The 133659-nt window shown below is 48.4% G+C and overlaps 3 protein-coding genes across 12 annotated transcripts; 2 read left to right on the top strand and 1 right to left on the bottom strand.

The window, feature by feature from the left end:
- The first annotated feature begins 493 nt into the window (after positions 1-493).
- On the top strand, positions 494-30947 carry FKBP6 (FKBP prolyl isomerase family member 6 (inactive)). Of its 9 annotated transcripts, none has more exons than XM_068910115.1 (8): positions 725-981; positions 2436-2525; positions 3067-3269; positions 4913-5032; positions 5954-6148; positions 6475-6584; positions 9651-9741; positions 30044-30947. In XM_068910115.1, exons 1-7 carry the CDS (start codon positions 795-797, stop codon positions 9727-9729), a joined length of 984 nt encoding a protein of 327 aa, XP_068766216.1. In that variant the 5' UTR covers positions 725-794; the 3' UTR covers positions 9730-9741; positions 30044-30947. The 9 variants fall into 9 exon arrangements, with proteins under 9 accessions (XP_068766217.1, XP_068766216.1, XP_009678488.2 ...); XM_009680193.2 differs by lacking the exon at positions 30044-30947 and adding an exon at positions 19709-20754; XM_068910116.1 differs by lacking the exons at positions 725-981; positions 9651-9741; positions 30044-30947 and adding exons at positions 494-654; positions 19709-20755.
- Positions 30948-46344: 15397 nt separating this feature from the next.
- FZD9 (frizzled class receptor 9) lies at positions 46345-48680 on the top strand. Its single transcript, XM_009680180.2, has one exon. It carries the CDS (start codon positions 46417-46419, stop codon positions 48166-48168), a length of 1752 nt encoding a protein of 583 aa, XP_009678475.2. The 5' UTR covers positions 46345-46416; the 3' UTR covers positions 48169-48680.
- Positions 48681-55970: 7290 nt separating this feature from the next.
- Positions 55971-115041, bottom strand: BAZ1B (bromodomain adjacent to zinc finger domain 1B). Of its 2 annotated transcripts, none has more exons than XM_068909544.1 (19): positions 114437-115041; positions 107340-107456; positions 105015-105159; positions 103899-104097; positions 99303-99424; positions 98222-98419; positions 89872-91567; positions 84627-84765; positions 84049-84179; positions 79721-79832; positions 73768-73866; positions 73143-73320; positions 71915-72100; positions 66931-67078; positions 65181-65328; positions 63186-63301; positions 60628-60779; positions 58829-58932; positions 55971-58206 (listed from the first exon to the last, which is right to left on the bottom strand). In XM_068909544.1, exons 1-19 carry the CDS (start codon positions 114547-114549, stop codon positions 57840-57842), a joined length of 4470 nt encoding a protein of 1489 aa, XP_068765645.1. In that variant the 5' UTR covers positions 114550-115041; the 3' UTR covers positions 55971-57839. The 2 variants fall into 2 exon arrangements, with proteins under 2 accessions (XP_068765645.1, XP_068765646.1); XM_068909545.1 differs by having other exon boundaries at positions 107340-107780; positions 114979-115032.
- Between the last annotated feature and the right edge of the window lie 18618 nt (positions 115042-133659).

Genomic DNA, 133659 nt, shown 5'->3' with positions numbered 1-133659 from the left:
CTAGGAGGTGTGAGATACTCAAATCCAATGCGTTAGCTCAGAGAGAGCGAGGCAGAGAACGCGCCTGGGTCCCAGGGCTGTGGTGCGGCCCGCGGAGCTGCTGCTCGTGCCCAGGAAGGTAGCAAAGTTGAGGCTCCCGAGCAGCCGTTCCCAATAAGACAGTTCGGGTTTTCACGAGGGAAAAAAAGCAAGGAGAAAGCCCAGAAGAAGCTGCTTTCCCCAGGAGGCCCAGAGGCACTTACAGGGGAATAGCAGGGAGCAGGGGCCTGAGGCAGGAGCACAGCCGCAGGCGCAGCAGGCCCGGAGAGGGGCACGGGGTTGTGGCAGGTTGGAGGACGGGAAGGAGGAGCAGGAGGGAGCCCGCGGGCCTCAGCAACCGGCCGCCGCCGGGACCGCACCTCCCCACCGCACCTCCCCGGAGAGAAGAGCTGTGCGCGAGGACTACATCCCCCAGGGTGCACTGCTTCGGCACGGCCGGCTCTCCATTACCAGTGACGTCTGCAGCGCTGATTGGACAACATCCGCGCAGCTGCATGTCCTCTCCCGGAGAAACGCCGGCTCGTGGCTTTTAAGCGGCCTGTTGGGAGGGGGCGCTCTTCGGAGCCTGATTGGCTGAGGCCGCAGTGTGCGGCGCTCGCTGGTTGGCGGGGCGAGGCGAGCCGAGGGGCGGGGCGAGGCGGCGGCGGGCGCGGGGGGTGATGCTGGGCCGCGGCGGCGGGGCGGCGGCGGGCGCGGGAGGGCGGCGGGCGGCCCCTCGGTCCCAGCCGGCCGCTTCTGGAGGGCTGGGCGGGAGCATGGCTGGTCCGGGACAGGGCCCGGTGGGGAAGACCCCGGGCCCCGCTGCTGCTGCCCCTCTGTCCCCCTTCCAGCGGCTGGTGCAGGCCCGGCACCTGCGGGACCTCAGCGGCGACGGAGGGGTGCTCAAGGAGGTGTTGCGCCGCGGCGCCGGGGAGCTGGTGCCCCCGGATGCCTCTGTAGCAGGTACAGCCGGTGCTGGCCGTGCTGCCCCGGGGCTCTGCGGTGTGTGCTCTCAGGCCAGGCCGGGTGGGCTGAGGCGCCTGCGCCAGCAGCCCCTGTGTGCGGGTGCTGCAGGGCCCAGAGCCCGTGACAGGCCTTTCCTGGTAGAGGCTCAAGGGCAGCCCTGCTGCTGGACCCTCGGAGCAATCCTGCCGGGGCCCGTGTTACAGAGCGTAGCTCAGCTCTGATGTGCCCTTGGGGCCTGAGCGTCCTCTGCTCCACGCTGCTGGCCAAAAATCCCGCAGTGAGCCCCACGTGAGCTCGCAGCACAGCTCCCCTGCTGTGTCGTCCCTGTCAGGACGTTGTGTCCTGGTTAGTCTGTGCAGGCCTTCCAACTGCAACTTGACTGGCCCTCCCCTGAACGACTTCCTCTACCAATGGCCATTGTTAAATCTAAGTGTGCGGTTAAGGGAACTAAGGAAAAAACAAAGTCCTTGGAAGCTGTAGGCTGCGGTCAGGGTCTCATGCTTGTGTGTGTCCTTTACGTCTTAGTGCAAGGTCTCTGCTTTTATCTGTATGGCTAGCCACGAATTGCATGTTGGGAGACGTGAGGACAGAACCTGTTTTAAAAGATATCCTAAGCCTCCAGAGTGGTGGTGTTTGTGGGCTGACAAATTTGAGTGCTTCATAGGACTCTAGCATTGGTATCAGAACAAGAATTAAAGTGCTTATACAGTAGTATATCTTGCTGCTTCAGAGACTGTCTGCTCCCTCTTATCAGTGTTGTAGCACTCGGGATAGTCTGTTTAACTTCTTGTGGCTGACAGATTAAATGAAGGGACAGCTTGACCTTGAGAAAAGCAAGATTTCTAGGTCCCACCTGTGTCCACAGTAGGTAGAAGCGGTCTGAAGCTGAAAGTGGTTCCCGTTCAGGGCTTTAGTCATGTCATGAGGGGCCAGTTGTAGAGGGTTTTCTGATCTGAATAAGAACTGGAGCTGCCCATAGAGCTCTCTGGAGAGCAGCAAAACTGCAGGATACACTTCCCCTTTGCTCCTCTTTCCAGGGCTCAAGCTTTTGGTGGGAAAGGGCTTTGTTGCATCTTTCTGCAGATAACTGGGGTATTTTAATTTGTTTGGCCAAAGTTTCCATTCTCTTCCTTCACAAAACTCTCACCAGTTCTTAACGAAATCACAACTCTTGATCAGATAGGAATTAAGGCTGTGAAACGGCTATTTTATCTGATGCCAGTGTTAAAATACAGCCAACACCACTTGGCTGTGATCAGATGTTTGGTATAGTGACAAGGTGGTTTGTGTTCCCTCTGCTGTTCTACAGCTCAAGTGAAAAGAAAAGCAGGGTAAAAGGGTGGTTGGCATTGCAAAAGCAACTCCCAGTGTGTTGCTGCTGATATTGTTACTGATCACTAAGTCAAACTGTTGCTTTGTCATCTCCCTGCTGCTCGTTGTGGGATGTGCAGTGAAGTACTCTGGGTACCTGGAATATGCAGAGGAGCCCTTCTGCACAAACTGCTACAGGAAGCTTCCTCGACTGATGAAACTTGGAAAAGGTAAATTTGAGCTGAAAAGTTTATCTTGAGACTTGCAGGGGTTTAAAGACCTGCCCTTTAAGACGTTAATTTAGACTCTATTGAGTGCCTTTAGATTACCTGAAACCTTTAAAGCTTGCTATTAGAACAATAAAGCTCCATGTGGGTGGCATTCAGTCTGGAACAGCTTGCCCTGTGCCTCCCCTGACTGTGGGAGTGAACAGCAGGTTCTGTGCTGTGAGTGCTCTTGCTGGGCGCTTAACACCTGTCCTGAAACCAATACTATCTTAAAAGTTTTTAAATCACCTGAGAGGAGAAGTTGATGTGTACTGCTAGCTTGTTTGCTTGTTCCCATGGCCGATTGCCTTGTTAGTCCAAACATCAGGAGCAGCTGTATGTGGGCACAAGTTATCCTCGTGGTGGGGAATTGACTTTTGCAGTTGCTGAGCTGTGGACTACCAAGGCTTTTTCTCTAGGCTTTAAGAGAAATTGTTATTCAGAGCTCGCAGGGGAGGGTTCTGCTTTCGTGATTCTCATGACCTTCCATTTCTTGTTGTGGCAGACATTACACTAGGGGGGCTGGAAATTGGCCTGCTCACAATGAAGAAGGGAGAGATGGCAAGGTTTGTCTTCATGCCGAATTATGCCTATGGGAAACTAGGCTGTCCGCCTCTGATTCCCCTGAATGCCACTGTCCTGTTCGAAGTGGAGGTGCTGGACTTCCTAGACTCAGCTGAATCCGACAGATTCTTTGCTTTGACTGCTGTGAGTTGCCTTGATAAGGTTTGAGACGTAAATCTGGAGGCTAAAACTTTGGCCTTTGTTCCCTTTGGTTGCTGTGGATATAGGATGTGTACAAGTATCTGAAGGGGGAGTGTCAAGAGGATGAGGCCAGCCTCTTCTCCGTGGTGCCCAGCAACAGGACAAGAGGCAATGGGCACAAACTGAACCACAGGAAGTTCCACCTGAACCTGAGAAAAAACTTCTTGACTGGGAGGGTGACAGAGCACTGGAAGAGGTTGCCCAGAGAGGTAGTGGAGTCTCCTTTGCTGGAGATATTCAAAACCCGTCTGGATGTGATCCTGGGCACTATGCTCTAGAGGTCCCTGCTTGAGCAGGGAGGTGGGACGAGATGATCTCCAGAGGTCCCTTCCAACCTAAACGATTCTGTGATTCTGTGATATAGGATCATATGGTAAACATGTTTGTTTAGGTTAATGCAGGTATCATGACCCTGGGGTACTAGCCTCACTCCTGCTCTGATACAGACGTATGCTCTTTGTTGCTGTCCCCACACACCTTGCTTTCTTTGCAAACTAGTGTAGAGGGAGAAGCTTGGTGCTACTGAACTTTTGCTTACTACAGTGTGATGGAATCAGTGGAACAACTTCCATTTATTTTAATTTTCCAAGAAACCTCTTGATTTCACTAGAGGGCACCAGCTTCCAGAAGTTCTGTGAAGTGGCAGGATCAGTAACTAGCTGTCTGTTAAAAAGAAAAAAATCCTGTTAGTCTGCTGAATCAAAGTGTGCCCCTCCTCTCTTTCCCTCCTGCCCCCCCCCCCCAATCTTTGTCTTTACTTCTTGGCTGCTGTCCCAAGTGCTCCTTCACCGTTTGCTTTCCTCCCTGATGAGTTGCAGTGCTATTGTTAGTTCCCCCTTTTCTCGTAGAAAGCTTTGGGCTGTGGTTGTGGGTCAGTGATTGGGACGCAGGCAGCAATGCTGGTGGAGGGAGGCCCTCTTTATTCCCCCACTGCTGTTGCAGAGGCCCCTCTTTCCACACGTGCCGTGAGAGCAAACTGCTATGTCGTTGCATGGGGAAGATCTTCCACCCTTTCTTCCCAGTTGGTTGCCCTTTTTTTGCTAGCTGCACCTACTCGGAGCTGGTTCAAACTCACAAACCTAGAAGAAAACCTGTCCCTCAGTTTTCTTGGTTGGTGTGTTACTTGGTGTCTGGCCCCAGAACCAGCATGAGGCAGGAATGCACAGCCACCTCGGGTGACTCACAAGCGATTAGGGCAGTATAGCCTTTCAGGCATCTTCACCTTTCATGTCAGGAATGCAGTTTGGGTGTTTGCTGTGTGCTAAGCAGATGACAGAGCAGGGCCGGATTTAAGGACAAATTCCTGCTTTTTTTCCCCCTAGAGTCCCTTTGGTCCTGATGAGCTCTCTGACTGGTTTTGTAGTGCTGCTCATCAGGAGTTGTCATCCCAAGAAGAGTAGTGGTGTGTGGCAGCCCGGAGATGCAAAGTGCCACGTGACGGTGGCCTGGCTGGACAATACAGGGGCTTTGACAACGGTCTGACTCCTGCCCTGTGCATAGAAGGGGCCTGCGAAGGACTTTTCTGTCCGTGATCTCTGCTTGTTTTCTTTTGCTTGAGTTGACATTCGGGTATTTCCTTTGTACAGGAGCAGCAGGGTGTGTTTCCGCTAGAGAAGGTGTTGAAAGTGGCAGACACAGAGAGAGAGTTTGGCAATTATCTCTACCGTCAGCAGCATTTCATGGATGCCAAGGACAGATACAAAAGGGTATGACACTAGAAAGATGTTTTTTCCATCTGTGGGCTGTGGAAGTAATGATTGTTACGTGCTAACGCGCCATAACAAGTGTGATTTAGAGAACAAATAGTTTAATTATATTTTCCAGGTATAGTTTGTTATTTAAGAACAGATCTTGAACACCTGCTTTTGTGTGAGCAGCAATGGTAATTGAATGCCATTGAAGGAGAAGGGATGGCAGAAATATGTCGAACCCTTTTTCTTAAGCTTTGCACTCTGTGAACTACAGCTGTGACAGAAGCGTATATCTTGGTGTCTTTATGAGCTCTGAGCAGTTTGCTTTATTGCTCTTGCTGCTAAACTGGGGTCTTTCAGGTCAGCTTTTACTAAGAGAGGGTATAATGCAGTGTGGTCTTGTATTACAATGGCATTCTGGATTAAATGTTTTCAGAAGTAATTTAGGGTCCTCATGCTCTGGAAACAGAGGTGTCTAGTCACCTGGGCACTTTCACTTTATTTTTGGCCTCCCAGGAGAGAAAATATTCTATTGTTTCCCAAACTGGAAACTGGTGAGATTTTTCTGCCCTCCATCTAAGGTTGCTTTCTCTTGCTGTTTCTTTCTAAAAATAATATTTTAAGTTGTCCTTCTCTAATTTGATTTCATTTAACATCTTTACCCTTAAAATCTGGTTCCTGCGTGTAATTTTTCCCTCTCTTGCTTTCGAGTTCCTTGATTAGTGCCTAAAGCTGTATTGAACCTTTAGAAAGATACAAAATCTTATGGCTGAGCTGGATAGTCATGCTGATAATGCCATGCAGTATTTTTAGAGTTATGATATTTTTAACTGACCTAGGTAAATAGAAACATGGATGTAGCTGGCTGATCAGATGGATTTCTTACTTTCCGTAACAAACCCATCATGTATTGGTGATGTTTCCATGTTTGCTCAGGCACACTCCATCCTAGGTCGCAGCCCTTCCAGTGAGGCAGAGCAGCGTCAGATTGATGCTTCTAAGTTGCTGGTGCTCCTGAATCTCTCTCTCGCTTACCTGAAACTGGAGCGTCCTGCCCGAGCTCTGACGTATGGGGAAAAGGCTTTGGAGATTGACCAAAGAAATGCCAAAGCGCTGTTCAGATGTGGCCAGGTGGGCAAAAATAGTTCCTCTGGTAGATGCATCAAGCAATGCCACAGTCTGACTGACTGTGGGGAGTACCTAGAATAAACTGAAGAGAACCACTAAATTCGGGGCCAGGACTCTAATCTCCTACAGCAGGCAGAGTGGTTTGTCTGCATTTGACCTGCTGGAAAATCTGGCTTTCTGTAAATCTATCGTACAGCCCTTTTCTTAGGGGATTCCTTAACTACCTGGATCTGCCTCAGAAATGTTTGTGGTTGTACATGTTTCAATCCTGAAGAATGGTAGCGGGTCTATATTCATCCTTCAATGTATCTGTCTTTTTTCAATGGCAGGCTTGTCTCTGCATGACAGAATATGAAAAAGCCCGGGATTTCCTGATCAGAGCTCAGCATATACAGCCATTTAACCACGATATTAACAATGAGCTGAAGAAGTTGGCAAGGTGAGAGAACTCCTTCCCATTGCTGTGGAAGGAGTGTTTAGACAGTCTGGAAACACCCCCTCAAAAATACTTTAGTGTTTGTTAAATAACTATTGGAGCTGGTAAGGGACTGGGGAAAATGCAGAAGGTCTTTTTAGCGTGGAGAAAATTGTTTCAAATGTTCTGCGGTCACACTGGTTACAGGCAATAGGCAAGAAGCTGAGAGTATCCACACTTTCCGTAGAGGTTCTCTGTGGGGATATCAGTGTTATACTTCATGTGAGTAGGTGGGTCGGGCTGATGACAGTAAGAGCGGGGCTGCTGAAATGCCTTGAAACCAATGAAATACTGTAGGTTAGAGCTTGTTATAATAATATGCTGGAATAATAAGCATGGCTTCCACTTCCTTGAAGACGCTGGTGGATTACAGCAGTTGTTCTGCACTGCAAGTGCTTCATCGTTGTACAATGCTACAAATACTAATGTTAATCTGCAGGAAGGTCTTAAAAGTGAATTTCTTGCTGTCTTGGAGGCAGTAAATGAGCAATCCTGAAGGCAAACTTTCTCTTTGCCCACAGGCTGAGTACCGCACAATCCTGCCAGCCTTAGTCACGTCTTAGTCCCACCAAAACATGACTAACGCTAATCTCCGTCCTCATTTTTTTCTTTGAAATCAGCAAAAGCACTAGCTAGTTCCCGAAAATGTGTGCTGTACTTCTGGCACTGCTGACAGATGCAGAGTGCAGTGAAGTCCTCAGCTTCAGAGATCACACAACAGCCCTTGAATAAGAATCGCTTTCTTTTGCTGCAGAGGCCTAGCAGTGCAGCATGACTTGTAGGGAGTAGTAAAAACTCTTGTTAGACTAGCTGGCACAGTTGGTAAAGCCAGTCTCACTGTGGGCTTAGTCTCTGTCAGGTAACGTTTTGGTAAAAGGACATCTGTGTCCTACATATCGAAATCTCCTTTAATAGTCTGTGACAACATCAAGTCTTCAGACTTTTCCTGTGACCTCAGAAGTATGAAGAACTTGAAGACAGTATTAGTTGCTGGTCTGGAAATCTGAAATGCACGACTTAGGTTCATCCTGGTCTGTCTCTGGGTGCATAGCTACTGAATTGCTAAGTGAGCATGAGTAATTTTAAGATTGTTCTGAATGAGTGGGAAGCTCCTCTTGGTGGTGTGGTACATGGATGGTGTCGAGAACTCATCGGTGCTAGAAATACTGATTCTAGGAGCCTCACGATGCATTTGGAATGAGTCTAAGGTAACACAACTGGTAGAAGAAAAATCTTTCTGATAAGGTTGGGCTTGTTCTGCCAGGAAGCAATGAGGCATTCTGACTTTAGGGAAACAGTGCACAGGCTTGTCAGCACTCACTCTGGAGACGGCAGCACAAACAACTAACGCACGTTGCAGAACCTGCGTACACGTTAAGCTGCTGTCATCTTGGAGTTTCTGCTTCAGTGCCAGTTAAAATTAGTGTGTGTTTTTTTTTTTTTTTGCTTTTTACTACGACAAAGGGTAAAATTAGCATAACATAGTTGAAGGTGATGTTATTGGATGTTGTTAGTCGTGCCACACCTCAGTCTAGATCCCTGTAACGTTGACAAACTGCACTGCCTGTGAAAACCCTTAATGTGATCTGGCAAATGCTTCAAAAATGGAGCGTGAATCAAAATCTTGTTCTTAAAGTCTTTCCACTTCTTACTGAGAACGTTTATGCTTTGCAAAAAGGAATACTGTGTGTTAATAGTTTGCTTCTGCTATCTGAAACAGAACTTTGAAAAACATCAATTTAAAAACTGAAGAAAGTTTTTAGCCAAATTCACTTCCACCAGAGAGAAGGAGGCAAATCCTGGGCTACGCATCTCGTACCAGCTGACGTGGTCTTGTTCTGTAGTATCGTAGGTCTTGAAGTGGCTGGTGGCCTTATCAGAAGACAGGCAGCTTATCAAATCCAGAATAAAATGTGGTTGTTCTGACATCCAGCATGACTCTCTGCCTTTAAATGAGTAGCTCTTGGGCTTCCAGCTTTGGTAGATGATGTTTTCAATGCCAAATTTATGCCACTTGGAGGCCAGGTAGGCATTCCTGGTCTACTTGGAATGGACAGACATGCAATGTCTGTCTGCAAGACTTAGCAGAGGAGACTTGCTGCTCTGAGATGTCTTTGAATGAAACACTTTATAAGTTCTGGATGCAGAAGAGCTGGTGGAAGGGGGCTAACGTCATGCTTCTGCTGCAGTGTGCTTCTGATATGTGGCAATAGAAACTTTCTGTTGACCTTATACGGTAGCAGGGGCAGTAAAGCTGCCTATATGTGCAATCATTTATCCCTTGGGTGGTGCCTAAATTGAGTCACCCACTGGGTCAGGGAATCTTCCCCAGTGAGGCCTACCTCCTGGTGAGGTGGGGACGTGGAAGACGCTGTGCTCCCTCCCGGCACCCTATGGCACTGCTGCTTTGAGCAGCAGTAGTTAAAATGGAGCAGTCTGCTTAGCTTTTGCCATGCAAATTTGACCCCGGCAGGGAAGTGAGAATGGAGAAGGAAGCATTTGCCATGGGATGCACATATTCTGGACACATGTCCGTGCAGTCCCCTACCCATCCTCTGCCCAGATTTGAGAGACCAATGGTAGATAGCTTTTACCTGTAGCTTACCAAGGATTAGGGTACTTGGAGGATGTGTCCTTCCAGGCCCTGCAGTAGTTTCTTGCACAAGGAACGGCAGAAGTGTAGGAGACACCAAACTAGACTACAGGATAGAGGTGGGGGGTTCCTTTGCATCATACACTTGCAAAACTAGCTTAGAAGGCATCTGAATGGCAAAAATCAAATGATCTAATTGGCTCATAGTCACCAGCAGAGCAGAAACCCAGGATCTGGTGATGAGGCACAACATTGCCAGTTCTCATACCCTGGCATGGCAGAAGCAAGGGCTTGGAGCACCTATGCCTTTGCTAGCACTATGCTCTTAGATTAAACTACTTTATTTAACAGCAAAAAGAAAAACTTTCTGATTGCGGCACTGATTGTCGAGTGGACAGTCCACAGCCCATGACGCCGTGGTGTGCTTTACTTTGCAGCTGTTACAAGGACTACGTGGATAAGGAGAAAGAAATGTGCTGTCGAATGTTTGCCCCTCTCGACTCTTCTCCTGTATGAGCAGAAATAAAGGTAATCAAGTCATGAAAAAGGCTGAGGTCTCCCCAGACCTCTGATAGCTTGCCTAGACAGTGTTTTCAGGTGGGGAACCTGTTTCTTTCCTGCACAGGAGGATTTTGGAGGCAAAATGTAACTTAAAGGGAGCGTGTGGAGGGCAAGGGGCAGGAAGGTAGGATGAAAGGCTACTATGCTGTCTGCTTGGAGAATCTTTCCTGCCAAGCAAGCTGGCATGGGACAGGAACCTGAGACTGGCAGCACTTGAGTAAGTTTGGTTTTGTTGTTTTCCTGTGCTGCTTATCCTAGTTATTGCCTCTCAGAGCCGGGGGGAGAAATAGCTGTGTAGTCTTTTTTCTCTGCCAATTAAAAGAAACAAAAAATTGTTCCTGTCAAACTTAGAATTGGATTTCCTCCTCCCTTCCAGCAGTCCTGTCTTGAGCTGCTGGAATGCTTCACTTCAGAAAAATCTAAATATTTTATTTCTTTTTTTTTTTTTGAAATATTAAAAAGCCTGTTTGTATAGAAAATTTCAAATAGATGTTTTGGTCTCTCTAAAGTCTTAAATCTTCTGGCAAAATTGACAGGGTTTATAAATGCACAAAGGCTCTTTGATCATTCTTTTTTTGTCAAAACCTTGGGAAGGGAGGGTGAAGGGGAGTGGAAATCTTCGCTGGTCTCTTGCCTCAGGGTAAGCCCTAGGGAAAGGGTTGTGGAAAATGACAGCAGCCTTCTGTCGGAAAGCATCACTAGCACAGGGCCTTCAGGATTTGCTGCCATGCTGTCTCATACAACACAGCAATATTTTGCTGAAAATGAGTATTAGCAGCTTTTCTGTCGTGCGTAGTGAGAATGCAGGGTGCAGCCATGGCATTCTAAGGTTGGCTCTTTCTAGATTCTCTTGTCTGTGGTTGCGATGAAGCTAAACTAGTATTTGAGGAAGAGGTTTGATTGAATGGCTGCTTCATAAAGCAGCACATCCCGCTTCTGACTGAATGTGCGTCCTTGCTGTAGTTCTTACCCCTCCTGTCTCCCCCAGGCCCCTGCTCTCAGCTGAATATATTGTTAAACTGCTTAAGAACACAAATTCTTCTACTCCAGGTTCGTGAGGAGACTGGCCAGATCTATTAAAGGGTACCTATCCCCAGGCAAGCAGCTATGAAAGGGGGTTTTATGACTGACGTGTGGTCTTGCCAGAGGTATGCAGGAAGTCCATAGCTCTGCACTTGGCAAGGAGGCTCTGAGTCTGTTTGCTGAATTTCAGAGAGTTGCAATTTGAAAGCCTATATGACTTGCATCTCACATTTCTAACTGTAGCACTTAGCAGTGCCTGAACTGGGGAGCCTGTGCCAATCTGCATCAGCTGGCCCTCCTTCGTGACAGAACTTTGAATGAACCTGATCGTCTCCTGGGTCATGAGAAAGACCTGCTAGAACAGAAAGCAGGGTCTAACAAAGCATGGTGGGAGCACTGAGTCTTGTCATCACTATGATGTCAAGGAATGTCTCTTAATTAACAGCTAAAATCTTATGCTAAAAATGTTGGCTTCCCATGTTAATTTTTGCTCTATGGAACCCTCTTGGCTAGGGGGAGAACAATACCTTCTTGGTGGTGGTTTTACATAGTTTTATCTCTTGTTAGAGCATTTGAGGTGTGTCTGTTGGCAGAGGCTACCTTACAGAATTTAAATAAGTCTTCCAGACAAATATCAATCACTGACTCCGTTATGACAAACTATAGTGCTTACTGCTGCTGTTAATTCATCATAAGAAAAATCTCTCTTACTAGAGGAGGTTCTTGAAGGGCGGGCAGGGCCTTGTGCTAGCTGGAGGATGGTTTGCTGCAGTGTCTTGCCTAAAACTGCAGTACATATTCAGAGAGGAACAAAGCAGTTCCAGCTGAAACTCCTGCTCTGTATCAAAGCATTGCTAATTAGTCAGAAATGAGGCAGAACATTCTTTTGTGTTTTTTTGACAACTTTGTACAAGTTCAGCTTAGGGCATGAGCCGTACTTGGTCAGTCGGACAGGCCTGTTTCATCCTTTCTGTCTTAAGTAGTTAGTGATTAGGTGGCCTGTAAACTTTGCCTGTAGCTGCACGAGCCAGTGGAATCACAAAAGTTACAGAAAACTTTCCTGTTCACCAGCTGGTAGGTACTTGCTAAACATTGAGCTGACCAGTTGTCCAGTTTGCCAGCTAAATGACTTAGAGTTGTAGCCTTGACTCTTTCTCTCTTGTGAGACACTACTATATCCCTCTGATTCAGAGCTCTGACCCAGGTAGGTTTGATATGTTTTGGTGAATTTTGCAGTGCTTGTTTTATTACAGGAGCAAATGGTGTTTTTTTTCCTCTGTACTAAATAGTCTGGGGCTGTGTTGCCTTTTCCATAATGACACTTAAAACCAGACGCACTTGAACATACTCATCTTGCCTAGTATTTCTGCATCCCTCTCACTGTAGAGTCCAGTTCCTGTAATTGCCACAAGCAGCATCATGCTCAGGGTACTCTTTCTTCCTTTTTAGTGGAATACACTTTCTTCCTTTTTAGTGGAGTTCTGGGTCAGAATAAATCTTAGCCTGCTGAAATTTGAGGTTGCTTGTTCTGATGCTTCCTAGAGGAATTCAGTAAATATTCAGGGGTAGAAATAGAAGTGAGAACGCTTACAATCTTAAATCTGTCCCTCTGCCGTTCCTTGCAAATACAATGGCTTGGGTCTCATGCACATCCCTCCGTGGGTTTGGGTTGTTTGCCTGCCCCTATACACCTGTGTGGTGTGTCATGTGTCAGGGCAGGTTACCTGGTATGTGCATAGCTGAAAGCTCCTTTTTGGCCCCTAAACTGCAAACTGTGGATGGACAGAGGCTTACTGGAGCTTTCTGTTCCACTAAAGAGCACAGCTTTTTGGTGAAAGACTTTTAAACCCTGTATTAAAAAAAAAAAAAAGAAAGAAAAAAAAAAGAAATTAGAAATTTCTTATCATTACTGTAGTCTTTCATGAGCAAGAGAGAATTTAATCATGAAGAGAGTAGACAAATTCCTTAGAAATGTCTGGATTCTAGTGGAGGGTCCTTGGTGATAGTTTAATTTCAGAAAGATGAGTCTTTTTAAGTGTAGTGTCCCCCGCTACAAATTGAAAACTTGGCTCTAGTGTGCATCTCAGTTCCAGTACACAGGAGAAGTGGTCTCAGCAGTTCAGAGTGTACAGGGAAGTGTTCCAGCGAAAACAGACAATATTGAAATTATGGCAGGAAACTATGACTCCGAGGTCAAACTTGAGATTGCTCCGAATAGCAGGGCCTAGCAATTTTGAAGCCATTATTTGGTGAGAGTTGGCTGCAGAACTGGGGCTGTGTCGCCAGGTAGAAGTGAGTATAATTGGGCTTAAAACCAGCAGTAGTTGCCAGTTAAACTGACCTAATAAGCTAAAAGAGACTTGCAAATAAGCTGAGAAGTATGCGCATAACACAGTCAAAACTCCTGACTTGGGAAAGCTCCAGACTTTGAGTAAACAGCAACTTGCTGCTTCCCCTCTTGCTTTCCCTTATTGCTGAGACGAAGATCTAAAATGTGCCTCCTGCTGGTACTGTCCCTACCCACTGTGTAAAGCTGAACAACACAGAACCCAGCAATTTCACTTCTTCTTTAGAAGATGCAAATTATCATACCACAGAGATGTCCTGTGTTGTGAAGAAAATTCTGTTAAGTATCTGCTTTATGCTAAGTATTGCTAGAGCTAGTGGGAGAAGGCTTGAAGGATGACTTAATTAAGCATTCTCCTTGCTAAGCAGAGGAAGAAGAAAAGCTTTAATAAGGTGGCTGGTGGTTTTTTTTTCTATGTTTGTTGTTCAGATCTCTTCCCCCTCTGGCATCTTTCCTTTTTCAGAGTTTTGCATTTGAAGTTTATGGTAGTGCCTCTAACAGCTTATGGATCCTTCAGAAAGGTGAGGTCTCTCCTAAGCCTGAGCAAAAACACAGAATGATCTAAGTTGCTGTGTGCACGGTCTTAGGCCAGCCGTGGCCAGGCCGTTGTCCTCGTTTATACTACCAGCACTGGGAGAAATCAGTGTTACTGAATGTGAGTGTCCTTGTGTCTCACTACTTCAGCATGGAACTGCTACACAGAAGGGCTGTGTTATCAGGGCCAGCTTCTGAATGCTGTTACCAGCAGGGGTAGCTGGGGCTGAACAAAAGATAATTCCAACATGCACTAAAAGAAAAAACCTGCAAACGATGAGGGGGCAAACCATGCCCTCGTGGCTGATTTTGAGGGGGATCCTAGGCTAGATTATTGCTTGAACAGCACTGCAGCATTCATTGTTATGCCTGCCATAGTGGCAATAGCGCTTTGCAACAAGACAACTTTTATGATTCTCAGCACCAAGGGGCAGTAGGTACCAATGATGGTTTCACGTCTGGGGATGTTGCTTTTGGGAAGGCTCTTTGCTGAAGACACAGGGAGTGTCTTGGCACTGTTGTGAGTTGGTTTGCAGATCTACAGAGAAAATTGTTGCTTGCTTACTCTATTTCCGGTAACGGTAGAGATGACCCTCATGTGCTTCTCCCAGTACCCACTCTGCTTTATCAAGGAACTGTTGATTTGACATAACGCTGAGCATTACTGACAGGGTAGTTGTCTGAGCTTATGAAGTCCTGGGAGCTGTTTTAAGGATCAGTTTCAGGCTAGACTTGCTGGATGAAGTCCTTTCTGACTTAGATAAGTATGTGTTGAATAGTTCATCCTTTCCTTTCTCCTTCCTGTAATTGTCCCTCTTGTAAAACCCCTTGTTCTCCTGAAAGTGGTTTTGTTCCTTTGTCTGGGTGCTGATTTAAGGGACAATTTTAGAAATGCTTGGGAAAGAGCTATGCTTTTTGTTTCCCTTCTTTGCTTTAAGTGCCCTTGCCTTATCATAGACCTGAGCAGACTTGACAAACCCTTCTGCCGTGATCTCAGATTCAGGATGATAGTGCATGTCATCAGCATTCAGTGTCTTTGGAATTGAGACTTGTTAAAGCTCTCTGAATGTATCCTTCCACTTAAATGTCTGTCTGGCTTAGAAGCAGTACTTGAAACTCATCCTGGATCCTTTGCAGTGCTGAGAATCATAACAAATTGACTTGCAGAAGAGACATCCTGAGAAAAGCAGACATGTAAGCACAGGTCTTCAGATGTCAATGAAAGTTCACATAGCTTTTGCACCTTCATCTTTGCATTTTGACATCTGGTGCACCTTCAGTAGGGTAGACATAATAGCTCTTGATCAGAGCTCTTGTTCAGGCCTAGGTTTCCTTCAGACCTGGGGAGTCTCTGAGCTTCTGCATGTTGTTTCAACGTGCTTCACTCTGAAGATAGGCTTCTTAGTAATCTTGGACACAAAAGTCAGTCCACTTGAAGCATTAGCAGCTGGACATCCCCAACGAACACATTAGGGGGAGAAATGAGTGTATGGCTTACTGCAAAATCACTTTCAGAGGTAGCAGATAAGCAGTATCCAAATTCAGATATTTTTTTGAAACCATGTTGCATGTTCCCTGTGATGGAGATATGTAGTGTGCTCTTTTAATAACTGCCCAGAGAAAAGTCTAGCGTTCTAAATAGCTAAGCTGTTTCTTCTCTCCATATGACAATGGATTACCCAGCACATCTTGTTATCAACCTGCCGATAACAACCTCAGTGCCTGCTGCTTTTGCATCCAACTCTAGCCTCTTCCTGCTGCGCTTGATGTGCTTCAGAGCTAGAGATCGGTAAGAAAATAGTATGGAGAACTCCATGCACCCTTTCCAAGCCTCGTGCTTTGAACTTAAACTGCTTAATGAGATCCCTGTGCAATGATTACAGTACTGCGCTTCTATATTTGCCATAACTGGGCTTTGTTCTTGCCTTTCAGAAGAGTTATGGCCTGTTAGTAACCTCTTATGAGGTCCACACGTTGCATTTAAGAGAGCATGCTTGCTTCCTGGCAGCAGTAGTTTTTCTCCAAGCTTTCATATAAGAACAGAAGTTCCTTGTAGGGTTTTGGGTGAAGAACGCTTCTCAGGCAATTACCCTTCAAGAATATCTTAGCTCCTTTGTAGATCTGTGCTCCAGAGGTGTGCACATAACATGCGCTTTTTCCAAAGTGCTCTTCTGCAGCTGTGGCGTGAGATGTACCCTATTGTTCCAACTACCAAGTCAAAACTTCCCTTCCTTTTTTCTCCGTAGTCAATGGCCATCCCATTAGGGTTTAAAGACAGGTGGTGTTATCGACAGAATGCCTCCCTTCCAAACACATGAAGTCTGCTTTTCTCTAAAAGTAACTGTTGTCTCCTAAAGGTGTTTCTCTGTGATATAAAAGTTAGTCTAGACTTCCAGGCTATATTCTCTCACAAAGTTGATTACTTGCGTCTAAGAGGAGTACTCTTTTCAGTATGGGTTATCTCAATGCAATACTGTTGGGAGGTGCTGCTTTAAAGCATGGGCTTAACGAGAACTAAACTGGCAGGAGCTATGCCTTGTTGGGTGCGCACTTGCTTTCCAGATTCCTTGTGTTTTGGCAAAAATTTGATCTGCTACATTAGGTGCCCGCATGGCATTGTCTTTTCCTGCAACCTTTCTAGAGGCAGGAAAGGAGGAACTGGATGAGAGGCAACTACAGTTGCTTGCGTAAGAAAGCAGCTTAAACCAATTTTAAGACCTTAGTTAAACATTACCTGTTAACTATGGCTTTAATGCAGAGTAAAGGTGATTGTGATTATAAATGACCAGTGACCTGACATGTTATTTACTGTAAATGGATGATCAACTGTCTTGTCCTTCTGAAGAATGCATTAGAAGAGCTGGTACCAGCGGACTTGCGTCTGAACTTCAAAGTGTGTGCGTGTGCTTATATGTGTGTTGCTGCCTTGTGTGACTGAGTGAGCTGCTGCCAACCTGCTTTTCAAGGATGGAAACAAACATTGGAGCGGAGTCCTAGTTGGAGCATGCCGTTCTCCTACCTGCAGGAGCAGCAAACACTTTGAACACAATCCAGCTCTGTGCGTCTTCAGGGCCATGTGTTTCCCTTCCACTTTTCTTTTGATTGTGTAGCCATTAGGTGGAAATGAAAGAGATGAACTGATCAAACACTCCTTGGAATGGCTTTAGGGTTTCAGTTTGAATATATTTTTTTTAATTAGCTCCATGTAAAGATTTTATTACTTCAAATAGCAGCCATGAAACCAGCAGACTTGCAGTTTGATCCTTTGTTTTTCTGGTGCACAAGAAGTCTCAGTAGCTGTAGGTTTTATACCCAGCTAGACCCTCTGAACCACAACTAACAGCCAGTGGAAACATCAAGTGATTATCTTATAAGTATGCCTATCAGGGACACACAAAAAGAAGTGCTCTGTGTGTTTAGTATTAGACTGACAAGTAGCAGAGGAGAAGGCAGCTGCATTTTAACAGGAGCAAAGATGCTTTTCTCTAATGAAGTACAGAATACTGTAGCACATAGAGTATAATGATATTTTTCACTTTAGAAACATTTCTTTCCTTGCCCTCGTTGCTAGGACTTTATGCTGTGAACTAGAAGGAATGATTTAAGCATTTTTATCTCTGATTAATTTTCAAAGGACTAAGAAAAGAGATCAGTTGAAGTGACTTCTAGTAGTTTTCTCTCTTTAGAAACCTTCTCTCCCCTTTCTCTTGTACAGGGTGGACACGGGATAGCACTGTCAGCCTGAAGCTGGGTGTAACACAAGAAATTCCCATTATGTGTGTGAACCCACAGTTTTGAAAGGTTTGGCAATAAAAGGTTGCCTGTTAATTTAAACTGTAAAGTGGGATTTAATTAGCCTGAGTGAACTCGGACAGTGACTCCGTGCTGACTTGTTACTATGTATCCTAGTTTGTGCCAGACTAGAAGTCTGCTACAGGCTTATTTCTGGCAATCTTGGAAGTTGTTTAACTGTTCTGTGCTTTTATTATCCCAAACTGTAAACTGGGGCAGCCTTTGCAAGAGGCTGATTGTCTTGATTCAGACTAATGGTCTCATCCCGTTTCTGCTGGATGTCATTTGAGTCAGAGGTCTTGAGTTGTCTCATGTGTCTCTGAAAGCATTATAGCAGAATAAAACCTTGTTTTTTCAGGATCATCAGGGGGAGATGAGTAATCTGGTCTGACCTCATAGCTATCCTTGCTTTGAGCAGGAGATTAGACTAGAGACCTCCTCAGGTCCCTTGCAACCTGACTGATCCTGCGATGTAAGAACAAAATAGTTGTCTTTCAAGGATGTAGCATATGTGAGGTATACATCTTGCACATTGTGTGATACTTCAGCTTCTCATCCTTTAGTCTGTGAAGTATCTATTTTCCTCACAATTACTGCTTTCTTGCATTCTGGTTAGCAGTCTGTAAGTTGATATCCTCTAAGGAACGTGCTTCTCTATTTTGCTACTAGTAATTTGATTTTTAAATTTGCGGAGATCACTGCTGCAGCAGAGCTGGCTGAACATGCCGAAGTGGCTGCAGCTGCTGAAAGAGTAGCAAAAATTGATTTGGGCTGCTAGTGTTCTTGAACTGAGAGAAGATAGCCATCTTTTGAATGTACATCCTTTGATCCTCAGAAAATCTGTAGGCCAAGTATGGGATATCCTGTGGAAAGATTTCCAAGGATTTTTTTTTTTTACTTTTTTCCCACAGTTCATCCCATGAATGATGAAGGAGGAATGAGACTGACTTCTCAGCAGTGTTTCAATGCCATCTGTATTGTGACAAATTAGGGAAACACCCTCCATGTCAGTACTCTTCCATGTGTGATCTCAGAGTTGCCAGCTGCAGTAGCAACATGAGCAGCATGATATTGAAAGATGTAACAGGCACATTAAAAAGCAGGATGAATGCGTGTACTGGATGTGTTTTGTCCCAGATGTTTAATGGCTTTGAGGACAATAGGGAACTCCACAATATCCTTGGCTGTACCACATCTCCACTGGGGAACTTGCACCATTTGACCAATGCTTAAAAAACTCTAACAGCTTGTGAGGGCCAGGGAGCAGGAGGTGCTGGGCTATCAGCAGGGTGAGAAGCAACGGTAAAGCATAGTTAGAAAAGGCCCTGAAGGAGAAGAGCTTTTGGCAGTGAGGTCAGTGCTCTTGAACTGTAGCCATGTAGAAGGTGAAGTAGGTGATCTGAGTCCTGATCAGTGAGCCAAGAGATTCCCCTTTGAAGTACAGAGGAAAAAAAGTCACAGCTTAGAAACATGTCTGGTTTATATCCAGAGGAAAACTCCCCCTATGCCTAGGTACTGGTTTTCCTTCTACTAGCATTAAAGAGCTGGAGTGATGGGATGGTGGGAAGTCGGAGGGGGTGGTGGATGAGAGAGAGAGACACTTTGCTGGGTACAGAATCTGTCATTGTCTCAGTGTCTGCTGGGACTTTAAGACCGGTAAGGACCCGACTGTAAGTGTGAGTGATGGGGCAAGAGGGAACTAAGGACGAACAAAATGCTGGGAGTACTGTGTACCTTGAACCTATTGCAAGCGTCTTAACGTTGTGGCTAGGCTTTTGCTTGATGGTAGTGCCCTACACAAACAGGAAGGGGGTGGGGGGGTGCGTGTGTGCAAAGAAGATGGGAGCAAACATATACAGTGAGAAGCAATAGAAAGCTCTGATTAAGGAGAATGGTGAATCCTCAGGGAGAGAGAGGACTAATTCCCCAGAGGCAAAGAGCAAGCATCCCGGCAGTGGGTTTTCCAGAACAGGTTGGAAAAGCGCAAGTGGTTTGTAGCGTAGGTGACCCCATATTTCCTCCAAGCCCTAGGTGAGGAAGCTGAATGGGTTTTATGGAAATTTCACTGTGCCTGTTTATTTGTGCTAATCCTCAAAAGTCTTGGTGACTCTTTCAGAGCTACTGTAGACACGTGCTAGTAATGGTTGACCTTTTAATGCTTACAGCCACCGATACAGAGTAAAAAGAACAGGTGACCGTTGCCGGAACATTACTGACTGTGGTATTTTATTACCCTAGGACTTCCCCAGCTGATGAAAAGAACAGTTCTCGGACAGAAAGGAGGTCTACCTCTGGGCATGCAGAGAACTCGGGATTGCATCTATGTTCCAGGAAAAGGAGAAAGCATGCTGTCTTGTTTGGAGAGCGTGAAGTGGAGGTTCTGTTCGTCTATACGCAACCCATTTTTCTAGAAGCCGGTTCTTGTCTTTCATGTTCTGAGTCTCAGTTTTCAGAAGAACTAAGTTTGCTGTATGGAAGAGGAAAGTGTCCTCTTCTCCTTCTCACGCTTTTTGAAGGAAATTTTTCCTGACATCCTACCTCTTCCAGGTTCTGGGTTGCTTTTAAGGAATCTGTGAATAGAAATAAGATGCCATGAAGTCTTGTATTGTTTATACAGATTGTTCTTTAAAAATTAGATTTAATATTAGTTTTTGTTCTGAGAAAATAAACTAATCTGAGAACTAATGCTAGCAGGGCTTGTGCCAATTTATTGCGCAAGAATGATTAATGTCTCTTTCAGTGTAAGGAACTGGAATTTGGAAACAGGGTCCAGTTTGTTAGTATAGTTAGTTCCCCTCTTAGGCAACACAGTGTGTTTTGCTCTTTGTTTTGGCAGAACATTCCTGTGCATGTTGATGCTAAATTTCAAATTACTTAAGAACACCAGCTTTTTTCTATTCAAGTATTGCTGACTTTTCTAGCTTTGCTCAGGTTGGTTTCCTGTTGGAGCAAAGTCCACTGTATACTGCCTGCATCTTTCTCAACCTAGGCCTTTGTGGGGTGACTGAGTTAATAAACGCAAAACCAAATGCCTCTTAGTGAACCTGTGGCAGGCAAGTACAGAACTAGCAAGAAACCACTTAAATTCCATGGAGGAGGAACCTGGTAATGTGAAACGATGTTTTCATGGTATTTGTCCCATCCAGGTTTGGCTAGGATCTAAACGTAATTCGGTGCCTTGTTGTTGACTTGCAGGGCATGGAGGGTTGCCCGTGGTAAATGTGTGTTCCAAGGTGGCCACTTGCCAAGAAAGAAATGTCTTAAGCATTCTTGTTTTCCCCAGTTCTGCCAGCATCTTTATGGCTTTTGCATTCCATACCACCAGACTTTGACAGTATCTTAAAATAAAATGCCCTCTCTGTAAGATGCTCTGAAAAGAGAAAAGTGTAGGAAAGCTTTGGGTTGGCAGCATCTTCTAAGCACGCTTCTGGACCCTTCTGCTTGTCTATTTATTCTGGTCCTTTGCCTCTGGAGAAAGTACGTCCTGGTAGCTTAGAGAGAAAAGGTCAAGTCCCACTGTGCTGCTTAGTGTGAAGAAAGAACAGATGCAAAGGGAACGTGCAGTTTAGGTCACTTGTCGTCTTTTCCCTAAGAGCTATCAGATTATTTTTTCCTAGATCTACTTTTCCGAAATGATTCCAATAGTATAAATCTGGAGATCAGAAAGGAAGAAATGCAGCTCTGTGATACTAACTTTCTTAAATTATATGCCCAAATGCTTTATCTTGCTTCCAGAGTCTTGATGAATAGTGTGCAGTGATAGTATACAACTGAAATACAAATATTGTGTATAAGGTAGTCAGCAAGACTTTTAACTGAGTTGAGCAGGCAACTCAAAGCACACACTTTGATTAAAAGACTACAAGCCTGTGCTCTCATTTTGTTAAATGTGGCTGATTTCCTGTGTGTTGGATTTCCGTAGCTATTGTGGCCAGGGGCTTTCCAGCTGTTCTTCTGTCACATAGACTATGCAGATGGCCTTGTCTCATGCGCTTTGTTTTGGTTTTTTTCCCCTTTTTCAGCATGGTGTTAAAATCTCGTCCCCATCAATCACCGTTTGGTTGGCAATAAAGTGGACGACTTGCCGATTCCTTTTTGCTGGGTAGACACTAGATGGCAATGCATCCCTCGTAATACTTTGTCAAAGGCAAGCAGTTCAAGGGTTTGTTTCTGATGGGCTTTATATCTGGATGTTGGTCTTTTTCTGTTCAAATTGTTCCAATAACTTCTTTTGATCAGAAGCTGATGCCAGTTCCATACAAGGAACAGAGAACTTACTGTTTCATGACTGTTACAGTAAGATATGAGGCCTGAAGACATAAATAGGATAGAATTTTCCAGCACGAAGTAGCTGTGCTTCCTTAGCCTTTTGCAGATCTGAAGTGTGGCATTTTGGCATTTGTCTAGCCTTTGAGTGCTGGCATCAAGCGAGCATGGATGGGTGCATCTGAAAATGGAAACTTGTACCTGTGTAAATAGCTGACGCTGTGAAAGCAGAACCTGCGGTTTTCCAAAGCTGCATGGAGAAAACTCCTTGTGGAAGGCATCAGTCCTGCAAAATCTTAAGTATACACTATGCACTTTGTGCTTGGTGCTTGGGTGCTGGGGATGCTAAGGAGTTTTGTAAGTCTTGGCAAAATCTCTGCTCCTACTATCAGCTGCCTGCTGCAAACTGCACGTTGCAGTGCTTCCAGTAATGTCAATTATCCTTCCCTGAGGATGTCTCCCAGCCCAGGCCTGTAACTTGCATTTGACCTAGAGTCTATCCCAAGGTTGATGGCTGGTTTGCTGATACATTAAGGACTTCCTATTGTTAGCTGGAACTGGCCAAAGTGAAATTTTCAATTTTTATCTTATATAATAAATAATTGCCAATAACTACTACTACTTTTTTTTTTAAGAAATACAAACTTTGAGCCTCTGGGCAATATCAAAAATATTTTTGGATCTTTGATGAACGTTAAAACAGAAATGCAACTCTTTGAGCAAAACAAAAAATTTGCAGAGAATCTCAATTTATAATTGTCAATCACTCAACTTTGACCTTTAAGTTTGTTACTGGGATTTTTTTGGGCCAAAATGCCCTTCCCCGCCCCCCCCCCCCCCCAATAGTTTTACAAACATCTTTGGAGTGTTCCGTGGAGAAACTGTTACAAAGGCTTGTTACCTTTTACAGTTCAAAAATGGTCTTGTATTTCCAGTTTGGGTTTATCTAATGTCAACTTGCAGCTTCTGAACCTTGCTGAGCATTTGCTAAATTAAAATACTTAGCGTGTGATATCTTCCTGGGGTGGGTGTGCTTGAGTTTAAGCAAAACCGAAGAGACTGTCTGCCCTCAATCCCTCCCTGTCAGTTCAGTTCCTCAGTCTGTGAAGCAAAGATAAAACCTATATGAAGTGTTAAAAATAAATCCCTGCCTCCTGTGTGTCAGCAGTGAGTCAGGTCTCCCAGCTTGTTGCCCTCCCTTGCAATGTGCTTGGTGCCAGTAATCCCCCAAGAAACTAAGTGGGGGCAGCGTGACCCAGCTCCTTGGCCTGTTGATTCCAACGGCAGCTAACGCTGCAAACCTTGGAGAGGGTCGGTACACATCCATGTCCCTGGTGGGTCGCCTGTTTGAGCCTGGACTTGCAGCCTCTCCTTTGCTCTGCCTGGAGCAGCAGTAGGCTGGAACGGCGGGCAGGTAACAGAAACGCATGAGGTGGCAGAGCCGAAGATGGAGTGACATGTTGATGGCACCTGAGAACCTCTCAGCTTCAGCAGTGAGGGAGATGCTGGAAGGCGCTCCAGGTTTTGGCAGCTCCCGCTATGGTCTGAGCTCAACCCAGTGGATCTGGCTGCTGATCTCCTTCCCCACCTGCACAGGCGCTTGGGGTGGCAGATGCAGAGACCGCTGAGGTATGCATCTGCCATGTCTAAATGTTAATCTGACATGTTAGCTGGGGCAAAAGCAGGTCAGACAGCTGTGTCTGGGCAGGGCAGGCCACTCGGTCCCCTCCACCTGGGCTGGCCACATCTGCTCGGAGGAGATGGGTGCGCTCAGCACCCTGCGCCAGGGCCTGTGGGGGCTCTCCCGTGGCTGGAGCGGCAGCCTCACAGGGCAGACGGATAGCTGCGCCTTTTCGTTTTGGTGGCTGTTTCTGAAAGTCAGCAGAGCGGAAACTACTCGGTGGCGCCAGCTGCCTTGCTGCTGCCGAGCCCCGAACGGGCACCGAGCGCGCTCCTATTTTTACATGTTCTGCTCTCCCTGCCCCCTCGTTTGTGTTGGCACGGGCTGGAGAACGAAGCCGATTTAATTGGCAGTTGTGTTTGTGGCCAGGGTGTTATGAAAAGGTTTTCTGTCTCTCTCTGTAAGTTACACTGAATGTGTTTTCATTCTTAATATAATATTCACTTCATTATTAGCTGAAAGAGGCTCTTTTGAAAGACTTTTTTTTTCCCCCCCCCTCGTCCAAAAATATATTAAACAGTCCCTTCATGCAGCAGCGCTCTGAGGGCTGGGATTGTCTGCTGGAGGGGAAGTGAGAAACCCGATGGTAAATGGGATTTATACAGAAATTCCTTTCTTTCCCAGGGTGCTTAAACAGTGCCCCAATGTGTTGAAACGGCTGCTGGCTGCGAAGCCCAGGCATTGTTGCTGCTTTTCGCCGAGCGCGAGAGCTGGGTTGGTTGCGAGTGATGGATGAGGTGTTCTCTGCGGGGGAATTCAGGGGAGACCTGCAAAGCGCGGATCCGTAATGCAGTCACGTTATCCCTTTAGCAGGCTTTTCCCCTTTGCTGTATGGTCTTTTTCCTTCCCGCAGGGCAGAGACACGAGTGGGTGCCGGCTGGGTCTGTTGGCACCCAGAGCTGGAATTTCCTGACGGTGACTGGTCATGCATAGCTGGGCCCGGCGTCAGGAAATCCTGTGTGCGCTTCGCGGGGTTACTCAGCTCGTTCCTGTATTAGGTGGCAAAGGCTTTTCCTGCATCAGCAAGGTTGGGGGGATTTGTTCTTTGTTAGGTGGATTTTAGGGGCATCGCGTGCAGCTGGGGCCCCTGCGTACTGGTGTCTGTGCCGTTCTTTTTACGAGCTCTACGAAAGGTGAAACTTCTGTAAGATTTTTGCCTCTAACATCTAAAAACCTGATGACCTGCAGGAGAAGGAGTGGAGAGCCGCGCTCAGGGGCGAGATCATCCCCAGAGCATCCAGCCTTGTGTGCCTTCTGAGGCTGGCTCAGCCCTCCCTTGGGCACTGAACGGTGGAGGACTTGTTTGGTCCGGGGGGAAACTGGGCTTTGCTTTCCTCTTGTGCGCTCTTCGGAGCTCGTCGAAGGGCACACGTGTCCCAGGCTGGTTCAGGTTGTTGAGTTCATCACAGTGCTTGATGCATTCGGATCCGTGGAGGTGCGTGGGGCAGCAGCTAGTGACTGTGCAGCCCTCAGCATCCTTGCTCTGGGTGCTGACAACCCGGCCCAGCACGGCAGGGGAGATCGCAAGGATGGGTCACGCCGGTCTGGCTCTTTCCATCCGGCTTCTGCCCTCCTCGCAGCCCCCGGGTCTGATAGCTTATAGGGCTGCCTGGACGTACCACGTTTGGTTGGTGCGTCCAACGGGGGATTGGCTGGCCAGGGTGGCACAAAAGGGAAACCTGGCCTGGATAGCACTTGCCTGAAAGAAGATGGAGTGAGAGGTGGGAGCAAATGCAGCTGACAGACTGCAACTCTCTTGTAGCGTTCGACAACCCCATTTTAGATTTTGCCCCAAGCTGCTCTCAGGGCCCTGGGACAGCCTGGTGGCAGGGCAGGCTTGCACCAAGATCTGCCTGGACTCCAGCCGCCGAGCTCACAGCAGTCTCCCTCGTGCCTCTGGCACCAGCAATGAGGCCTGCTGTGCTCGTCTCGACCTTGGCCCGCACGGATGCAACGATAGTACGCGTTGTCAGTCGAGTGAGGGCTGGAGCTAAAGCAGGATCTGAGCAATGGCTCCAGGGGCCGTGGCGATGAGTATATTAAAAATGCTGCATGTAGGTCTTGCTTTCCCAAAATGGTTCATGGCCTAAAGCCATTCCAATGGGGAAACAAGCTTGCACTGCAGGAGGAGTCTCTGCCCTGTTCTCTTCAGGGGCCATGTGAGAGCAGCATTCCCCTTTGGGGTTTTGTCAGAGTTCATTATGTGGGATCCACTTTTCCGTGGAGTCACTGACTGTGCTCCTGCCAGACCTCTGGCAAGAGGTGTCTGGAGGGCATGCCTTCTACTTGTTGAAAAAAGCATAGGAAAGTGCATGAGCTGTTTTTCATCGTGAGATTGCATGGGATCCCACGTTAAAAGAAGGTTCTCTTCTATCAATTTTACCAATCTGCATGTTCTTGTTTAAGAAACAAAATAATCTGGCCACTATTTTTGAGCACTTTGGTCTAAAAAAGCAAGATGAGACCTCTATTTGCTTTTCTCCAAAAGGCAATTGATGCCCATGCCCAGAATTTATTAGGTAAATCTGAAAGCATTGCAAGGGCCTGGAATGGAGATTTGCTAAAATGAGGAACAACAAGAATATCCTCAGTTGCAGCAGCCAGATAAGGAGTCTGCAGGCCATCGTGTCCTGGGGCTCTTCCCAAGGCTTGTCCTCCTGGGAAGGACCCCACTCCCCTGCAATCCTGAACTACTGTGCTGCTGTGGGGGTTTGCTGCAGTCCTTGATGGGAGCAGCTGGATCCCTGCCACCTCCCTTGAAGATTGTCAGAGTTTAACTGACACAGAGCTTGAGGTGCTCCTGTACAGAGGAGCCTCAAGCAGCCACCCTCTTGGAGCACATTTTCCTTCTCCTTTAAAGGAGCGTGAACACAAATCCTGCTCTGCCTTGCTTTGAAGCACAGGAGCCAAGTGACTGTGCTCCTTCCCCTGTGGTCAGCTGGGATCATTCCTTACAATCCTGTGAAATGCATTAGGGATAGTGCCATCCGCTGATGAGTATTCAAGACCTGGGTGTAATTGGGAACAATTAGCAGTTGTTTCAGTGAACATCTGTTTGCTGTTGCTCCTGGTGCTGAGCTCTGTCTCACAGCTGATGTAGCCATCACCTCCCTTCCTGTTCTGGAGATGGTCAGGAGAGGGGATCACGTCTAAGTGAGCTCCCTCCAGGCAGGTCAAGCTGGCCAATGCAGATGTCACCTAAAAGGTGCTGTTTGGAGGAGTTTAGTTTGTGCAGGTCAGGAGACGGAGCATGGGCCAGCCACTCAGCTGGCTCTGCACACCCATTTCCCATTTTCGTAGCCATCTCTCTTGCAGACAGAGGCACGTCAGTGGGGGTCCGCAGTCCTGGTGCTCTGATGGGAACTGGGGAAGGGCAGGGCGAGCCCTCAGGTCCTGTTGGCCCCAAGGCAGTGAAGCCCAGTCTGCGTGCATTGCTCACAGCAGCCAGCCGTTGTGCTCCCTGGCACCATGCACCTGATCCCAAGCAGTGGGGAACTGCTGCCGCGGGGGTGTCCCTACTCAGCAGTTAGCTCAAGTCAGGCTACCATGAAAGGCTGCAGAAATGCTGCTGGAGTCAGACCCACTTACGCTTTGCTGGACCCTAGGGACCTCTCCTCCATCACTAGTTCATGTTTTGCTATGAAGCTCCCTCATCTTCCTTGCAGGAGTTGCACTAACTTGCCAGTTAGTGGGAGTTTAAGATAAGATACTGCTTTGAGACCGCAGGACACTGAAGACAAGTCCCTTAGCAGGGAAAGAGATACAGAAGGACCTGTGCGTTGAGGAATGGCAGGAGCTGGCCCTCTGCTTGGCCTGGGGCGAGTGCAACCGACAGAATATCAGGCAGAAGTTGTCTCACAAAAGAGTGCTTTGGGCAGTGGGCTGCTTCTCTTTCAAGGAGCTCATAACCTGGTTGTTGATCTAGATGGATCTTTTGTGCCAGGTCTGAGCCCAGGAGCTGCAGGAGCAAGTGATGTTCCATAGGGCGCCAGGGAATGATGGGCTTTGCATTTGCATCCTGAGTGTCTGAGGTCTGCCCCCTTGCTGCAAAGCTAAGCTATCTTTGCCCTCTGCTGATGTCACCAGAGAAGTGACATTTGGGAAAGGGCAGATCAGTCTTAATCTGTGTTTTTCAAGGTCTGTGCTGGTCTGTTCTCTCTGCTCTTTCCATGCACTCTTCTTGACCAGTTCACCCCCAGTTTCCCCTTCCTTCCCCTCCCCCCCCCCCTTAAGGATTATCCTCTAGCAGAAGGCCATACAGGAGTCACATCAAGCAGAGAGGAGGGTCCAGGTAGCAGTTTGGGTTTGTAGTGAAGAAAACTGGGTGGAGAGTGGGTGGGGAAAAAGGAGGATCTGAATTAACTTTCAGTCCTATTTTAAAATCTAAGGCTGGAATCCTTCCTCAACCCTGGAATAACAAGTGTTTGACGCACTGCCTGGCTTGGCTGATCGCAGGGGAAAGAAAGATTTACAGCACTACCTTCGAGCAGCAGGGTAGGAGAGGGAAGAAATGCCAGAACTTCCCGAGCATTTAGTGGCACAGAGCAAACCTTGTGTTAGCTGGGGCTGGCTTCGGAGGTTTCTGCATTCATTTGTCAAAGGGTTGATCCCACTGAGAATTACTAGCTTAAGCCAAGAACATGGAGGTAATTAAGACTGGACCTAATGTACCTACATATGACTCGGTCTTGGAGCAGTGTTTGGGAAGGGCAGGCTCGCAGTCACAAGGCAATTACAGTTGCCTCTATCATAGCTGTTTCTTTGGAAGGACTAACAGGAAAGCGTGGAGTGCCAAAGAGACCGGGGAAATCTCAGAGGCTTTCCAGGCAGCTTCTTGAGGTCTCTTGCTTCCTTACCTGCCTCAGGTCTTGGTAGCAGGACTGGCTCCTTCAGGAAAGCCTCAGTGAGCGCTAAAACTGGTTCTCTTCTCTCTGAGTGTTGCTAAGGCAGGGGCTCTGAGTTCTGGTAGTGGTGAGAGGTGGGGAGCTGTGGTGCAGAGGGAATAGCTGAGGTGCCCGAGCCTTTCATAGCCTGGTCGGGGAGGGACACAGGTCCAGCATTCCCCAGGGTCAGGAGTGGATGGGGAGCTGGGCAAAATGTTAGAAATCTGTGAACTGCAAGGTGAAGTGCAGGGGCTGAAGAAGAAGGTGGCACAGTTTCTTGGGAACAGCTTGTTTTTTTCCATACCCTCACATTTTCCTGTTTTAAAGCACTTGTAGGGAAGGTGGAAAATGCGGAGGCCAGAAGGGGATAGAGGGTGGAAGGGGAGGGAGGGGAGGACCGCAAATAGGCTGCTTCCTCAGGATATTTGGGACACTAAATGCTTCCTGCCTGCAGGGAGAGTCCAATCTGGGCATCCTTTGTAGCGCAAGGGATTTGAATGTGTCCCCTGCGGAGTCTGTGCATGGGTTTTGGGTGGCACAAGCAGGAAGCAGTGCTGCAGATCGCAGCAGAGAGGCAGCTGGACTAGGGCCCTGGCTGTCTCGACACAGGCACGAGAAAGCCAGGCTGGAAGAGGAACGTGCCACTGCACTTCAAGCAGCTCACGTAGGCCAGTGTGCCCCATCCTCTGGCATGGGACCCATGTGGGTCCCTGACCCACTGTGCATGCTGCAATGGATTGGGGAACTGCAGGCTGTGCAGCGTGGGATTGGGTTCATGTCTAATCTGCTGCTCTCCACACACCCCCTGGGGCTCAGGTCAGTTGTGGGCTTTCAGGTGGAGAAGAGGGACTATCCTGCTCCCCTGCTCCCGCTGGCATGGGCATTTGGGCCTCATATAGGCCCAGCTCTAGGAAGCAAAGCGCTCTGCTGGGCAACAACCCTTCTATGAGAGCAGCCATCATCCGTCTCCTCTGAGCGCCTGATGCAAACACCCCAAATCCTGGTGGGGCACCTCACTGCTGCTCCTGGGGGTTTGTGACAAAACCAGCTCCTGCTGGGAGCCATGAGCTGGGCGCAGAGTGGCGCATACCCATCCCAGAGGCCCCCCTCTGCCCCTGGCATGCCAGCATGGCTGGACATGTCTTGCAGGCAGTTGTATGAGTGCCCTGGGATGTGCCAGTCGCTTGGGCAGCTGTGGCTTATGGAGCCTTTGCCACCTGCCTGGAGCCACAGTTGTTTTCTAGTCCTGTTTTCCAGAAGCATCAAGCGCTGCTGGGACCTGCTGACTTTGTCATCATCAGCTCCGGGACGCGTCCCTGCCCTTATTTCTTTTCCTTTTGGACAGGGCAAAAAGATTACAGATGGAGAAGTAACAAAAAGAGCTCTTGGGCTGAGTGAAAACCTCTTTCCCCATTACTGGTGCCTCTAGGAGCGTTTGGAGAAGCCAGCCTGAGCAGGCATGGGAAAGGGCTGGCAAAGCTCCTGCCTTCCCCAGGACAAGGCCCGACTGCCCTGTGCTAGCCGAGTTGTGGGAAGTTCCCTGGATCAAGGCTAAGGGACGGAAACACTTAGGCTGAGTAGCAGAAGAAGAGATCTCGGGTTGTTTTTCACCCTCTGTGTCTACTTCCACAAACTTCTTTTGCTAAGATCTTGCAGTAGAGCAAGGGATCTCTGTCTCTAATCCTTTCACTCTTTCCTCTTCTCTCCTTTTCTATTTCTGTGGCACCCTCTGTCTCCTCTCAGACAGGAGCTGTAACCTCGAGCTTGGCAGTGGCTCTCCTGGTTTTACTGTGTCCTGGCAAAAGTGAGCATTTCACACCAGCTTGGCAAGAGCTGTCGGCGCCCAGGGGCCCTTGGCCAGCACCATACTGGGACGGGGCTTGTCTCCAGGACACTTACCTCTCCAGGATGTTCCCTCCCCAGGTCAGCAAGTAAGTATTTGCCCTTCTGCATCGCCTCAAATGTTTACGGCATTCGCTTGGATGGATGGCACCGTTTACAGATGGGGGAGCAGAGGCGCAATGGGGGACCAGCTGGGCCAGGCAGCAGTGATAGGGACAGAGCGGAGCCATGCTGCAGCCTGCTTCCAACATGGGAATGGGCTGGGTCAGCACAGAAGGGCAAGCCACACACAGTGCCTGTGCCTTGTTGCTCTCCCATGTGGTAGTCAAGCCTCATGGACTCGACGATGAGTCAGAGAGTACTTTCCTTAAATTAGGAATCATGCCCAAATGCCAGTAGTTGCCAGACTGGGGTCAAAGCCTTCCCTTCTGTTGTCCAATCTTTAAAGAAAGGTGGTTGGAGAGATGAAGGGAGGAGGGCTCCCCCAAAAGATGATTTGTTTCTCCTGAGCTATATTTAGTCATCACTGGCAGAACCCAAAACTTCTGAGTTCAGTTAAATAAATGTGGGAGTTTTGTGTTTCTTTTTCCAGAGCAGGACAGGATTAGTAAGTGAATGGTAAATAGTATTTGGTTTAACATACCTGAGGGTTTCCATTCCAAGTTCCTGTCTTGAGCACTTGATGCCATGGGGAGAATATGTGGATGGTCCTAAAGAGGCACTACCCCATCTTGTGAAAATATTTTGGGAAAAGAAAAGAAAAGAAAGAGGACTGATTACCCCCTCCCCCCACAAGCAAACTGTTCTTTTGTTAAACTTCACATCCTTGAGTATTTTCCTGATTTTTTTTTTTTTTTTTTTTTTTTTTGCATATTAGGACATTTTAAAGCAGGAGGTATGACACACCACAGCCAATCCGTTAACAAAGTATTTTCCTGGTGTAACGTATGCTTCCAGGCTCTCTCTGTGCCTGGTTGCAAGAGTTGGTGCTTCCTGGAGGGACGAGGAGGGAGTTAGCATGGCTGTGCGGGGCCCGGGTGGCTGGACCATGGCACAGTGCTTGCGTGGGTGGTCCAGCTATGGTGGCAGGGGATGGTGAAGGAGCAATTCCACTTCATTTCTGTAGAACACGGTTGATTCATCTATTCATTTGGATTCACCAAGCCTAAACCCTGTCCCAAAGGGATAAGTTTGACTGCTTGGATCAGGTCAGGATTTCTCACAGAGAAGTGTTTCCAGTGGGCTATGGCTGCTGCCAACGGGTGCTTAGGCAGGTGATCAGTGTTTGTTGATCACTCATGAGTGCAAGAGCTTGTCTGACCAGGCACAATAAGGACCAAAGTGACAGATTACAAGAGTGAAACAATCTTTTTGACGTAAAGTCCAAATGACCTCAGGCGTTGTGAGGCAGCAGTGCAGAAGGGCTCTGGTTTCAGCTTGAATGGAGCAGAAAATCCATTGCCCCAAAGTCTGCAAAATTCAGTGTCCCTTGACTCAGCTCTACCTGGCAAGATGGGAAGGCAGGACAGCGCTGTCTGTCCCCAGCCTCCTAGAAACAGGTTGCTGGGGTAATTCAGATCCTTGTTGCAGCAGCTCATCTGCAGATCTCTTCAAAGGACAACATGATAAAGGTGAGGTGCTGATTATCCCCCATGCACAGTGCCTAGGGGGAGATCCCAAAGGGAAATTGCTGAATGACCACGGCACCCTGCTAAGGGGGTTAAAGACACGGCTGAAGAACTTCCCCCTGGAACTGTTCCCCCGGACAGATTAGGGGTTGTGCTCTCACACACACTGCACATGGAGAAGAGGAGACGAGGGAAGTATTGAAGGAAAAACCAGGTCAGGGAGGCGGATGTTAGTATGAGATGATTCCTCAAAAGCAAGAAGTGGCCCAACAGTGGGTAGGAACCGTTAGAAACAGGAGTGTGACCTGAACATGGACTGATTTGGGTCCTGGAAAGAGAAGAAGAAAAGCAACAGTGTTCCCCAGTGCTGAAGAACTCTGTCCTGTAGCAAGGTGTGGGGAAGAGGATGACGGGATCTCAGATAAATGTGAATATTCAATGGAAGATTGCAAAGAGAAGGGGATTTTGGTCTCAGCTGCTGCAGTTTGGCTCACTAGTCTCAATCTGAACCTTGCTGAAGAAGTTAAAGCCAACCGAACCCTAAAGTACTGGGAGGAAGTGTCAAAACTCTTCCCAGATCACCCCTGGCTCGTGGCAGTGGCCCCAGCTCCCAGACACGGCCATGCAATTTGGAGGAAGGCATTTACATCCAGCCAGCACAGGTATGTTGAAATTTGCAGCGAGCACAAGGAGGACTTTGATCACAGCCCAGCAGGCATTTTAGGCATGAGCACATGCGGCTGGCAAAAGGCCCTGTGCCCAAGAGAGGTTGCAGGGGCTGTGCAAGGACAGAAAGTTGAGGTCTCACTGGACACGTGTTTGACTTAGTGATCAAAGGGGCAGTTTGGCCCATTCAGTAGTAAGTTAAAAACAATCTCCAGCAATTTACAGTCCTCCTTGCTGCTGTCTTCTCTCCTGGGAGCAGCACCACGTGGGCTTGGGCTTGGCTTCACAGTGGCCTGACCCTCATCTCTTTCCTCCTGCTTAACGGGGAGTACTTTGCATCATGACCCTGCTCTGTTCCAGCCCCATCGTCCTGCCCATGGGCGCACGCGTGGCCAGCTTTTATGGTCAAATTTTCTTGGTGCACGGCTCTGTGCAGAGAGGGCAGAGCGACCCATGTGTGCATGGAAGGCAGGGAGCTGCAAGCCATGCCAGCTGCGGGAGCAAGCTGAGGGCATGGTAAGAGTGAGCTTTCCAGGGGGGAGATGACCATGGTGGTGCTGGTATTGAGGGCAACAGATCTGGCTGCAGGCTGGCCAGGGCCAGTAGGTGCTTCCATACATCCCAAACTGTCGGGAGGTTTCTGCTCTGGCTGAGCAGAGGTGGTTGTGGCCAGGCTTCATGGCATGGAAACTGCCCTGTTGCTACCCTGCGTGCTCACTGGGGTCCCAGGCGCTCAGAGCCGCCTCGTGGACTAGATTTGCTTGGGTACTGCTTCGAGAGACGTGAAACCTTGGCACAGACCTGGGGTAATGTTGTTGACATGCGGGTGCTCGCTGCATGCTGGCTGGGACAGAAGAGTCACTGAGCTCTGGTGGTGTGTGGCTGTTCAGTGACTTTGCCATGGTGGGGGACCCTGCCTGGCTTAGGCATCCAATGCAGCATCTTTGTTGTCTTTGGCTCTACGAGGAGCTCGGCTGGAGGACAGGGCTGCCACAGGCACTAGGATCGGTTGGTGGGAGCTGGAGGAGTGAGGATGGTCTTGGGGACCAGAGGGAAGGACGGATGCCTCGAAGGGCCTGAAATGCTGCTGGGATGGGTGGGGGGGGAAATGGGCAGTATCCTAGCACAAGGGAGCCTGGCCATGGGGCTGGGAGACAGCGGGGTGGAGGGAGGCAGGGTTATCCCAGCCCTGCGGCCGGGGTGCTCCCAGTGGTGGCATGAGCAGGTGCTGGCATGCCCTGGCTTGATGTGCCGCCAGCCGCCCCGGTGCCCCGCTCTGCCCTGCATCCCAGAGTGGTGGCGGGGGCCCCAGGGCTCGGCCCCAACCCATGTCCTGCCAGGCTCCAAGCTGCTCTGTGGTTCTCCTCTTCTCTGTACTGCATTTATTTATTTATACGGAGAATGTAATAGAACTCCAGCAGGAAACGGAGGCGATTCCCTGCCATTCCCCGCAAGCTGGCCCTGGGACGGGATGAACAAGGAGGTGCATTGTGCAGCGGAGGCCTGCCTGCCAGCGCCGGGTTGTGCGTGGGGCCGAGGGGCCCAGAGCTGGGCGAAGAAAGAGCCATGTGTGTGCATGCACCAGGGATGGTGCTGACACCAGGGTGTGGGGAGCGCGTGGCGCAGCAGCGCTGTGGGGCTGTGAGCTGGGGTGTCCCAGAGGGCACAGCTTCGTGTTGGCAAAATGGCTGTGTGCAAGCACAGTAGTACAGGTAGTGAGGCTGGGAATGAAAGGGCTTCTGTGCTAGCTTGGGACGTCATCCGAGGAGCGTGCCAGTGCCGCAGAGCAAGCTGCAAATTCGGTGCTCCTCCTCTGCCCTTTCTCAGGCAGCCAGGAAGTGTGGGGAGCGCTGAAGGTCAGCTGTGGGGCAGGCATTCTCCTCTGTTGCTCCTCCCAGAGCTCAGCGGGCCAGGAGGGAGCTCCAACCTTTCCCTATCTCAGTGAGACAGTGGCTGTGAGCTGCTGCTGATGTCATCGGTAGGGTTCAGAGTGAACACTAGCTGATAAGGCCTACCTCTGTCCTGTCCTCCCCCAACCAGCCCAGCACAGGGGACTGCTGAGACGTGTGGGGCAGGCTGTGAATCGGACAGGGCTTGGCCTAGCTTCCCCCACAGTGGATGCTAGATAAGGTTGGGGCTCCCGTGGCCAGAGATGTGCATCCCAGGCCTGCCGAGAGGGCTATAAGCAGCTGGTCATGCTCTTGGCATGGTCTGGTGTTATCAGCTGCACTCAGCAGCTAAAAATACTGTGGCCAGGAAAGGGAGCAGAGGAGATGGCAGGGGAACCGCATACCGCCCAGACTGCACAGATGTGCCCTCCCCACTCATCCTCTCACTAGCCAGTTCCCTGCCTTGCTCCTAGCCAATGCTCCCCTCCCCAAAGGCACCCTGCTGCCATCCTGCCCCATACCCCAAATCCCTGCAGCCATGCAGGGCAGCTGGGGGAGCCAGGGCAGCTCTATGCTACACGTGAGCCCCCATCTGTGTGCAGGTCCCCCAGGCTCCGAGGGGGCTGGGGCTGGGGCTGTGCCCAGCACTGCGTGCCCTCCCAGCTGCTTTACAGCAGCAGTGGTGGGGGGTGGGGTGGGGTAGGGGGGACACACTGTGCTAATGGGGGCTTCAGGCCCCGAGGAACCTGTTGTTGTCACCAGGGAAATGGGTTGGTCAGAAATAGGGCTGTCTGCCTCCCTGCTGTCCCATCGTGCTCTGGAAGGAGGTTGCTGCTGACGGCACGGCCTGCCCTCCCCAGCAAGACACGGCAGAGCTGGGGAGCCATCCCTAGGGGGGATAAATCTCGTCCCTCCATCACCTTTAGGGAGTGGCGATGGGAAGCAGAGGGCCTGCAGCAGGCTCTGAGCATTTGCAGCACCCTGGGAATAGGAGCAGGATGTGCCTCCTTGCACGCCAGCCCCTTGAGAGATACGTCGGCGAGGGGCCAGGGCACCTGGGTCTGCAGCCGTGGGCTACTTGGAGACAGAGGGGATGAGGACGGAACAGCTTCAGGCCAGATTCTCTGTCCTGCAGGGCCATGTCCCCCCACCGGGCAGTCCTGTATGGCTGTATGATACCAACCCCCAACACTGCTGCGGTCCTTGGCGGGACAAGGCCAGCTGAGCATCGTAACCGTGGCTGTGGGGTCAGGCTCATTTGCATCAAGAGCAGGGTCGAGGCTCAGGAGTGGGCAGCCTTGGCGGCAGGTCGGCCAGCCAGCCCCGTAGCACGCGCCTGGCTCTGGAGGGCAGCACCAGTTGCCCTTTTCTGCACGTTTTTCCAGCAACGCATCTTGGGGTTTGCCGAGGGAATGGCCCTGGCACCCTCCAAATCTGATGAAGAGTAGCCAGCCTGTAGGGATGCTGGCATGACCCAACCACCTGGGGTGGCCAAGGCACCCTGCGGGATGTGCGGAGGCCCCAGGAGGTGACAGTGGCTGTGCACAGTCATGCTGCCACACGGGAGCAGCCTGCACAGAGGCCCCCATTCACCTCTTCTTGGGCTGCCTGAGCTGTGCGCCTCCCCATGCGCCTCCCCGCCAGCGCTCCAGCAGCACCTTTTATTGCCCAGAGCCGCACAATCGCCCTTTCAGGCAGGGGAATGCAAACACGGGGCCGGCAGCCGGCGGGGAACAGCCGACCACATTTTCCAGCTGAGGAAGGAGAGGAGGCGCCTCTCACAAGGTGTGGGCGTGCAGGATGGCCAGCGCGGGTGGACGTGCGGGGCACGGCCACGGACACCCTTGCCTTGTCCGCCCCTGGCCAGCCCGTTCCCTGTCTGGGGTTTAGCAAAAGGCATTGCCTTGCCTGGGATCGCTCAGTGCCCAGAGACATTTATAGGGAAATGGTGCCTTTTGGTCTTCTCAAATGCAGCTCTTGCAGCTGCTAGAATTACCAAAACCACACACTAAAGGGAAAGGGAAGGGGGGGGACCCAGTTCTCCAGGCAATGTCTTTGCAAACTCCCCAGTGCAGCGTTATGGAGAAGCCAACACTGCTGCAAGTTGTGTCCAGCATTGGCCGAGTTCAGGCTGGCCCCCTGGGCAGGGACATGCTCCTGCTCTCCACAGCATCTGCTGTGCTTCGGGCTCAGAAGCATGCACGGGCAGAGGCATTTGGAAAGATACCTCCTTCCCTAGGATGGACGCTCGGGTCGATCCCTGCCCCGGCTCCAAGCTGGGAAGACGTGGAGTGGGGGGGATCCATAGCCCCTCAGGGACCCTACCTGTCATGCCCAACACCCACACACCGTTTCCGCCATGCCCACAATGCCCTTCTTGAAATGGGTTGCCTGCCAGGTGACACACGGTTCAAACAGTCCCGTGAAGCCATAAAAATAGCTGCAGCTTAGGTGTATGATTAGCGCGGCTGTTAATCCCCCCCGCCGGGGTTCTTGTTGGGCTGCTATAATTAATGCCCGAGTCAGGGAAGAAATGGCTTTTCTCTTCCGTTGGCCCTGGCTGCCAGCTGGGGTTGAGGCAGGGCCAGCGCTGCGAAGGCCCCTCCGGCTAGCCCATCTCCTCCTGCCGGTGTCAGGTTCCTCTGCGCGTTTGATTGGTGTATGTCCCTGAAAATCCCCATCTTCCCATGACGCGCAGCCGTGTGCCCAAGGCAGGGAGCCCCATGCTGAGTTGGGGCTGGTCACGGTGGCTGGCGGGCGCAGAGCCCTTAACATCCTTAGCTTGCCCGTGGCATGCAAGGTCAGGGGCGCATGCGTCACATGGGAGCGTGGCTGGTGGGTAGGAAGGGATTTGGCCTGAGGATCGTTCATGGCCACCAACGCGGCCACTGCATGGAAGGGGATGCAGGCATAGACATGCCAGGCCCTGGTGGGCCCAGGGGCAGACGCCTGGGAGACAGCCATCACAGGAGGCAAGTGGCTACTCTTTTGGGCACGCTGGTGCCAGGCACAGCTGCCTGGGCTGGGTGTCCCCCCTGTGGCCGTGCACGATAGCTGGTATGGTGGCCTGGGGGGAGACAGTCCTAGGATGGACCCCCTCCACCTGCTTGCCTGCCCATCCGGCCCTGGAGCCGGCATCCCTTTGAAATCAAACCAGCTGGCCTTTCGCACCAGCTATTCCTGTGAAATTCTTCGGGAAGGGAAAAGTATCTCCTCGGATTCCTGCTGAGCTGTGCCTTTGCCCTACCTCCGGGACTGGCACGGAGTGTCCGGCGGGTCCCTCTGAGCCGAGGCTCAGTTCTGGGCATGGCTGGTGGCTGTCCTCGCTCTTAGGGCTTTATCTCCCTGCCACAGCCCGTCTGGGAACCTGGGCAGAGCCAGGATTGCCAAGGGTCCACGGCCTTGTTTTGGCCGAGCAGAGCCCACTGGGGAGGGCTGGGACAGAGGCTGCATGGAGCCAGCATGTGGCCCCTCATCTCCCTGTACTATGTCCCACCTGTCCCTCACCCATACACAGCAGCACGGCACCCATGGCTCCCTCTTCAGCTCCATCACCTCCATGCCAGCAGAGGCTGGCTCCGTCGCTGATGCCAAGGTGGGGGGGAGTCTCCCAGACCCTGCGACCCCAGGGACGATCCATCTGGGGAGGCAGCTTCTTTTTGCACCCAGGCGGCGGCTGGTTCTCAACCCATGGCCTTCCTGCTCTCCTTCTCCCTCTCCTTGCTGAGAATCTCGCGCAGGTTTGCAAGTGCTGTTGACGGGAAGAAAGGAAATGGGGTAAAGCTGCTGCCAGCAACCACAGGCTCCCAGGCTCCTGCGATACGGCCTCGCGCTCATCTGGCTCCACCGGCCTGGATGCTTCCCGGGCAGGATTTCTGTGCAGCCTCAGTGATTTCTTTATTCAAGCTATTGATATTGGATTCCCAGCCCAGGGACACTTCCAAAGCCATAAATCTGCTGTGTTGCTCTACCTGGTGTTCTTGTTTTCACTACAAGGCTTCCAGACCTGCTGGAGATCGCGGCTTCTGTGCGTGCTTGTGCCGCCAGCTGTCCCAGCCACGGCAAGCACGGCGCTCTCAGCCATGCTGTCCCCTCCTCGGCCACTGCGGCAGATCAATGATACACCCCAGTAGGCCAGCCTGAGCAGGATCCATGCTGTGGGGCAGTGCCACAGAGCCGTGCCGTGCAACACAGTGTGTTGGTACAGCCAGCAGGCAGGTTGCTCACCACCGGGCACCGCTGGTCGCTGTTTACCAGTGTCACACCGGGAGAGGAAGACTTGGCCAAGGGCTTCGATGCTGGCAGCGCTCCCTGTTCCCCACCTGCCCTGAGGGCATGTCAGGCAGAGACTGAGCAGCCACCAACTCAGGCAGGACAAGGCCATGGCTCTGGGGAGAGCCCCGTGGGTCCTCTGCTGGCCCCACTGGTGGTCCCGGAGCCTTTGGGCCCATTGGGCAGGACTTGGCATCCCATAAGGTGCCAAAGCAGGACCAAGGAGGGTGTCAGGGCAGGGGGAAGAGAGGACCTCAGGATGCCACTGCATGGTGCGGGGCAGAGGTGAGGGATGGCTGCTCCTCTGTGTTAAAAGGAGCCCCTTGACTCTGAAAATCCACATGTTGCTCTTGGCTGGGTCACGGCACCTTCTGCCAAGAGCAACAGTTTTACATATTAAAGCAAAATTAAATTAAAAGACACTTCTTTGTGCCTTTGCCTCCCGTTAACCCTTTGTGGTTCAGACAGTGGGCTTTGGAGCTATGGGGGAATCCACTGGAGCTTGTGGCCCCCAGCCACACCGGGGCAAGGTGGGACAGTGGGGCATGGCCAAGGCCACCATCTCTGGGGCTGGGTGCCACTGGGTGAGGCACAGTGCCGTGGCAGGGCTATTCCCCCAGGCGCCCTTAGCCGGGGTAGCGTGGAGAGCGCTGTGGGGCTGGCGTGCTCCCGTGGCAGGGAGGCCAGGCAGGTGGGGAGTAGGGGGTCTGGCTGAATTTTGCCTTTGTGTAGCCCTGCCAGATAAATACGCAGGAGGGTCCAACGTCGACAAAGTGGGAGACCAGCTCAGGCAGGTCAAAAGCATCTTTGAGAGTGGTAAATCTGGGCAGTGGTGGTGGGTTCTAGGCACCAGCGTCTCCTTTCCCTCTCTTGCCCACACCGAAGACCCATTGCCTGTGGGGCTGAACGCCACTGAGCACCATGCAGAAAAGGCGCTGGCACCATGGGATTCCTTCCAGCCTCTGCCCCTGGGCCATGCTATGCCCATTGCCTGCCCAGAGCCTTTGCTACATGGTTGGAGCTGTTTTCTGAGACATTTGGGTGTTTCCAGGTCATGTTTCCAAGCTTTTTGCAGCAAACATGGCTCCAAAAAGAAATTCCAGATTCACTTTGGTCCCAGGATGCCAGGAGCGTGCTGAGCTGCCCTTGGAGCGGTGGCAGTGGCAGCCCTCATCCCATGCATGACACAGCCTGGCAATGGGGCCCCATCCTGCAATGGGGTGGAAGGGAGGAGGGAGTGAGGATGGGATGAGGGACCAAGGGCAGGTCCTAGTACCCCAGTGCACAGGTGCCACCCCATCCCAGCTGTGGCTGAGGCACCCTGGCAACACAGCTGCATCCGTGGGGACTTCGGGGACGGTGGTAGGGGGATGGGGAGAAGGTTTCTGGAGACCCCAGAGGTGCCACAGTCCCACGCAAGGATGGGAGTGGAGGCATTCACCCCAAAGTCTGTCCCCCAAGCAACTCCACCCCAGTCACCCTTCTCGGCTTGCCCAGCGCACTCTGCCCCAGAGAGGCTGTGTTTCAGAGGCAGATGATGTGTGCAGGCCCTTGAACTCAGGGCAAGGTTGTCATTCACTGCCTGTGAGTGAGATGCTTTGGTCCTCAGCTCCGAGGGAACAGAGAAGTAAGGACAAAGCTGCTGCAGCACTACAGAAACTCCTCCAGCCTGGAAACCTAGGGAGCTCACCCTGGGCAGGGCTGTGGCTCGGAGAAGCATGGTGAACATGGCACACAGCCAGAGGATCTGTTGGGTGGTTAGATGAGCATAAACCATAAAAAATGATCATTCTTTGATGTGCCCAAAGTGTGGCTTGCCTCACCTAGGGCTTGAATCCCCCAAACCCGGGTGCTGTTGCATGCCATCTGGGTGTGCGGGAAGGCAATTTCTGAGAGCATCCTGAGTTGGCGGTCGGCCAGGACAAAGTCCCTGTGAGCACCCTAAATAGCACTTTTCCCTAAACTTCATCTCCTGTGGCACCAGAGCCAGGCAAACAGTTACCCCGTGATACAAGGAAATTCCAGCTCGACTGCTTATCTTGTACACTGTTATAATAACTGATAAGCAGCTCCCATGGAATTTCCTTATATCACAGAATTGGGTATGTTTAAATAATATATGGCTTGAGTGTCTGTATGTGGCTGGCGATTAAGAGCAGTGTTGACAGGCTGTTATGTTGTTACTAAATAAATAACAGGGCTCAGTCTTGTCTGTAGGAATGCTTGGGAACAGCGCTGCACCCACACCTAAAAGTGCCGGCCCATGCCTGCACCACACCGCAGGCACAGACAGGCGCCTGGCACCCTGCGCAGGGTGCTGTGTTCCCACAGCCCTGCCCTTCCCCTGGCAAGGTGTCCTGGGGACCTTGTCTGAATTCCCCTGTTCCCCAGCTCTCTGCACTGACCTGGTGGGGCCCATCCGCTGGACCCTGCCCTGGGACAACCCCTTGTGCTCCCAGAGGGTCTTGTGTGGAGGCCTCTTCTCCAGGCCTGCCGCCCTCTTGATGGGCAACTCTACCTGTACCCATCCCAAATGTGCACTGGGGCACAGAGAGTCCTGCTGCGGTATCACAGAGACAAACACAGGAACAGCAGCTCCCCTGACCTGGAGAGGAGCGACCGGCACCCTGTGTCAGTGGTGAAGATGATAGTGGCATGGGCAGAAAAGCCCTCACGCAGGGTGTGACAGCACCCCGTCATATTTTTAACACTGTCCTGATTGCCCTTGGCTCCTCCAGTTGGAAAGTCCCCCGCTGCCTGGTACAGTCCCCACCTTCTGACTGACAGACACTCCCCTTCCCCTTACACCCACCCATGGGGCGATCTGCGGCTGCTCCAGGGTGCCGGAGGGCTGCGACACAAGATTTCGGCAGCTAGCAACCCTAGTCTCCTGGTCACCACACTGACTTGCTTCTCCTCACCATGGCATGTGCGGGCCACCCTGAGGGCTGCTTCGGCCCCGAGCATCGCCTGCGTGCCAGGAAGCATCTCCATCCCCTTCCCTGGGCGGGGGGGGGGGGTCAGACCAGTGTCTTGCCCCTGCTGCCAGGCCTGGGCCATGTCAGGGGGATGAGGGATGCCAAGGGACCGACACGCATGGAGGCAGCTGTCACCACGGTGCAAGGGCTGAGCCGCTTGCAGCTGTCCCTGCCCCATGCCCCCTGCAAGCCTCGCGTCAGGCACCTGGGGGGAGGCAGCAGGGCTGCCCCCCACCCCGAACCTGCGCTCGTGCCTGGCACGTGGCTGTGGGGACCCACTTGCTGAGCGGGGGCTTGGCGGGCAGCACGGTCTGGTGGGGAGGCCGGCCGCCGTGCAGCCATACACCACCTGAGTGCAAAGTAGCCTCGTTAATCAAACTGTCAGGTGCCCTGTCATCAAAAGCTCTTCTCCCTAGAGGGACAAGAGGAGAAATTAAGGGAAAGGAAAGACCAGCTGCCTGCCGTGCACAACGCCGCTCTGTGCAGGGTGCGTGGGCGAGGGCAGGGCCCCATCGCCCCGCAGCGGCCTGAGTTTTCCAGTTCTCAGCGCCAGCTGGGGGCCCGAAGCGGAGCGGCACTTTCTGTCCCCGAGCTGAAGTGTGTCTCCTTGCCAGCGGGGTGAGGGGAGGAGGAATTTTTTTAAAGAAAAAAAAAAAAAACACGTTTGCCTAGGACAGCTCAAGCCATGAGTGCAAACAGCCCCGAGGCAGCGGTGGGGTTTCCGCCTGGCAGCTCTCCTCAGCAGCAGGGGAGCGCACTCGGCCCCTCTGGACTCATCCACACCAGCGTCACGCGTGCACCCACCCACGCCCGGACACGCGTGGCCCTGGCGGTGCGCAAGTCGCCCCCCCACCCCAAACAGGCTGGTCCTACCGGGGGCACTCGGTGCCTTTCCGGAGGAGCGTTTGCGGTGAGGCACCGCTAGTGCCACGCCGGCTATTAAATATTCTGTTTATTACGAGCTTCAGCCAGCAAAATCCTGACCTCTGGGTGCTGCGTTTCACTCGGCCGCGCGTGCCGCAGACGTAATGCCGCCGGGCGCGCGCGTGGCGCGTTTCATCTTCAAAGCGCCGTGCAAGCGGTCCCCGCTGAAGGGGCCCTGCCGCCGCCTCCGCCCTGCGCCCCTTCCCAGGGACGGGGCCCGGGATTTTGTGGGCCGCAGGGCTGCCCTTGGGCCGGGCCTGGCGGGGCCACGGCAGTGCTGCCACCCGCTCCGAGGGGCCCGCAGTCCGGCAGTGGGCAGGGGCTGAGCCGCTGGCGTGTTCGTGGGGGGGCCGGGGGGGTGCGTGGGGCCGTGTCCGGCTGCACGTGTTGGGGGGGGGCCTGTAGGGTTGTGTGGGGTGGGGGGGGGGTGCAGGGCTGTGGAGGTGTTGCATAGGGGTGAGAGAGGGTGTGCCGGGGGGGGGTGAGTCTGGGGGGGCGGGGGGGGTGGCTGAGGGACATGTGTGCAGGACAGAGGGGTGTGATGGGTGTGCGGCCATGTGTGCACTCACATTTGTGTGTGTGTGAGGGCTGAGGGGGTGTCTGTGCCAGGAGTGGGGGGGGGGGGTGTCCGCGTGTACCCCCCACCCGTGTGTGTGTACAAGAGGGGGCTGTGTGGGTTGGGGGGGGGGCTGTGTAAGGGTATGTGATCCCTGGTGTGGGGGTGTGCGTGCCTTTGCACCCACGTGTGCCCGCCCGCCAACTGTGTGTGAGCAGGGGCTGTGTGGGTGTAGGTGCGAGGGGACAGGGGTGAGGAGCATGTGTGAGGGGGCTCTGTACGTGTGGGGGTGCTCCAGGGGGAGGGGTGTGTATATGTGTGCCGGGGGGGGGGGGGCTGTGTACGTGTGTAAGAGGGGTGTGCGCGTCCCCAAACCCGCGTGTGCGAAGGGTCAGCGTGAGGGGGCTGGGGGGGGGGTGTCTGTTCATGTGAGGGGTGCATGTGAAGGGGGGCTGTGTGTGTGTGCTGGGGGTGCCGCCATGTGAGGGGTGTGTGCTGGGGAGGAGCTGTGCGTGTGTGTGCGTGTGTGTGCGTGTGTGCGCGCGCGCGCGCGCGTGTGTGTGTGTGTGTGAATGTGTGTGCGTGTGTGTGTGTGTGCGCGTGTGTGTGTGTGTGTGTGTGCGTGTGTGCGTGTGTGTGTGTGTGCGCGTGTGTGTGAATGTGTGTGTGCGCGTGTGTGTGTGTGCGTGAATGTGTGTGTGTGTGCGTGTGTGTGCGTGTGTGTGCGTATGTGTGCGTGCGTGTGTGTGCGTGCGCGTGTGTGTGTGCGTGTGCGTGTGTGCGTGTGTGTGCGTGTGTGCGTGCGCGTGTGTGTGTGCGTGTGTGTGTGTGCGTGTGTGTGCGTGTGTGTGCGTGTGAATGTGTGCGTGCGCGTGTGTGTGTGCGTGTGTGTGTGTGCGTGTGTGTGCGTGTGTGTGCGTGTGAATGTGTGTGTGCGTGTGTGCGTGTGTGTGTGTGCGTGTGTGTGTGTGCGTGTGTGTGTGCGTGTGTGTGCGCGTGTGTGTGTGAATGTGTGTGTGCGTGTGTGCGTGTGTGTGCGTGTGTGTGTGCGTGTGTGTGTGTGCGTGTGTGCGCGCGTGTGCGTGTGTGTGTGAATGTGTGTGTGCGTGTGTGCGTGCGCGTGTGTGCGTGTGTGTGCGCGTGTGCGTGTGTGCGTGTGTGTGTGCATGTGTGTGTGTGAATGTGTGTGTGCGTGTGTGCGTGCGCGCGCGCGCGTGTGTGTGTGCGTGTGTGTGTGTGTGCGTGTGTGTGTGAATGTGTGTGCGTGTGTGTGCATGTGTGCGTGCGCGTGTGTGTGTGTGTGTGTGTGTGTGTGCGCGCGCGTGCGTGTGTGCGTGTGTGTGCGTGTGTGTGCGTGTGTGTGCGTGTGTGTGCGTGTGTGCGTGCACCCCCATGCCTGGGTTTGTGAGGGAGGTGATGGGGGTGGGGCACACTCGTGAGGGGAGGGTGTGTGTAAGGGGGGGGCTGTATGTATGGATGTCGGGGTGGCAGAGCGTGTGCGTGCATGTGTGTGTGTGCGAGGGGGCCTGAAGGTACATTTGGGGGGGGGGGCCGCATGTGTTTGCGTGTGTGTGAAGAGGGGCTCTGTGTGTCTGAGGGGGGCTCTGACTGCGTGTGCGTGTGAGGGTGCTGTATGTGTGTGTGAAGGAGGGTGGGTGGGTGTACGTGTGGGTGTGTACATGCGTATGTGTCTGTGTGTGTACGTGTGTGTGTGTCTGTGTGTACATGTGTGTACGTGCATGTGTCTGTGTGTGCATGCGTGTGTGTGTACGTGTGTGTGAGTGTGTGTGTGTGTTCGTGGATGTGTGTTCGTGGACATGCGTGTGTCTGTGTGTATGTGTGTGTGTGTACGTGTGTGTGTACGTGTGTGTTTGTGCACGTGTGTTCATGGATGTGCATGTGTCTGTGTGTACATGTGTGTGTACGTGTGTGTCTACATGTGTTCGTGTACGTGTGTCTGTGTGTGTGTTCGTGGACGTGTGTTCGTGGACGTGCGTGTGTCTGTGTGTGTGTGTGTTTGTGGACGTGTGTGTGTCTGTGTGGGTGTGTGTTCATGGACGTGTGTTCGTGGACGTGCGTGTGTCTGTGTGTGCATGCGCGTGTGTGTACGTGTGTGTCTGTGTGTGTGTGTGTGTGTTCGTGGACGTGTGTTCGTGGACGTGTGAGTGTCTGTGTGTGCATGCGCGTGTGTGTACGTGTGTCTGTGTGTGTGTTCGTGGACGTGTGTTCGTGGACGTGCGTGTGTCTGTGTGTGTTCGTGGACGTGTGTGTGTCTGTGTGTGTTCGTGGACGTGTGTTCGTGTACGTGTGTGTGTGTGTGTGTGTTCGTGGACGTGTGTTCGTGGACGTGCGTGTGTCTGTGTGTGCATGCGCGTGTGTGTACGTGTGTCTGTGTGTGTGTTCGTGGACGTGTGTTCGTGGACGTGCGTGTGTCTGTGTGTGTGTGTGTTCATGGACGTGTGTGTGTCTGTGTGGGTGTGTGTTCATGGACGTGTGTTCGTGGACGTGCGTGTGTCTGTGTGTGCATGCGCGTGTGTGTACGTGTGTCTGTGTGTGTGTTCATGGACGTGTGTTCGTGGACGTGTGTTCGTGTACGTGTGTCTGTGTGTGTGTTCATGGACGTGTGTTCGTGGACGTGCGTGTGTCTGTGTGTGCATGCGCGTGTGTGTTCGTGTGTCTATGTGTGTGTTCGTGGACGTGTGTTCGTGGATGTGCGTGTGTCTGTGTGTGCATGCGCGTGTGTGTTCGTGTGTGTGTACGTGTGTGTTCGTGGACGTGTGTTCGTGGACGTGCGTGTGTCTGTGTGTGTGTTCGTGGACGTGCGTGTGTCTGTGTGTGCATGCGCGTGTGTGTACGTGTGTCTGTGTGTGTGTTCGTGGACGTGTGTTCGTGGACGTGCGTGTGTCTGTGTGTCTCTGTGTGTTCGTGGACGTGTGTCCGCGGACGTGCGAGTGTCTGCGTGTGCCTGCGCGTGTGCGCGCTCCCGGCGCGGTGCCGCCCCGCCCCGCCCCGCCCCGCCCCGAGCCGGCGCTGGGCCCGCCCGCGGCCCGCCCCGGGGGTGTCGCCGGGCGCGGGCTGCGGCGGCGGGGGCGGGGGAGGCCGGCGCTGTCCCGCTCCGCGCGGCTCCGCTCCGCTCCGCTCCGCCGGGCTCGCATGGCGCGCGGCGCGGCGCGGCGCGGCCGGGCCGCTGGCGGGGGGAGCTGCCCCGGCGCCGCGCCGCCGCACCGAGCGCCCGCCCCGGGGGCAGCGGGGCGGCCCTAGGCGCGGGCGGCGGCGGGGCGGGCGGGCCCCGCCATGGCGGCGCTGTAGCCGCGCCGAGCCGAGCCGAGGCGAGCCGAGGCGGGCGGCGGGGGCGCCGGCCATGGCCGCGCTGCGCCTGCGGCTCGCCCTCTCGGTGCTGTGGCAGCTGGCGGCGGCCGGCCGCGGCCTGGAGATCGGCGCCTACGACGCGGAGCGCGGCCGGGCGGCGCGGTGCCAGCCCATCGACATCCCCATGTGCCAGGGCATCGGCTACAACCTCACCCGCATGCCCAACTTCATGGGCCACGAGAACCAGCGCGAGGCCGCCCTCAAGCTGCACGAGTTCGCCCCGCTGGTGGAGTACGGCTGCCACGTCCACCTGCGCTTCTTCCTCTGCTCCCTCTACGCGCCCATGTGCACCGACAAGGTGAGCACCAGCATCCCCGCCTGCCGCCCCATGTGCGAGCAGGCCCGCCACAAGTGCGTCCCCATTATGGAGCAGTTCAACTTTGGCTGGCCGGAGTCGCTCGACTGCGGCAAGCTGCCCACCAAGAACGACCCCAACGCTCTCTGCATGGAGGCCCCTGAGAACGCCTCTGCCAGCGAGCCCCACAAGGGCCAGGGCATGCTGCCCGTGGCCCCCCGGCCCTGGCCAGCAGGCACTGCCGAGGGTCGGGGACCCAACGGCCTGGGGGCCTGCGACAACCCCGAGAAGTTCCAGTACGTGGAGAAGAGCCTCTCCTGTGCACCCAAGTGCTCCCCCGGGGTGGACGTCTTCTGGTCCCGGGAAGACAAAGACTTTGCCTTCATCTGGATGGCTGTGTGGTCGACCTTGTGCTTCGTCTCCACCGCCTTCACGGTGCTCACCTTCCTGCTCGACCCACATCGCTTCCAGTACCCTGAGAGACCCATCATCTTCCTCTCCATGTGCTACAACGTATACTCTGTGGCCTTCATCATCCGCTCGGTGGCAGGGGCCGAGAACATCGCCTGTGACCGGGAGAATGGGGAGCTGTATATCATCCAGGAGGGGCTGGAGAGCACGGGCTGCACCATCGTGTTCCTCATCCTCTACTACTTTGGCATGGCCAGCTCGCTCTGGTGGGTCATCCTGACTCTCACTTGGTTCCTAGCTGCTGGGAAGAAGTGGGGACATGAGGCTATTGAAGCCCACAGCAGCTACTTCCATATGGCTGCCTGGGGCATCCCAGCCATGAAAACCATAGTCATCCTTACCATGAGGAAGGTGGCAGGGGACGAGCTCACGGGGCTGTGCTATGTGGGGAGTATGGATGTCAGTGCCCTGACGGGCTTTGTCCTCATCCCGCTCTCCTGCTACCTGGTCATCGGCACCTCCTTCATCCTTACGGGCTTTGTTGCCCTCTTCCACATCCGGAAGATCATGAAGACGGGAGGCACCAATACGGAGAAGCTGGAGAAGCTGATGGTGAAGATCGGGGTCTTCTCTATTCTCTACACTGTCCCGGCCACCTGTGTCATCGTCTGCTACTTCTACGAGCGGCTGAACATGGATTACTGGAACCTTAGGGCCCTGGAGCGTGGCTGCGTGCCCCTACCTGGCAGGCGTGCCGCCAACTGCTCCTTGGAGGCCTCAGTGCCCACTGTGGCTGTCTTTATGCTAAAGATTTTCATGTCCCTGGTGGTGGGTATCACCAGCGGAGTGTGGGTATGGAGCTCCAAGACGCTGCAGACCTGGCAGAGCCTGTGCAACAGAAAGCTGGGCATGAGGACTAGGGGGAAGCCGTGCAGTGGGGTCAGCTGCAGCGGGGTGCACTGTCACTACAAAGCCCCGACAGTCATGCTGCATATGACCAAAACAGACCCTTATCTGGATAACCCAACGCACGTCTAGAGTGGGGTCTGCCTCTCCCTGGGGACGACGCACCAGGAGAGCAAGTGTCACGGGTAAGGGACTAGGAGAGTGTGGCGAGAGCCTCCTGGGACTATGGAGCAACCTCAACCATTGGGGTCTGCTCTGGAGTGGGGCTGGCCCATGGCAAGGGGCTGCTGCGAGGTGCAGGGAAGGGGCGAGAGCAGAGACTGATCGGCAGAAGGGTGAACGCACACTGGTTTGGGGGTTACGAGCCCCGCGGGACCCGAAGGGAGCTCCCCCGGCACCGCTCGACCCTGACAAGTAGCTGCTTTTTCCTAGAGGTTGTTTTGTTGTTGTTGCTGTTGCCAAATTCAGTGACTGTTTTAATGCTTTCTTTTGGGGGATGGTGGGGGGGACGGAGGGGGACGGGGCAGGAAGGGGAATAATCCAGTTCGTGTTTATTTAATTCTGTAATTTATTTTAGATTTTTTTTTTTAATCACTAGCTGCAAGGAATGGAAAAAACAATAAACCCTGGATGTGTTATTTCAACTGAGCCTCGTGCTGTTTGGAGGAATTTGAGGGGGTTGAGAAGAGCCACGCAGGTGCTCCCCCAACTCAAAGGATGCTGCACCAGGGGGAGCAAGGCAGACGGGTTCGGGGCTGTGCTGGCCGTGGTCTCTAGGAAGGGCAGCAGTAAGGGGCACGCACCAGTCGGGCTCTTCCCAGTTTGGGGTGCTTTCGTGCCAATGCAGGATGAGGAGGGGACCAGGGGAGTGTGTCCCCTCTGCTGGGTGTCAGGACTGGCGGTGCGGTGCTGTCCTCCTCTTCCAGGGTCTCCGGTCCGTGCTCTGTGCCCTAGGCAGAGCTGAGCTGGCAGAGGAAAAAACCTAGGGGATTCCCTGCGCCCCACACCTTTTGTGCCCAGGGTGGCTTTCCCCTCGTGCTGTGGCCTGCTGGCTTCTTGCAGCGGGTGCTGGTGCCAGTGGCACGTGCTCTCAGGAGGGTTCCCGCAGCTGTGAGCTGACACGGGCCCCGGGGCTGCGTAGCTGCGGGGGCCAGCACTGGTCCGTGGGGTGCTTGGTGCCCAGGAGCCAGCCTCAGCCCGGGGCTCCCTCCCCATCAGCTTGGCCCATTCAGCTCCGTGGTTTCCCCGGTGCTAGTTTTGGCACCCGGCTCACCCCCCCGCCTCCCCCGGCTGCAGGAGGCAGGGCTTTTCATGCTGAGTGTCAAGCTAATGAATAATCTTTTCCACTCTGCTCTCTGTAGGCAATTTGTGTTGGTACCTTGTGTTGCTGGGGGCCTCGGTGCCCCTCGCCAGACAGAGGGGCCCAGCACTTGGACACCAAATGGAGAGCGAGCAGGACGGTCCCAGCGGGGCAGTGGGCGAGGCAGGACAGTGTCCAGGGAGCATGTCGCAGGCCAGGAGCTGGGGTGACGGGCTGAGCAGTGCTGGTCCTTGATGGAGAGAGAGGGCTCAGCTCTCAGCTTTGATGCCTCAAACAGAGGCCTGAGGTGCGGGTAATGGAAACTTCTGGGCAGCTTTATTTATCCCCTGCTCCGGTTACAATCCCATCTTGCCTTCCCCATTGTCCGGAGGGAAACTCAAGCCTCAGCTGGTGCTTCCCGGGGCGGGCAGGGAGGGAGCCAGGGCTGTCCTTGCTGCAGGCAGGGCATGCGGGCCGTGGGTGTGGTGTGTGGCCCGCGGGGCTCCTGCATGCCCTCCGGCTGCCGCTGCCAGTGCACCCAGCAAGCGCACCCCTGCCTGCACCCTCTGGGTGCTGCCACCCGTCTAGGGGCTCTGCTGGCACCCTTGCGCTGCTGCTCTGCAGGGAATTCAGAGACACCAGCTGCTGCCCCGAATCTTAGCCAAGAGACGTGGGGGAGAAAGCTTGTCTCAGTGAAGGGTATAGCGTTGTTCCAGGTCTGCTTTGCTGTTTCATCCCGTTTTCCCTTGGGCGATGTCTGTAATGGGCTTCCCAGTGCTGGCGGGGAGTGTGGGCCCTGGGCCCCACCGTGGGCGAGGGCTGTGGCCGGAGGAGCTGGCAGGCCTGGGCCCCCGCTGGCAAGGGCAAGGCCCGCGTAGGTCCGAGGGCTGCCGGAGGGCTCTGGGGCCTGGCTTTGAGGGTCCCTCTGGAGCTGCAGCCCTGGCACGGAGGGGTCCAAACTTATGCGGTCGGTGGCCTACAGCACCAGAGCAGGCATGGTAGACAGATAACCAGGCTTGGCCATCATCTAATTGCCTGTTAATTAGGCAGCATACGGGCTGGGATGATGCTGGTCCCCCAGCCAGGGTGGCTGATGCCTCCTGTCCCTCCTTCCTCCCAGAAAGAGGCAGGGGAGTAACAAGCCACGGAGACCCTCGTTACACCACCTGAATTACCAGCCTCCATCGATCTACACAACAAACCTGCCGTTAGCATCAGCCGCTGGTGAAGTCCTCCTAGAGCAGAGACCTGTGGGCTGTGGGCACAGAGCGGTCGCAGCCTCCTTCGGAGCTGTGGGGATAGGAGCCGTGGGCATGGCACAGCTCAGGACTCACTTGTGTGGCTGGCTGTGTCCCCTCTAAATGCAAGGCCCCCTTCCCCGGGGCTGGTGTCTCCAACCCCAAATGTGGCCCCTCCCTCCCCCGCCATGCGCAGGGCAGGTCATGCCTGTCCCATGCCGCTCTGCGGCTTCTGCTTCTGGCCTTGCCTGCAGGAAAGCTGAGGGCTGTTTGCACGCCGGCCGGGTTTGCATGCACTTTCAGCTTCAAACTGGCCCTCATACCCTTGAATTGGTCGCTTGTGCTGCGTGAACTGGCCCAGCTGGAAGGGGAAGGTCTAACTGGCCCCCTCCTCCCTCAGCCCCCCCAGCCTCTGAGCACCCTCAGGTGCATTGGCAGTGGCCAAGGGAGGCTCCAGGGCCTCCTGATCTGTCCATCCCTGTTCGCTGCCATCCAGTAGCCTTGCGGCTAGCAACCGCAGGGCTGAAAGAGGCCGCGAGGGAGCTGCTGGGCCTTCCCCAGCTTGGCTGAGGGAGCGGAAAGCACCATCAGGCTGTGGCTTTTGCTGGTGTCCTGGGACAGGCAGTGCAGTGGGGCCCATGGGGTAGTGCAGATCACCAGCTGCCACCCCCAGGCACCGGTGACCTGGCCTGGCACCAGCACGGAGTCCACTGGGGACGTGGCAGGTGGAAAGGGCCAAAGGAGCGAGGCCGCAGCAGGGGAAGGGTTAAGCAGCCTTGTGCGGGCCGCCGAGCTGAGCAAGGCGCTGTGCACCAGCTTTGCTCTGCTGTGATTGATGTTGCAAAGCGCCTTTAATCCGCCCCCCCCCCCACCGCCCTCGGGGGTGCTGAGACGCCGGGAAAAGTTGAGTGACTGATCTGAGAAAACACCCACCTCCCTTGGGAGGCCGTGCTTTCAAACCGAGCGGGAGCCGTGCTCTGTGGAGAGCGGCTCTCGCGACACGAACCCGGCTGCCGCCCGCCGCCCATGCTCGACGGCCCAGAGATGGGAGGCTGCACACAGCAAGGCGTTGGAGCCTGTGAGCCGTGCTCCGCCAGCCTGGAGGGGACACCTGCAGGGGCGTGTGTTGGTACGTGAGCCATGTGCGCAGCCCAGGTGGTGCTTGCTCGTGTGGTGGTATCGACTGGTGCGGACAGCAAGGCAAGCATACTGGGACAGGCACGGGGGACGGTGCATCTGCCGGGCCAGCGATGCTGCCTCCAGTGCTAGGCTGGTTCCCACGTGCAGGATGTGACCCGCAGCCTTTGCCAAAAACTAATGTGCTCACAGCATCCTCTGCAGAGGGGACAAACCGTGCAGGGCCTTTACCTTGCTCTGGCAGGGTGTATGGCAGGGTATTGGCACCCTCTGGCCCTTGTAGAGCTGGGGAAGGCACAGCCCAGGGCCTGCCAGGCAGCCAGGTGGGCACCCAGCTGCCCGTCCCCGTGACTGAGAGCGGGGGACCCACCCAGCAGGTGGCTCTTGTCGCCAGCGTCACCCTCCTGCCAAGCAGTGCCCACTTGCCCAGTGTATCCTGTCTCGCATGCCACCGGCGATATTTGGGAACTGCCTGAGCATAGCTCTGCTCCGAGGGCCAGCACCAGCCCTGCTCGGGGCCAGCGGGTGACACTGGCTGGGGACCGGCCAGGTTGGGTGGCTGAGTTAGGCATGCAGGTGCCCTTGCTCTGGGGCTGGGGATTGTAGCAAGCCCCTCATGGACTCCTCCTGGCTTGCCATGGGGAGGTTTATTTGGGAAGATAAAAGGAGCACGACCTGGGGCAGGAGAGTCAATATTGGCTCTAGGCTCCAAAGTTCAGTGCATGGGGACCGGTTATCCTGGGGCACTGTGCATGGTGCAAAGCAAGGGGACACGCTGGGGAGGGGACGGAGTGGAGGGCACCCTGTAATCACATTTATAATGCCATAATACCCCTCTTGAGTGTTGCTCAAGGGTCAAGGTCCTGCATAGTGGCCTTTTTAGGGGTTCCCGGCACGGCTGGCTCCCACATCTGCCAGGCAGGGCCCATGTTTGGACCCATGCCCACAGGCCCAAACTGCACAGGGCTGGTGTCACAGGAAGAACTGGGCACCACTGGGTCCAGCCCAGCAGCAGGGATGTCAGAGGCAACCCTATGCCAGGCACACACCTTGTGAACGGGCCACCTCGCCCCCCCCTCCCCCCCCCCTCGCCCCCGGGCCCTTGCCAGGCCCCTCTGGGGCTGGTACTGGGGAACCATATGGTGCTAAGCCCTGAGCCAACTCAGTATGCATTTGGCCTCCCTCCCAACCAGGATGAAGGTGAAGCTGGGGGAGCCCAGGGCAGGGATGATGGCAGCCAGTTGTCCTGGCTCCCCAGGCGGCTCGTGGAGTCCAGTGGGGGGCAGGCTGCCCTTGAGCACCTCGTGCACTTGCCAATAACTTGCTGCCTCTCAAGCATTCACCTAGATAAGCGAGTCCTGCCGGGCCCCAGCTATCGGGCAGCGCTGGGGCCCACTGGCGTCCTACCACCTTGCACTATCAGCCCCAGCAGCCCTGCTGGCTCCACTGGAGGAAACCAGCTGTCATGGACCTGCAGTGCCGGACCATGAAAGGCCCAATGGCACTTGGGGGCAGCTAGCCCCGCTGTGACCACAGAGCCTTTCAACAGCGCTGTCCTCAGACTGGAGGTGCCCCGCTGGCCTGCCCTGTGCCAGGGCACCTCCTGTCCCAGCATCATAGCAGCTTTCAGCATGTCACGGATCGCTCCAATGTTACCGTCCCTCTCAAAGTGCCAGCAGTTTCTGCCACATCTGTACCCCTAGAGCCCAGCATGTGCTGGGCAGGGTCAGCCTTTCCCTAGTACACTCATGCCACTGCGCTCGTTCCAGACCCAGTGCGACATCTCCCCTATATCCTTCTTGGAGCAATGCTCAAACACAGCCAGAATCCAGAATCCAGCAGCTGATACCACTAGCCTGGCCACTGCAGTGCAGACTGCCTGTGCATGGTGCACTGCTAATCCCCAGAGCCCTGGCTGGTCTGAGCAGCCCTCTTGCAGGGCCTGCCCCAGCTTGCCCTTGCCAAGGCCAGGAGACACACTCTGCCCAGGCAGGATTTGGGCCCAGTGACTCAGGAGCCTATTTTAAAAGGGAAAAGAGGCCAGCTGAGCAGGACTCAACACAAGTCATGTTGCTGCCGAGGCAGCCTTCCTGGGTGGTCACAGGATGCCCACCCAGGATGCCCAGGTCTGTGGATGTACATTGCCAGTGCAATAAAACCAATGACAAGGAAGCTGGAAAGAAGACTGCTGAGGCTGAACCTGGGCTGCTGCCAGGGTAAGAGCTGGTTCGGGATGCCCCGAGGCCTTGATCCAGCTGGCTCCATGCAGAAGTCAAGCCTAGCACTCCCAGCCACTCAATGAGCTGGGAGATGTTACCTCCCTCACTGAAAAGGCAGGAAGATCCCTCCAGGTTTTCAGCAGTGGAAGGAAAGCTACCCTGCTCTGGGAACACACTAAACATCCCAAGTCGCCAGGAACAATTGATTAACATTAATTATTAAGCCATGAGGAAGCCCAAGGAGGGGTACCCAGCCACAGAAGCACTGGCTCCTGGTCCCTGGCGGCCTTATTGCCTTCCTCCTCAGGTCAGGTTGGAGGGCCAGAAAATAGAGGTGTTCCCTGCATGGGTTCGTCACAGAACAGCCCCACCAAAGTGGCAAGTGCAGCTGGATTCCACTATCACCCACTGGCCTGCAGTGCCAACAGTCTGGGCTTGCAGGCAGCAAGGCCACTGCCACCAGCCAGCCCTGCACACTCGCCTGCAAGAAGTGGGGATGGCTATTTATAGCCTTTGCACAGGACACCAACGCCATGCAGGGGCTGCTATAAAAAGCAAGTCTCAGAAAAGGTCTCAGAGCAGATGCTGGTGTGAGGTCTCCATGCTGAAGGCTGGAAACATCCCAGCTTGAGTCACGCTCTGATTCACCCAGGTCCTAGCACATGCCTAGCAAGCAAAATCTCAGTTGTGGCAAGGGGATGAGGCTTCTCTGGGAAAAGGCATGTTTGTCCATGGTGTTTAAGGGGCTGTGACACTACTGCAGGGCTGGCACCCTGCACACCAGGTATTCCAGGAGACCGAGCCCAGGGAACACCCTGGGCCCATCCTCCTGCCTTGCAGGCAGTTAAGCTTTGCCCCATTGCACATGGGTTTTTCACTGCAGGCTGTAAACACAGCCAGAGGCCAGTAGGAACTGCTAGACCCCCACGGGAACCCACGCACCTTGGGTCAGCTCCAGAAGCACTGCCTAGCTCAGCTTCTGCAGGCAGGACTGTAAAGATACTTGGGAAAGTGTCACACTCCTGGCAATGTTAAAAATGCAGACATAAACTTTGGCCAACACATAAGTTCCATCAACAACCAGTTGCAGCTCAGTATCAGTGTGTCCCTCCCAGATCGGTGCTGCTTCACCTGGCTCTGGAGCTTGGTATGTTAGCGGCCCTGCTACACTGCTAGAGACCAGCACAGTTTGGGAGTTGTGCTCTCTGGAGACACAGTGGAAACAGTCCTCACTGCTCTCTGAACTGAAGCAAACAAGGCTGCGATTGCAAAATACACATTGACAAAACTAGGGAGGAAATTTTGACGGTCATCCAGCCAAGTGCCATTGAGGTGAAAGAGCAAAGATGTTTCAGCTGCCCCCATCACTCCTTCATATTTCCGTCAAGAGAGCAACCACGGCGCCATCGTGCAGTCAAGAAGTGGCGCATGTTGTGGCAGGAGAAGGACAAGCGTCACGCCGGCAGTCCAAAGGGGCCAAGGGATTGAGACAGGTGGCCGGTGCAAGAGCTGCTCCCTCATAGCGGCCAACCTCCGTTGTGCAGGGGCAGGAAAGGCAGAGCCCCCTTGTCTCTGGGGGAGACAATCCACAGGGCCAGCTTGGAGCACACACGTCCATTCCAGCAGTCATCTTCCACCCAGCAAGGCTTAGGAGAGGTTGTGTGAAAGCAGCCCTGCTGCAGTGCTGATTACAGCAGCACAACCCAGCTGGCCAAGCATGCTCAGTGAGTAGGCCATGCTACCTGGCCCCATGAGCAGCATGCCGCAGGGGCTGGTATAACCAACCCCAAGTGGAGTTTGGCTTAGAAGAGGGTCCTCCACAGAGCTGTAAGCTGACTGAACGCAGACTCGCTGTTCCTTTAATCCTTTGCTTTGCAGCCCCATTTTCCCCTCAAGAAATTAGGCAGTGGCATCGCAGACGCAGGCTCTGCGGAAGGGAGGGCCCTGCAAGGGACAAAGTATCCTGGACAATCCTGCATGAACAGAGAGCACCACAAAGGATTTGCTGCAAGCTAATTTTACAAACACAAGTACATAATGTTTATTTTTAAGTTTCCAATTTATTACAAGTACAGCCCTTAGCAGAAACCCCCACCCCCCACAAATGACATTTATTTTTAAAAAATGTACAGTTCCAAAGGTTTCACCATATAGGACCTGCAGAAAATGTTCTATATTAACGGACAAAACAAAGCCTCTGAAGGGGACGTGCGAAATACAAACGTCAGTGCTATTCCGTGGGGCAGGGAGTTGGGCCTGGGGAGAGAAGAGGGAAGTGGCTGGAAACCTGCCATAGTCTTTGCAGCCACCAACAGTCCAGAACTGAAACAAACGCCTGGAATCGTTAAACAATTAAAAAGTCCACGAAACTAGGCTGCAATTTAACTGATGATTTTGTTATTCTTTAATCATCGGAGCTGCAACCATGGGTTTTGTATTTTCTGTTTTAAAAAAATTGGTATGGAACAGCCTTGTTATCCTTTTGTTCCAAATTAAGCATCTATATAATAAAAAGTTCAAACCCTGATTGTATGATCAAAATCTGTCACAACAGAGAGGGAGAAGTGATTAAAAAAACATCTTTTTCTTTGAGAAAAGTCAGTATCTTGAGTGGCAGAACCCACTGCTGGGGCCACAACAGAGCAGCTTCATACTCTTCCCAGCAAGAGCGGGCTTCCCTGCTGGTTGGTCGGTGTGAGATGGTCCTTGCTGTGCTGAAGGAGGGTGAGGGAGGTGAGTTAGGGAAGCTATTACTATAAAAGGAGATAAGAGCATGGCTAGAGAGGGACTGGGAGACCCCCACCACCAAGTCCCCCTGCGTAACTCCAGCTACCGAGAAGAAAATGAGTGTTTGAGAGGGGGAAAATATAAAGCAAACACGATTTCATATAAACTGTACATGTGCCAAAGCAAGACAACAGTATCTTACAGGTGTTCTTTATACAGGATCACTGCTAGAAACAAGCCACTTTTAATAACTAGAAAATTAATTTAAAAAGTTACACAGAGCAGGTGTCTGCTGCTCCCTTCGCCCCGGACTTTCCTACAGGGCGTGCAGAAAACCATGCTCTCCAATACGCCTCTGGCACTCGGTTCATCCACTCAAAGGGCTACATGATTGTATGCTGTGAAAGGTGAGCAGGAAAACCAACTGTCTACTCTTTGCCATGTAAAAGTGAAGTGCTGAGCTGAGAAGAACTCTCTCTTCAGAGCACAACCTCCAGAGATTGCTCCCCCAGAAAAGAGAGAGGGGAAAAAGCAAGAGCACCCTGAAGCCAATTGTATTATGATGCTGGTGAAAGCTTTATCTCCATAAATGTAAGTGCTTGCTCGCCCTATGCAGCCCTTCATTGGGGGCTCAAAATTAACACCATATAAATATATACATACAAGAACTAGCAGCCCATTGGCCCGATCACACCCAGTCCTTCTGTGAAGCAATATGATCCCTCCCCACGCCAGCTCAAGGCTGGTTTCACATCACAGGCAGCAGACAGCAGAGGTCCCACCGTGCTCCAGCGCTGGCTGCTCACAGAGAGGGGAGGAAGCGGCTTGTTCCAAGGAAGCCAATAGTGCCCAAACTGGAGTAGGCTTGATGCTCCCTGCCCAGCCAGGCTTTGGCCAGCCAGGCCTTCCTCTCGGCCTCCCACCTTCCCCTCCTAGCAGGACAGTCTCATAAGAGCTTTGTGTATTTTGCGGGAAGCAGCAAGTCGTCTCTGCTCACTCAATGGATGACCAAATACTTCAGGAAATCGCAGAAAAATTAAAACTAGGACGGGCCAAAGGAAAGGCTGGATTAATAGAGAAGTGCCTGCTGCTTCCTTACTCCCTCCAGACAGCCCATCCTGCTGCCCAGCAGCACCAGAAGACCTGCTCCAGCTCTGACTCTCCCCCTAACCTCCCCATCCCTCATTTCTTCCTCTTCCGCCCCCGGGAATGTTCAAGAGGCTCTGGCTCACTGTCCCCTTCCTGTTCCTCCAGTCCCTGGCACCTGGCAGAGAGCTTCTTGCGTTTCCTGCGTGCATATGTGTGGCCAGGCAGATGTTTGTGCACCATGTCAATCAAACACTGTTCTGTCTTCTCCAGGCAGGACAGTACGTGACTCCCGTTCTGGTTGTAGCGCTCGGCATTGGAGAACACCTGCTTGATGTCAGAGAGGAACTCTTGCACCGAGCGGTAATTGCCACAAGAGCACTTGCTCTGCATAGTCTGGAAGTCCATAGGGTTGCTGATGACCTCAAAGTAATCTTCGGCTTCCTCTGTGGTCACTGGCTCCCTGCCGAAGGAAGGGCCACAAAGATAGGAGGAAAACGACAGTCAGGCCCTGCCAACTACACAGTACAGAGCTGTAGAGAAGTGTGGATCACCCCCATCCCCTTTGCTCAAGCGGCAGCCCTAGCCTGCACCTCCCGGTAGCGCTGCAATAAAATCAAGTATCCTGACAATGCCTAAGATGGGTTAAGCCCAGCGGTGGTCAGCAGCACTGACAGCAGGAAGACCAGCAGCCTGTCCTCCTGCCCAGATTGCTGGTATGAGCACAGGGACCGGCACTGGCAGGTCAGAGCTATGTTCTTTCAGTCATGCAGCCCAGAGAGCATTCTGCACATCCTGAGGGCTGCAGAAAAGCACTGATCCCATCCTCCTCTCTTCAGCCCACAGCCCACCACCCTTGCTGTTACACTACCTCAAAAGAGCCCAACTTCCTAAGCTCAGCGGAGAACTGAGAGCATAGTGGTTTCTATTGGAGCAGATTTGCTCCCCTCCTTCCCTTCTGTAAATTGCTTTTGAAGCCCAGGTCTCACAGCCAGCAAGTGGATCCAGCAGGCCCACAGCATGGCCAGCCCACATCCACACACAGCCTGGCACACGCGGAGGAGGAGGAGGTTGTCTGCCCTCACCTGAAGGGCCAGCTAAAGCGATACTTGATCAATTTGCTGAGGATTTCCTCACATTTCTGCAATTCGAGGCTCTGGCGACGTGCAGTCTTCTTCGTTTGAAGGACCTGGCCACACAAAGGAGGGATGCTGTTAAAAGGAGGGGAACCACTATGGGGCTTAGTGTTCAGCAAACAGTTTCTAGGCCAAAGAAGCTGGTTCTTAGCAGAGTTTTCTTTTTCAATCCTCTTACAAGCTAGTGTCTCAAGGGGCAGGGAGAAGTAGTACCACTGCAAAAACAAAGTTTAAGTCTTTCAAATGCAGCCCTCCCTCCCAGTAATCAAGAGGCAAACTGCTGCGGGACCTTTGATGGTAACAGCCAAGACACGCTGTGGCAGCTTGAGTTACAGAATGGGAACCCCATTCAGAAGCTCTGAATAGTTTATATGCAGCCTCTCTTTTCTCCAGGGGCAGTAAGCTTTTTCAAGATAGGTTCAAAGGCAACATGGTCAAAACAAGCAGCCAAAGAATAAATGACAGCAAATGGAGTTTGCAAATTCCCTCTCCCTTCTCCGAGCCCCTGGCAGACAGCATGCGCGAGGCAGAGGGAGAAAGCACTTGTGCTACCGTATTAATAGGCCCACTGCAGAGACTACCATGCCATTTTAAATACCAAACAGCTGCTGATGCCTTGAGTGCTGCTGTCCTGGAGAAGTACACAAGCAGAACACAAGGTCAGCCATTTGCCAAGGGATCAGCCCCCACTAGAGGGGAAAGGATCTCAGCTCTGACCACACAGCTTGAGAGGCACTGCTGCTTGTGATGTGTCAGATGACAGGAAGGCTCCACAACACAGGGCGCTACTCCTGAGCCAGCTCTGGTTTTTCCCAGAATAAAGAGTAAGCGGAAGAGCTCTAGCAGAGCCCTCTTTCCCACGTCAGTGTTTTGTCAAAGTTCCTGAGCCAGCTGCTCCAGGAAGATTGTTCCCACTTGACTATCCCTCTAAGTTGGCTGTGGCAGCCCATGCTGGACTTGTTCGTTTGGTTGCCCTCCAATTTGTAAAACAGACCAGCTAAAAGGACACTGCAGAACCACTAACCAGCCCACATACCCTACGCAAGAAGCAAAGTCTGTGATCAAGGACAACCGAGAAAAGTGACAGGATACACCAGCAGCACTACTAGTGCTGACCAGCAGACACATGACAGATCTAGCAGAAGCTTGTGACGTCGCCCATGGGGCTAAAGCATCCTCACGTATCCCCTGTGGTGTGTCCCTCTCCAGGACAAACAGCACAGAACACTGTAGCTCCACCCTGCCTAGCACACACGCACAAGATTGCTCTGTTCGTGAGCATAAGGTTTTATTCTTTAAATGTCAACTGAAACCTGAACCAGCTGAATTATGTCCTGGAGGTTGGGGAGTGAGTGTACAGACAACAACTGTCAGAAAACGGCCAAGGCTGGGGAGCAAGGGTCCTGCATTGCTGGCATTCTCTGACTGTCCAGGACCCCCTCAGCCCCCTACCTCTCTGCAGAGACATATGGATACTATTTAAAACCCTTTAACAAGCTGCAGGCTGCCTGCTAATCAAGTGGGACAATGTGTGAAAGTGGCTGGGGAAAGATGCCTATCATATCTGTGCTCCGTTTGTACCGGGCCCTTAAGGATGTGCCTCCTTTGTTAACCCGATCTCAGCCCAGCATGGGTTTCACAATACAATTCAGGGTATTTCTTTGGGAAGGGGAGGGGAGGAAGTGTGACACCTGTTTCATTTATAACTCATGATGTGAGCAGCCTCCTGGGAGCAATTTGGCTCTTACCAGCTCGTCAATGTCTGCTCCATTGACAGGTGCAGCCCGCTGCCCGGGTCCCCTGGCAGAGTGCAGCGACTGCTTCTTCCTTTGGTGCCTTCCCTGCCTCGAAGAGTACATGGTTGTGCTCTGCTTGCCCCGGGCTGGCTTTCTGGGTCTCACTGAAATATATAAGCCATGGGCTTAGAGGAATGGGTTAACTTGGAAGGGAAGCAGAAGAACATCTCTCAAATGCACAAATCCAATCAAAGACAGAGAAAGCATGTTGTATTAGCTTCACCTCTTCTTACCTGGTTGTGGGAAGCTGACTCAAGCAACACTACCTCTCTGAGGCAGGGAGCACTGTCTGCACACACACACGCGCGCACACACACACACACAAACAGACCCACTCTCTAAGAGTCAAATACAAAACACAGTCATTCCAGATCCAATACCTGAAGCAGAGATCATCAGTCCTTTGCCCAGCCACGCACACCAGAGTCTCACCCACAGCAAAGAAGAGCTAGTGAACCCAAAGATAACTGGAATGACCCAGCTTCTTGTCAGTCCCTCCTCACTCAGCACATGCTCATGTCAGCTGTGCTCGTAATACTCTCTCCAGATGAGATATGGGGGTAAACACCTCCTGTCCAAAAAAAGGCCATTGCTGTCTGGCAACGGCCTTCTGTTCAAGAGTCATCGCACATACCAGCCTACAGTGCTGGCAGACCCTCTACTTCTGGGAGAGATCTGGGGGCTTCTGGCTACGCTGACACAGTTAAGGCTTGCTCGCTCGCTCTCTCAGTGTTATAATAGAAAACCCCTCAGCTTGCAGTGCTGAAATCCAGGCACATCAAGACTTGAGGGAGGGTGGGGAAAGTAATGTGAGGACATAATTAAGTCCTGAACATAACTGCAACATCTTTTCTGAAAGCACTGGAAGCAGAAACTTGCACAAGCACTCCAGCTTCCTGCTGTCCACTTGCTCCTCACCAGTTTGTGGACGGGTGCCTTTCCAAGCGTTTACAAGTAGCCCACACAGTGGGATAAGCCAGTTGCTAAGCCCCCCTGAAAAGCAAACTGTGTGCAGAGGGAGTGTCGAGTTACTGCAGCAGGGAGCTGCTCCATGTGCTGCAAGTGGGAAACAATGGAATTTTATTCGCCAGGGCTGGGGCTGCTGCATTATGTTCTGCAGAAATGCTTTTGCCCGTTTGTCAAGTCTCCTGTCAGGGTTTTAAACTGATGGAAATGCAAGCGTGCTGACGAACTCTCTTGTCTTAAGTTTCTCCCCTGACCCCTCTGTATTGGGAGAATGCGTTGGTCGTCTTCCCCAGCCAAGCTCCTTCCACCTGGTTGCAAGCGCCTAAGGCAAGCTGCATCCAGCGAACTGTAGCACTTCATTTGCGGCCTCTAATCCAGCCCTGTCCAATAAATCATTTTGCCAGGCCCCCCTGCAGGAGGAGCGTGTGTCAGGGCAGTGGGACGTCTGTCTGCTGTCACTCCTGCTTGTGTGTCAAGCGTGTGGCATCTGTTGAATGTTTGACAATCCAACATTCTAGGCTATATCCCTCAGGATAAACGCCACAAGGATTAATGGGACTTCTCTACTAAAACAAAAGTTTTCCACAATGACCTTTCCACACTAATGCTCTTCAAAACCAAGGGTTGCATTTAGTGCTTTATTTTTAGTGACTGTAACCCTCTTTTGCTATTGTTTCGAAACCTTGGCTTTGCTCCTGACTTGGAGTGTGTTCAGCCAATATTGCGTGGCCAAGTGTGGACATGGATACGCCGCAGAACAACAAAGCAGCATATATAGCCAGGGTATGAGTGAACATCGCTGAAACCAGAAAAAAAAGTAGGGGAATCGACACCGACAGACCTGGATGGAAACCCTTGAAAGAACACGGAAAAATCCTTTGGGTCTGTCTCTGAATTCCACCATCTGCCCTGGTGAAGACAGTCTAAAGCTAATTTAATGTCAATCAAGGATATTTTGACAGAAAGCAAATGCTGCCTGTGTGCACTGCCAAGATTGATCTTTTCCAGTGCATTAAGCCACGCCAAATGAGACAAATTCCCCTAAAAATAGTGGATACATATACCAGAAAGTGCTATGTAGTTATGCTGTATCTCAGGATGGAGAAACATCTATTTTGAGTCTAGAACACGCTGGTTTATTCCATTCAGCTGCCCAGGAATGAGTCAGCTATGCACTGAGTGGTCTCTATATGCAGATAAAGGGTGCTGGCAGTCCAGGTCATGGCACACCTTGAGTACTGTGCCATCCAACAGGAATGGTCTCAGAAGCACCCCCAGGGTAGTGACCGGCCAGTGAGCAGGAGCTGACTGAAGTTTCAAACTTTGCTAGTGCTGTTTCAGTCACAAGAGAAAAATATGAAGATAGTTCAATCCAGCTACCCAGATATGTATCACGCGACCACAGCATTCCCTTGTAAAATCTCCCACTCATTCAAAGTAAGAACCTGTTCTGTGCGAGGAAAAGCACGAGCCTGAAATCAGTACTTTGGACAGTGAAGGCAGAGCCTTAATATTTTATATTACTTTTCTGCACAAAGGCTTACATTTCAGTCCAGCAACTTCATAATCTTCCTCCTCCTCCTCCTCCTCAGCATCTTGTTCATCAGAAGCTTCCTCACCTTCTTCACCTTCATCTTCAGCAGAATCCTCTGTATAGTTCCTAGAGCAAGGCATGTAAACACATTTGCTGTACCAGAGCCCAGGTGTCAGAGGCCCTAGGAGTTTCTCTGTTCTTTATGTTCACAGAGACTTGCTGACCACCTCACTGTAAAATAAACATCGAGTTTCAAACTGAAGAAGTCTAGCGTATTCCAGAAAGTATCATGTTGTAGCTATGGCTAAAAGGGCACTTGCCAGACTATCATCTGGAAAATCTGGGTTGAAATCTCCAACAGCTTGAACCTGTGTGGTGGAAGAGCATTTTTTTTTTTTAAACCGTTCTAGACACCCTGACCATGTAATAACGGTGACTGCTGTGCAATTAATTCCTCACCGACAAGAAGTCCTGTTGTTTTAGCTAGGTCTAAAGGCCTGGCCCAAGGAGTTTCAGAATAGGAACTTCTCTGTTCCTGCTGGAATGCTTCCCCATTCATCCCCTTCCACTGTCATGCCACTTGTGCGTGTGCTGTAGGAAACAGAGCTTATTCAGCGTGTTCGAAACTAAGCTTCTATACTTATTACTGAGCAGAGCATCAATTCAGGCTTATGAGCCCGGTGGGAAGATGTCAGAAACCACAAAGATTCCCAGCCCAGGACAGTTCCAATTTTTTGCATGTGCCTGTTAAAGCACTCATAACTATAACAGAAACAGGAAAACAAAATAGCGTGTATAGACAGAAGGGGACAAAGACAAAGTTGTGGGTGTCCCAATCCGCTGTCCTGGAGAAAGACAATCTTGAGCACTAAATGGCATAAGCATAAGCTCCTACAGCACAGGGGTAAAAGAGTTTCAAGGCCAACACTTGATTCATGCCTCAGCTATGCCTAGCAGAAGGCAGCTAACAAGACAGGTGTTATCCCACCTGATGGCTCTCATCCAGGAGCCAAGCAGCTTGCAGGTGACTCCGCCACATCAAAGTAACTATGATCTCAGGCTAGAACAACTGTGTTAAAGCCCTGTCATTTTTGTACAAGCCTCAAACTCTTTTAGACAGTGCCCAGGGAGTAACTAATACTTTTAAGGCCATATACCACCTGCATATTACAAGCTAGTACACCTCTTATTGTGCTGCCACTCTGGAAGGGAGGATCTGTTGACTGCTTATGCTTCAGATGCCATTTGATAGCCTCACCCTGCCGACAAGCAGACAGATGCAGCAGTGAGTCACAATTAGCAGAGGACATACATTACCCATTGTGGGCAGAAAAATATGTTTTGTATACATTTAACTTCCAGCCTGCAATTCACAATATAGTTCAATCCCTTCGCTGTCAGAATGCAAATACTGAATTCAGTTGCGTTTTGCTGCAACTTTGATTCCTCATCAAATCATGTTCTCTCTGTGCCTTTAAAAAGGTTCCTGCCTTGTTAAGGTGCCAATGCCTATCAGGTCCAGACAACTGCCAGAGTGGCCTTTCATAGCCTGCTTTTTAGTAGCAGAGTTGCGACTAAGCAATAGCCCGGAGTATCTGCCTTAACCGGACAAGGACACAACAGTTAACTTAGCTCAGTGGAATACAGCAAGAGCTACAGTGCTGTTAACTACGTTCCCATGAAAAAGGAACCCAGCCCACTGCTCAGTCAAATGAAACAGCAACCCTTAGCACACAGGACTTTGCTTGATGTTTTGTGCATGTTTTCACTGCTGCACTGAAGTTACTCATTAAAACCCCTGAAGTTGTCATGGGTCAATACCACACAGGTGTGCTAAAGTTACAGCCTGAAAAAATTACTTTTCTATTGTTCAAGTGCCACTGAGTTAACTTGGCTATTTCAATTCTGTAAAAGCAGCTCTGTTTAAAGCTTTTTGGTCTCATTGTGAAAGTACAGCTAGAATTCTGCATCCGCAATACCTCAAAAGGAATGGAGGGTCACTCACCTGCCCCGTGAGCTGCGTCTGGCAGTAGATGGCTGACAAGCTGGGCACTGCCATTCACCATCTGGTATCTCATAGAGTGCTGGTCTCAGACAAAATAGGTGGAAGGCTTTGTTACACTCGTCACACAGGATCAGCTTGTCATCCTCACCTAAGAGAGGGCATATTATTTGTAACTGAGTGCCTCAGTCTTGCTCAGCCTGAGAAGCAGAAGCCCCCACAGCACTGGAGGTCGGAACAAAGAAAGAAAATGATGCAAAGTGCCCTCTCATGGCAGGGACTCTACCTTCTCAGTCCTACTACAGCAGCGGAAGTCAGTAGCATTTTAAAACTCCACATAGCAAAATCCCCAGCCCCCAAAGCAAAGTCCACAGCCCTGCAGGTATTTCCTTTGAGACAGAGGTAAAAACCTGCCGAATGGGTTCCAGCCAGGCTAAACCCCAACAAAACACAGGACAAGAGACGTTTCCTGCAGAGATGCCCAAGAGCCTAGCAAGAAGTTACAAATACAGCTATTTTGATTCTAGCATCAAGCTAGTCAACCTGCTCAGCATCCCCTTTCCACTCAAGGTAGCAAGCCCACAGAAAACCAGTATGCAGCAGAACTAGTCTCTCTGTGGTCTTCACTGATGCAGGGGAAAAAGGAAATAGTTCTGAGCCAGCTATTTCATCTATTAAAAGAAAGCGCAGAGAGTTTCCCTGCCTGTCTCTTCCTCTGACATCCCAGTTTACTAGTTCTGTGAAACTAAAATCTATTAGTCTCAGGTGAACCTCCTCTTGCATTTGCCTGGAACACCCTCTTGACAGCATGCAAGAAAGTTTTTCCATTGGTTTGGAATATCTCTGAGGCTCTACAGTGAAGAAGGATGCTGCACCAGTTCAGCCTTCTTTTCTTTAAAAGAGTGAGCAGCATAGCAAACAGAAGTGGCCCAGCATCCCCCTGGAGGTCTGCTTGTCCTAATTTCCCACTAGTGTTTCACAAACGGAAAATGAGACAAAAGCACATGATGAGGAAGTTCATGCTACCACGCTCTTCTCTCTGGGCTTTTATTCGGAAGGAAAGGTTACGGTAGAACATTTACCAGAAGTCTGTTATTGGTTGCTTCTACTTCCCTCTCCACCTGCAAACCTCTAAAACCATTCAACACAGTGCACATGGCCTCTTGTTGCTGGCTGGTTACTTCCCCAGCCCTACCAGAGCAGCAGCAAATGGAACATAGCCTCTTTCCTCTGCTCTCCCACAAGAGAGAAAGTTTGCTTTTTCCCCGCTCATTAAGCGGTTCTGCTCCTACTCTTGCCTCAAACTAGCATCGTCCCACCGTGCTCTCCCCCCTTCAGTCACAGAGTATTAACCTCTCCAACCTCTTCTTGTTTGTTCCTTCTGTAAGAGATAGGATTAACTCACAAGGCTCAGAGACCGCAAGACAATTCCAACTCAAAAATGCAACCAAGATGCAGAGAGCGGCACAAATATTCGCAGAAGGATTTGAAGATGACTTGTGCCCAAGTACCCTAAACATCCAGGGAATAGCAGCTCTGCAAGACTGGATATTGGTTTCATAAGAACGGTTAATTGCAGTCAGGGCCAAATGCTTCTGTGAGATCAGTGCTTCTGACTGTGTAAATCCTGATGCTCAAACCTCAGAATACAGCCAAAGTCAGAGTGACAGATTACAAGGTCATGTTGCCTAAGCAGGGCACGGAGAGGTGACAGTGCCTGACTGTTATGTAGGCTTGGGGCAGGAATGCCTACCTTTCTTGCGACACACTTTGCATCTTGCATTCTCTGCTGACATATCCCACTTGATACAGGCATCCAGCATCCCAAGCAGCACATGCATACGGGAGAAGGTCTGGGCCTCACGGATTGCTGTCTTCCACTTCTCCATAGCTGAAGCAACCTGCAGATAGACCTAACAGCTTACAACAAAGCACACAGACACAGTTTGCCAGTCTTAAGCTGTTTTGATACCATTTAGCTGGGCCCCTAACAACCAAAACTCAACTGCCGTACTTCTTTCCTTCTATATAGCCTTAGTCTTATTTGTGGTTTACCCTATAACCAGCCTCGCTGGTCCAGACAGCTTGTTCATAACACTAGAGCTCTTTTGAATGTCAGGGCCAGGCTGAAACAACCTATGAGAACTCCACCACATTCTTTACTCTGAAAGTCTAGCCCAAATAGTCATCAGTCTAAGAAAATAAAAAGCAGAAATCTAGCACTGTAAAATGTAGGATGAAAGGTAGGAGACAGCTGGCAACACCATTTGACTGTAGCTGGTTAGAGCAGCCTATACTGCCCTCCAGTGGGTACTGGAGAGACACTGAAGTCCATCAGCAAGATCTGCCACACACTTGGTCCTCCAAGCCGTTCAGCTGGCAAAGGGGACTGTGACATTAGCTGCAACTAGATTTGACAGGCAAAACATTCTGAGCCCCAAATATGAAACTAGCCCCCTTCCTGAGACATGATGACCTCAACACATGTGAAACCCTAAAATTAGCTGCAAGCGAGGACGAAAGTGTTACACCTGAGATTTGCATGAAGGTGACTGCTGGAGCCTGCATAGAGCAAGCTATGTGTGAAATCTCCACCTCAGTTCTGGAGGTTTAGAAACAAAAGTTACAGTAAATCGGAAACGCACCAGAACAGAGAAGTAATCCAGGGCCACTGCATGTTCAAAGAAAACATTAATCCTTTGCTTTACAACAATGAGGTGACGGCCTAGACATGACAGGGACATAACAGGACTCAAGTTAATGTTCTTCTACCCCACGAGAACGAAATAACAAACAGTGAAGTATCAGATGGGAAAAACTAAACTCTGCAGCTGACAGCAATTTGGGAGCCAAACAAAACCCAAGATTTCTGCAGAGTTGCACATTCCCCTCCCACTGAATTTGAGGAATCACAGTGTATATTAGATGCTTGGAAAAACACACAAAGGGTTCTATATCCTTGCTGTCAATATCCTTGCTGTCATAGCTAGTGTGGAACTTGGAGCTGAAGACATCCAAGACAAATGGAAACCCGCATAGCATGTTGTGGTAGATTACATGGCATCGTACTATTTTTTTGAAGAACATTGTTGAGGTGCTTCACATACTGTGTAATTCATTTTCCAAGTAACCGTTCCATGGCTTTTGCTGTTAACATACTGGATAACTGCTGGGCCAAGATAAATCTGCAAAAGCTGTTGGCAAGTTTTGCTTAGATTTTTCTCCCCAAGTCTGTGGAATTTAACAGATTTTTAGCCTTGCTTCCCAAGCATCATGAGACTATGGCATTTTAGCAATACCATTGTCAAGGGAGTTCAGATTGCCAACCAGGCAAAACAGTAGCTTCTTTCAATCTCCTTGAATACTCTCCTGACTGGAAAGGAGCAATCTATCAGGGAAAATAAAACAAAGAAATAGAAATACACTAAAGAAGGCAGTCTCAGTCACATTTCAACTCTAATGTGACAGAAAATGTCTGCTTTGGTAAGGAGGCTTCCGGCTAGGAAGCCTCTCATCTGGTATTTTAAGACTACATAAATCCCTCTGAACAAATGAAACTCTAATTGCTTGGTTGTGAAGCTGTGCTTTGAAACGCTGTCTGCAACCAGGGACTGGTGCATTCCAGTGCTGGAAGTGAAAACTGGATCCTCAGCCTTTTGCCTTGCAAACACCTCTGACCAGCAGAAGGGAAAGACAACTTGCCCATGCTCTCTCACTGTGCTCAGGCAGTTGTGCTGCATATCACACTGCAGGGGCGTATAGCTAACTCCCCCCTCCTGTTCTGAGATAGTCCAGACCGTTACTATCACAAGGAAATATTTGCATAAAACACAGAGGCAAAAGAATGATTTTCAGAAACAGCCATAAGCCAGGTCTACAACGCAATTTTTTGCCGCTCAGCAGTGCGATCTCCAACTACGTAGCTGAGCCAGCAGAAGCCCTTAGTATAGACAATTATGTCAGCAAACGGGTGCCTAATAAGCCATAACTTGTTTTTCCCAGGGAAAATGAGACAGAATCACACTGCAAGACTGCAATTTTGCTGGTATAGTCTGCAAGCACACTAAGTGTGTTTTTCCATACAGCCATGCTATGTTTTACCTGCTATGTGCTCTCAGCCCACGGTCTGGCTCTAAAAGACTTTGTAATTCTTAGCCTATGCAGGAGATTTGTTTTCAAAAGCGAACCAGTCAGGTTTTCTCATCAGATAAATATATCTAAGATTTGGGCTGCTCTTTCAAGGTCATCTGAAAAAGTTTCCCACTTTGGCAAAAAAAAGTCTATTCTAGATAAACTCAGGTAAAAAAAAAAAGTGAATTTAAACATTCCTTGTACTAGCACGTATGTCTAGGAAACTCCGAGCCAGATAAAGGCCGCACTGCACTGCATTAAAAAATGCTCTGGAGACATAGGCACAACACAAAAGTCAGTGCTCTGTAAGATCCGCAACATCACATAGTCAACTAGACTGCTGTGCTCCGGCAGTTCTGAAATCTATGTCAATACCCCTACAAGCCTGAGCTGCATATCAAAGTCTTCTAATGTTACCTCATTTGTCTAATGTGACTACAAAGAATTTCAAAAAAAAACAAAAAAACAAAAAAGACCCCTTACGATTACATGTCCAGCAATATTCAGAAATCCTACTGCCCCAGCTGGTTTGCAGAGGAAGAAAGTACAAACTAAGATGTTCCAGTCACATCAAACACTTTCAGCTACATTAACCTGGTTTCAAAACAGGATGTCCAAATCTCTCATTTCCAGTTCTGATGAGATCAGGGTCAGCCAAGTTCAATACATGCTGGAGTGAAGTGTGTTAGACAAACCTGTCTTTGCTATAATGAACGATGCTCTGTAACCATGCCCTCTGTAGGATAGCAATGCTCTAAGGTGGAATGGAGAAACTAAATCAAACACTCACGATCAAAAACGGCTCACGTTATAAAAGCTTACTTTTGAAATCTGATATAGCTTTAGGATTAGCAGGGAAGTAACCACTGCTCAAATACAGACTTTGTACTGCTAAATTGCTATCCGTTTAGATATCATAGTAAAGCTGATATTACTTTCAAGTGTGAACAGTTATACCTGTAAGACACACTTCCGAAAGCCAGGTAAGATCTGGTGTTGCTGCAGACATATGAAATTTGGTGATGCAGAGAAACGTGATTCCGTCCCAGAGAAAACTGATTTTTATAGCTTTATTTTCTGCTGATCGCTTTTAGGATAAGGTAGCTTGCCATTCCTATTGGGCTACGGACTGGAGGATTCAACATCTATTTTTAAAAGAGCTCATAAAATTTAAGTACTGCAGGACAAATGAGGAATGTGAAAATTTCTAGTGCCTGTAATTATCCTGCTAACACGGCAATGTCACAACCTATCAAAGAGCTGATGATGCTCAAATGACAATGGTCCAGTATATGCTGACAAGAGCTTAAATCCCCCGCCCCCAGCCCCCTAAACAAAAAAATCCAACCCCACATCAATCGAGCATCTACTCTTTCTTTTCAAAGTCGAGAATTTCAAATGCATCTGTTGATTCAATTCTAATCTTGCTACTTTTACTGAAGTCAGTGGTCAATCAGGGCAGCGCACTTCGAAGGAAAAGGCAAATAAAGAATCCTGTCATGGGTCACTAACATCCCATTCAACTTGGTACACAGAAACTACCCTAAACACCAGTATTCCTCTTGGGATGAAACATGGGTGCAACTCAACTGCCTGCAGGACCCTACCAAAACCTCTGCAGCTCTTCTCTACGCCTTCTGAGCTTTGATTTGGGAGGCTATGTCTGCATCCCCACAATAAAGTTTTTCTAGTGCATGAATGTACAGCTCCAAAGTCCACACAAGCTGTATGCAACCCACAGTTTAGCATCCTCTGTGGGTATTACTATCCAGACGAATTGTGTCCTCTTGCACTTCAACTGTCTTTATCTAAAGCTTACTCCCTTGCAGTCCCCGAAACCTCTACATGTCTCTCTTCCTCTTCATGGATAAAAGGCATTAAGAGTAATTTGTCAGTAATTTTACTAATGAGTCCTCTCTCACAGATATTAACTTCTTCTGTTAAATTCTCTAAAACTGCTCCCTATAAAAAGCTTTTATTCAAGTACCTAACTTGTGTAAGGAACTGCACAAAATGAAATACACGACCCTGTTTCCTGTTTATAGGAAGAAAATTTACCATAACTCCGCAGTATGATTTTTATTTTGATACTATCTTTACTCTCCAAATTACTGGGGAACATCTGGCCCCGTATCACACAATCACAGAATCGTTTAGGTTGGAAGGGACCTATAGTGATCATCTAGTCCCACCTCCCTGCTCAAGCAGGGGCCTCTAGAGCATAGTGCCCAGGATCACATCCAGACGGCTTTTGAATATCTCCAGCGAAGGAGACTCCACTCCCTCTCTGGGCAACCTGTTCCAATGCTCTGTCACCCTCACAGTGAAGAAGTTTTTTCTCAGGTTCAGATGGAACTTCCTGTGGGGTTCAGTTTCTGCCCGTTGCCTCTTGTCCTGTTGCTGGGCACCACGGAGAAGAGGCTGGCCTCATCCTCTTGACACTCCCCCTTCAGATACTTGTACACGTTTATGATCCCCAAATCGATCGCACTCAAAACCTTGAACGAGGAGAAGCTATGTAGGATTAAGTACTAGATGAAACGTATCATCCCTGCGCAAAGAAGAGTTATATGATAGGACTAAAATGGAGCCCTGAAGACCAATACCTTGGCTTCTTCTGCCATTTTCTTTTCTTCATCTATCTCCTCAGCCTTGGCAATGCAGTCCTCTCCTTGATGTTTCCTTCTCTTCTGCTTGGGGGCCATGAAGCCTTGCAGAAACTTCTTAATAACACCAGCTTGGAGTGCAACCACACACTCTCCAAAATCCTTCAGGCTCTCCAGTGAGTATATCTGTTAGAAAGAGCATATGACCACGTAACAGTTGAGCATTACTTTCTACTCTGTTTTAGGCAAGCCTGTCCTGCAAATGGATACCTCTGATGCTTAATGCAGTATTGCTATCCACCGTATTCCACGTGTAGTTACAGATTCAGCATATTGCTGCTGTTTCTGCTAGAGCTAATACATTGCTGATGATCATGCACAGTACTTTAATGTTAGTGTCAGTGCAGGGAAAAAAAAAAGAAAAGATGTGTTAACAAAAGAAATCCATAATGATCAAGCACTAAGCAACTCTTCCCTTTGTCACTTCACTCTTCCCCTCCTTCTCTTACAACTTATGGTCTCATTTACACGGATGAAGTCACTGCAGTGACTGAGGATGGAGATTAACAGAACACAAACCACTCCAAATCAGGAAACGTTGCCCTTTGGTAGGAGGAGCATGCACTAACCAAAGGAGTATATGCTCTAGCCATACCCAGTAGGTTTATCCCCTCTTAAAGGCCTTCAGTGCACCAGAGCTGCTCAGGTGAATTAGGCTGAGGTAGCTAGAGCACTGAAAATTCACACTTTAGTTCACTGCGCAATGGCTTCCTTAGGCGGACAAAACCATGAACAGAACACCCTTTATAAAGCTCCTGGAAGTGGAGTGCAATCATAACCTCAAGCCTAAAGCAGTTTGAATTTACAGAAAAACCCCAAGCGGAAAACTGCTGTCTCATCACAAAACACGCTGGCTCTGACACAGAAGCTGCAAGTCAGCTACAAAGAGCTCTGCTAAAGCTCAGTAAAGAAGCCTGCCATCAGATGTGGGAAACAGGATGTGCAAGACATCTAGCTTCAAAGTTATCATCCACCTATACCAAAAGGATCTTAAGCCAGCAGCTAGGTAATCTTGAAATACCAGTTCGGAAAGAGGACATGCACAGGAAAACACTACTGTGATTTTCCCGATCCTCTCGTATGAGGAGAGCCAAAGACTCAAGAGCTTCCACAAAAGGTATCAACTCAGGTTTTGTCTTTCTTGGTGCTACTTTGCCTGTTCACTCACTCTAGCTTCAAATTCTGGTGTCACATCAACATATCCCAGCCCTCCTTTCTGCAGCCGGGTTGCAACCTCAATTAGATCACTTCGGAGGTAGTTCAGCAGTTCCTGGTTACCATCACAGGATTTGAGGCCCAGGTTCTGTTTTCGAGCCAAATGGATAGAATGTGTGATGTCCTGATACCTGCAAAATCAAGAACAACCATTGAACACGTGCAGGGTCAGTGCCTCGTGTGTTGTGAGTGCACTGGGGCAATGACAGCATCCAGTGTGATCTGCATGCTCCACTAGTACAGAATGTTCTTTGAAAGAATATTCTCAGAAAAGCACAGAAAAGCACACAGTGGTAGTCCTGCCTCCAATTGCTTCCTGCCTTTGCTTCCAATTGCAAGGAGCAATTTAAAAACTGACAGAACCTCTTCACAGTTTAGACCATTACTGATCCAGAACTTGCAGTTATTGTCTAAAAAGTAATTTATCATTTCTAAACAGCCTCTCCTCTTCGGCACACACACAATCAAAGCAAAGCAGGGAACATGTGGCCCAGGAATAGAAAGGCTTGTTAGGAAGTGGATATACTTGGACTTTGAGAAGGCACATAAAAAAAAAACAAAAAAAACACCATGCTCACTTTTTCTGCAGACGCTCCTTTAGCAAACTCTCTCTTACTCCTTGTGGGTGCAGGCAGTCTAGCAGCTCATCCAACTCTTTCTGACTATCACAGAGAAACCTGAAAAATATAACATGCACCAACATCAGCTCAAGTATACCTATGGCAAGACAGATTTTCCTCCTAAGTAGTTCAGAAATACTAGTAGGCAGGGATGACAACTAACCCATATCCCAACCCCACGGAGCACTTCCAGTTATGCTGGTATAAGAATTTTGACTAAGACTGGCTTCATTTAAAGGTGCCAAACGCAGCCAAATTCAGGGTAGCAAAAATAGAAGGAAAATAAACACAGAATTGATTTACAGATTTCCCCCCATTAGGTTTATTACAACAATGGCATTTGAATTCAGTCATCTACTCTAGGGATTAGAGGCACTAAATTGCAGTCATCTTAAGGAATCCGAGTATCATTTTTTAATGCGCTAGAAAAGATTAGCATGTTATGTACTGCGTAGCGTGGCAATTTAATCATTCCTTCTGCAGAGCCTTCAACTTGTTTCATTAGCCCAAGAAGTTCCTAGATTAAAAAAAGGTATGTCCTAGTTTATATCCTAACTGCTGAAGTTGTAGATTTGTGACTGTGCAGGCTATGACCTCTGCCAGTGCAAAAGTTCTCATTTGTAAGAAGCTAGCATTAACTACTTGTAGCTCAAATGCAGTATGTGAAAACCATATTCATCAGCTTTAAACCCTTTTTTTCAGAAAGCCTTTAAGGAGAGCAATGGTAGTCTGCCATCAGTTGAATCTAAAAGGGCAGAACTTTTGAAGACTTCTCTACACACGGCACTACGAGCAATTCCAGAGTACAATCCAATGCAATCTAAATATTGGTTTTAATATTAGGCTGTAGATGTAAACTACCTTTAAGACATTCTCAAAACGTGCAGTTTTCCTACCACTGTTTTCTATAATGCCATGGAGCTTCATCACCCTGGGGAGGGGGGGGGGGGGGGGGGAAGGGGCAGAAGTGGAATTCAGCTTGAGCTTCAGAGCTCACTTATACAAACTGGTGCCGATTATGTAACTTCTAGAAGACAATTGCTCCTTAAAAAGGGAAGTGAGGGAATGGTAAAATTGACCTTAAATGGGAACAACTGGCCACTTACTGGCCAAAGCGAAGACTCCAGTCCTAATTTTAATTCTCGGGCACAAGCTCAGAAAAGCCAAGCAAGCCTCTTGGAATAAGAATATTTGCAATATTTTGTTTTTCCAGCAGAAATACTTACTGAATAACATACCTAAGAGGTAACTATTTCAGAGGTCTGATGTGCTCGCATTAGGGGAACGGGCTGACTTACTTTGCATTTATTTAGTCAATTCATTACACTATTAAAACATAGGATTGATTGTTTAAAAATAAGAATTAAAGGAAGAAAAAAGGTTTCTTGCCAGTCACCTGCTTCAGCACACTTCAACACTGCAGAGCACCTTCACTTTGCACACACATGCCTAATCTGTTGGCCATCCCTACCCTCTGCACCTTCTCGCTTGGACAAACAGGACAGAGCAGCTGCAAACATCTTTCTTTCACTAGAGCCTAGTGCAGGCACTTCAAAAGCAGCAGTGATTGAGGGCTGGAGATATTCACACAAACCCATTACAACCGTAAGTCAAGTAGCAATACAGCTTGCGTCCTTTTCTTATAGATGCCACTTACAGTGACTAACTAGTGTTCCTACATTCACTGAAAGGTCTACGCACAGATCACTACAAAGTCTAGCGTTTCTAAGTCTACCGGACTCCTCCTAAATAAAGAGAAATTTCTCTAGAATAGTTGGTATCAAATTAGCCTTCAGAACCTTGGGACAAACCTTGGTATTGGTCCTAAACCATTTTTTCAAGTATGAAGAATCTGTCACAATATGGGAATGACATAAACCAAACTTCAAAACAGATGCCCTGCAGGTATCCAGTAGAGGACTACTCAGGCATGTTGAGAAGGTGGTCTAGGTCAGCATGAAACAGCTTTCATCACTGCTGGTGGTGCACCAAGGAATCTAGCTGGAAAATAGCTGAGAAGACATTGCCTGAGCTTTCTCAGCTTTCCACACAGCTGCAAATCTAAGAATGGAATTCCCTGCACCCTTTTGTCCTCTTGTAAAAATAAAAGGGCACTGGAAACAGTTAATGTATGGTGCTCGGATTCCCCAGTGTTATGCGGTTTGGGGAAGACAACACAGGCTGCTGGTCAGACTTAGAATGAGAAAGCAGATATCATCCTTAAAAGAAAACTAGAGGGAAGTCCTAGCACAAATTGCTTCACACTGAAAAGGAAACGGGACACGGATGGGAGAGCATCTACAACTGGCATCTGGGTCTTGCCAACTCTCCCTGGGTGCGAGAACTGGGACTTGAGGGAGTGAGATCTGTTCTGTATCAGCTTGAACTCAAATGTGTGATGTTAGTTTTCCTGGCAGCACCTTGCTGCTCTGTGCAGCCTCAGCTCCTGGTTCTCAATCCAAGTCCCTGTACTCCCTACTACCTAGAGGAACCACCTACGCTTCCAACCAGGGTCTCAACCAGCATGAGGCTGGGAGCATGGATGCAATAATACACTGCTGACATTTTAACTGGGAGAAAGCAATGGGGTCATCAGCTTGTGAGGCTTGGTGCCATTCACGTGGCCTAACACAGAGCTTACGCACAACAAAATAATCCAAAGCAACGGGGAAAGAAACCTGTGGGAGAGTCAAGATCTTATTGTCAAGCCCAGATGGAGGACTTCCAATTGATCTTATCATAGGAATCCTGACTGGGAAAAGGGCTGCCCGCATCCCTAAATAACCACCCAAAATTTTTCTCACAACTCTGGTAGCACAACCAGAGGACTGGCCAGCAATCATAGTAGACGGGACAACGGACACAAGCACTGAGTCAAAAGGAGCTATTAGTATTCACTCATGTTGAATATTCCTTCCTGTTCTCAGGCTATAGACTGTGAGAGACAGAAAGAAAAGTATAAAACCTGGACTGCAGACTAGGGAATGAAGAAATCAAGAGGACAACATCTAGAGGAGCCCAGGATCAGTACCTGCTCTGGAGGGTTGGTGGCAAACAGGGGAACTCCATCTGTAGAATATAGGCGTGAGAATGGAGTCTTTCAGCACTCACTCATGGTTAACTCAAATTGTCTGCTGAGGGGACCCGCCATATCATGGTGTATTCCTAATAGATGAAGAACAACGGGAGTTACTCTGTAGAGATGCCACTATTTCCAAAATTCAACTACTTTCTGACCAAGATGAGTAAGAAGTCTCCTGCATACTGCATACCTGTGGTTCTTGCAGGAAAGACAACTAAGTACATAGCTTATAAAGTGCTGCAGTATGAACAGATGATTTTTTTCAGGGACTATGTGCCCAGAAGCTTTAAATAGGGAGCTTTTTTAATAAGCATCAACACTGGTGAAAGTGGTGAACAGCATCAGAAATGGGACTGGCCCATCTGCCTGGAGAAGACAGCAGCTAAGACAAACAATCAATCAAGCATTTATCATTCTGACAGACAGAACACCTGGCTCTCTTTTTTGGGGGGCAAAGTACTGAAAGCAGAACCAGTTCCATGAGATACTGCTTCTGTGGCTGTTGGCAGAAGAAGGGAATCTTTCTCCCCTTATCTTGGACCTCTATGCTGCCATCCTCAAGGAGAAAAGGGGCTGGGCTGTGAAATACAACTATTCATGGAATTGACTTGGTACTCACTTCCAAGACTCACTGATCTTGGGTAAAGGGTAAAAACAGGGTAAAGCTGAAGATGTTCTACTGTCACTGTGAGGCTACTATTCATCTCACTTTAGATGTACAACTAGGAAAAAGAGACAGATGGCAGGAGTTAAAGCAGAACAAAGAAATGAAATTTCCTATGCACCACGTGCTAGCACTTTGAGCTATAGCTGAACCAGCTCTGGTATCCAAACAATAAGGGTGTAGATGTCCAATGACTTCAGTGTGATCTTAGAGCTTCTCAGTGCATGCAAGGACAATGTGCAACAAGCAGCCAAAGAAGAGACTCATCCGTAGCAATCTATGCTCATGGAAGTCCTTGAGACTGGAGACAGATCAATGGCAATGGCCAGAGCAAAATACTGTAATAGGAACACAGACTTCCTCAGCAGTTCTAGTTACTGGCTATCCTCTGAAATAAGATATGTCAGTTTGTCCTTCTTTTTTTTCCCCCCCCTCCCCTCTCAAGTTGTATTGCTTGACAACTCATCAGATTCAACTTTGTACTTTGTACTGTTCTCAATTTATAGCATCATCCACCATTAATATAAGCTACCATTTTCCTTTTATAATTTGTCCATCTGGCACACATGTTGCCATCTCTGCTAAATGAAGATCAAGTATTAGAAAAGGCCTTTAGAGAGAACAGAGAACTTTCCTGAGGATCTTACTGTCCTCTTCTGATAAGACCTCCTGTTTAGCACCCGCTCCCTTAGAAAACCCAATTACTTGAATTTTGGCCATGTGACAAGACGTGCAAAGGACTAGACTGAGGAAGGGGCTGTGGTTTACCATGGCGCTATTAGACAGGGTGAGGGTATGCAGTGGAAACTGCTATCTCCCGAGACCTGCTGGCAGTGAAAGAGAAGGGGTAGAGCAATCCAAAGAATCAGCGCTCAACGCTGATCGCTTAGATGAGTCAAGAGGTCCACAGATTTCAGTCTCTGACATTTCCTGGTTGCAGAAGCAGGAACTTTTTTAGTAAAGTAGCTCTGACTTACTGTGGCAGCAGTGGAACTATGTGTTGGAGCTAAGCTTACAACTGGCGATATTTAACAAAGATGCTGTAAACCCACTTTGAATGTCAGCAGCGGAAAATGCTGTGGAAGAGCCAGTGCTAACAAAAGAGCTGCAGGAGCAAGTACTTTGTGACAAATACTTTTCAGAGTTATCTTAAGTGTGGAGTCCCTCACAAGCAGTTTAATAGGTAAAGCTATAGCCAGCTGTTTCTGGCACGGGGACATTGCCGATCACTCCTTACCATATAGGGCAATAGTTCACATAGGGAATTTAGTTTAAAGGGAAGAGACACTGGTAGGGCCAATCACTGGAGCGAGTCATAACCAGATTTACTTGAAAGTACGAAATTCACATTTGATTCATTTAGTTAAAAGGCACGTTGGTGGCTACTGCTTGGCATATGGGAACAACTACAGAGATAACAGGCTGTCAACATGGAAGAATAATTTTGCTAAGCTATAATAATTGTCAGTAGCTACAGAAATTGATTCTGTGGTGTGGTGCTATGGGAGAACAAATGGACAACACCACAGCCCGTTCTGAAACCTAGGAAGAAAGAACGCACTGAGGAAGAGCGTGAAGATGGCTATGCACGTCTCGCATACCACAAGGATACGCAGGGCATAGACCTGGCTCCAAAGATCTCAGGGAAGACTTCAATTCCATGTGCTCAAGGATCACATGTGCCACAATTCAGACCTGCTGAGATGAGCCATGAAAAATACCTAGGCATTGTTAGCTAGGTTACAGGTTTTGTGTTGTTTACCAGTACTTAAAAAAACCCCACAGCAACTACAAAAGAATTAACATTTCTTTTGAGTATATTAAAATAAACAAACACCACCAAAGCAGTTTTACTAGGTTAATTTACATTGACTTTAAGTCAGGTTAGGCTGACTAGAATGGTTCTAACTGGCTCTTGGATCAGCTGCCCTATTACTCACCCATTCACCGCTAGTAACGATATCAGTAAAAGAGGCCTGGCAGGCTGCTAAATGAAGTTCAAGTACTGAAAGAGTAATAGGATCTAGGATGACCATCAGGAGGAATAGGAAGTACATGCTCGAGAGATATTACTGAGTATTCTGCATTGTATCAAATGAAATCTCTATATAGTTTCCTTGACCTCTATGCTTTGAGTACTTCACAGCTATAAAAGCACATATTACCACAAGTTCTGTCCCTGTTTGGGTGTAGTGGTCTCTGCAGGAACGTCTGCAACATGCATAGACCTATGAAGTAGGCTCACTCTGCCATCCGTGGCTGTGCTCTTCCGCTTATCTGTAAGAGAAAAGCACAAGCTCAAATGTATTCTCACTTGCATTTCTCCTCAATCCGCATTTTTATTTTGCAAAAACGAAACTGTTTTCGGTTAAAGTGTTTATACTCAGCACGTAGTTCAGCAGTTCAGAGAAAACTAATCTAGCATTACTTCGCTAAACTCAACATGATATATCCATTTATAGAAACACTTCTAGAAAGCTGATCTTTAAAGAAAATATAACTGCATCATAAAAGTACAAACATAACACTAAAAAAGAATTGCTGCTATATCAAATGCATACAACTAATTTCATTCTTTAGCCATATACTGACAAAGTACTCTTTGCATGTGTTATAAATAGAATGAATTTGTATTTTTGAGTATCTTCCTCCAAGAAAAAACTTAAATACCAGTAAATTGTTAGCAGATATTTTAATACAGTACCTATTTTGCCAGGCATGTATTCCTACACTAAAGGAGATCCATGCAACAGTTCCTGCTTGTCACACAGGTAAGGATTCCTATAGGAAATTAACTATTTAAAGAAAGTCATCTCCTTCCTCCTCTATTTTTTAAATGTCTTTCATGTTATAGGACTTCTAGCTGTCATATCCCTTACTCTGGAAAACTGGTAAGTGACTGGAAGCTGTTCTTTTTTTTTTTTTTTAATAAACAATGCACTATATAAATATGTTTGCACGTGTGTGTGCACACGTGCCTGTACACATATCCCAATGATAATTGGGAAGAGGGGGTAAATCAATTAAAAGCAATTAGAAGACCACGGTGCACCCTAAGAAAAAAATCTAACCCAACAATCACATAAGAACCTCTTTGAAGAGGATTACGTTTTTGCAGTTCTGACCAGATAAAAGATAACGGTGAATATTCCCAATGGAAGAGAAGTAAACCAGAGGTAGCTAACAGCGTCTCCTATCAACAGCTGAAGAAAACCTGTAAGCGCTGTGAAAGGGACACTTAGACCAAGAAAAGCATTTCCTCTACAGAGTGTTCCAATTATTCAAGTCCAGAAAGCATGAGAGAGAGTTGGGTGAATGGAATTCAGTTCAACTTCTGCAGTACTGCAATAGAGAGTCTCTCTGAAAGTAAATGACAGCAATTCTTGCTCTGTAGCTCGTGGTCACAACAAGGCTCCTTCAAATATCCTGCCTTTCAACAGTCCAGCTTTGGCCATTTTAAAGAGTAATATCTGCAAGAGTATAAGCTGCTGCCAGAAAGAGCAGAGAGAATGTAGACCATTCTCTTTAAGACAACAGGAAAGGGCCTTGAATTTCACTTCAGTTCAGAGTCCAAAAATTAAATACTGAACACTAAAAGAAAGAAAGAACGAACGAACGAACAAAAACACAACTGCCGATCACTTCATTAGACCCACAGGCGACCTAAAGGGTAACCTCTCATTTTGCTCTGAACTGTGGCTTGGGAGCACAGGTTTGCCTTTTTTCTGTGCCAGGGAGAGCCTACACACAGATCACCACCTGGTAACTGCAGCTGGCAGAGGCAGGCAGTCTGAATCCCACACAAGCATGCATATCCCTCATGCAGTAAACCTGCTTCTCCTTAAGCCCAATGTGTTGAGCACTCTGAAAAGTAGACGTGGAGGTTGGCCCACAGTTTTGTGCTACACTCCTGCCTTTAGATTTCACATGCTGTGTCAAACACTTTGGAGAATAAAATTGTCCCAAAAGAAAAAATATATTGATCTAGGAAAAAAAGTAGAGCAATTCAGTGCATCAGGCAGTCTTCTAAACTTAAGCAGGAATAAATTCCACGGCAGATGCAGGGTAAGGAACAATATTTCACTGGAAGTGCTGTTCAAATGGTAGCTGGACATTCCAGTGCATCAAAAAGTGAAAATGAGCTAACAGTCACGTTGGTTAAAAGATGCTGCCACCACACTGATGTAAAGCAAGCAGGAATATATAATTTATGAGACATGAAACAGTCTTGCTCTACTCTACCTGCTATTGAAGCCTTGAGTTCGGCATGCAGTTTTGGAAACTCCACTTCAGATAAGAAATCGATCAGCTGGAAAGAGTTTAACTTGATCAGAGGGGTCTTAAAAACTGTAAGCTATGGAAAACAATCAGAGAGGCTGGCATGCAATAAAGGGACTTCAGATTAGGGAAAGGGAGAGTAAGGAAATGAGGGTGTATATAACTACTCATAAGCATGTAGGAGGCTGATGGCAGACAAAGGAAACAAATTGTTTTTCCCAGGTCTGCCAGGAAAAAGTTCAGAGAGTTGAATGCAGCAGGTGACTGCTTAGGCTAGACATTAAGGAAGATGAGAACAGATGAATATAGGACTGACTGCTTAGCAGGGAGGTACTCTCCACTGTTGAAGAATTTTAAGCTGAGATTGGTCAAAAGCCTGCCAAGGATGTTTATACCTAGAGATCCTCTTGCTTTAGACAGAAAGGACCCTTTCAGCCCTGCTTTTTAAGATGCCAGGCTCCTAAAGCAGGCTGAAGTGCTGTGTACTCTACTGGTGCAAGTTTTGAAAGAAGCTCACCAGTCTGTTACATAGACTCTCTGCAGTTGCTTGAGGAGACAGCTTTGCCTGTCAATACAGTGGATACAGTCACAAGGCAATCCAAAATGGCGTAGTTCTGTTAACAGACCAGCATCACACAAAATATATGTATTACCTCACCTGTCATCACAAATGGCTGCGGGAAGGACTACAAAGTTTATTAACTTATAAAACCTCTAGCTACACCTTTGAGTGAGGTCTCAGTCACACTGCGCACATGACTCTACCTGGAGTCCATTCATCCTCTGTGAAAAGGAAGCTGCAGTCCAGTATGCACATGCATACAGGCATTCACCCCAGCCTGCACAATGTACACACACAGGCGCACAATTAAAAAGTGACAGATCCAACAGTCCGACATAAATTTAACAAAGGCTCTCTAAATTTCCAAAGGGAAGTGCTGAAACCTGGCATAGTAGCTGGGCAAATACTTCGGCAGCACTTGAAGGAATAACACTTGCTGGAAGCAAGTTGACATATAGCAACAAGACTCATCAATATTTGAACAAATTCACAGAGCAAAAAATATCCATTGAGGGCTGCTGAATAATATCGCCTCTAGTTCAACAAGTCCACCAGACGCAGGCGGCTGGAAAGATACACACTAAAAAAAGCGTAACTATATGCTTGCCATGTTCTATTCTTCCACAGATGTCTACTCTGACTGTTTTCTAAGACAGAATACCAAGTAAAGGCCCTCTGATTTAACTCAGTACAACCTCTTTTGTGCAATATTGCTGTCGATGGACTCCATGTGAACCCATGATAGTCCAAAATCAGCAAATAATCAGTACTGAAGCTGCAGCTGGAATCAGATTACAGTATGGTCTTCTGTAACACAGAATCATTAAGTTTCCCTTCCCATAGAAGAATTTTTGTATATGTCCATGTTCGGTTTGCAATGCTTGACCACTCAGCCTCAAGTCACCAAGGCAAAACTATAGAGGAGGCACTAGAACTCCAGATAGTCACTGCACCTCATGTGCAGGTTCAGTACAAGGTGACGAGCAGGCTGAAAGGACACGTGAGGGGAACTGTCTGCCAAAAAGGCCTCAGCCAGCAAAGCTATAGACTTCTAGAAGACTGCCCTGCTTGACATCATTTCATGGTGGGGACTGTGGGAAGTTGCTGAAAAGGCCTCGAGACCTCTACAGTATGAAAGCATCTGGTGAGCAGCTCAGCTCATTGCACCTTCAGAGCAAAAGCAGCATACTTGTGCTCTGTGGCAAGCAGATTAACCTGCAAGTTCCCCTACTGATAGGGCGCTAGCACTATGATGGATATCCTTACTCACTGCAGCAGTCAACTGATCACTTGTCTAAGAGGTCTGGCATATTGGAACCCAGAAGGTACAGAGTAAACAGTATTGTTACTCCACAGCTGACATCAGCTTGACTGCTTTTAAGAGAGGGATCTTATCCCACGTTCCTTATACGCAATCCAACGTAATCAATTCTGACTGATTAGAGGAGGAATGCTGAAAATCTCAAGATCTGCAGCAGCAGCAAGATCATCAGCAGCAAGTGTCAAACTCAGGAAACCTGCACACAGAAGAGTTTACAGCAGACTCAGACTGGAGGACCCACAGTAAGACTAACCAGTTCTCTTTCCTATTCATGAATCCATCCTAACAGTCAGATAACAAAGGAATTACACAAAGAAGCTAGCTAATCATACCTACTGGGCTGTAGTCCTTTCTTGCTTCCTCCTTTTTCTGATGGGGAAGGATGAATCTGTAGTCTATACTGTCATGTACCCAGCCTTTTTCAATGAACAAGCCAGGAACCTCATCTGAAAACAGCCAATACCTGTAAAGAACATACACACATTAACAGATACCTGTCTCAATTTCTGACTACAGCCACACACCATTCATCTTTTTTGCATAAGGTTTGGGGGGCGGGGGGGGAGGAACGGGAGAACCTGTGTGCTTGACTCAGTAAAAATTGAGTTATATCATTAGTACAACCGTAATTCAGAAACAGGAAAAATTTTCATTAAAATCCATTCTAAGAGCATTCCTATGCAAGAAACATGAAAAGGAGAAGATATTGAGTATATTCTTGGGTAATGATGCAAGCACTTGAAGCTCCACTGGCTAGCAGATAGCAACCTTCATGGGAAGGCCAGAAAAATCTAGTATGTGAATCAGTGAAGGGTATTATACTCCATATAAATGGAAAGCTCACTTCTGCGAGGCTAAAGGCCTATACCAGAAGGGAGATCCAGGGGTAGGGGATGATCACCTTTCCTACCTGTTATGATTACGATCAGTGCCAATTGGTGTCCTGCGCATCACCAGCTTCGCTTTGGCAATTCCATCCTGGAAAGTTTTCTCAGCTGCAGCCTTATGCTTCCGGATTCTTTCTTCCTCTGCTTCTTTCTCCATCTTTACTGTTGGAATTAGCGCAGAGAAACGTTAGTCGTCTTTTACTGTATCGAGCGATCAATATTCTCTTTTATTTTACTAGATTGTGGGGAAAAATTGAATAATTTATTCATGGCTAGAGTTAATATTCTTTTAGCACAGCCATCTACCCTTCATCTCATCTTCTACCCACCCTTCTAGGAAAAAAAAACCAAACAAACAAACAAAGAAAAAAAAGTCAAGATGCAAGGATGAACTGGGCTGGGAAAAGGGGAAAGTTTGGATGACAGTGGACTGGAGAAATTACTCCCTATTATAGATCAATGAAGTGGTATCCAACATTTTTCAATTCCATAGTAAAGCATCAAAGGCTTTTCTTGAACTACAGCACAACGTACCACAAGGACCGTTCAAACTTTGGGAGCACTCCAGGTATGACAGCACGGATAACAGACACCTGCATTTCCATGATTGCAGCTGTGGGGAAGGCTCTCTCCAGAAGTTTATCTACTAAACGAACAGATCTATGGCATGCTGGTCAACTGTGCCAGCTTCCAGGCATGAGCATCTCACACCATTGACTAAAAGTCACATATCCTAACTCCTCGTGGATTCCCAGACGTGCTCTCTCGTGGGAGAACCTTAGGGAGGAGGTGGGACAGGGCAAGTAAAAACTAGCATATAAAAGGTCACACGCTGGCTGTCGTCTGAAGGAGAAAGCTAATTTCTTGCTAGGACTTTTCCCAGGGCTACTACCTACTCTATCTTGCAGCATTTTCTGTATCAAGATAGGTTGATAACAGTTGACTAGTAAATACCTGGCAAGTCTTTGAAGTCCTGCTACCGTAATCAATTCTGACTGATTAAAAGAGAAATGCTGAAAACCAGAACCTTACATTTGTTACACCAACTTTATATACCAACTTCTATGTAATAATCTACCAACAATATGCCAACTTAAGGAAGTGCAGCATGGGAAAATTTTTATGTTAGACCATACCCGAAGGCCCTCCATAAGCAGCTGCAAAATCTGTATATTTGTAATTGCCAGCTCTTCCCTAAACCTATCCCTACATTAAGGTACTGAAATTAGAACAAGTAGTAACAGCCGTTCTCACAGGGCTGAATACCTTCTATCTCCTACTTCTGAGTACTTCAAAATGCAACAGGAGACCCATACTACAGTAAGCACTGTTCTCATCTTTTGTGAGAAGGAAACAGATGAAGTGATTTGCTCATGATTTTTCTTCTTGGCTCTTTCTCAAGACTTGCTAAGGTCACCCAATTTCCGCACTCATACAACATGCTTCCTCTTTTTTTTTTTTCCCCCCCCGGTGTTTTCATTTGGTGGTGATTTTGGCCAAGATATATTTAAATGCTCTTAAATGAATTGCTCACTTTAGCAATTTGATCTTGGGAATTTCATTAATCCTTACTATTAAATAGGCTTTACAGCAGAATGGGTAAGGGGAAGGTAAAGGGCAGAAATGCACTGGAGAAGTATACTTCTATCTAAAACAAGAAAAATGAAAATCAATCCTCTTTTAAGCTGACAAAAGATTCCCTTCTCCATAGGGAGCCAAATGACCTAATGAGGATATCCTGGCTGACGGCTCATGACAACAGCTTGAACTTCAAGTAGATCAAGTGAGAAGAGAAAGCAAGGAGTTGGTTTGAAAAATGATGCAGATGGCTGGTTTTCACCTGTATTACTGCTATGACATTTGTCAAGCTATAGAAAATCAGTCTCAAGAAGCACAACCTGGTGCTATCAGAATTGCTATAGAGTTATTACGAACAGTTTGTAAGATAGTGTAAAGCTATGAAAGTTTTACATCGTCACACACTTAGGGAAAAGAGGATTCGGGTAAAACTAATATAGTCAACTCCCTAAGCAGAAACTTGCCCCCATATGGAAGATCCACTTCGCTAACAACCTTTTAACAAGACAATTCAAAGCTAGATACACAAGAGACCTTGACTTGCTCTCCTGTGAACACTTAAACCTAACTAGAGCTACAAAACAACAGCATCTCCTTACACAGAATGGCAAGGTGGGAGAAATGGCATAAAAACCCTACTTTGCAGTTTAATTTGCACCCAGAAGAACACAAACTTCATCTGCATGAGCGTCAACAGCCTTGGAGAAGGAATCAGAGATAGTATTCTGGATGCAGTACTAGTAAGTTGCCCTTGGCTTTCACAGTCAAGAGGTCTTGAAGAAACCCACCACCATAGCCAGAATATTAAACTAATTCCAATCATAGTCTAAATTTGCATTGCTTGTTTGCATGCTTTTCTCTGTAAAACTTCCAATTCTGTAATCAAGTATTCAATTTTTCCAGAAATCATCCCTCCTACATTAAACATGGTTGATGGTGAGAGTACTCAGCAATTCTAGCAAGCACAAAATACGCTTGCTTCCTCACCTCCCTCCCTTCAAGGGCCAAGACTCCAATCAGAACAAGCCATATTGCCAGCAAACTCTTGAGTGCCTACAACACGAGAGACGGGTATTTTTTCTACCCAACTGCAAAGATCAGTTGTTGCAGGCATCATTTTTCTCATGTGTCCAAATTGTTCAGTCAAGATGCGGGGGAAAAAAAGAAGAAGAAGAAGAAAAAAGCTAGTCTAGGTTGGTACTCTTCTCCCTAGCAGGCTTCTTTTCGCCATATAAACTTCCATTTTTCCATTCTCCTCCAATCGACTTACAGGAAATATCCTACTGCTTCATGGAGTGACAAGGCAAAGAACAATCAGCAAGTGCTGGAATAACACAGAAATGGAAGCAACTTGGCTTTCACTGTCAAGAAAATAAAGACATTAACCTCCTGTATTGATTCATGACTAGAATTAACTACAAAAGCAGTCAAGAAAGAACAAAAAATACATTTATGCTTTCTTACACTGGGTTCTTTTCTGAGCTGAGAATAGCTAGGAAGAATTGGCCATGATCTTTATAGGTTTAACTGAAAAGAGGTCAGCGCTCTGTTACTGATATTACCAGAGTGGTGAAAACAGCAACCTCTGACCGTGAGATAGGGTAGTGTGTGTGTGTGTGTGTGTGTGTGTGTGTGTGAGAGAGTGTACTGCACAACCAGTGTTTTATCAGCAACTGCTCTTTCACTCCCCCAGAGATATGAACGTTATCCATAGCAAATATAACTGAAACGGCCTGAAAGCCTGTACGCTGAAAAAGGGCCAGAAAAAGCCCTGTCATGATCGTAGTATATGAGACAGCTCTCATTATGGTTTCATGTTTTTCAGAACTGTTCTAATATACTGAAACCACATCAGCCCCCCAGGTCTGAAGTCTTTAACAGACTAGTTCAGAGCTGCTAACCCTGAAGCCCTAACTACTGCACTCATTGACATCAACCAAGGTCTGGTAGTATATTTATGCCATGGTACCAACTGCTTAACAGATAAAAGGAGGCTTAGGCGGCTGAAACGTTAGGGTTTGCTATGTGGAAAGGAAGCAATACAAGTTCAAACCTTAATGAAAGGCTGAATCCTTCCTTCCCCGCTAGAGACACCTCGTCTCTTTGTGGAGCCCCCCTCCCGTCCCCCCTAAATCACGCTTCCCCAGCACCCTAAACAAATGATTTCTAATCATCTCGGTCAACTCAATGTCACTCTCCTTCCTATTTGAACTTGCAATCAAACAACTGGAAAACTACAAGAATCAGGGCCCAGAGACAATCCAGCTTCAGCACATTAGATACTTGGTACTTTGTTTTTCTGGAGAGGTAGTACAGCACACCAAATCTTCAGCAACTCCAGGGTAGAAGAGGAACCAGGACAGCACCAAAAGGAAATCTGTCAGTGAGAAGCCAGTTGGATGACATGCAACCAGAAAACCCAGGAACAGTAAGAATTTCCTCTTTGTTTTAGTTTAGGTGTGGTAAATACGGCTCACAGCACAGGACAGCAAGGATCCAATCCAGGGAAAAAGAATGTTTGGATCTGGGCAAAGAGGCCAGATGCTAGTAAAAAGCAAGATTCTTGCACTGTAGTTTTCATAAGGGGCTCCTGGACAAACAAACTAATCCGTGGAGGGAAAAGTGCAAGATGTGACACAAGTAAACAAGTCTCGACTGAATACCCTTTGGATGAGAGTCCAGTGAACAACGTTTTATCTATTTTAAAGATTATTGATACCTCTGAGACTCACAACTCTTAACGTTAAGATGTGAAAGGTCTAATAGTTTTTAATGTGAGGCATGGCTGTAATCACTCCGTTCCCTGAGGAGCCTTAGGGAAGTCCATGTTTTTTTAGCTCTTCTTGGTCTCCTAGAACAAATACTCCCAGACTCTAGCTAAGGTACAGAAGCCAGGCTCCATGTGGGAAGCTTTTCCCTCAACTGTTTCAGAAGGGAAATGACAATCTAGGTGAGTTATGCTCTCCCCTTCCATCTGCCCAGTACTACATTTACAACCAAAAGAATCCCCTGTAGTGTGATTCTATCAGTGTTTTGTGCTTCCTGTTGCATATTCCTTAGCAAAAAGCACCACACATACACAGATACATACACAGTTTGGTAATACAACTGATGACCTGAAGAGGCCTGAATGAACAGTTTATAAGTTTCTATAACTAGTTCTTTAAAATGGAAAACTGTAAACTGTTATAGCCCATGACCTCATCTAGGAGAAGAGCTGTTAGTATCAATCTGACTGTGTGCAAGGCAGCAGGGCCAGCAGCAGTTGTGGGAACTAATTCTGGGGCATGAAATACCTCCTTTGTACACAAAAGAGGCAAAAGATTTTGGGGCATGAATAAACATGGTTTCCTGCCCCCAAAACAAAGTTTCTGTTCTCCAGCTTTCCTGAGCCTGACAGAATTAGAAAGCTGCTGTACAAAAGATGCCCACAGATACAAGACAGAAAGCAGTTATTGCATCTTCCCCCCCCCCCAACATTCCAGGTTTTGAACCCCCATAGGAACACCTAAAATATTTCTCAAGCTATCATTCATAAAGCTCTATAGCAGCTGAACTGTACTTCTCTAGCCTGGAAACTCCTTGAACCCAGGCAACGCTTCTGGAAATAGTCAATTTTCACCATTAGTTCATATAGTCTCATCTACTTCATGATACACAAATGCTCTACTACCCTGGTATTTTTCTTACCTCTCATTTGTCTTTCTTGTTGCTCCCTCTCTTTCTTGGCTTGGATGGCAAGAAGGCGTCTGCTCTTCACAGCGCTGATCATATCATCAGCTTCTATTTCTAGCCGGTGCTCTATTTTCACCATCTCATTTTTTTTCTTGTCATTCCTTCCCATTGTATTCTCATCCTTCCCATTCTCCTTGTTCTTGGCCACCATTTCTTTTCGCTTCTGTTTTTCTGCTCTCTTCTTGTCGTTCTCTTCTTTCAGGACAGCTAGGCGCTCCTTCCATAACTCAGCTGACATCTGCTGCTTGGCCTCCACATGGTCCTGCACTGAATAAGTCATTAGAATCCGATGGCACAGCGCTCCCAGTATCTGCAGTTTCTCTTCAGGAGTCAGCTCAAAGAACTCTGATGTCTCCAGTTTCTCCAAAAACTCATCCTGTACTTCGTTATCTTCAAAAGTGGCTGAATCCTTGCTTTCATCAACATTATCCGAGACCTCACTCTCCTCTTGTACATCTGACTTGCGTAAACATAGGCGGACCAACTCAGAAGCAGAATGCAAAGTAAGTGGTATTTCAGAAAGCTTCATTCCCAACTCAGCATAGTCTTCAGCAATTTCATCTTGCAGCAGGGTCTGCAGAAGAATGACCAGTACTCGGTTCAAGTAAAGAAAGCCACCTTTCTCTGCACAAAGTGCTTCCATCAGAGAAACTGCTGTAATAGGATATTGAGCATCTGGCATCAATAACCCAGAATAACAGCTCAGGAATTCTACCACCATGGCTACATCCCCAAAGAGAGTATTAGGAAGTCCTTCTGGAGTATCAACCAGTTTAAAAGTAGGCAAGGTCTTCCCTTTAATATCTTGGTCCTCATATCTTTTCTGTTTTTCCAGTCTTTCTTTCATCTCCTTCTCCTTCCGCTCCTTCGCTCTCTCCTTCAGTTTCTCTTTCAGCTTCTCCCTTTTCTTCTTCAGATATTCCTTTCGCTGCTCCTCTGTCATGGTGGCCCACTTCTTCCTGTGCTCTAGAAGCTCATAGCGTTTCTGTACTATTCCTCGCAAATCTTCAGGGAGACGGGCACGATCCTCATTTGAGAGTAACCTGGCTGTTTTGGAGATGATGCAGGAAAGGGCACTTTTTTTGTCTTCTCGGTCTTTGTTTTCTTTGTAATAGGCAATGAGATGGAGTGCTGCAGGAGGCAGATGTTTCTGGGGTTTGCTGGAAGACCTAGGGGTGCCTCCTGAATTCCTGGGAGCCCTGGACACCTTAGTGGTACCTTTGGCCATGTCCAGTAGTGTCATTTGTTTCATCTTCATCTTCGGAGTCTTCAAGCCTTTTCTAGGAGACTTTGATTTCCCAGATGATTTCTGCCCGTTTAAAACCCTTTTGCCTCTCTGCTTTTTGTCCAAGGATTTGTTGCTGCCCTTTCCCAATCGGCTCCTCTTTGGAATGTGAAAGTTAGAGCCAAGTTTACCAGGTGACACTATTTTCATCACTTCTTCCAACTCCTCTTTGGGACATTTTGAGTTCTTAGAGTTTTTTACTTTCAGCGGAGACCCAATAATAGATTTCTCCAAGTGTACGTGACACCACAGAGTAGGGCTCAGTGGCTGACCTAGGGATGATCCATCAGCTTTAGATTTCTTGGAAGGTTTTCTGTCCGGTGATCCAGAGCTCTTCCTCTTGGTTGATGGGTTGAGAGTCATATACTAAAATTAAAGAAAGAATAATTTTATATTAATATTTCAAGGTAAAGAAAGTGATCGGTAACAGGAACCTAGCTCTTGCTAGAAATTTGAACAGTCTGGTTTCAATTCTGATCAGGCTTTGTTTCTCAAGTAACGTCACTGAACAGCTGATTGTTTTTAAATAACCCGCCTGTTAGCCTACTTTCAGCATAAAAAAGTTTGACTCAGAGGCAAACAGAGAGACTGACTTCAGAAATATCTCAGCACTTCAAACTCAGGTTCAGAGTGCATCCAGAATATTAATCCATTTCAAGAAGTTAAAAATAAAATATAGGACACTTGCAGAAATATAACCTTTAGGTTATGAATAAAATTACCAGAAATTAGGAGCTGAAAAGTTAAGATTATTAGGGGGGAAAAAAAAAGAAAAATCTGCAGCAGTAAGCATAGTAAAAAATGCAGCCATCTAGGAAGTACTTATTTACAGATATACACAATGTGATCAAGTTAAGATGGTCATAGAACTATTTAGATTTCTGGCTTCTGGATTTTCACTGTTAAAGGCTTTACCCCTGATTTAAGAGTCTTTATTACTCCAACAGAGAAATCTTCACTGAAGATAGCATACTAGCTGAAACCACTCTCTGCTTAACTTCACTGTTTAAAAACTCTGTGTTGACATTTTTGCTGAAGAAAATTATGTAAACTGAAAACATCCAGCACTGACATGAATCACGATAGCTACAAATATTAGATCTACAGCTTATACCTTATATTCAACTGTCACATGTACAACAAAGTTATATAGCCAGAACACTAATTCTAGATTACTACATTCTTCTAGATTACTAAATTCAAACAGACGCAGCAGTTTGCGCAGCAGTGTCTGGGCTCTGCCTGGGCCTTTTGTGGGCCTTGTTGGAAGTTGTGGAGACTTTCTGGGGACCCCCAAGGAACTAGACGGTGCTTGCTGCTAGCAGGAAGGGAGAGCTGGGCAAGGACTCCTGCAGGGGACCTTGACTTAACCTCTCCTGGGAAGTTCTAGCTAGGTGGGGCTGCTGCTAACGAGCTCTCTGGGCTGCCCTGGTCAGAGGGAGTTGGGGCTTTTGATTCAGGTGGCTCCTGATTGGGTGGGTCAAGCACCCTTGTGAGTCACTGCTAGGCAGAGGCCTAGATAAGAGCCAGGCCTACAGCACAGCTCCCAGAGCACAGCCAACAGAAGCAGCAGTTTGTGCAGAAGGGTGCCAGAAGGCAAAGGCGGCACCTCTCCATTTTGCACAGTGATGTGTCCCTCCCCAGGGCATGGTCATGACACGCCGCAGAGCACGTTCCCCAGTGGCTGCTGGAGGTGCTGCATCGGCTGTGACTGTGTCTGAGGCTTCAACCCAGACATACCCCTCAGACAGCAGATGCAGCTCTGCAGGTGTCGGGCTGCAGGGAGTGCCTGGGGCCTCTCTGTGGGGCCTGGGCTGACAGTCAGCTCTCCTGTGTGAGGTGTGCTGTGGTTGACCAGTTGTGTCACCAGATAAAGGAGCTGCGGGAGGAAGTCAGTAGGCTGCGTAGCATCCGAGAGGATGAGCGGGAGATTGACAGGGCATTCTCGGAGACTGTGCAGCTCTAGGAGTCCCCACCCCCCACTGCAGCAGAGTTGTCAGAGGGCTCAGCACCGTGTGTAAAGGTGCATCATAATGCTGTTGAAGAGGGCTGGAAGCTGGTGACCTCTCGTAGAAGAAGAAAGGCTCTTGCTCCTCCTCAAGACTTACCCTTGAAGAACAAGTTTAGCACCCTCCAAGCCGAGGAGGAGCTGGGCATGGCTCCAAGAGAGGCAACTGGCCTGGCAGACCCTGTGCCGTGCAGGAACCCCCGGAAGAAGCGGCGAGTGATTGTTGTGGGTGACTCCCTGCTGCAGGGGACAGAGGCACCTCTCTGCCGACCTGATCTCTTGTCCAGAGAGGTTTGCTGCCTGCCAGGGGCTCGAATAAGAGATGTCGTGGAAAGACTGCCAAGGCTTGTCCATGCATCGGACTACTACCCTCTGCTGATCTTCCATGTGGGCACTAACAACACAAAAGGCAAACTGGAAACCATCAAATGGGACTTCAGAGCTCTGGGAATGGTGGTGAAGGGTCTGGGAGCCCAGGTCGTTTTCTCCTCAATCTTGCCTGTGAGGGGAAAGGACAGGAGGAGGAGTAGACGAGTTTTCCAAGTTAACAACTGGCTGCGCTGCTGGTGTTGGCAACAGGGCTTTGGTTTCTATGACCATGGGACCCTGTTTGAAGATCAACAGCTGATGGGGAGCAATGGGATCCACCTTACCAAGCGGGGCACACGTGTCTTTGCCAACAGATTGGCCAGCCTGGTACGGAGGGCTTTAAACTAGGCAAGATGGGGGAAGGGGAGTGGTATAGTGGCAGGGGAGTCAGTAAAACACCGCTCAAGTCAGGAGGCCTCCAGCAGGTGCATACAGCCAGGGGAGACAGCATGGGACATGGCTATGGAGGATCCTCTTGCACCTCTCCTGGCAAGCCTGCGTGCTTGACTGGCTCTCTCAAATGCCTGTATACCAATGCACGCAGCATGGGGAATAAACAGGAAGAGTTAGAGATCTGTGTGCGGTCGCAGGGCCATGATCTCATTACAGTGACAGAGACATGGTGGGATAGCTCACGGGACTGGGATGCTGTCGTGGATGGCTATGTGCTTTTTAGGAAAGACAGGTCAGGAAGGCGAGGTGGTAGAGTTGCTCTTTATGTGAGGGAGCAACAGGAATGTGTGGAGCTCTGCCTCGGGGTGGATGAAGAGCAAGTGGAGAGCCTATGGGTAAGGATTAAAGGGCAGGGTAACATGGGTGACACTGTTGTGGGGGTCTACTACAGGCCACCTGACCAGGAGGAAGTCATCGATGAGGCCTTCTACCGACAGCTGGAAGTAGCCTCACGATCACAGGCCCTGCTTCTCATGGGAGACTTCAACCCCCCTGACATCTGCTGGGAAGACAGCACAGCTAGGCACAAACAGTCAAAGAGGTTCCTGCAAAGCATTGATGACAATTTCTTGACCCAGGTGGTGGAGACGCCAACGAGGAGAGGTGCAATGCTAGACCTTGTACTATCGAACAAAGAAGGTCTAGTTGGAGATGTGAAGGTTGGGGGCAGCCTTGGCTGCAGTGACCATGAGATGGTGGAGGTCAGGATCCTACGAGGAGGGAGCAGGGCAATGAGTAGGATCACAACCCTGGGCTTCAGGAGAGCTAACTCTGGCCTCTTGAGGAACCTACTTAGGGGAATCTCGTGGGACAGGGCCCTAGAAGGAAGAGGGGTCCAAGGAAGCTGGTTAATATTCAAGCATCACTTCCTCCAGGCTCAAGATCAGTGCATCCCTCTGAGTAAGAAGTCCAGCAAAGCGGGCAGGAGACGTGCATGGATGAGCAAGGAACTCCTGGCAAAACTCCAGCAGAAGAAGGAAGTACACAGAGGGTGGAAAAGGGGACAGGCCACTTGGGAGGAATACAGGGACGTTGTCAGAGCGTGCAGGGATGCGACAAGGAAGGCTAAGGCCCAGCTGGAATGAAATCTGGCAAGGGATGTCAAGGACAACAAGAAGGCCTTCTTCAAATACATCACTAGCAAAAGGAAGGCTAGGGAAAACGTGGGCCCGCTGCTGAATGGGGCGGGTGCCCTGCTAACAAAGGCTATAGAGAAGGCAGAGTTATTGAGTGCCTTCTTTGCTTCAGTCTTCACTGCTAAGGCCAGTCCTCAGGAGTCCCTGACTCTGGGGACAAGAGAAAAGGTCTGGAGAAAGGAAGACTCTCCCTTGGTGGAGGAGGATCGGGTTAGAGATCTTTTGTCCAAACTTGACATCCATAAATCCATGGGCCCCGATGGGATGCACCCACGAGTGCTGAGGGAGCTGGCGGATGTTATTGCTAGGCCACTCTCCATCATCTTTGAAAGGTCCTGGAGAACAGGAGAGGTGCCTGAGGACTGGAAGACAGACAATGTCACCCCAGTCTTCCAAAAGGGCAAGAAGGAGGAGCCAGGGAACTCCAGGCCTGTCAGCCTGCCCTCCATCCCGGGAAAGGTGATGGAACAGCTCCTCCTGGAGGTCCTCACTAAGCATGTGGAGGACAAGAAGGTGATCAGGAGTAGTCAGCATGGATTCACCAAAGGGAAATCATGCTTGACCAGTCTGATAGCCTTCTATGATGGAATGACTGGCTGGGTAGATGAGGGCAGAGCAGTGGATGTTGTCTACCTGGACTTCAGCAAGGCTTTTGACGCCGTCTCCCATCACGTCCTCATAGATTAACTCAGGAAGTGTGGGTTGGATGAGTGGACAGTGAGGTGGATTGAGAACTGGCTGGATGGCAGAGCTCAGACGGTTGTGGTCGGTGGCACAGACTCTAGTTGGAGGCCTGTAGCTAGCGGTGTCCCCCAGGGGTCAAGTACTGGGTCCAGTCTTGTTCAACTTATTCATCAGTGACCTGGATGAGGGCCCAGAGCGCACCCTCAGCAAGTTTGCTGCTGAGACTAAAGTGGGAGGAGTGGCTGACACACCAGAAGACTGTGCTGCCATTCAGAGGGACCTGGACAGGCTGGAGAGCTGGGCGGAGAGGAACCTCCTGAAGTTCAACAAAGGCAAGTGTCCCTAGGTCCTGCACCTAGGGAGGAACAACCCCCTGCACCAGTACAGGCTGGGGGTTGAGCTGCTGGAAAGCAGCTCTGCAGAGAAGGACCTGGGAGTGCTGGTGGACAACAAGTTAAGCATGAGCCAGCAGTGTGCCCTTGTGGCCAAGAAGGGCAAGGGTCTCCTGGGGTGCATCAGGCGGGGTGTTGCCAGCAGGTGGAGGGAGGTGATCCTGCCCCTCTCCTCAGCCCTGGGGAGGCCTCTCGTGGACTACCGTGTCCAATTCTGGGCTCCCCAGGACAAGAGAGACGTGGCACTCCTGGAGAGAGTCCAGCGGAGGGCTACCAAGATGATTAGAGGGCTGGAGCACCTCCCATATGAGGAATGGCTGAGAGAGTTGGGCCTGTTCAGTCTGGAGAAGAGAAGACTGAGAGGCGATCTCATCAATGTGTACAAGTACCTGAAGGGGGAGTGTCAAGAGGATGAGGCCAGCCTCTTCTCCGTGGTGCCCAGCAACAGGACCAGAGGCAACGGGCACAAACTGAACCACAGGAAGTTCCACTTGAACCTGAGAAAAAACTTCTTCACTGTGAGGGTGACAGAGCATTGGAACAGGTTGCCCAGAGAGGTGGTGGAGTCTCCTTCGCTGGAGATATTCAAAAGCCGTCTGGATGTGATCCTGGGCACTATGCTCTAGAGGTCCCTGCTTGAGCAGGGAGGTTGGACTAGATGATCTCCAGAGGTCCCTTCCAACCTAAACGATTCTGTGATTCTTCATCTACTTCTCAGTGTTTAAAATTCAATGGAAATTCAAGTGGGAAATGTGCCATGGAAAGTGTCAGTCCTAAACATAAAGCTAAGGACTTCCATAAGTCACATCTAAGATGTTACAGGTGCATATTTTTGTCTTCTACTGCAAGCATGTCTCCATCCATTAGTTCTCTGAATAAAATATTTGAATATCACCACAAAATACCTTCTTGTAAGAGAGCAACCCCAAATATTATTGCAGGGTAAACACAGCTCATGTATGAAGAATTCAGTTTTTACTTTAAGCAGATTTATAAGTTTCCAGAAGAGTTTATGGAAGCTACCTTCCCAAGGAGAAAAAAAGATATACCAGATAATTCTGTTCTAGTTTTGCAACAAAACTTGACAAAGGTTGAGTCCACATGAAAGCAAGTTTACTAAATGGGGGGGCGGGAAGAGTGCTTTCTACACCCCAAGATGTATTCTAAAACAGCAGATTTCATGGTATGACATCTACTCCATTAACAGCATATTTAGATGGTCACTACAATTGGCTGGGAACATAAAAGTCTCAGCTATTTAGAGTTTTCAGTACAAAGATTTGCAGCATCTGCCATGTAGTTATCCAAGCAGTTCTGAAATTGATGGAAAACACACGATGGGTTTTATGCAAAGGACAAGATTAGGTTCCTACAATTTTTTTTTTTTTTGTGTGTACGTTGTATCTTTTAGGTCCAAGATGTGATCCACAGATGCGTTTTCATTTTTCAATGATCCGTTACATGACCCAAAGCAATCAACACCATTTGTTGCAATTTACCTGTGTGCATATTCTTACATTTAACTTAATTCGTAGAGCGTTCAGCCTTCTGTCAACCCAGGAGCACAGAAGAACCAAGTATCACAAAGTCAGAGATACCCAGCTCTTCCATTGTGTCCATGAAAATGGACCAATAATTACCAGGCAAAGACTACAGCTCTTCTATTTGTCTCACATAAGGAAATCCTGACTATTATTTGGAGACAAGTAATGAAATCGCTGCCGGAAAAAGCTAAGAAAATGCAGTCACGTTACAATTCAGCTCACACTTTTAAAATTGGATCACTGCTTCAGATATTCAAGTTGTTTAACCTCACAAAGAGTCACTTTTCAAAAGAGCCAACTGCCCTGCTCTGCATCTAAGTTAATTTAAGCTCAAGAGCACCAAAACCCAGCTGGCGCACAGAAGCGTTAGCCAAGACTGCTTTCTCACCTATTCCTCATCATTAAATCCAGAAGATATTTATAGGAATTCTTACCTTATGTGGATCAAGCAGGAAGTCACTAAATTTACTGGGGAGAGAGTATTTCTTCACTAACTCATCCTCCACTACCCATGGGGCATTCTCGCCTGTGCCAGCCCGTAGCGCATTATGACGGATGAAGTATCTCAGGATCTCCTTGTTGGGAGGACGCTCTGTACGGACTAAACTATCTGCTGGTACATTACTGATGATCTTGGAGAAAACAAAAAGATGGACTTAATATTCAACTTTTAGTGACGTTATAGATGCATGTTATACAGCAAAAAGGAGCAGGAAACATTACAATGCTTTGGGTCCGCAAACTCTCTGCTCTTTCAAAGCTTTCTTGCAAAAACCACGAAACAAAACAGACAGAACTTGCAATGGAGATACGTAACAGAGACTGGTAGACGACTTGGCCAAAAACGTCAAAAAAAAAAATTATGTTGTAGTTTTCTTGCCAAAGTCTGTTGCTTTATCTGGCAACAATAAAAACTTCTGATCTTCCCCTGGCACATGCTTGCTACTAACTTAAAAGCTTTTACATATTAGTGTTTGGGTTTTTTTGTTTGTTTGTTTTTTCCCCCCCCCGAGATCAGAGGAGTAGCTCTGCAAGTCATACTCATTAACCTGAGGTCAGCACTGCCTTTCTATCAAATTAGCAAACAGTTGACAAAAAGCATGTGGTAGCACTGCAGCCACACAGAGCTTCCTGAAGTGCAATTACTCATGACTTTTAGAGAATTGCAGTTAGAATGAGAGCAGCAACTCCTGGTCATGATTATTACTAATCTGCCTCTGACCACCTTCATTAACTGCCTGACCAGAGATTAGCCAGTTAGCAGTGACAACTCTCAAGCTAACATATCATCGTGACTCAGCTTCCCTAGGTGGTACCAGGAAACTATGAGGTGCTTCCATGGCACAAAACACAATTATTTGTTGAAACAGCCAAGCTAATCAGCCTAGCAGACAACTGCACAAACGCAGGTAAACCCACTTCTAATCCCACGACTCCTTCAGACATCCTGACAATTATTTAAATCAAACTTATATGTTCATGTTGTACCAGAAAGGACTCAAGCAGTCATCTCACCTTGTCTTCATTTTTCAGCTTCACATCATATTTGTGTGGTAGGAATTTAGGTGGAACCCACTTCTTTTCTTCCTTCTTCAAAGAAGTAGGAAGCTTCCGAGGAGACCTACGTGCTCGATCATCTGATGAACCAAGGTAAGACTTTTAAGTATCTTAGTGCTAAGAGTTACGAAAGTTAAATTAACATTGTGACTGGAACAGAATCTCCCCCAATAGCTATGTATAGCATATTTGGTTAAACTAGAACATCAGGAAAGATTCCCAAATCCAGTTTTAGAAACACTCTAAAGATACACACTGGGAATGGAGTCCCCACAAAGGTCTGAAATAGAAGGTAACACCAATCTTTAAGGAGTATAAGGGACCAGTTGAACCCATCTTTTTATGGGAAGAAAGACACAACTAGCTATGCAAAGGGAGGAAAGTTCTATAAAGTTCATAAAAAGGGAAAAGGTTTTTTTTTAAATCACCTAAACCTCCCTAAGCAGGTTATTGGTTATTAAAACAATTCAGAGTTGCTTCCAAGAGCCCTAGTCATCTGCCCCATCACATCTGAAATAATTCTATTGCAGGAATTATCAATTCTAAATTAAAATAACTTTTAAAGTCATTTAACTTCAATGGCTCTTAAGTGCTATACAATTATTACAAGCATCTTACTATTATTAGCCCCTGTGCACATGAGCCAGTTAAGCTGGAGATTTTAAGCTTACTTAGACAAGCTTGGTTTTTTTTATTCTCAAGATGGATGTAACCAAAAGGAGTACAAGGGGATCACCTCTCTGACAGCAGAGGTTGAGTCTATTATTTCTATATTCAGGCTGCAAATGTTAATCACCTATAAAAAAAAAAAAAGCTTATCGAAGACACTGATCTTCAAACCTTTATATGTTTATGGGTATGACTCAAAGAAATTGCTAAAGCAAGCATGACGGATGGAAATAATTATTTACTAACTGTACATAGAATGCAAGTCATAAGATGCTAGACCTAAGTCAAACATCAATTAAAAAAATATATTTATATGTATGGGTATATATCTCTATCTCTCTCTCTCTATATATATATATCACTATCACAGTTTAAATCCTACAGCATTTAAGCTTCAGCAGCAGCTCTGGCTTCCGAAAGGATGAGAGCAATGGATTTCTTTGATAGAAGTTACTCTCACATCATCAATATTTATCAAAATTTTAACACTGGGAACAGCTCCTTGAAAAGAAAGGATGTAGAAAATTGATGTGGCAGCCTGCTAAGTAGGCAACTAAGGAGAAAGCGCCTAAATTAAAAGCATGGCAGCGGTCCTTTCTTTTTTTTAAGGAGGAAATATCCAGATTTGAAGCAGAGAAACATATGAATAAGTATTTCAACTTATTTCTAACTACAACATAACCAAATGGTAACAGAATTAGTCTTCAAGTAAGATCAACACATATTATAGCTTAAATAGAGTAAAACTAAGTTCTAATACCCATCCCCCCCTCCAAATCAGCCATCTTAGTTAGGTAAGCAATCACAGATGCCATGGGCTGCCTACACCATACAGATAATTATGCAGTTACTTTCCACACTAATGCTATATTCTAGGATACTGTGGAAGTCTCTGTTCCAAGTATCACTCATTATGGAAGTTTTGCTTTGAAGGTAAAGATCCTAAATTTGGTAACAAGAGCTACAGTGCGTGTGAGAGGAGACTAACCCTCTCATTGCAAGTCAGGACGAGAATTAACTTTCGTCTGCTTTTGTTCCTCATTTATTTTAAAAACCTTGGTATGTTAACAAACACTAAACTATGTTTTTCTGCTCAAAAGCGCAATGAAAGTTGCTCACCAGACACTTCAAGGTCTGTAAGAGATCTGCTTTGAGAGATTTGCTTTAATGCCTTTTAAGTGGCTGATTGTTACCTTTGCTGGATGCGAGTACCTTGCATGGTAGGTTTATATTTAAGAAACAACAGTGTGTCGCTTAGACTTTAAAGGATTCGGGTTATAATGCCACCTCTGTGATAGGCAAGTGACCTGTCCTTTAGCTATGATTTACTTTCTAGATTCTAGAAATAGGGATGACTATACTGAATTCCATTAAACAGCAATTGGATATCTTATTTAAAAAAAAAAAAAACAAAAAGCTAAGCATTCTTTTCTGAAATTATTTTATAAAACATATATGCTTCAAGTAAATTTTTGGTTGCATTGTACTACAATAAAACTTACATTAACTACACCACTGGAACCTCATAAAGCATCCAAATGATGTTGCTCCTTCTGTTCACCGATTTTGGGTTTTCCAAAGCAGTATTAATTCCAATTACAGCTCAAGCTGTAGAACCTGCCTTCAGTAGCTGACCATCAATGTTCAGGAAAAACTAGCCTTTTCTCTCACTTCTGCAGATTTTCCAGAGTTCACTCCCTAAGCAACTAAAAATACAAAGCCACTTCAGACTGCATATATGATGCAATAACTCTTGTATAAAGCCTTATTCTTAATTTCTGAAGCACAGTAGACTCTAAACCCAAGAGACTGAAGTTCTCCCTCTCTCTGCCTCTTTCCTCCTCCAGCAAAACTAGCAAGTTTGACCCAAGTATTATTAAAAATGCTAAGGGTAGCTCTGCCCCCTTGTGTGTGCATGGAAAGATGCAGCTTTTTATATCACACACTTTCATACACAGAGTCTGTTACTACTTTTAAATACTCCTTATGTAGTGACCTCAACCAGTATTACAACAGCCAAGTATACAACTTATTAGAAAGAAAAAGTCAAAGAAATAAGTGCAACTAGGTAGCCTCCAGATACTGCCTGCAATCAGAGCCTGACCCCACTAAACAAAGGGTTTTTATGCCATTAAGCATGCTGTATAAATATACCAAATGTTACAGTTATCTTAATGGACTCTGGCATATAGATAGTACTAAACAATGAGTTTTTACATCTGTAAAGCATGTTCTATTATAATCATGGATATAAAAGCATTAGCAATAAAATATCCTTTGAATGAATGCATACGTACAAGGAAAAGAGCTAAAAAAATATGAACGCTTACTGCTTTTACTGATAATGTTATGACTCAGCTGTTAACACCTTTGATTTGACAAGGTTGAGGTTAATCTTCTATGGAAAGAGAGACAACTGAACACAGGTCTGATAATCAGCTGAGTCACAGCCTGAACACTGTGTAGGAATCTGCTCCTCCTCCAAGAAGCTACATCACTCTTAAGCAGGCCATACTGCAATTTCAGCAAGACTACAGCTGAACACAGCTGTTGGAAGTCTGTACTCCACTAAACAAAATATTATGGAAGTTTTTCAAAACACCCAAAAGCAAAGATGCTGCTGTAAATTGGGCCAATGATCACTTTTAGAATAAAAGTTATTTTCCATGCCTTTTATGAGGTAGTTGAAGAGAACTATCACCCAATAAGAAGATTAGCATCCCCTCAGTACCTGTCCAAGCACTACTATTGTTTCAAAGGACGAGTTTAAGGCCAGAAAGTTTCCTGCAGTTGTGTTTTTTTCCCCCTCCCCTGGTGATACGGACTACTGCATGAAATCAAAACATTCTCCAGTAAAAATCAGAAACAGTTGTTGATTATTAAGCTTGAGACTAGAGCTTGGAAGACTTTGTATTCCAGTCCTGATTTTGCTATTAGTTTGCTGGGCTGCTTTGTGGGTTTCTTCTTCTCTAATATGGACGCCATACATACCTTCTTCAGAGGTTAGAGTGGCTGTTTACAAACGTAAACATCTCATTACATTCACGTTCCTTTAAGTTCAGTTATTCAGATTAGAGCTATGCTGTATTTTTTGAGCCCTTTTTCAGAAATCTCTTTTATGGAATTTTGTAATTCCTTTTTTTAAAAAATTGCACAGGACATGAAACTAATCATTTTTTTCTTTCAACAGTGCCTTCTCAGAGTCAAAAAAAAGCCTTGAATGTCCCGTGTCTTGTACTGCAGCAAGGAGGAACAGATATGAAGAAGGGGAACAGTGTTTTCAAAGCATGCTTTATTTTGAACTCTTAAAGAAAAAATTTTAAATACATTTTTCCACACTAATTTTTTCCTTTCAGCATTTGAAAATTGGAAAGGTGGGGGAAATCAAAATAAAAACCTGTTTTCGATGTCAATTGGGGAGATGAAAGAAAATGACAGATTGTCTCCAACTGCAGAAACACAAGCTTTGAACTAGGGATGTTTGTTCTGAGAACGAGGTAGGGACATCACAGCAGAACTTAATGATGCTGCACAAACTTTTGCTAAGTTTTTTTTCTTTCCCCTTTCCCTCCCCCCTCTTTTTTTTTTTTTTTTTTAAAACATATGCTTGGTATACCTTTAAAGCTTAAATATTTTCGCTTTCAGTATTACACCTTAGAACCACAGTACATTTTCTGCTTTAAAACAAGCAAGCATAGCTAACAGTCAGCATTAATGACACTGAAACTGCACTATTGACCATGAAAATTTCAGGATCATGATTACATATACCCTTTAAATATCACACGCAACATTCACAGCCCAGACCCAAGACATACATTAATTCAAATACTTATTCACTCACTTCCAGCAGTTATCTACTTGGCATGCTGTCTTACTACTTACTCATACTTTCCCTCCTGTTGTCATCCTCCTTCAGAATAGATTCCTTCTGGTTGTCCTGGGCTACCTGATTGGAGTTCTCTTTGTCACTGGATGGGGAGTCACAGGCTCCCTCTGATTTCTTTTCAGAGGTCTCTTCATCTACTTTCTCCAGGGGATGAATTTTTAAAACTTTCACAGGCAACATTTTCTCCTTACCAACCTGTGTGAAAAAAATTGACAAAAACTGAACTTGAGCAAGGAACTTTAACTAATCAGCTTTAACACTGAGAGGAGGAAGAGGGGAAAAAAAACCCACAAAATAACTAAAAAGACCCACAAACTGTGGTTTGACAAAACACTTAATTGATGTCCTCCCTGAGAGGAGCTCCCTGCTTATCAAAGGATTATGGGATTTCTTTCTTCTACTTCTACCCTGGAAGTTCTCTACAAATTTAGAAATAGACAACTGCCCACAAGATTTTCAAGTGTTTAATAGCGCTGCTTTCTCAGTCTAAAGAAAGCGCGTGTGGGCAAGATGCAAAGTGCTCTCAGTAGCTCCAGTTTAGAGAACCAGTCCTAAACAGACTTCCAGCAGGGAACATTTCATAAAGCTTTCCCTTATTTTTAACAAGCTTGAATTTTCCCCATCAGTTCTAATTCTGTAGGGATTTTTCTGATCATTAGAGCTTTTCTAGCAGCGGACATCAAGCTATGCCAGTTTAACCCTGCTAGTCCTTCTGAGGACATGCTACATGAGAACACTACTGCAGAGTAAAAAAAAAATATATATATATATATAAGAATATACATTTATAATTTTTAATCAACTAATGACAATATATGTGTATGTATGTGAGTGTGTATATTTAAAAATTTCTAACAAATGCATTGCCATTTCCCCCCAGGTCAGTCCCTTTACATCAGTATGGGTCATCCACATGCCTTTGCTTATGAAACATTTTTCTATTCATCTACTTGAAAAGCAGCTGCTGTCACTGGGATTCCCCAGAAATGATATTCTCACCATCTTTCAGCTATGTAAGTGGCCAAAACATTCTTCCATGCTTCTTTTGCCTTTAGATATCTGAAAGTAGCTTTCTGCAAAAGCATGGGAAATAATGGAAAATAGATCCTTACCTCAAAGTCACACTCTTCTCCCACTGCAAATTTGGTCATGATCTCCAGCCAAGCTGCATCCACCAACTTTTCCAACGATACGGTATTGTGGTGGACAATCTCCAGCACTAGTTTTTCATACCAGATGGGGAACTCCTCCTTCAAGCTAAGCAAGGACATGAGAAGTTTTCATTATTCAGGAAATAAAAGCCAAAGCGCAAAGCAGCCTCCCATTTCACAATTTCAAGAACATTAACAGCCAAGACAATGTTTGAGGCAGATGTCATATTAGAATGTCAAGATCCCAAAGCTTTCTGGTGTATCCCCTTCCTCTTCTGAAGCGTTCATTGGCACGCCAGTACAAATTGACTTGCACTCATCCTTCCCAGAAGAAACAATGTAAAGCATTCTGGGAAGAGTAGCTTTGCTGGTAAACTCTCTCTTGCTGGTTATTATTGCCTCGCCACTACTGGTTAAATACATACTGAGAGCATGTCATTATCATGGAGCTTGTTATTTTAAGATTTTTCCTTCTAATACTAATTTAATGCTGATGAACATTTAGCATTTCTTTCTTCTTAAACGCTGGGCTTACAGAGTTTAAGACTCCTAACACAGGAGAGAGCAGGTAGACCTAGGCTTCCACAATCCAATTTTCTCAGAGAAAAATAATTTGTGTGTTTTACCAGTTGCATGATCTTAAAACTTTTTATTAAAAGAAAAAACGACTGCTACAAGTTTACTCAAATTATTTCTTTTAGAGCAAGATTAGTTCAATTACCTGGTATGAGGTCTAAGAAATATTGTCTCAACTTTTTTGGCCCAAAAGTGAAATCCATTTCAAGTTACTGAAAGAAGGAACAAAACACTGTACTTTTTCCAAAACTCTTTTAGCTTCTTAAGACGAAGGGATTTATTACTGACAGAATCCTCAGCTGTATTTGCTATTCTGCAATCGCCATGAACAAGTTTATCTCTATAACAAACTGCCTACATGAACTTTTTTATTCAAACTGGTGACAAGTACTAAAGTGGCCAGTAAACTCCTTAGGAAGCTTATAATCCTGTTTCAAAGAGACAAGCCCAAAATTGCATTTCACAGAATCTTTTTTCACATTTAGAGAGATTACAGCTAAACTGGGTTATTGAGAAATCTTTCACTTATATTCCATTTACATTTCTGAATGTTTTCGGAAATGCCAACCAATCCAGCATTAGTACCCAAAAGAAAGTGACACTAAACTAGTATACTCAGACTCAGTTTCTTCAAGATTACATGCTTACAGAGCCAGCTAGGTAACCTCCCCTCAAAGAAGAACATTAGTGAAGAAGGACTGAACACAATAGTACTCGAAGCCTCACAGAAATTAGGACCATTAGGAAATAGATTTCTTGTTTGTTTCTTTAAGGATGCAATTAACCCGGCATTATGGGGAATTTCTCCTTAAGCTAAGGGCTATTAATTTTCTTGCCAATCAATCAGAAATCTGGATTGTTTATAAAAGAGACAGCAAGAAATTTAATAGCTCAGGTAGTACTTATGATAGTCTCTCCAGTTAAATCAAGGAACAAAAGTCATAGAAATTCCTGTCACCCATTCACAGAACAGAAAAGCATGCTGTCTGTTTGGCATCAACTCCTAATGTTCAGTAATTAACGTTAAATACGGTTAACAGTGGTTAAATAGTTCAGCCAAGAACTTGCACCTTTTAAAGAAAGTGCTCTTTTTATAGCAGAGAGCAAACTGGATCTCAACCAAGGCTTCAGACCCTATCCTATGTGCTAGGAGGGAAGGTCAGGGACACACCAGCCAGGAAGAAACAGTCGTGGTTTGAACACAGTAATTACTCTGGCTGTTTTCCCTTTATTGTTTTAAGTGGAGCAGATTCCCAAACTCTTACTCCAAAGTATTTGTTGTATATGGTACACCACCACCACGGATGCCAGTGCACATCCGGAAAAAATATTTACAGTTGTAGACCTCACTGATGTGAAACTCTCCATGGCTTGTTCTTGTAATTTTACTTTACTTCCTTCAAAGTTTTTTTACTCTGAAAAATTCCCATTACTTAGCTTTAGAATTTGCCAGGTACCACATGCTGAACTATTTCAGTCAAAGTAACACCAAGATATAGAACATTCAATAAGTATATTACTCAACTGCATTAGTGATGGCCTCAAATTTGGACTTAATTTGCTTTCAACTCCAGAATCCCCAGATCTACTTAACAACCAGTAAAAAGCTACTTATCTCCTAACCAGCAATCACATATATCATTCCCAAGTTCACTCTTCTGCCCCCATGCATAAAGACAGGCACATATCAACATCTTCACTGATACTTACAGCTCAGCAACTTCCTGCTCCTCCTCCCAAGCTTCTTTGTGCGTCAGCTGGCTGCTTCCTGTGCTTTTGCACGTCCATATTCGTTCACTGTATCTCTCTAACCGTGCTTCATACTCTCTGTAGAGGCAGCAGCTCAGGAAAACAGGATTTATGGAGTAGAGTGCATAACCGAAGTAGCACAAGACAATCAAATTCAATTAAACAATGGCTGAGAAACATTACAGTATGGTTTGGCCCAGCATCATCCATGGAGATGCTGCATTAAATCCAGTAGGATGCACTGGAACTTTCCACAGCTGAAGTGCCTTGTCCTGTTCTGTGCTGGCAAGACAGAAGATGCCGTGCCACTGTCAATTCAGCTGAACTGCACCAGGCAAACACATATGGCTGAAAGCTTCTTGGTTTTGCTGAGCTACTTTTCAGCTTTCAAGAGCTGATTCACTAAAAAACAGCACAAACAATATCACAGGCACGAGGAGCAGACAGGGCAAGGACCACTTAAGCATCTCTGTTTCTAAATGCCCAAAAACAACTGGTGGGGAACCCTCTAATGTAACGTGCTACTACTGTAATATCACAGGAGGGTATTATAAATACAAGACGCAAAGTCTCAGTCTATCCAATGCCTCTACTCTTTCTAGGAGGGGAGGAGAGTGAGGACCAAAAAAGAGAGGAAAAAAAGAGAGAGAGAGAGACAGAGAGAGAGATTAAAATCACAACAGAGAGTATCTTTTCTTTATTTTCCATCAAGAGCAGGCTCCCAGGTTAGTACAGAATTAGTATCTTTCTGATCAACTATATCACCTACTTCTTACGTTGTAACCAGCCTCAGGTTTAAGTTATTCCGGCCATTATGATTAATAGCCGCAAAGGCAAGTTGCTGTGGTGCAGACAGCAGTGTGATTACAGCACCGGCTACTCTGCAGTAAGCGTCAGTGTCCATGCTCTACTCATTCTGTCTAAGAAGTAATTGTCTGACAGTGAAAACAGATATAAGGTTCTATTCAGAGAAAGTATAAGGTACATGTACAGGGGACAATAATCAGAAAAGCTAACACAGCGCAAACCTGTATCAGTTTACCCCGTGGCAGCCTGCTTAAGTTGCCATACCCTTACCAGTGGTAGTATAAGCAGAGAAATGATATCAGAGAGGCAAAAAAAAGCATCTTTCCCTTTACCTTCAGTGCATTTTTCAATAGAAAAGAAAGCACAAGGCATACTTGTAATAACTACAGAGGCTCAGCCCTCTGCCACAGAAGTGCTAATTATGAGTGTACTCTACAGAAACAGCAGATTACCCTACACTAGCAGATTCCTCCGAAAGAAAAGTTACCAGCCACTGCAAATCACTCATCTTATTCTGAGCATACTTTGTTTTTCAAGGAAATTTTAATGTGACTGACTTTTTTTTTTTTTTAAAGATTTCTATTAGGAAGCCAAGTCCCAGTTCCAACAAACCCCGTCTTCGTGGACATTTCTCCACTAGCCCTTAACTAACACACAGTAAGCTACAAAAGCTACACTATGAACGCTGACAAACAGATACGTCATACCCACAGCAACTCATGCTATGCAAGAAAATAAACGAGAAATAGAGTAACCGTCAGAGAAATTTGCCATTGCTCGTGGCTTAGAATTTCGTGTATCTGGAAGACGTTCTAAAACTGAAAAAAAAATCTGCAGTTTTACACGTTTTGACAGCATGGCTTGTCGAGTGTTCCGCTCTTAGATTGGGTGATACATCCATCTGACTGGACAATCCTCTGAAAAGTTTTGAGTCCGCTGGCCAACTTTTATCCCTCTTAAATCTGAGGATTCAAAGATCAAGTTATTATTAAGTTTCCATCATTTTGGTCAAAGTCTGCTGCGAGCCTGATAGGACAGTCTCAGATCAATGCTAATATAGATGAAACGGCAGAACTCAACTGTTCTGTACCCTATTTCTCAACAGCCAGCTGGCCAACCAGCACACTAGTAACTCCTAGCTAACCCCACTGCTTTTCTTTCCCTGCTATAGGGGTTACAGAATATGGGCAAGAAGCATCATCGCTGTGGCAGAACAGCATTGAGGTGGCAAGGAGAAACTACAGCATACAGAGACAGACTCTGCACAGCATTTGTAACGTACACCACCCTGATCAAAACGGTGATTCTAACAAATTCTGTAGCGATACTAAGCAGAAAATCAAATAGGAAATCAGGACTCCTACTTGTCTTTACAGCAATTAACAATTTTAATAATGACTAAATTGCAACCATAATACTATTCCTTCCTATGCCTTTCCCACAAGAAGAGCAGTTAAAACCAAATTCAATCATCACCAAAAAAAAGCAACAGCAGTCTTCAGTTTCATTCAGTGACCCCACCTTCACATTATCCTGGGCTTTTCTTCTGCAAATCCATAGACAACACCTAGATACTAAGGACTCACAGCTGCCATAACACGTAAGTGCTAAAGATTGATTTTTTTTTTTAAAGGATCAGCATATTTCCATTAAAAAAAGAAAAAACTTTAATATTCTAACTATAACTAAATATTCGAGATATGCCAGGGGAAGAAAATTACAGTTTTCTTTCCTACTACATTTACCAGCTCTTTGTTCCCTCCTCTAGCCCTATAAAGAGACTCCTTTCCTTCCACAAGCAGGAAGGAGAGTAAATAAATGCTGAGCTCCAGTTGATAAATACATTTTTTCCTAACACTGTTTCCCATATAGGCAGGAAGATCCACAACAACTTTCCCAAGAGTTCTCCTTCTACGTACGTGCGAGAATAAGCTCTAGCCCATCATATCACAACTCTATGTTTTTAAGATCAACACCGATTTTAAAAACAGCAGGTACAGCAATTTCCCCTTCCAGCTCAGCTCTGTCTCTCAAATGCAATTTAATTCCCTCTACAGCTGGTCAGCTCTCATCTAACACCGACCCCTGGCCACATTCTCTAACTAGCAGTCTAGATTCATATGCCCATCATGCCTACCTTGCCTTTGTGCCCACGTGCCATGCTAAAAAGCCCCCAAACTAGGTTCTGCTTTGAAATTCCGGGGTGAAGACAAAGACAAAAAGCAGGAGAGTGCTTCTGCAAGTTTACTATCTCTCAAGCTTAATCACTGCACGTGCACTATTTAGCCCTTTCCATTCAAATTGGAAACAAATTCAATATATTTCAGATGATGCAACAGGTCTGATTCAGGACTACAGGTAACGTCTTATTGCAGTGCCATAACCAATCAAGCTTTCAATGAACAGCACACAGTTGGGGTTCCCACTTCCACAAACTCCCAACACAATGAGAAATAAAAAAAATGTGACTATCAGCTACTCGTAAAGATCCTCCCAACAGCCATGAATAACATGCACATTAAATTAAACAGATGACTACCCTCCGTGTAACAATTAAACAAACGTTATGTATTATATCACACAGAAAATCCCTTAGACTTTGAAAGCCAGAAAACAAAGTTAATTTTTTTAATTTAAAGGGACCCTTTTAAAGAAAAATGTTTAAAAGTAAACAAGTTAACCACCGCACATGAAGACTATTAAGGGGATATACAACTGACTCATTTCTGGGACAGCATCAGTATCTCAGTAAGTAGTATCAACTCTGACATATCTTTAGAGTATCTTAATTGTTTCCACTTGGATTAGCCAAGAAGTCAAACTTATCATAAAGTACCTACGTAAGACGTTACTACTTAGGTGGGTGGCAAAGCTTTCAGAGAGTGACGTGACCATGTTTCGGTGCCGCCATGGATAGTCTTTGACACAGATTTTAATTAGCTAATATTACTCGTGAAGATGTGAACTGTAGTCTTTTACCTTATAGGCAAAATGCAGCCTGGCTTTTCCTCATGATTTCTGTTGCCCTTTTCCATGTAAAAACAGTAACTACAGTAATGCCACACACTAACAGCAAAGATTACTTGTCCAGAAGAGAACAAATTTCGTATTTTCAATAGACATTAAACTCTCAGTACACGCACCGCAGACAGTTCCCTTTCTCACATGAGTACATGAAACAAACTGGATAAGGCTGTACCACTTATGAAACAGACAGCATTTACTTTACACCTCACATGATCGCAGGAGTGGATCCTACACAGCTCCAGCAAAGATGAGTCTATTTCTGACTTTGCCCAGTGATTCATGCATCCCTACACCCACACAATTAACAAGGCTCATTCCAAGTCAGAGACCAGAAGCCTAAGGCTTCTCTATAACGCAAGGGACTCTACACAGCATGGTTTCTCTTAAAAGGTTTTTAGGGATTTGGCAGTAGAAGGGAGAGATGGAAAAGGCACAAATAAACAAAGCCAAATAAACACCCAGGTTCTGTTGACCAGGCTATCCTTCTGTCCACTGCTTTTAGGCACTTTCCAAATACATGCCTAGACGGCAGATACGTCTCCTCATATTTGTTACACAATATCCTAATTTTCATTTTTTGTTCAACCTAATCCACCACTGCAAACCATTAAAAAAAAAAGAAGTCTGAAGAACTTTTATATGTCTTTCAGATACCTCATTCATAGCTGTGCGGTTTAAGGACCCGCACACTCTTAGGGCATGGGTCACAATCAATAGTTTTTCAATAGGGAAAGAACAGTAGTTCAAAAGTAGATCATATTCTACCAGGCCTTGGTGTGAACTAAACCAAAAGCTGATCTGAATAAAGATTCTGGTACTTCTTGACATGCCCCCTCTCTGCACACTATCTGGATTCACAAATGCCATTTCTTTGCATTACCTAGGATAAACAGAAGTGACCAAAAATGCCCCAAAACTTCCTTAAGTTACATCTCTCATAGTAGTCTCTCTACAATCTCCCGACTCATTTGCAATTTTCTGTTCCAGTTTTTGACTTGCTCATATGGCAAGGTAATAAATAAACAAACAAACAAGATAGAAACCCAACATTACCTAGTCTCTTTTTTTAGTTTCATGATGTATATTCATGAATTTTCTGGAACGTGCTAGGTGGTCAGCCTTCCACCACACCCAATATAATACTTTCTGCAAGAGAAGAACATCTCTCTAGAATCTTCCTTTGTGTTTGCATATGCTTCCTCTTTCTTTCTTACCTTGTGTCTAACATCATGCTCTCTTCATGCTGAGAAACCTTTATTTTTTCCCCTTACTATTAATATCATCCGGGTGTCTGCAGAAACATGCCTTCCATCTACTCATGGAGGCACAAGAGCCAAACTAACAGATTAGTGTTCTCAGAAGGTGCCCCTCAACTCCTCAACGCCATTCCTAAAAGGCAGACTAATCTTAAAGCCACATCTTTTCTAAAAGTAGTAGTTAGAGTTAAACTCATTCCTTTTGATCAGTAATCATTCCTTGTAGAGGAAGAAAACAGATTTCTGTCTGGTCAGTTGGATGACTAAGCTCCTTTCAGTTTGCATACATCACAACATCAGGATTTTCAGTCACAAACTGAATCTTCTAATTTGAAATAAATTTAAAAAGTGAATACTTATCTTTAAACAGACACCCTATCCGATCTCATTTTATTAAGCTGAATCCATTAGTATTACCTATCTGGGCATTTCCTCTTCAAAAGCTACCTAATCCTTCCTAGAGGCTTTAGCTGGCTGTTCTTCATACTGAAGTAATAAGACACTCTCAAATGCAAGAGTCTGTTTAAGTTCTGGAGTCCCTTTGTCTTGCGTGCTGCCAAGATCTCTGAGGTATGTTTCTATATTTATGCATTTCCACTACAGTTTCAGTCCTTCCTTCAGTCTTCAATTTCTCAGATTTTGATTCTTATAATACAGATGACACACTAGGGTCCTGAAGTAGTAGTCCGTAGATTACAGTGCAGGATAAGTCCTGCTCCTTTACTCTGACATGGAGAACCTGGATGGTAATTCTGTCTACGTAGCTGCACATCTCCTATAACAGTTATTTGATTTGCCCACGTCCACTTCCTGCCTCTCAAGAAATGTCACATGCTGAATCTCCTGGAATCACAAAAAAGTGTTTTTCAAGCAAAAGCAGCCCAGAAGAAAATACTCGTACTAAGGCTGAAAACCTAGGTCCTCCATACGCAAGCAGCTTCTGTTACTTATGTTATTCTCTTCCTTCTTGCCAGAGTCTCTGATTTCTGTGTTACCTCTTATGCAAGAAATACATTTCCCACACAAATTTGTACTTCAGATACTTTCAAGAACTGTGTCTGCTCCAATTACGTTAATAAATCAATATCTACTAACCTTTGCTGAATAAGCAGACAGCTATAGCTGCTTGCAGCATTTACCTGTTAATTTCTTTCTACAGTAACGACATCTCAAAGCGCTATTGCTCTGTACAGGGTTAACCAGGGTGTTTCTATTTGCCTAGTACTTGCCTTTCATCTGTTGTTTAATCGCATCTTAAATTAGGCTAGAAACTTGCCAGGGAACAACTGCCCTTCCTACGCCATCGCTGAACGTACAGGAGAAGTCTAGATGGGTTTACCTAACGGTCCCCGCGCTGAGGCGGACACACCGGCCGCGGCCGGCCTCCGCCCCGGGAGCACCAGGGTCCCGCACCCGGGCAACGCGGGCGGCCCCGGGCCGAGCCGGACTCCTTCTCTCCGGGACTCTGCGCGTTTAACCCCTGGCGGCGCTCACGTCTCCTCCTGCGCACGGTGCCGCCGGAACCCGCCCGAGCGCTCCGCTGCCCGGCGGGCCCGGGGCCGCGCCGGGACGGCTTTGTCTGCACAGTCCCCAGCCTCGGCCCCAAGCCCACGGGAACCCGAGCCCGGCGGCTGCCTCGCTGCCGGCAGTCGCAAGCGGCCCGCACCGCCGCCTCGCCCTGGCGCTCTCCGGGGAAAAAAGAGCCGCTGCGGAGCCCGGTTCCGCGCCAGCGAGCGGCGGGGGCCCGGTCCGCCCGGCGAAGTGCTGACAACGGCGGGGGCTGCCGCTCCGGGGGCCCGCTCAGCCCCGCCGGCCGCCTCGGCGGGTGACAGCGCCGCGGCCGGAGCCCTCCTCCCACCGCCCCGTCACGGCGCCCCGGCCGGGGCCGCGGCTCCGACCCCCCCCCCTCGCTCCCCGCGGCGGCCGGCCCCCGCCGCCCCCCCCCAGACCTGCGGGCAAAGCGGATACTCGCGAGTGCGGAAGGCCTCCTGCGTGTGGGGGATGATGAACCGCTCCCCCAGCTCCCCCGGCGGCAGCGGCTTGGCCAGCGGGAAGGGCTTGCGGCCCAGCAGCGGCGCCATGGCGGGACGGACGGGGGTCCCGGCCGAAGCCGGTGGATTCTCACAACGACCCCGGCGGCGGCGGGACCCGGGCGGGACGATTGAAAAATGGCGGGAGATTCCCCTCCCCCTCTCGAGCGGGCGGCGGGCCGAGTCTCGCCGCGCGCACCCGTACCTGCCTCCCGCCCCACAAGGCCCACCCGCGTTGGCTGTCCCTGGAAGCCTATTGGAAGGCGGCCGGCGCTGCCAGCGTCTGGGTGGCTACACTATTCATCAATCGCGCCTTCTTGGCCCGCCCACCAACGGAGCAAGCTCGCTTGCACCGCGCGCAAGGTGAGAGGTCATGTTATGTAAGTGGCAGAGAGCGCGACTCCATTTTGTGTCCCCGTTATATGCCCCGCCCCTTTCCCGCAGTAGCCAATCGGGGCGCGCCCCCGCCCCGCCCCTCACCCTTGGTCCATCCGGGCATCGCGGCAGGGCCGCGCGCTGGGCTTTGTCTTCCGCGGCTCGGCTGCTGTCCCACTTTCCCCCGCCTCTTAAAAGGGAGCTGCGCGACGCCGCGCGGCATTGTGGGAGCGTGGTTGGTTGGCGCGGGGGGGGGGGGGGGCGCGTTCTACTGCTCTGTGGGGGCCGCCGTTCCTGGGGGGCGCGGCGCGGCGCGGCGGGAGCTGGGGGTGGCGGCAGGTCCGGTGCGCGGGCGGGGAAGGTAACGAGAGGCAAGTGCCCGGCTTAGGCAGCTTCCCGAGCCTCCTCTCAGCGCTGGGCCCGAAGCCCGGCCTGCGGGCGGGCGGGAGCCGTGGGGTTGGGGTCTCGCTGCTTCGCTTCGTGGGGAAGCGAGGCGGCGCCCCCGCGGCTGGGTCCTCCGGGGTGGGCGGTGGGGAGCGGGGGCGGTGCGGCCGGTTGTGTCGTGAGCGTGTTAACGCTGGACGGCGCCCTGGGCTCCGTCTGCCTGAGCGGCTGCTGGTCCACCGTCGTGCCTCGCGAGTGGGCTCGTCTCTGGGACACGGCTCCGCAGAATGGCTTTAATAGCGGACGAGAAAGGCCCCGTCCGCGGCCGAGAACTGGTTCACGGTGATGCATGTAAGCCGAGGTACCAGCTTCCAAAGTATGCAGCAAACGCCGTGCCAATTGCTACCATGATTCTGAGCACAGTGAAATGAGAGTCCCAGACGTCGTCTTGGGGTGCTGCTTCTGTGAAAGGAAAACGAGTCAAAGGGTTGAGAAGTCTCTCTCTTTCCCCCTCCCCCAAGAAATGGTATATGCAGAGTATATGTGGTTTCAGTGTTTACTGGGGACTGTAGTCATTAATACCCTTTTCTCAAAGGTGACAGCTCACAGGCTGCCTGCCAAAAACTGTCATATCAAAAATACAAGCCTAGGAGTGCTCCCTGTGCTCCCTCTAACTCCTTTCTCAGTGGTTAGGAATGCACATGATGTTTAAAAGAGGTGCTTCAATTGAAGAAGTATATTCTAGTGGCTTTAGATCTTTGCTGCTTCGTGGCACTGAGGAAGATGTCTGCTTTGTTTAGCCTTGCTATGGTTACTTGGGAATGAAGAGAAGCCTCGAGTAACCACTTAGAGCTGCATAGGCTAAATTCAATGCTTCAAACTGCTTGTAAAGTTAGGTATAGCCATTATACAACTTGGAGCATCAACACTATAGTCTTCTATTATGAATTTCCACTAAGCAACTAGGATTACGTAAAACGTAAATAAAGGAGAATATTGTTTATCACAATAGTTTGATCTAGCAGTGAAGAGAGCCTGCAGTAACAGGAAGGTTCCCCTTCTCTCACCTTGCCAGCCTTCAGTGAAAGCATATGAAGCTGTAACTGCTCTCTAGGAATACACTAGCAGTTGAAGCTGTAACCAGGTCCTGAAGTACTGAACCTTTCCACCTCCTATGGCAAACTGAGTCTCAGTTGTACTGGCTTGGTTTTTGGCAACGACTAGTCAAGCCCAGTTTTCCTCATCACTCAGGAGGGACGGGGCAAACAGGGTGTGAAAAATAGGGTAAAATGTGATGCAGGTTCATTAAAAGTTAATCTGAAAAGTTAACTGACTCTCTTAAAGCAACATATACAAATCATAACATAGGTAAGGAACTAGCTAAGAAGATGGCAAATTACAGCAGGGGGAATACCAGCGTGGAGAATAGTTCATGAGGTATTTGTTTTAGAGAACAACTTATTATTTTATCACAGTGCAAGATGGGGAGAAGCAGTGAGTCCAGAGAAGGATCCGTCTCAGAGGTACAGAGTGATCTGGAGGAGTTTCATTCAAAAGAAATGTAATAGAATGCAGACTTGTGAACTGAAAGAATTTCCAAGCAGAAAGTTAATAAGCTGAAAATCACAGGAAGAAGAAAGTCAACATGACTTTGTGTATCACAGAATGACAAGGGCTGTTAATGCATCTAGCCATTAAAAAGCCAAATATCGCAGAATCACACAGAATGGTTGAGGTTGGAAGGGACCTATAGTGATCATCTAGTTCAACCCCCCTAGTGAAGCAGGGACCTCTAGAGCATATTTCTCAGGATCGCGTCCAGGCAGGCTTTGAATATCTCCAGCGAAGGAGACTCCACAACCTCTCTCGGCAACCTCTTCCAGTGCTCTGTCACCCTCCCAGTCAAGAAGTTTTTTCTCAGGTTCAGATGGAACTTCCTGTGGTTCAGTTTCTGCCCGTTGCCTCTTGTCCTGTTGCTGGGCACCACGGAGAAGAGGCTGGCCTCATCCTCTTGACACTCCCCCTTCAGATACTTGTACACATTGATGAGATCGCCTCCCAGTCTTCTCTTCTCCAGGCTGAACAGGCCCAACTCTCTCAGCCATTCCTCATATGAGAGATGCTCCAGTCCCCTCATCATCTTTGTAGCCCTCCGCTGGACTTGCTTCAGGAGCGCCACGTCTCTCTTGCACTGGGGAGCCCAGAATTGGACACGGTAGTCCACGAGAGGCCTCCCCAGGGCTGAGGAGAGGGGCAGGATCACCTCCCTCCACCTGCTGGCAACACCCCGCCTGATGCACCCCAGGAGACCCTTGCCCTTCTTGGCCACAAGGGCACACTGCTGGCTCATGCTTAACTTGTTGTCCACCAGCACTCCCAGGTCCTTCTCTGCAGAGCTGCTTTCCAGCAGCTCAACCCCCAGCCTGTACTGGTGCAGGGGGTTGTTCCTCCCTAGGTGCAGGACCTAGGGACACTTGCCTTTGTTGAACTTCAGGAGGTTCCTCTCCGCCCAGCTCTCCAGCCTGTCCAGGTCCCTCTGAATGGCAGCACAGTCTTCTAGTGTGTCAGCCACTCCTCCCACTTTAGTCTCAGCAGCAAACTTGCTGAGAGTGCGCTCTGGGTCCTCATCCAGGTCACTGATGAATAAGTTGAACAAGACTGGACCCAGTACTTGACCCCTGGGGGACACCACTAGCTACAGGCTCTGCCATCCAGCCAGTTCTCAATCCACCTCACTGTCCACTCATCCAACCCACACTTCCTGAGTTTGCCTAAGAGGATGAAATGATATGAGCTTAAGTCGTTGTGGATGAGGTACTTCCGTAAGATAGCATTTGCACCACTGTATGTGGTACTGACTCCGCTTTTCTGTGGAGTCCCATTCTTATTGTCAGGTACTAAGAATGATGAGCTCATATGGCAATCGGTGCAAAGACGTGTTAGTAGAGGAAGAGGGAACCAGTCTTACTAGAGGAAACTAAAACAATGGAGCTGGAAGTTTGCCAAATGTTGCAGCATTTAGGTATGGTCAGAGAATGTGAAAATTCTTCCCTAAGTGACTGTTTAAATCCAGAGATTACGCCGTTGAACACCAAGCAGCTCCCTGGTATAATTCAGCCAAAATAATTCAACACCATCTCTGAGTATCTGTGCAGTTGCTCTTGCTTCAGTCACCTGCTGAATGCTGCAAGTGAGTGCAGCCTTCAGTAAGGCGTAACACCTCAGCTTCATCCTGTAGTCAGCTAGCTTCCTTCCTGTGGCTACTACTTCCTTAGTTGCAGTGTTTTCATTGGGTGTGATGTGTGCTGTATCTTCTCTCAATGACTCACCCCTGGGCTGCAGAAGAGGGGGACGCTATTTGAAGTGACCTACTTGAGGACAGTTCCATGTAGTGTGCAAAGTGGCATCATGCCTCTGAGATGATCTGGAGGGAAGCCTGAGAGGCCTTCAGGGATCTCCCTGGAAACCAAGCACTTGCTTCCTTACAACACCCATAGCTTTAAAAGGCTGAGGCTGAGCACAGGGAAAAAAATAAGTAAATTACAAGGGCTAATGAGAGCCCATTCTTTTCCATTTAGCGGTCTCCTAAATGATCCAGAGAGAGTTCATATGCATGTGTTTCAGGCTATTAGAGGCATTCCCCTGCATGATATTCATGTGAATTCACTTCATTTCGAAGCAGGTGTCTAGAAAGACAAGTTCTTTCCTCAGCTAGAATGAGCAGACTCACACAGGGCAAATACATCACTCAGCTGTGAGCAGATGCTCTCTCTTCTCCTGTAAAGGGGGCTGATCTCTCAGCAACAGTGAAAGTCATAGACCAGGCATGTGCAGAGCATCTCTCCTTGCCAGTACATCCAAGTTGCCAGAGGGGTGCAATTAACACTGAATTTAAATGTCAGTCTTCTTATCTCTTCAATTTATCTAACATGCTGGACAAGAGCTCAAAATGCGATCTCAATTTTAGCAGCAAGCAGCTGGTAAGTAGTGGGACTGGATAGGTTTAGGAAGGCCTGTTTGCACATACCTGTCATTCTAGGATGAGTGTGGTTCTATTTTTTCCTGTTTAATTTGGTAGTGGCCCTGCACATCATCTGGAGGTAAGAGGGCTGGTAACTGTTTCCCTCAGTCTGCAGAGCCTAGCTCTAATCACAAATTGGTTTCCATCTTGGCCAGTTTTTCAGCAGGTTAACTCTATAGTCATTGTAAAAAGCAGTTAGTATGCATAGGGATATTTCCTTCCCACACTTTGCCATTTCTCCTAGCCAAGTTCTCATGGTTGTCTCCAACACCTCATATTCTCACTGGCAGAAAATATTTGATAAACACAGGTATCTTCTCCAAGCATTCAGACATTCCCCTCTGTAGATATTGCTGTTGTGCCCTAGCACAGCCTGGGGCCTTAACTAACCCCCCTACAGAGTGCCAAAGCACTCTCTGCTGGTAAAATTTATTCTGCACTCTGTTTCCTTTCTGGGAGAACTTGCAGTGGCCATAAGGCCATCAAGCTAAATGATCCCTCATTTTCAAGGTCAACGCCACCTTGTATTCATCTGTAGAATATGCCTGAAGTGGTATAGGGCATCTATCCAGAGGTTCAAGGAACAGATACCCCCTCAAAGAAGCTACAAAACCCTTTGTGTTGGTAGACTACACCATGTCTCTAAGAGCCTGTGACGTGATCTTTTGCAATCCTCTAGGTGCAAGAGTGCACCCCACTATCTTACTGCATTCAGAGAGTCTTCCTGGTTACTATCAGTCATAGACAATTCTCCTGATTCCTACGCTGCCAGTTCCCCACTTGCTCAGCTGAAATGAAGGCACACCATTTCCTTTTGTGTACTGCATAGGGTACGCTTAGCAAGTGTTTTAGCTCCTCATGCACTCTCAGAAGCTTTGAAATTGTATTTTAGCCCCATATGAAACCACACTAACAGCTCTTCTGTATTTTCCTTGCACTCTGCATAGTGACCTTCCTGGAGCCCTTCACATCCCTGAAGCCAGTGCATGAACAGAGCTTGCTGTTTTCCGTATTTTAGTTATCTACCAAAACTGAACACTAATTTGTTTGAAAATCTCCCCACAGTAATTTCCAAGTTCCTTAGTAATCAAGACATTTCCATCTGAAGTCCTTGGAGATGATGTTTCACATACCTAGTCCAAGCACTTTCCAAGTACACAAAACTTGAATGGCTATCTGGGGTGATGGCTGGGATCTCTGACTCCTCCCCGAAGCGCACACAGCTCCAGCCTCCTTGGACGTCTGAGGCCTTGCATGCTCTGCTGACTCCCATACACCCATGCACTTAGAACAAAAGACTCACTCCCATTATTGCAGCAGGGAGAATGAAGAGTCTCCTGTCTGTTCACAACTGCAGTAATTCCACTGCTGTTTCTAACAAGAGCTGTAGTTTAAGAAAAACCTATTGGGTACGCAGCCAGGATGCCAGCAGCCTCATGTTCAGGGAAGGCCCTGCAATAACTAACGGAGTGTGAGCTGAGTGGACACTACAAGTCTGCATCCTACAGTTTCCAGGTTTCAGGGATAACAGCAGACTCAGCCTCTGTACCTTCCTCCTTGCATTCTCAGCCCAGAAGCGTTCAGTACAGTGCTGCTCCTCACGCTGAAGTGATACAACAGGCACTGTGCAGCATTAGTCCAACAGAGCCTTAAAGACCAGAAAGATCTTTGCCATTCCCCCCCATTCTTGCATAGGACTAATGGGATCCAGGTGGCCACTTCAAGGAAGTAGGATCCCATCACTTGAATCCGGTTTCTCCAAGGCAGCTCTCAAAGTGGGTCAGAAGAGCAGGGCCTTGGGAGATGCATTGCTATTTATAAGCTCCTATAAATGAGGCTGTGTGCTTCCCAGAACAAAGGAAAGCCTATGATAGCCAAGAAATCATTCCCACCAGTTTAACATCTAGCAAGGGAGTACCGAAATCATATCCAGCCCAGAGAATCCTCTCAGCTGAAGATATTTGGAGGCTAAAATGTTCTCATGATAATTATCACATAACATTGTCCTATTCTTGCTCTGCTCTAGTGACCCACTCATGACAGCTGTCAGAGAAAGGATACTAGGTTTGACATATCCTTGTTCTGACTTAGTTCAGCTATTCTTATGTTTAAAGGGGCCTGGCAATGAGATAAGAAGGGAAAGTGCCCTTTATTTTTAATATCTGCAACACCTTCTGTCTTCAGGGTATACAAAAGACACAGCGATAGAATGGTTTTGAACGGCCTTCTCAGGCCCGAGCTGCCTTCTCTTCTTCCGTTTACCCTTCCGTGATCCCATACAGCACTGCACCCCTTATCCTTCCCCACACCTGGAGGTTCCTGCTTTACCGCTTCTGATGCCTGGCAGGTAGCTTTCATAATGGCCAGTTTAACTTGCGGCTGGAACAAAGATCTCCATCTGTAGTTCCACCATCTTTGTATCCTCCTGCTCTGGCAGGGCCTGCTTGCTGTTCTGTTTGCTCCTCTAGCAGGGCTCCTGAGGGAAGATACCCTGAAGCAGGCTCTCCATCAGCTTCCAGGCCTCTGCCTTGTCCTCCTTTCTGGGCTTCGTGACAGCACCCATCAAGGCAGCAGGGGCTTTGTGGCTGTACTTCGCTTCCTTCAAGATCTCTTACGCCTTAGCTTAGATCTCAAAATCTTTTAGGCTTTTCTGTGCAGATTCCTGGAGCATGGGGTGGTGCTCTGACACCCATGCTCATCCACGTTTCCTTTGCATGGGCTCTCCTGCCTTCTGCCCCCCTCATCCCAAAGGATCACATTGAACTTCCATTTTCCTAGGTCACACTACTGGGCTCTGCTCCCTCTCGCTCGGGGCCCTCCCTGCCTTTGTGGCACCGTGAATCCACGTACACGCAAGCACACACGTTCAGTGTGTCCGCTGTAGTACACAGAGCTGCAGTGGGCAAGCCTTGTGCACATGCCCCTGTGCACATACAGACATGCAAACTTAAAGGCCTCCAACCACCAGGCAGGAAGCAGCTCAGTGATTCAGCCCAGAGGAAACTAAATTCCACTAGGGCCAAACATACCCTGTTCTAGTGCTTAAATCCATTTAACCAAGGATATAACATGAGTAGAACTAACAGCAGGATTTATTTCCTGCCTAGGCCCACACACAAGCGCTGGTCAACATATTGGAAAAGCCCAACAATGAGACCATCCCAAGGTAAACCATGACCATAAAGTCTGAGGGCGAAGAAAAAGGAGTCTTGCACTGAGTGTAGACACCCTGGGTGCCTACGGTGAGAAAGCAGCTTTGCTTGGGGGCATGAAACAATGTGGTCTGCTGGGGACTGGTGTGAGGCCCAGCAAGGCCCCGGGGCTGGGCCCAGCAGACACTGGGGAGAACAGGCAGGGATGCCTCCCCCAGCTGGGTGTGCGGGTGAGGAAGGATGGAGGAGGTGGCTCCAGTGCCCTCTACGAAGAGGCAGGTGAAGCCCTCAGCCACCCACGGGATGCAGCACCCAGCACACAGATGGGGCACCCCACTGGACCCCAGGAGTCCCGCCACCCACCCGCCTGACCCAGACATGCCTGGCACCGTCGTCACCAGCAGGTCCTCCCTCGGGCCACTGCAGGCGGCTCTCTGCACCTGGAGGGTGCTGTCGGGGCGACCAGGGCAGAAGACAGCCGTGTGCAGCTCCAGCGGGGTCTGGCCACTGGGATCAGCACTGCGAAAGACATCGCAGAGCAAGGCTTCCAGCGCCTGCCGTGCCGTCACCTCCTCTGTGGGCTGTGGCTCTACCACGACACCAACCAGGGCACCAGGGGCACCGCAGAGCTGCTCCCGCAAGGCCCCAAGCGCTGCCCTCAGCCGCCCGGCCTCTGCCTCCAGCGCTGCGGGCCGGCAGAGGAAGAAGATGAGCTGGGCAGCCAGGGGGCCACCAGCAGCGAAGGACAGAGCCTCGTGGGCGACGGTGGTGCGGGCAGCGCAGGCACACTGTGGCATCCACGTCTCACCGGCCAGCAGCAGCACCTGGGTGTGCCGTACCACAGCCTGGCAGTCGCCTTCAGGGATGGGGGCTGTGGGGGCTGTGGGCTGCTCCTGCTGCTCCATGGTGGCGCCGCTGTCCACCGTGGCCCACCGCCGTGTCACAATCCCCCTTGGCGCTGGCCACTGCACTCGCCCTGGAGTTATTCTATATATCCCATCTTGCACTGGTGGACTCAGGTGCCAGCCCCCGGTGTGGTGGAAACTCCCTCAGCTGGCTGGAGAGCAACGCCTGCTCTTGGCTTGCTCCTGCAGGTGCCTAGGGACAAGGTGCAAGGCGCTAGGGCCCTGGGCACATCAACACAATTGCTAAACGTTTTCCAGTCTCATATCAAGACATCTACTTTGGGCAAGCATCCAGAAGCGCTGGCTTTGCCCGCCCTGTGCAGTGTGATGATGCTTGGCAGGTGCCCAAGAGGGAAATATCCTTGTAGTGTCTTGGATTAGGGCTTGTGAGCAGAACCTTGTGCTTAAAAAGGGCTGTGTTTTTAGCAGCTTCATCTGTGTAAGCTTGTAAAAGGAGAACACAAATCCTTCCTTACCCAGGAGAGGGTAACTTAGGGCCTGGGATCTCTATTAACCGACCAGGCATGCATGGGATGTGGCAGCAGTGTGAAGTGGGCAGGTTAGAAAACTTTTCCTTCAGGAAATTTTCCTGCAGCAAGGAAGCCATCGGGAGAGATTTCTTGGGCTGTGATACCAGGGGAAACCTACAAGTGAAGTGTGCCGAGCAAAGAAGCAGAAGGGGGACTGGACAATGCTCGACCCAGCTGGCATCAACCAAGGCATAAGGCATTCCAGGCCTGACAAAAGTCAAAAGGCAAGTGTTTGGTCATGCACAGAAGGAGCACATGGGAACCAATGTGTTTTTAGACATTCATATTTCGCGCATAACCCCCCCCAACACCTGCAAAGTCAAATACAAGATCATAGTGCACAGACAGACCTATGTCTGTAGTTACTACTTCATTTTTGGCATCTTCTATCTTTGCAGGACTTCTCTGTCAATGATGGCATTTTTACTTTCACTTGTTTGTATGGCATGTATTAATTGTGTTAAAAAGGCTACCTTCCCTGCAGTGGTATTTCCGTGTTGCTGTTTTTATGCTGCCAGAGGCTCGGGGCTTTGGAGGTACCGACTGTTGCATGGCAGGAATTAGTGCTTTGCTGCAACTATTCCATAGCTAGAGCTCCCAGGATGCTCCCAGGATGAGAGATGCCCAGATGATCCAGAGCCCTCTGCATTTCCCCAGACTCCAACATGCAGCTCTGTGCAAGGAGCCCTCTGGAGTGGCGGGTGCCCATCACACGCTGGACAGCTTGGGCTGATGCCTATTCTGGGCTTTGGTGTTTTTTGTGGACCCGCTGAAGAGTTCCCTTGGCACTAGCATGTCACCAGGAGGGTAGGGGAATTTCTTGCACAGGTCTTTTTGCTCTATGCCAGTCTTCAGTGGGGCAGGGCTTCCTTGTACTGTGCAGTACTGTGCTCTGCAGTTATGCAGCCAGCACCATTAGCTTGCAGCTCTCTGAGCTCTTGACAGCTATTAGGTTAATTAAACTCTACGCTCTCCCTTTAGACTGAATGAACTGAAACTTATTCCAGTTTGATGGAGGTCTCTCCATTGCTGTTCACTTATAGCCTGGTTTGCAGGAACACAGAGGCCTTTTCCCATCACTTTAGCAATATGAAAGGACCCTAGAGGGTAAGTAACTTGCAGTTAACTTCCATGGGTGTAATGCAGAGGATAACTAGTCAGATATATTGCTGTAGATCTATTTTACCTGTTTTAAACTGCTCCGGGTACTGCCTCATTGAGATCTATTCCCATTTCTTTTCTCATGCTGTGCTCCCAGACCTCAGCTATAACCCAAGTTATCAGAATGTGTTGGTTTTATGTTCCTACAGATATGTATAACATGCAAACCTTTATCACTCCTTGAATACAAATATGCAGCTTTTGCATTTGACATAAAAGTCTTCATAGCAAATGTCTCTGTGGAAGAACAGGACAGACTCAGGACTCAGATGATACTCGTATTTTCATGACTTTTCCAGTCACCTTAGGTCCTTAATGAACCTTTTTATGTACAGATTACATGTTTTAATTCTGAAACTGTCTCAAAATATGGTTGAAGTTTAATGAGAAATATCATTTACTTCAAGATAACTCAGAATAGCTAATAAGAACATGTGAGCAACTGTACCAAGTCAGGACCCAAGTCTCTATCCTGTCTCCAAACACAGGAGCTGCAGTCCCCTCTGAAGTCCATGCCAGGCAAACTGGTAAAAGCTGAAACACAGATAAAAATACCATTGATAAATATGGGGAATAGCCCAGCTTTTGCAAGGAGAAGTCATGCCTCACAGATCTGGCAGCGCCCTTTCAAGAACTCAAAAATCGTGTGGACAGAGGAGTTGTGGCTGAAACAAATATGTCTGCCAGTGTTCATCCCAAAGACTCTTACAGAAATTCAGCTGATAAGGAGGAATGTCCTCATATGAACAAATAACTGGTTAGAAGAAAAACCCAAGTGAAATAATGGTCAGTTTTCCCATTGGAAGGGGATAATAGAGGTCTATAAACTCACAAGTGGAAATAAGAAGATGAATAAGAACCCATTTTCCATTGCAGGGCAGAAGATGTGAGCAAAGATATACTGATGCTCCCCAATCCACAGGCCCTGCCCACAGACTCCTGCCACATGCCAGTGAGTGCTGAAATGCTCCCCGAGCACGTGATCTAGGAAGGGAAGCATACTGGGGGGGATTTTTGGTAGCTAGTGGTTAATGCATCAAGACCCCTCCTTGTCCTGTTGATCGCCTTTAGAGCTCCTTCCCAATTCTGAGACACTGTCCAGCCTAGTCCCAAGCCCAGTCCAGAGACACCATTTCTGATCTTTTCCTAGCTTTTTGTCCACTCTTCCAGCCTTCATTTCTCTACTCCTTGGCTTTTTGTGCATGAGGTCTGCAAGATGTGTTACCTGTGTTACCCACATTGCAATGGTGGTTGTTTACCCTGAGAGGTCTAGCACAAATGGGTGTACAAACTGAAACCGATTTTGGTCTTGAGCAGCAGAGCCAGAAGTGTTATTTGTTTCTATAACAGACCTGAGAGTATTTGGATCTTGCATGTGATCGGGGGAAAAGTATTTACCAGATTATTTTAATAGAGTAGGGTCACATCATTTTTGCAGGTGGAGTAGTAACAGCAATTAACTTGACAGGGCATTTATTTAGTTGAGGTGTTTGTAATCTCAGTAAACACATGTTTTTGCATTGAGCGTCCCTATAACACATCAATTAACCTACTGAGCATAATGTCAGTTAACATACAGAAATCAGCTGGATTTTTCACCATATTCTTAAATTATTGTTTAATGGGCTGGAGATGGTGGTGATACTGCAACATAAAGTTAATTAACAGAATAAAAATGCCTACCAGTGTGTGGAGCCTACAAATGAATATACATACACATATACAACCCATATGCAGTGTAAGGGATGAACCGCATGCTTAGAGAGAGAAGATCAATATCTGACAACAGAAATCAGATATGTCCTGGATACTGTTTCTGTAGTGCCAGAGAGGGCCAGGGTATATGAATGGCTCTGCTGGGAGCTCATTTTGCAGTAGGTGATTAGGAGTACAAAGCTCATCTCCCGTTATTTTCCTGTGCAAATGCCATGTTGTACAGCAAGTAGTGACTTCCTGGGGTTACTTGATAGGAGAAATGCAGTCACAGAATGGGTATTTGATTGGCTTCTCTTTACCTCTTCTTTAGCTGACAGTCTATATGGGGCTGCTAGAAATGGTCTCTCTCTTCCCCCTGCATCGATCATCTTGGTATCTTTAACGTGGCTTCTACATTTTGATAAATTTGGACTTGTCCTTCCTACAGCTAAAGGCACATCAGTGTCCCACTGTGCCTGACTTAGTCTCAGGACAGTGCCCTCCAAGTTCAGCCATTAGGTAGAGCCTCCTTGTTTGCTTCTGAGATATATCTTTCGCTCGAGTTTGTCCCTACAAACACCCCTCCTTGACCCTCCTTTCTCACTGTATCCTACCACAGCACTGCCAGGAAACCTCCATGCCCATCCTGCTTGGTGGGTGGCCCTACAGGGCAGGGACATGACCCACTCTGATGGGCTAGCTGGGCCACTGTCACTCCTGCCACGCCAAAGAAGCCAGGAACGTGAGGAGCAGAAGAGCCTGGTTCCCCACAGCGAACTATGGCTGCCTTCCTTCCTGCCCCATCTCTTTGTCTCTCCCAGTTTCACCTCTTTTTTCTTCTCATGTTGAAGTAGCTGGTGCAGGAGCCTGGTGTGACAGGGACCAGGTCTATCCTGGGAAGCATAGCTCTGGTGTCATAAGTGATGCTTTGGGAACACTGCTAATGCCTCCATAGTTTTTTACTCCAAGTAGGGATCTTCCCCTAATTTCTGCACGCATTAATAGACCACAGAATTAATGTTCTGGGAAGTCTAAATGAAAGGCAATCAGTATTTTTTAATCTCATCTCTTGAGATTTAGCATTGACTGTCTCAAATGAGCTATCATTTCTCTAAATTAGAATGAATAAAGACACATGCATGACAGCAAACACATTCTGCGATAATAAACTTGAATCCCTTTGGCATTAATCCAGTTTTCTGCAGGAAGTCTGACCCATTGAAAAGACCCTATAGCTAGATTAGGGAAAAGCTTATATTTGAAAAGAAGTTCATTCCTCATCAGCTGTTTGAATTTGCACCATGAAGGCAGTCAGATTTAAAAATTGTTAATAGATAATTAGCAAGTACCAGAAGAAGTGTTTCTGTCAGATTATCTGATATATGTATATCAGATCTGTGTATGTCGGATCATCAGCTAAACACAGATGTCTGAAGTTTTTTATTGGTCACGCATACTATTGTTCTTACAATTGTTCTGCTGCTACCGGAACTGACATTTAATGCCATAAATCTAGTAATGAGTTTAAGAACTGCTTTTGAGGATTCCCATTATTTCTGTAAGGTGTTATTAGCAGTTATTTTAAAAGCATAGGCAGAGTGGGTAGGTATCACAGACAATGAAAAGGATATCATGATGCATCTCATAAGACTGTTTCATTAACTTTGTCAGACTTCAGCTACTTGGACTGCAATTCCCCATATCTGGTGCTTGCCTCATTGGACTGCGGGAGAAGGTGAGGAGAAGGAAAAGTGGAATTTAACAAAAATGAGGAGGGAGTTTAGATCGGGGGGACACAGACCTGACAGAAGCCAGGGTGCTGCCAGGGAGCAGCACAGGCTGCAGAGCAGGTGTTTGGCTGAAGGGCGAGGGTGAGCGAGCCTGGCCCGGCTGCAGGCTCAGGCACTGCACAGCTGCTCGAGGTGTCTAGCTACGGCGTCCAGCGTGGGCCTAGCGCTGTTGGCTGTGGGGAGGGCGATATGTGGGCCGTGGGGGCTGTGAGCCCAAGGCCAGTGCTCTGACGAGTAGCCAAAGGGGAGCTTGAGGCAGGGTGATGGGCTGGGGCAAGATCAATAGAGATGGGTGGGAGGGTGAGCTGTGCGTCTCCCCTCTGTCTAGTATGGGGCTAGCCTCCACTGGCTGTCCATGTCTCTGTCCCTCTGAGGCAAACCTGCAGGCTCCGAGGCAAGGGCAGCCCATCCGGCATCCATACAGAGCTGTTTGGCAGAAGGTCTGACTTTTTTCCAGTTAATTTTTCCAACTAGGGAAGGATGTGCAAGAGACTACACTAAAGCTGCAGTGAGATGGCAGTGTTAAGAACTCAGGAGACAGGCAAATAACAGAGTAAAGGGTGTCTATTCCCTCTCAGTTGAGTCTCCAGGGCCTTTAATTACATGATGGCCTGTTAATTTTTGCATAAGAGCAAAAATGTAGTACTCAGTGCTGGGAACTGTCCTTTGCTAGTGCACGCGTTAAACACAGTGGTGGCTACAGAACTGTTAATTGCCCCAGGAACTTGCACTGTAGCTGCATTTGAACTACCCAAAGGTTGTATTTCTCTTCTTTGGGCGGTACCTGACTTTGCAGCAGCATCTCAGCTACATGGCCTCTGAATTACTCCAGACTGGATTTCTGGGGCTGTCAAATACTTAGTTTCCCAGCTGCCCAGAAGATGGCAGTCCTGTATTTGGACAATGTGCACGAGTGGCCCCAGGTGGCCCCAGAGATTTCTTGAGGAGAAATATGAGGCTTGAAAGAAAAGCTTGGGGAGGGGTGGGCTATGCTTGCACTTACTGACAGTCAGTCCTATGCCGTTAGATACCAAAGTGATAACTTGGGGTTGTGAGCCATCGGCAATGAAGATAGTCTATCCCCAACAGACAAGTTTTCCTGAATATGTACTCAGTGACACAAAACCTCAGCAATGGCATGGGGCTGCTGTCAAGGAGATATCAACAAGGAGGACCTGGAGATGGGAAGGCTGCGCGGCTTCAGCTCCTCAAAGTCTGAAGGCCTTAATCACAGCCAGCTAAAGCTTCCCTGGAAGAATTGAGCACACTGTAATGAAACCTAATCATTGTCCACCTCTTCCCAATGGGAGCCAAGTCTGGTACCTTTAAGCTTCATGCAGGGAATGCGGAAGGCAACCTTCCCTTCCTGCTCTCAGCCCTACCAGGAGCCCTACATACCCCTGTGCTCCCCACTTCCAGCCCTCAGGTTTCCCCTTGGGCGCCATTCTCTCTCACCTGCACCAGCATCCCCAGGTCACCCTTGTCTTGCCAGGGGCTCTGCATCCCCTTTCCTGCCAGGCTCAGGGACGGTCCCCCTCTCTCCATCTCCCTTCCCTCGTTTTCTTGCCCTTTGATCCAGCAGAGGTGACATTCATGGTGGAGCAGTTTTCTGTTCAAGGGGAAGAACAGCAGAGTTGAGCAAGAGGTGCAGTTGGGAGGAGGCCTGTGCCTTGATGCACAGACCTTTACAGAGGTGGCTGGAAATAACCAGCAACAATTTGGGATCTAACTCTGGGTTATTACAAACTTTATCATTACAGATTAGGAAGTGTTCACAATGACTTACACTTGCAATGTTCAGGGAGGAGACAAATGGGACATTTTTGGTTGTTAAGCCAAAATTGATCTGTTTGCTCAACAAAAAGTTGAGCCTCTCAAGGAAATCTCACCTCTCTCTCGGGCTGGGACAAGGAACAAGTGTGTCAGGCAGTGCCACTGCCTTGGGCAGAATTCGATGCATGATATCTCCTGGGTGCCATTTCTGGGCTGCAGCTTCAAAATTCTTGTTCCCTTCATTGTTATCCTAGTTGCTTTTATACTCTGAAAGATGTTCATCAGTGTTAGCGTTATTGATTTTGTGCTGCACAGGACAACACCTGGTAGGAGATTTCAAACTATTGATGCACTGCAAATAGAGCTTGTAAATCTGGAGACAGCTGGGCCCAAAGGGAATCAACCAAAAAGAGCATCTTCGCAAATGAGAACCTTTTCCCTGGCATGAGAAACCAGCTAGGGAAAGACCTGACCTTAAAAGCAAGAAAACAAACTTCTCAGGACATTTGTAGTTTAGAAACAGAACTTTGTAGCTGGAAATGCTGTCACAACGCTCTGCTCAGCACTCCAAAGAAGAACAACATTCGCAATCATGTTGCAGAGCTATAAACTCCTTTGAGAAATGTGGCCCTTTCATCCCTTTTCTCTTTAAAATCACAAAAGCAATTCTAAAAATCCCCTTATTGAAATTCAGTTCTTTAACAGATGCTTTGTAGTCTTTATCCTTTAAATGTTGCAAATGTTTCTGGTTATATAATATTGCACTGAAGTTATCAGTCATTTCTTGATCACTTTTTCACTTAAAGATGGAAAACATTGTTGTTCTTCAAATGTTTGCAAGCCTAAGAGCTTCTTTTCAAATGTTTCTTTGTGAATGTTTTATACAGAAAACCAGCATTTTTACAAAATAACTGTCAGATGTCATCCCTGTATAAACAGGGAAACAGCTTCATGTACAAATGCAGACCCAGAAACCTCCTCAGACTGATTACTATAGAAAACCCTTTTAGTATGAAATATTCACAGTATTTGGGGAATTAATTTATTATCTTACAGTTCCTTCACAAACTCAGGACTGTCTGCTCTCTCAGACCAGCCAGTTCTTCCTTTGTTGGTTGTCTAAGGCTGTTTAAGAATCACTGGCAGTTAAAAAGGCTATTTTAAAGTTGAAAGGTGTATCTATATAGGAAACAGAAGTGTTTGGACTCCTTTGTAACATCCTTTCCACTCCTGTTAAACCCTGGTGGAACTAAAGGGATTTATCTGAGAAAATGAGTTGAATGCAAGAAAGAGGTAACACTGCCTCTCTAAGGATGTTCTCAAGATTTTCCCTCCACGGCAACAAAAGAAGTGGAAGATTTACAAGTCTGGCACATTCACGATTGGAGAGTGAGTCTGAGGAGCTGGTGACCCGTGGGAGTGTGGAGCCAGTGAGAGGTGTGAGAGGTGATATGCGGGGCTTGCCCTGGGGCAGCTGGTCTCACAGGGGCTGCTGGCAGTATGCGCTGGCCTCACTCATGACCAGGCTTTACAGAGGTGGAGGATCTTGCTCCGGTATGGGGCACTGCTGCCATGTCACCCTGCTCCACAGGCCTGAGGGGACCTGGGGAGAGGCAGCTTTGGTGGCTTTTCTGGCAGCTTTCATATACAGGGTTTGACTTGGAGACACCTGATTTCCCGGTCTCGGGACCATGAACAACTGCATTAAGGTAACTCAAGTAGATGTTATCTACTTGAGTAGATCTATGGTTTTAAATTTTAATTAGATTTTAGATGTTGGTTGCATTTTACTTAGTTTTTATCTGATTTTATCTGTTTGCAAGGCCCTTCCTTGGATCACTTACCCCCTCCTTTGAAAAATCCTAAATTGCACAGGATCCCTGGGTGTTTCAAGACAGCATCATGCTGATCTATCAGCTCTTCCTGGGATCTGTGTTAATACGATTTCCTCTTGTGTTTCCACACCATGAGCAATGATGAGCATTTGTTCTTCAGTCAGCTTCTCCATCCCTCCCACAACTACACAGATCTCCCAGTTCCCCTGCCTGGTCTTCTTCCAGTCCGGGAACCCATTTACTGTCCTTTAAATCCTAGTCACCCTCCTCTGACATATCCTCCACGTCTTATTTGACATGGAGGGACAAAAGCAGCCCTGCATTCCTGGAGGGTGCTGGCAGCTTGCTGAGGACAGTCTCAGTGCAGGCTGGGAAGTCTGTAACATGGTGACCAGGGTCAAAAAGGAGGCAGGAGTTGGAGCTTTGGGCAAAGAAGGGCTTTGGCCTGCTGCAGGGCCCTGTGGACACAGCAGCAGAGCTGGACTGCAGCACACACCCATCATCAGGAGCCAGCAAGGAGGTCTCGATGGATATGGTGCTCCAGAGGCATCTCTCCCTGGCCTGGCCCCTCCAGCTCCTGCTGCAGATGACCTTCCAGAGCCAGCATCTCTGAGGGCAGCACATCCCACCCAGGCCTGGGGAAGGCCACAGAGATGTCTGCTTCTACCTGAAGCTGCTCCACCAGCCCATGGCGCGTGCCACAGCCTGGGGCTGGGTTACTGCGGGGCTTGGAGCTTGCCCTGCAGCTGGTGGGGTGGGAGCAGGCAGGGCAGCTGCTGGAAGTTGCACTATGCCACGGGCTACTCGAGGCTGCTGTGGGCCAGGCAGGCCGCAGTCTCCAGACCCTGACACAGGAGAGCAGCTCTTTGCACAACCCAGGGCTCCCCAGGGCAGCTGTGGAGGCAGGTAGGAGAAGCAGGGCTCAGAAGAGAGCTACATTTCTCCCGCTTGACCTGTTGCATGGCGTGCTGTTGTGGCCCAGACTGCTAACACCAGGCTGGGAATGCACTGGGTATGGCAGGGATCAGGGCTCAGGGGGTAGAGGAGCGCTGTGACTTCTACATAGCCCCACAGCTGCAAGAAGAAGGTTGCAGCTTAAATATGATGGAGGACAATAGGTGCTTCCTGAGCCCACCAGCCTCCAGGAATGAGCCACCAGTTTTCCCTGCAGGTGAGATGGGCAGACAGGGAAGGAGCAAGCAGGTCCCTAGCATGACCCTTCAGTAGTAAGGCTGGCACATGCTCTAGGTGATGCCACCACTCTCTTGGGGCACTTCAGCTTAGGACATTAGGGCCCTGACCTGGCTCAGCATCTGTGAGTGCTGTCTGTAGCCCTTGGTGCTTGCACCCAACTTGCATGCTGCAGCAGGAACATCTGCTGGGCTGAGTCTTGCCTTTGGAAATGGATGTTTCACCTTCCTGAAATGGGGATTTGATTAATCATATCACAGAAGTGAGGCAGGGGGAGGAGGTTCAAGGGGCCAAAGGGCTCTGGTGCCTTTCTCTGGTTTATACCACAACTGCTTGAAACTGGAGGACA

This window comes from Struthio camelus, chromosome 16 (assembly GCF_040807025.1).
Source record: "Struthio camelus isolate bStrCam1 chromosome 16, bStrCam1.hap1, whole genome shotgun sequence".
Taxonomy (NCBI): Eukaryota; Metazoa; Chordata; class Aves; order Struthioniformes; family Struthionidae; genus Struthio; species Struthio camelus.
This window is presented reverse-complemented; position numbering and strand designations above follow the sequence as displayed.

Coding starts and splice junctions, on each gene's coding strand:
- FKBP6 (XM_068910112.1), top strand. CDS start 795: ATGGCTGGTCCGGGACAGGGCCCGGTGGGGAAGACCCCGGGCCCCGCT. Junction 982..2,435: donor CCCGGATGCCTCTGTAGCAG/GTACAGCCGGTG, acceptor TGGGATGTGCAG/TGAAGTACTCTGGGTACCTG. Junction 6,149..6,474: donor CGCTGTTCAGATGTGGCCAG/GTGGGCAAAAAT, acceptor TTTCAATGGCAG/GCTTGTCTCTGCATGACAGA.
- FZD9 (XM_009680180.2), top strand. CDS start 46,417: ATGGCCGCGCTGCGCCTGCGGCTCGCCCTCTCGGTGCTGTGGCAGCTG.
- BAZ1B (XM_068909544.1), bottom strand. CDS start 114,549: ATGGCGCCGCTGCTGGGCCGCAAGCCCTTCCCGCTGGCCAAGCCGCTG. Junction 98,420..99,302: donor AGCTGAAAAATGAAGACAAG/GTGAGATGACTG, acceptor GTTTTCTCCAAG/ATCATCAGTAATGTACCAGC. Junction 84,766..89,871: donor ACAAGAAAGACAAATGAGAG/GTAAGAAAAATA, acceptor TAATTCCAACAG/TAAAGATGGAGAAAGAAGCA.